General features: G+C 42.3%; 1 protein-coding gene and 1 non-coding gene across 2 annotated transcripts; both read right to left on the bottom strand.

Moving 5' to 3' along the window:
* Positions 1–84,769: 84,769 nt before the first annotated feature.
* Positions 84,770–131,019, bottom strand: LONRF1 (LON peptidase N-terminal domain and ring finger 1). The gene is made up of 12 exons (XM_019953308.2): positions 130,190–131,019; positions 106,394–106,512; positions 105,021–105,143; positions 101,915–102,064; positions 101,138–101,378; positions 100,941–101,037; positions 99,012–99,126; positions 95,906–96,027; positions 93,257–93,415; positions 92,981–93,143; positions 88,595–88,747; positions 84,770–86,222 (listed from the first exon to the last, which is right to left on the bottom strand). The coding sequence occupies exons 1-12, from the start codon at positions 130,908–130,910 to the stop codon at positions 86,064–86,066; spliced, it is 2,322 nt and encodes a 773-aa protein (XP_019808867.2). The 5' UTR covers positions 130,911–131,019; the 3' UTR covers positions 84,770–86,063.
* On the bottom strand, positions 124,584–124,655 carry TRNAC-ACA (transfer RNA cysteine (anticodon ACA)). Its single transcript has one exon. It is a non-coding gene; the product is annotated as a tRNA-Cys (tRNA).
* Positions 131,020–144,179: the final 13,160 nt, after the last annotated feature.

Here is a 144,179-nt window from a genome sequence, read left to right as displayed (position 1 = left end):
CCCTCACCCCTTCGACCCAGCAGTGCGCAAAACCTGACCACCAAGTGCTGACTGCCAGGGAGTAGGAATAGCTGGAAACACTCCCTTTATGTGCACTTTGGAGAAGAGTCTGTTTTGATCTTCTGTTCGTTTTTGATTGGCTTGTTTCTTCTTTTTTTTTTAATATATATTGAGCCTGTAAAACTTGTTTTTATATTTTGGAGATTAATTCCTCATCAGTGGCTTTGTTTAAAAATATTTTTTCCCAATCTGTGGGTTGACTTTTCATTGTGTTATGGTTTTCTTTGTTGTGCAAAAGCTTTTATGTTTAGCTCTCATTTATTTTGTCTTTATTTTCATTAGTCTAGCAAGAGAATTCAAAAAGATATTGCTGTGATTTATGTCAAAGGGTGTTCTGCTTATGTTTTCCTATGAAAGTTTTATAGTATCTGGTCTTATATTTAATTCTTTAGTCCATTTTGAGTTTATTTTTATGTATAGCATTAGAGAGGTTTCTTTTTTTATTTTTTTTTGGTAAGGTTTTTATTTTATATTAGAACATAGCCAATTAACAGTGTTGTGATCGTTTCAGGTGTGGTGTAGAGGGACTCAGGCATACATATACATGTATCCATTCTCCCCCAAAGCCCCTCCCATCCAGGCTGCCACATAACATTGAGCAGAGTTCCCTGTGCTATACAGTAGGTCCTTGTTGGTTATCCATTTTAAATATAGCAGTGTCTACATGCTGATCTCAAACGCCCTAACTGTTCCTTTCCCCCTTCACCCTATAACCATAAACTGTTTTTTTCCTAAGTCTGTGATTTTGTTTTTGTTTTGGAAATAGGTTCATTTGTATCATTTCTTTTTAGACTCTGTATATAAGGGATGTCATACAATATTGCTCTTTATCTGTCTTCACTCAGATAACAATTTCTAGGTCCATTCCTGTTGCTGGCTGTAAGGGGCATTATTTCATTCTGTTTAATGGCTGAGTGATGTTCTGTTGTGTACATGTACAACGTTTTCTGTATTCATTCCTCTGTTGATGGACATTTATGTTGCTTCCATGTCTTGGCTATTGTAAATAGTGCTATGATGAACACTGGGGTGCATGTATCCTTTTGGACTATGTTTTTCTCTGGATATACCCCAGGAGTGGGATCGCAGGGTCATATGGTAGCTCTATTTGTAGTTTTTTAAGGAACCTCCTTACTGTTCTTCATAGTAGCTGTACCAATTTACATTCCTACTGAGAGTGAAGGAGTGTTCCCTGTTCTCCACATCCTCTCCAGCATTTATTGTTTGTGGATATTTTGCTGATGGCAATTTTGACTGGTGTGAGGTGATATCTCATTGTAGTTTTGCTTTGCATTTCTCTAATAATTCTTGATGTTGAACATCTTTTCATGTGCCTCTTGGCCATCTGTATGTCTTCTTTGGAGAAATGTCTATTTAGGTCTTTTGCTCATTTTTTGATGGGATAGTTTGTTTTTGATGGTATTAAGCCTCATGAGCTGTTTATTTTGAAAGTTAATCCCTGTCCATTGCTTCATTTGTAAATATTTTCTCCCATTCTTTGGTTTGTCTTTTTCATTTTATTTATGGTTTCCTTTGCTGTGCAAAAACTTTTAATTAGGTCCCATTTGTTTATTTTTGTCTATTTTTATTACTGTAGGGGATAAATCCAAAAAGATCTTCCTGTGATTTAAGTCAGAAAGTGTTCTGCCTACATTTCCCTCCAAGGGTTATAGTATCGGGCCTTTCATTTAGGTCTTTAACCCATTTTGAGTTTATTTTTGTGTAGAATGTTAGAGAATTTTCTAACTTCATTCTTTTACACGTAGCTGTTCAGAGTTTCCAGCATCATTTATTGAAGAGACTGTCTTTTTTTTTTTTTCCATTGTCTGTTCTTGGCTCCTTTGTCCTAGGTTAATTGACCGTGGTTGTGGGGTTTATTCGGCTTCCCAGGTAGGTGGCTCAGTGGTAAATATTCCGCCTGCCAATGCAGGAAACACGAGTTCGATCCCTGGGTCAGGAAGATCTCCTGGAGAAGGAAATGGCAACCCGCTCCAGTATTCTTGCCTGGGAAATTCCATGGACAGAGGAGCCTGGTGGGCTACCATCCATAGAGTCACGAAGAGTCAGACATGACTTGGCAACATGTATGCGTGTGGGGTTTATGTCTAGGTTTTGTATCCTATTCCATTGATCTGTACTTCTGTTTTTGTGCCAGTTTTTGTTGTTCATTGTTGTTGTTCAATCACTCAGTCATGTTCAACTCTGTGACCCCATGGACTGCAGCACGCTAGGCTTTCCTGTCCTTCACTATCTCCCAGAATTTGCTCAAACTCATGTCCATTGAGTTGGTGATGCCATCCAACCATTTCATCTTCTGTCGTCCCCTTCTCTTCCTGCCCTCCATCTTTCCCAGCATCAGGATCTTTTTCAATGAGTCAGCTCTTCGCATCAGGTAGCCAAAGTATTGGAGTTTCAGCTTCAATATCAGTTCTTCCGATGAATATTCAGGGTTGATTTCCTTTATGATTGACTGGTTTGATCTCCTTGCTGTCCAAAGGACTCTCAAGAGTCTTGTCCAGCACCACAGTTCAAAAGCATCAATTTTTCAGCACTCAGCCTTCTTTATGGTCCATCTCGCACATCCATATTTGACTACTGGAAAAACCACAGCTTTGACTAATCGAACCTTTGTTGGTAAAGTGATGTTTCTCCTTTTTTAATATGCTGTCTAGATATGTCACAGCTTTTCTTGTAAGGAGCAAGCATCTTCATTTTATGGGTACAGTCACCATCTTCAGTGATTTTGGAGCCCAAGAAAAGAAAGTCTGTCACTGTTTTTTTTCTCCATCTATTTGCCATGAAGTGATGGGACTGGATCTCATGATCTTAGTTTTCTGAATGTTGAGTTTTAAGCCAACTTTTTCACTCTTCTCTTTCACTTTCATTAAGAGGTTTTTTAGTTCCTCTTCACTTTCTGCCATTGAAGTGGTATCATCTACATATCTGAGGTTATTGATATTTCTCCCGGCAATCTTGATTCCAGCTTATGATTCATCCAGCTTGGCCTTTTGCATGATGTACTCTGCATAGAAGTTAAATAAGCAAGGTAATAATATACAGCCTTGACATACTCCTTTCCTAATTGTGAACCAGTCTGTTGTTCCATGTCTGGTCCTAACTGTTGTTTCTTGACCTGCATACAGGTTTCTCAGGAGACAGGTAAGGAGGTCTGATATTCCCATCTCTATAAGAATTTTCCACAGTTTGTTGTGATCCACACAGTTAAAGGCTTTAGCATAGTCAATAAAGCAGAAGTAGATGCTTTTCTGGAATTCCCTCGCTTTTTCTATGATCCAGTAGATGTTGGCAATTTGATCTCTGTTTCCTCTGCCCTTTCTAAATCCAGCCTACTGTACATCTGGAAGTTCTTGATCCATGTACTGTTGAAGCTTAGCTTGAAGGATTTTGAGCAATACTTTGCTGGCATGTGAAATGAGTACAATTGTGCCATAGTTTGAACCTTCTTTGGCATTGCCTTTCTTTGGGATTGAAATGAAAAACTGATCTTTTCCAGTCCCATGGCCACTGCTGAGTTTTCCAAATTTCCTGCATATTGAGTGCAGTACTTTAACAGTATCATCTTTTAGGATTTGAAATAGCTCAGCTGGAATTCCATCACCTCCACTAACTTTATTCATAGTAATGCTTCCTAAGGCCCACTTAACTTCACACTCCAGGATATCTGGCTCCAGGTACTATACTATTTTGATTACTGTAGCTTTGTTAGTATAGTCTGAAATAGGAAGTATGCTTCCTCCAGCTCCATGTTTCTTTGGATTGCTTTGGCTATTCAGGGTCTTCTGTATCTCCATACAAATTTAAAGATTTTTCTTTTGGTTCTGTGAAAAATGCCATTGTTAATTTGATAGGGATTGCACTGAATTTATAGATTGCCTTGGGTAGTATAGACATCTTGACAATATTGATTCTTATAATCCAAGAACATGGTGTATCTTTCCATCTGTTTGTTTTCTGAGTACTGGTCTTTTGCCTCCTTAAGTAGGTTTACTCATAAGTATTTTATTCTTTTTGATGTGATGGTCAGTAGGATTGTTTTCTTAATTGCTCTTTCTGATCTTTAATTGTTAATGTATAGGATTGCAAGAGATTTGTGTATTAATTTTGTATCCTGCAGCTTAACTGAATTCATTGAGCTCTAGTTTTCTGGTAGCATCTTTAAGATGTTCTATGTGTAATATCATGTGATCTGCAAACAGTGAGTTTTACTTCTTTTCCTACTCAGATTGCTTTTATTTCTATTTTCTTGTCTGATTGACTAGGACTTAGTCCTAGTGGCTAGGACTTCCAAAACTGTGTTGAACAAAAGTGGCGATGATCTCAGGTGGTTTTGACCTGCAGTGGCTTCAAGCCGGATCTCAGTTCCCCAACCAGAGATTGAAGCCAGGCCAGGGAAATGAGAGTACCAAATCCTTGCCACTAGATCAGGAGGGCCAAAGGCTAGTTACAAGTCTCTGAGAAATCTCCTTTGGAGAAAGGAATTTTGACAAAGAGACTGAGGTAGTGAAGCAAAGTGTTTGTTAAGAGGGAAAAAGAGTATGTGTAGATGGGCATATATAGGCAGGCTCAGAAAAGGGGTTATGCCCTCAGCGTAGTTGACATCACTTATACGGGGCAGTTCTTTGGCCAATCATCTCGCTTGCCTGGCTCTGAGTCCATATTTGGTCTACTTCAGGGTCTCCTTATACATACACATCTTTTAGCCAAGATGGATTCCATTGCAAGGGTTTCTGGGAAGAACATATTATGATCTGGTGCTCCCTGTGTTCTTTGATCTCTGAGAAGTCTTTTTGCACAGAAGTCTTTGTGTAGTTTGGGAGGTCTCTTTGACCTCAAGAATGAGAAATATGTGGTCTCTTTATCTTCTCTCCAAGCAGGACTCAGTCCTCCTTGCTCCTTCCATTATCTTTATCCTGGAGTATCTGTTCACGGGGGACAGACTTCAGCTGCTCAGCCTGGGGCCCATCTATTTCCTGTCTCAAATCCCTGTTGAGCAATGTGGACGTCAAGAAATCTTTATTGGGATGATGAAGGGCAAAAGTCTGTCTTCTGTAGCTTCTTTAGGTTAGCATGGAGCTTGCAGACTCTACCTATTTGGAGCCATGGAACTCTTACCCTATCTTGTTGAGGGGCCCCAGGGTGACTTCTGCTGTTATTCCAGAGTCTGTTTCAAGGAGTGGCTGGAATCCCTGCTGCACCATTATCCTGTTGTGCCCTAAAGGAAACAAACTAAATAAGTAGATTAGAGGAACATGAGCTAAAGACTAGTAAAAGACTATTATAATCAGAGACTCAAGCAGGGGTAAGAATCTGGTATACATGGTCAGCATATTTTTGTTAATTTCAGGATTAAAATTTAGCATATTTCTCTATTTCTTGGGCTTCGCTGGTGGCTCAGTCAGTAAAGAATCTGCCTGCAATGTGGGAGACCTGGGTTCGATCCTTGGGTTGGGAAGATCCCCTGGAGGAGGACGTGGCAACCTACTCCAGTATTCTTGCCTGGAGAATCCCCATGGAGAGAGGAGCCTGGTGGGCTGTAGTCCATTGGGTGGCAAAGATTTGGACATGACTGAGGGTTAAAATTTAGCATATTTCTTTATTTATAAAATGGAGGGTCCTAAACCTGTTGGTCTCAGGCCTCCTTCTTGAGCATAAAGGTCTTAGTTATAGATTTACAACAGTATGGAAGACAACAAAGAACTAGGTGAAATATAGCATAAATCAAGATGATTGAAAAGATAAGAGGGTTATGGGAAAATGGAAACCTTTTCTCTTGGATCAAGAGAACAAACTAGAGAACCAGTTTTCAGTTTCCCTGCCCATATTGAATAACAAGGATTGATGGTTAATTGTCTGCTGGAGAAGGTGATTTGTTGTTGAATATTTTCAGTGTTGCTTTCTACATGGGGAGAGGTGTTAACGTAGGTGCAACAAGAACTATTGGCAACTGCACAAATTCCTCCTTGTTCTGCCAGTAGATAATCCAGGGCCAGTCGGTTCTCAAGTACCACCTTGGCCAGGGAATCTAGAGACTTCTGTAAGTTAGGAAGGGATTTAGCAATCTCACTGGCTATGGTGAGTGTGCAAGGCAAGTTTCAAAAGACACATTGGTGGGCAGCTACTCTTCATCATGGTAACAATGCATACTCAAAGAAACAGGCATCTCCATCTGGGATATTTCTAGGTAAGTCTCAAGTCAATCCAGTGAACAGTTTTAATGAACAGGCTCAGTGCTTGGATTCATTTCAGGAGTGGATTGAGAAAGGTGAAATCAAAGTTCCCAGCATACACTGTGTGTATGGAATGATTGCATAGGCAGTTAGTATCCCAGAGTTGTTTATCTACCTGTCATATCCTTGTCAGCACAATGGACTAATTGGCCTAAGGTTTTAAAGCTTAGCCATCCAATCCTGTCATTATGGAAATATTTTTCAACCATACACCCAGTGCATTCCATCCATGTCTGTTCTGTCCATTTCTCCTTCAGTATGAATCCTTCTTCCATTGGGTAGTGGGTTAGGGTTTGAGCAAAAATGGGCAACTGGACCTCTGGCTTGAGTGGAGGGCATCATAAAATGCTGGGATGTCTTAATACCAGTTTTTCACTGCCTGCCCCCAACCCAGTTTTGACTTCAATAGTCTCCTGCTGTTGCTAAGGAGAAGTAGGCAAGAGACAAGAGTATTTTTTTGTGGAAAAATGAACAGTTTGACTCTGTACATCCCAGAACTGAATCTTGGGTCTTTGTTTTCTTGGTTTTTTTTTTTTTTTTTTTTTTCAGGCAATGCTTTATGGGGTCCCTGCTGCAGCATGGGGTAGTGAGAACAAGTAATTGGTTCCCCTGCTTGCTTGCTTCCTGAGGTGGGAGTAACCTTGTTCCTTATAGGGGGTGGAGGTAGACATGTGCCCAGGGCTGGATCCGGAGGGGTGTCTTAGGTGGTTTGCCCATCCCTGTGGTGGTGCTGCATGCAGGGGGAATGCACAGTACCCTGCTTTTGCTCCCAACACCCAGTTTTTGCTTCTGGCTCTTCAGAAGTGGGTTTCCCTTGTGGCTCAGCTGGTAAAGAATCCACTTGCAATGCAGGAGACCTGGGTTTGATCCCTGGGTTGGGAAGATCCTCTGGAGAAGGGAAAGGCTCCCCACTCCAGTATTCTGGCTGGGAGAATTCCATGGACTACAGCCCATGGGGTTGCAAAGAGTCAGACACAACTGAGCGACTTGCACTTTCACTTCAGAAGTAGCAGTTGGGCTCTTCTGGTCTTTTTGTAACTTTTGTCCAGAATTTGCCCCAACCGTACATACACGTGATTATTTTTAGTCCCATCCAGATTCTTTGTATTTTGTTGCTTGAGGACAGGAGAGGTATGTCCAGGTACAAGCATTGCAGCACTGCAGGGAAGGGTCCCAGGTCTCAGCTTGTCTCATTCCTCCCTGAGAGACTTTACACCCTTCTTCTTCTTTTTTTTTTTTTTTTTTTAAACATTTATTTATTTGGCTGCACTAGGCCTTATTGATAGTTGTAGAACACAGGATTTTCATTGTGGCATATGGGATCTAGTTCCCTGACTAGGGATTGAACTTGGGCCCCGTGCATTGGGAGCGTGGGGTCTTAGCCATTGGACCACCAGGGAAGTCCCTATTTCCTTATTCTTAAGGGTTAACGGTCCAAAGGTCTCTTCTTCTGAAACTTCTTCCTGCTGGACAGGGGCTGAAGACCCTAGCCTATCCTCAAGGTGTAGAAGTTAAGTCCCTCGCTGACTGTCCCAAGGACCTGTAGGGACCTGGGCCGGTCTCCTCTGGGGTGGGCTGAATTCCTTGAGCCATCATGAACCTTACTTCAAACTAGTGGAGCCTGGAAGACGCAAACTTAACCGGAATGTTAAACAAACCAGGGCCAAAAGGAACAACAACAGGAAGCCATGAAAAGGCCTAAAAAGGGAAGGAACCAGGTTAACTCTGGGGGGTGAGGTGGGAGGGAGGCTTCCTTACCTGTAGACCAGACAGGGGAGGCGATGTCTTGGCTATAAGAAGGCATTCTGCTTGTGTGTCTATTTTTGTTAATCTCAGGATTAAAGTTTAACATGTTTCTCTGTTTTTTGAATAGAAGATCTGGATCTGTTGATTCCCAGGTCTCTTTCTTGGACCAAAAATTCTGGGTCAGAGATTTACAATAATAGGGAAGACAACAGAGTACAAGATGAAATACAGCATAAATTAGTATCATTGAGAAAAATTGAGGGTTATGAGAAAATAGAAACCTCCTGCCAGAGAGGTTTGTATACCTTGTGGGATCCAAGAGAATCAACTAGAGAACCAGTTTTTAATTTCCCCGCCTGTACTGTATAGTAAGGATAGGTGGTTAACTGCTGAAGTCAAGTGACTTGAATTTTCTTAGTGTTGGTTTCTACCTGGGCATCACGGCTGTTTTTTTTTTTTTTTTTTTGCCTCTCCATCTGCCCTGTTGTTCCCTGGGGTAATTTGAGAATTTTCCTTTTGGTGCCCGCAGCAGTGAATGACTGCTACTGGCTTTGGTTTTTGAGCCACTTCTATGAGGTGTAATATCTCAGCCCCATATTTTATAGGAGAACTTTTTTTATTTAAAAAAATTTATTTTATTTTTTTTGGCGGTGCTGGGTCTTTGTTGCTGCCTGCAGGCTTTCTCTAGTTATAGCAAGTGCGGGCTGCTCTCTAGTTGCAGTGCTCCAGCTTCTTATCGTGGTGGCTTCTCTCGTTACAGAGCACGGGCTCTAGAGCACAGACTCAGTAGTTGTGGCCAGGGCATGTGGGATCTTCTCGGAGCAGGGATCAAACCCGTGTGCCCTGCATTGCAAGCAGATTCTCATCCACTGGACCACCAGGCAAGTCCTTTTTCTTTCCAGATACCTGAGTAGGCATGTAAAGCAAGAAAGGCATATTTTGAGTCTATATGTGTATATATAACTTCTCCTTCCTCAAGTTCAGTTCAGTCACTCAGTCGTGTCCGACTCTTCGCAACCCCGTGGGCTACAGCATGCCAGGCTTCCCTGCCCATCACCAACTCCCAGAGCTTGCTCAAATTCATGTCCATCGAGTCAGTGATGCCATCCCCTAAAGTTGGGGCTCCATTTCTTTTAGCTCAGTCATCTGGGTTGCAAAGGTTTTGCTTCTGTGATACTATGAGGGCTCATAGTAGTATCCATATGCCCTCCTGATTCCATCTTTAAAAACTACTGCCATCAGTAAGCCATTCTTCCTCAGGGTTTTCTATGGCCTGGTCTGTTGGATCAGGCCTATAGGTATAAACTTGGTCAGTGGTTTCAAGGCAGGAACGGGTTTGTTCTGAAATTTCAGGAGCATTGGTGTAGCCAGGTTGAGGGTGTTGAGGTTACCTCTGGGGAGATGGAGCAAAGCCTGGTACGTAGTAAGGTGGCCTCCAGTTAGCCAGAGTGGCCTTTAATCCCCAGAATCCCTTGTACTTGATGAGGGGTCTGGACATCCAGTGGCTGTCCAAAACTTAGCTCGTTAGCTTCTTCTGCTAAGGAAGCAGTGGCAGCTGCCATCCAGAAACAGCCAGAAGCACATCAGGCCTGGAAATCTAGTTATCTGGAAAAATAGCTAGTAAGCTGAGGAACTTCTCCTAGCTTTTGAATAGGAGCCCTGACAGCTGTCTCCTGTTTCTCAGTTACGTACAAGGTAAATTTTTTTTTATTTCAATTGGGGACACCCAGAGTAGGAACTGGTGAGAGACTGGTGGATATTATTAAAAGCCTTTTCTTGTTCTGCAGTACAACGTACTGGTTCTGGGCCTTTGGTGGCTTCAGATAGAAGCTTAAACATTAGTCTGAATCCTGGAATCCAAATTCTGCAAAATCCTGTCATGCCTAAGAAAATACAAAGGTTTTTTTTTTTTTTTCGGTGAACAAGGCCTGCACTTTATTTTCCAAAGTAGTTTTTATACCTTAAGTTGTGCATAGAGGATAATGGGTGAAGGGGTAGAGTCATGCAGCAAGCCAGGCTTTCTTCCTGCAAACTTATCATATGCAAAAGCTTAGGTGATTTGCATCATCTTCTGGCCCGGAGGCCTGTTAACATTTTTTTTTTTTTTTTTTAAACTTTACATAATTGTATTAGTTTTGCCAAATATCAAAATGAATCCACCACAGGTATACATGTGTTCCCCATCCTGAACCCTCCTCCCTCCTCCCTCCCCATACCATCCCTCTGGGTCGTCCCAGTGCACTAGCCCCAAGCATCCAGTATCGTGTATCGAACCTGGACTGGCAACTCGTTTCTTACATGATATTTTACATGTTTCAATGTCATTCTCCCAAATCTTCCCACCCTCTCCCTCTCCCACAGAGTCCATTAGACTGTTCTATACATCAGTGTCTCTTTTGCTGTCTCATACACTGGGTTATTGTTACCATCTTTCTAAATTCCATATATATGCGTTAGTATACTGTATTTATGTTTTTCCTTCTGGCTTACTTCACTCTGTATAATAGGCTCCAGTTTCATCCACCTCATTAGAACTGATTCAAATGTATTCTTTTTAATGGCTGAGTAATACTCCATTGTGTATATGTACCACTGCTTTCTTATCCATTCATCTGCTGATGGACATCTAGGTTGCTTCCATGTCCTGGCTATTATAAACAGTGCTGCGATGAACATTGGGGTACACGTGTCTCTTTCCCTTCTGGTTTCCTCAGTGTGTATGCCCAGCAGTGGGATTGCTGGATCATAAGGCAGTTCTATTTCCAGTTTTTTAAGGAATCTCCACACTGTTCTCCATAGTGGCCGTACTAGTTTGCATTCCCACCAACAGTGTAAGAGGGTTCCCTTTTCTCCACACCCTCTCCAGCATTTATTATTTGTAGACTTTTGGATTGCAGCCATTCTGACTGGTGTGAAATGGTACCTCATAGTGGTTTTGATTTGCATTTCTCTGATAATGAGTGATGTTGAGCATCTTTTCATGTGTTTGTTAGCCATCTGTATGTCTTCTTTGGAGAAATGTCTATTTAGTTCTTTGGCCCATTTTTTGATTGGGTCGTTTATTTTTCTGGAGTTGAGCTGGAGGAGTTGCTTGTATATTTTTGAGATTAGTTGTTTGTCAGTTGCTTCATTTGCTATTATTTTCTCCCATTCTGAAGGCTGTCTTTTCACCTTGCTAATAGTTTCCTTTGATGTGCAGAAGCTTTTAAGGTTAATTAGGTCCCATTTGTTTATTTTTGATTTTATTTCCAATATTCTGGGAGGTGGATCATAGAGGATCCTGCTGTGATATATGTCAGAGAGTGTTTTGCCTATGTTCTCCTCTAGGAGTTTTATAGTTTCTGGTCTTACGTTTAGATCTTTAATCCATTTTGAGTTTATTTTTGTGTATGGTGTTAGAAAGTGGTCTAGTTTCATTCTTTTACAAGTGATTGACCAGATTTCCCAGCACCACTTGTTAAAGAGATTGTCTTTAATCCATTGTATATTCTTGCCTCCTTTGTCAAAGATAAGGTGTCCATATGTGCATGGATTTATCTCTGGGCTTTCTATTTTATTCCATTGATCTATATTTCTGTCTTTGTGCCAGTACCATACTGTCTTGATAACTGTGGCTTTGTAGTAGAGCCTGAAGTCAGGTAGGTTGATTCCTCCAGTTCCATTCTTCTTTCTCAAGATCGCTTTGGCTATTCTAGGTTTTTTGTATTTCCATACAAATTGTGAAATTATTTGTTCTAGCTCTGTGAAGAATACTGTTGGTAGCTTGATAGGGATTGCGTTGAATCTATAAATTGCTTTGGGTAGTATACTCATTTTCACTATATTGATTCTTCCAATCCATGAACATGGTATATTTCTCCATCTATTAGTGTCCTCTTTGATTTCTTTCACCAGTGTTTTATAGTTTTCTATATATAGGTCTTTAGTTTCTTTAGGTAGATATATTCCTAAGTATTTTATTCTTTCCGTTGCAATGGTGAATGGAATTGTTTCCTTAATTTCTCTTTCTGTTTTCTCATTATTGGTGTATAGGAATGCAAGGGATTTCTGTGTGTTGATTTTATATCCTGCAACTTTACTATAGTCATTGATTATTTCTAGTAATTTTCTGGTGGAATCTTTAGGGTTTTCTATGTAGAGGATCATGTCATCTGCAAATAGTGAGAGTTTTACTTCTTCTTTTCCAATTTGGATTCCTTTTATTTCTTTTTCTGCTCTGATTGCTGTGGCCAAAACTTCCAAAACTATGTTGAATAGTAATGGTGAAAGTGGGCACCCTTGTCTTGTTCCTGACTTTAGAGGAAATGCTTTCAATTTTTCACCATTGAGGATAATGTTTGCTGTGGGTTTGTGATATATAGCTTTTATTATGTTGAGGTATGTTCCTTCTATTCCTGCTTTCTGGAGAGTTTTTATCATAAATGGATGTTGAATTTTGTCAAAGGCTTTCTCTGCATCTATTGAGATAATCATATGGTTTTTATTTTTCAATTTGTTAATGTGGTGTATTACATTGATTGATTTGCAGATATTGAAGAATCCTTGCATCCCTGGGATAAAGCCCACTTGATCATGGTGTATGATCTTTTTAATGTGTTGTTGGATTCTGATTGCTAGAATTTTGTTAAGGATTTTTTCATCTATGTTCATCAGTGATATTGGCCTGTAGTTTTCTTTTTTTGTGGGATCTTTGTCAGGTTTTGGTATTAGGGTGATGGTGGCCTCATAGAATGAGTTTGGAAGTTTGCCTTCCTCTGCAATTTTTTGGAAGAGTTTGAGCAGGATAGGTGTCAGCTCTTCTCTAAATTTTTGGTAGAATTCAGCTGTGAAGCCGTCTAGACCGGGGCTTTTGTTTGCTGGAAGATTTTTGATTACAGTTTCAATTTCCGTGCTTGTGATGGGTCTGTTAAGATTTTCTATTTCTTCCTGGTCGAGTTTTGGAAAGTTGTACTTTTCTAAGAATTTGTCCATTTCTTCCACGTTGTCCATTTTATTGGCATATATTGTTGATAGTAGTCTCTTATGATCCTTTGTATTTCTGTGTTGTCTGTTGTGATCTCTCCATTTTCGTTTCTAATTTTGTTGATTTGATTTTTCTCCCTTTGTTTCTTGATGAGTCTGGCTAATGGTTTGTCAATTTTATTTATCCTTTCAAAGAACCAGCTTTTGGTTTTGTTGATTTTTGCTATGGTCTCTTTTGTTTCTTTTGCATTTATTTCTGCTCTAATTTTTAAGATTTCTTTCCTTCTACTAACCCTGGGGTTCTTCATTTCTTCCTTTTCTAGTTGCTTTAGGTGTAGAGTTAGGTTATTTATTTGACTTTTTTCTTGTTTCTTGAGGTGTGCCTGTATTGCTATGAACTTTCCCCTTAGGACTGCTTTTACCGTGTCCCACAGGTTTTGGGTTGTTGTGTTTTCATTTTCATTTGTTTCTATGCAAATTTTGAATTCTTTTTTGATTTCTTCTGTGATTTGTTGGTTATTCAGCAGCGTGTTGTTCAGCCTCCATATGTTGGAGTTTTTAATAGTTTTTCTCCTGTAATTGAGATCTAATCTTACTGCATTGTGGTCAGAAAAAATGCTTGGAATGATTTCTATTTTTTTGAATTTACCAAGGCTAGCTTTATGGCCCAGGATGTGATCTATCCTGGAGAAGGTTCCATGTGCGCTTGAGAAAAAGGTGAAATTCATTGTTTTGGGATGAAATGTCCTATAAGATATCAATTAGGTCTAACTGATCTATTGTATCGTTTAAAGTTTGTGTTTCCTTGTTAATTTTCTGTTTAGTTGATCTATCCATAGGTGTAAGTGGGGTATTAAAGTCTTCCACTATTGTGTTATTGTTAATTTCTCCTTTCATACTTGTTAGCATTTGTCTTATGTACTGTGGTGCTCCCGTGTTGGGTGCATATATATTTATGATTGTTATATCTTCTTCTTGGATTGATCCTTTGATCATTATGTAGTGACCTTCTTTGTCTCTTTTCACAGCCTTTGTTTTAAAGTCTATTTTATCTGATATGAGTATTGCTACTCCTGCTTTCTTTTGGTTCCTATTTGCATGGAAAATCTTTTTCCAGCCCTTCACTTTCAGTCTGTATGTGTCCCCTGTTTTGAGGTGGGTCTCTTGTAGACAACATATGTAGGGGTCTTGTTTTTGTATCCATTCAGCCAGTCTTTGTCTTTTGGTTGGGGCATTCAACCCATTTACGTTTAAGGTAATTACTGATAAGTATGATCCCGTTGCCATTTACTTTATTGTTTTGGGTTCGAGTTTATACACTGTTTTTGTGTTTCCTGTCTAGAGAATATCCTTTAGAATTTGTTGGAGAGCTGGTTTGGTGGTGCAGAATTCTCTCAGCTTTTGCTTGTCTGAAAAGCTTTTGATTTTTCCTTCATACTTGAATGAGATCCTTGCTGGGTACAATAATCTGGGCTGTAGGTTATTTTCTTTCATCACTTTAAGTATGTCTTGCCATTCCCTCCTGGCTTGAAGAGTTTCTATTGAAAGATCAGCTGTTATCCTTATGGGAATTCCTTTGTGTGTTATTTGTTGTTTTTCCCTTGCTGCTTTTAATATTTGTTCTTTGTGTTTGATCTTTGTTAATTTGATTAATATGTGTCTTGGGGTGTTTCTCCTTGGGTTTATCCTGTTTGGGACTCTCTGGGTTTCTTGGACTTGGGTGATTATTTCCTTCCCCATTTTAGGGAAGTTTTCCACTATTATCTCCTCAAGTATTTTCTCATGGTCTTTCTTTTTGTCTTCTTCTTCTGGAACCCCTATGATTCGAATGTTGTAGCGTTTAATATTGTCCTGGAGGTCTCTGAGATTGTCCTCATTTAATTCGTTTTTCTTTTATCCTCTCTGATTCATTTATTTCTACCATTCTATCTTCTAATTCACTAATCCTATCTTCTGCCTCTGTTATTCTACTATTTGTTGCCTCCAGAGTGTTTTTAATTTCATTTATTGCATTATTCATTATATATTGACTCTTTTTTATTTCTTCTAGGTCCTTGTTAAACCTTTCTTGCATCTTCTCAATCCTTGTCTCCAGGCTATTTATCTGTGATTCCATTTTAGTTTCAAGATTTTGGATCAATTTCACTATCATTATTCGGAATTCTTTATCAGGTAGATTCCCTATCTCTTCCTCTTTTGTTTGGTTTGGTGGGCATTTATCCTGTTCCTTTATCTGCTGAGTATTCCTCTGTCTCTTCATCTTGTTTAAATTGCTGAGTTTGGGGTGTCCTTTCTGTATTCTGGCAGTTTGTGGAGTTCTCTTTATTGTGGTGTTTCCTCGCTGTGTGTGGGTTTGTACAGGTGGCTTGTCAAGGTTTCCTGGTTAGGGAAGCTTGTGTCGGTGTTCTGGTGGGTGGAGCTGTATTTCTTCTCTCTCCTTTCGAAGAGTTGGGTTGCTTTTCTGGGTGCCTGATGTCCTCTGCCGGCATTCAGAAGTTGTTTTGTGGATTTTACTCGACGTTTAAATGCTCTTTTGATGAATTTGTGGGGGAGAAAGTGTTCTCCCCGTCCTACTCCTCCGCCATCTTGGCTCCTCCCCCCCCCTTTTTTTTTAATATCTCTGGGGTGCTTACACCTAATACAGCATGCTTTTTATTTAGAGATTACTATGTACTTTCAGGAATTATGTCTCAGATACTTACCTTGTTGCTCTGATATCTGTGCTTTGGAGATCATGTAACCCCAGGCCCCATGGAAATTAAAGACTTAAATGGTAGTTTTATCTGAGTCCCCCATGGTAGGGTGCATATTAATATGTCATCTACATATAGTAGAATAGCACCTTCTTTTAGGTGTATTTCTCTTAGTTCCTTTCCGAGGGCCTGGGTGACCAAATGTGGGCTATCCTGAAACCCCTGAGACAGCGCTGTCCAGGTATAGTATTACCTTTGGCCCAGTGGGGGCTAGCCCACTCAAAGAAGGGATGAACTGAGATGCAAAAGAAAGCATCCTTGAGGTCAAGCACAGTAAACCATTTGGCATCTCCCATCCAATATTATAAGGATTGGCCAAGAGGGGAACGTATAGAGACCACTGTGTCATTTATTGCTCTAAGGTCATGTACAATTCAGTATCCCCATTTGGCTTAGCAACTGGCAGAATAGTGGTATTACATGGAGACTGGCAGGGCATTAAGAGGCCATGTTTTAACCTGTTTTTGCTTCCAACTTTATGGGATACTGTCTCTTGTTAGGGTAAGTGACTTCTGGCTTACAGCTAATTTTTACATGTCGGGCGTTTATAGTCTTCCCAGGGGTTCCATTGTCCCAAACTTCAGGTTTGCTGTGTGAAGAATATGGCTAGGAAAGGGCCCTTGGTCTTGCAGCTGATTTGTCTTAGAGTCAACAAAAGGCACAGCTCAGGGTGTCCAAACTTTAATATGGCCCCACGGAGACCAGACGGTCTCTCCCCAGTGGTTGAGTGCGACCCTCAGACACGATAAAAGGCATGTAAGGTCAAACACTGTTCAGATTGGCAAGTGAGAGGCCCAGTGAAGAAACCAATTGAGGCTTTCTGTTGACACCAGTCCCAGTACAGCTTTTGCAGGAAAGAGGCCCAGTGTGAGAGATCGGACAGATTGTCCCCTTTATCAATTTGAAAATTGATATTCTTACCTGCCATGTCAAAGACCACTTGGGCTCTTTGGTGGAGTTAGATATCTCATGCAGGGAGCCTCCAGAATCTCTGGGCCACCTCAGTTGTCCAGCATGGCCACCTTGGGAGCAGGAACCCACCTGTCTTCAGGACTGGGGGCAATCCCATCTCCAATGACCTGTTCGTTTGCAGGCTAGGCATGGATGTGAGGGTTCTCTTTCACACTTTTGGGCTGGTTGACTTATATTTGAAGCATTCCCCCTTGCTGGTTTTACCTCCAGGTGATGGTTAAGCTTCCTTGGCCCACTTGGGTTGTCCTGAGGTTGCAAGGCATTGCGGACAGCTGTGGTCATAGCTTGAGCCCTGGCCTGCCTGTTTTCATGTCAGGATCTCTGTTCCTCCTCAGCTTGATCTTGATTATTAAATACCCCAAAGGCCACCTCTAGGAGTTGGGACATCAGGGTTTGTGGGCCTAATTGTAACTTTTGGAGTTTCTGATTCATATTGGGGGCAGACTGGCTGATAACATGTTGTCACAACAGAGATTGACACTCTGGAGTGGAGGGTTCAACGTTAGTAAATTTTCTACAAGCCTCCACAAGATGTCCCTAAAAGAGGGCTGGGTTTTCATTTTCTTCTTGGGTCACTCTGTTAACCTTTTCATAGTTAACTGGCTTTTTGTTAGATTTTCTTATCCGTTCTAATAACAAAGTGGATCACGTGTTGCATGGTTTCTGATCCCTCTCAGGAATGATAATACCAACAGGGCTCCTGACTTGGAGTTGCATCTTCACTCATAACAAAATATTCAGTTTGGTCAAGCTGGTCACTGTTCCCCTGGGCTTCTGCCAAAATTCTCTGTTTTGTTCTCAGGGCCAGAGCAAGTATTATAGATAGGACAGTTTGAACATCCTTCCAAGTTAAATCCAAGGCCAGAGTTAGGGCCTGAAAATCTGCAGCAAACTTACCAATGTCTTTGATAAACCGGCCCAGTCTTTGTTTGCACTGGGCTAACTCAGTTAAAGAGAAGGGCACGTGTACTGTGACTGTCCTGTCACTGTCCTGTCACCACTTCCCTTTGAGGGCATATTTTCTCTGATCCTGAGTGATAGGATGTTTGACTACCAGTTACCCTGGGGCTCTCATCTCTCTCCTGGGATGACGAAGGGAATATGGGACATAGGGAGGTGAGTTTGGGATTGGTCAGAGGGAACTAGGAAACTTGGTGGCTCTGGAGAAGCAGGGAGACTTGCTTTCACCCTGAAAATTGGGGAAAGTTAAAAAGGGGATCATCTAAAATGTTGGGAGTGCTTTTCCCAGGCTTTTGATTACAGGAGCCCAGTAGAGCAGGGTTTGGGTAAAGAACCATGAAGGCTTGAACATTCCCATCTTACAACAGTGAAGTTCCAGTTGCAAGATGGTTTTGCAATTTAGAGACTCATTTTCAGGCCATTTTTCTCTATCCTCCCAACTTATATAAAAGCCAAGTAGTGTTACAGTAGAATTTGTTTTTCCTGTTGAGCTCGTCTCTTTTTTAAATATCCAGATTCTAAGGATACATTCCAGAGGTGTTTCTTCTGCTTAGAAGAGGATCCTCCTATATTGAGTAACCTGTAACCAGGAGCACTCCTAGAAATGAAGTCCGGCATCCCAGGAGACATTCACTGAGGACTTTTTACGGAAGGGAGTCAGAATGTGCTCTGAATTCTCTTCTTACCTAATGGAATTTTGAGGGTTCTCTACTCTCCCATAGATTCCTAACCTGATATCTCCGGTCAACCCAGTCCCTTGCATGGAGGGTACCAAGTAGGGGACGTTTGAACCAGTGCCAGTGTGTTGCCAGGACTCTCCTTGAGGGGGATCTGTTGTCAATAAATCTCATGTCCTATAACCGTTTTCCCTGTGTTGGGGTGTATTCCTCGAGATTGAGTACATATAAAGCGTAGAATGTGGACTGCTTGGAAGTGGCCAGTCCCGTAGGTAACTGTGCAGGGACTGCCCAGTGAAGGAGTGAAGGGAGTCCTAGAGTGTAAAAAGATCAACTAGAGGAAGTGGAGTTGGGCTCCGTGGAAAATGCCACAGAGGTCAGAAAATGAGGATCTGGGGATGTGAGTTTTCCCACAGGGGGTTTTTTGGGTGTTGAGGAAGGTGAGAGACTAGACAGCAGAAGAACCCCAAACCCCTTCGCCTATCTCTTGGGCTATGAGAAAATTAGAGCCTGGTGATTCTGTATGACACAGGCACAGCAAGTTTGGACAATGTTTCCCATGGAATTCAATACACCAAGTGAACCCAATTAGTTCAGAATCTTTTGGGGATGCTCCAGTGACCATTTGAAGCACCCCAAAATTAGCTGGCGGTCAAAAGAACTTTATATTTGGGAAGTCTGGCAAAAACCTCAAGAAGTTTTAAAATACCCATTCTGATAGAATAATAGGTCCCCGTGAAATAATTATTCCTTCAGCTAAAGTGAAAAATAAATTTCCAAAGTAAACACAGACATTTAAAAGTACGGGAACTCACACAATCTGATATCAAAAGGAGTATTCCAGGAAAGCATTGTTCTCTTAGGAGAGAGAGAAACCAAATCCAGTCGTGCATCAGCCTACTCTTGATAAAATCCATTTATCTAATTCAATCCAACCTTAGAAAATCCTGACCACCTATAAAATTCTTTTCTGGATGTCCCTCCTCTGCGAACCTCATGCAGCTTTCTATAGCCATACGCTGTGCCTTATTCTTTCCATTAAGAAATAACCAGCAAATTACTCTCTTTCCTTTTAACAAGATACATTCCCATTTCTCACATATTCTTTTCTAAAAACACACATCCTGCTTTTCTTAAGCAACCATGAACTGTCTTCTCTATTCATGTTCTATAGGTTGGGAGCATGGCACCAAATATCTTGAGTTTCTTTCTTCACAAGAAGACAAAATAGGTAAACTTAGATCTGTTCAACAGTTAGTGGTACCAATATTTTGTCTTATTTGAAATGGCCTGGGTATTCAGTGATTTCCTATCATTAAACTTAATTTAGTTTCCATTTACCAAAATCATAGAGAGTGTTTTAGATGAACTTTTCCAAAACATAGTTATTGCCATAGAATTTACCAAGAAGTTCTAAGCTCTTAACATTTTCTTAAAGACTGAATTATATCAGCTTATTTTTCCTGTTCACAAATTTTATAACAAACAATATGTGCTTACTGACTTTCAGTAACCATAGATAGGATTAAAGTGTTATACTTAATGTTGATCACTCTAAAAACAGGTCTGTATTAATTAAACCTGGAAGCTTAAGCTAACTCTAATATCAGACATTACTTAAATACTGAACATTGCCCAAGTCACATGGAAAAGGTATTTTGGAGAGCCTCCTTTATATTTCCGAGAATGTATATAAGTGCTCAGTTTCCTTTAAGCCAGTTAAATAGAGCTCTTTTACAGGTTAATTTTTACCAAAAGACCAAACCAGAGATCTCATAGTTTTCATCTTGAATATAAAATGGCCCTTCTCCCCCTTCAGTCTGGGGGAAGACAGAGAGTCAGGCAGGTCCTGAGAGCCCGGGCAGAATAGTCACAGTGCAGAGGAGAAATGTATACCTTCGTCAGGACTGTTAGTTAAACTGCAAAAGCAGAGGAGGGAGAATGGCAAGCTCTTGTCTTTACTTGTTCCCTAAAATCCCACCAAGTAACCCAAGGCTGGAGTATCGGGCGATGTGGGCTGCTCTCTCTTTCAAGAAGTAGGTGCGCCACCAGGCCCATGGAGTTGGCAGAGACTTGCATGAGCAGTTGGACAGGCAAAGCTACGTAAAGGAAGGATACCAGTGACACAAACTTAGACCCGAAGAAGTTTTCAGAATGAATGGTACTGCAGTGCAGGTATAAGGATCGGGGGAGAGGTAAAGGGAGGAGAGATGGAAAAGACTGAAAAAGAAAGAGGCAGCAGGGAAACAGAGTTGAGAATACCGGTACCAAAGGACTTCCAGCCACTACATGATACGAGGTTTGAACATCAATCACTCTTATACCTCTCTGGTCAAGGAGAGCCTGCTGGACCAAGGTCAGTGCGAGGTGAGGCGAGCCTCTCCCGCCTCTGTCTGTCACCCATCAAGGGCAACAGAGAGCAGAGAGCCAGCCAGAGAGCAGGTCCCTCAAGGTGAGAGGGATGATGCTGTACCTGCCTGGGTCCACTGTCTTGGAAAGAGAAGACAGAAGAGAAGAGCGATTTCAGGAGAGGGAAGTGCACAAGTGGGAGGGGTGGGCATTGTGTGAATGAGAGTCCTGAGGCTGCCAAGGACCCGAAAGGCAGATTTAGAAAATGTGGTGACACTGAATCCAGAGATTGGGGGCCACTTGTCACCCACAGTGAAGCTGTGATCGGTGGTCTCGGAGAGTTCCAGATCCTCTCCCAAGAAGAGGACAAGTGCCCACATTGGGCGCCATAAATCTGATTCTGACCAGGGTTCTTGGCCTTCCTTGATCAGTTAAAATTGACTAGAGGCTAGACAGGAAATTCAGGCAAGGCCTTATTGGGACCCTGCTGCAGCAGAAAGGGAGCAAAACCCTGGCTGGCTGGCTCCAGCTTTCAGTCTTTGGAACTCCATGTTTCCTAGGAACTTGGTTAAAACTCTTTACTAGGTGGACAGTGGGGTTGCTGTCATCAATGATGGGCTCATCTCTGGGTAAGCACATCCAGCATTCTGTCAACTGAGGGAAGGAAGCAAGAGTTTGAGCAATGGGAACCAGGGAGTTTTCTGTCCATTCTGGGGCAAGGGATGAAGTATAAAAAAGTTAAAGTAATGAATACCCTCGTAGTTGCACCAATCAGAGCTCCAATCATGAATGATGACTAGGAAGCAGGAACATTAAAACAAGTGTTGTAGTGAGTTCACATCATAAGTGTGGGGTCCTGAGGCTTCTGGTGAGTCACATTAAGCTACCCCTCCTGGGCAGAGGAGTTCTGTCTGGGGTTTAGGTACAGGGCTATAGAAACACTCGTAATAAACTTCAAAAGCAGAAGTGAGAGCATGGAGGACAATAATTATCTAAGTCTACCAGAACCAGTTGTTTTGTAAGTGGACTGGAGTACAGGAAGACAGGAAGATAGTGCCTATGGGTACTTAGCCTTGGGTCTAATAAGTCTCTTTGTCCTTTCTTTTTTTAAAAAAATAATTATTTAACTTGCATATTTGGCCGCATAGGGGCTTTGTTGTAGCACGTGGTATCTTCCTTCTGTCATGTGGAATCTTTCATTGCAGCTCATGGGCTCTTGAGTTTTAGCTACTCCGCTGCATGTGGGATCTTAGTTCCCCACGCAGGGATTGAATGTGTGTCCACAGCCTTGCAAGGCAAATTCTTAACCACTGAACCACCAGGGAAGTCCCTTTTTATCCTTCCTGAACAAGAGCTTCAGGTCTTGGAGAGCCTCACTCATTCACTTGATTTTTCAGGCTGTCCAGGGTCCTCTGTGTTCTGTGGAGTCTTGGGAGAAGGGAGAGTCATGTCCCAACTCTTTGTGACCCCATGGACTGCAGCAAGCCAGGCTTCCCTGTCTCTCACTATCTCTCGGAATTTGCCCAAGTTCATGTCCATTGAATTGGTGAGGCCATCCAACCATCTCATCCTCTGTTGCCCTCTTCTCCTGCCTTCGATCTTTCCCAGCATCAGGGTCTTTTCTAGTAAGTTGGCTCTTCGCATCAGGTGGCCAAAGTATTGGAGCTTCAGCATCAGTCCTTCCAATGAATATTCAGGACTGATTTCCTTTAAGACTGACTAGTTTTGATCTCCTTGCTGTCCAAAGGACTCTCAAGAGTCTTCTCCAGCACTACAGTTCAAAAGCATCAATTTTTCCGTGCTGAGCTTTCTTTATTGTCCAACTCTCACATCCATACGTGACTACTGGAAAAACCATAGCTTTGACTAGACGGACCTTTGCTGGCAAAGTCATGTCTCTGCTTTTTAATATACTATATAGGTTGGTCATAACTTTCCTTCCAAGGAGCAAGTGTCTTTCAATTTCATGGCTGCAGTCACCATCTGCAGTGATTTTGGAGCCCCCCAAAATAAAGTCTCTCACTGTTTCCATTGTTTCCCCCTCTAATTGTCATGAAGTGACGGGACTAGATGCCATGATCTTTATTTTTTGAATGCTGAATTTTAAGCCAGCGTTTTCACTCTCCTCTTTCACCCTCATCAAGAGGCTCTTTAGTTCTTCTTAGCTTTCTGCCATTAGGGTGATGTCATCTGCATATTTGAGGTTATTGATGTTTCTCCGAGCAATCTTGATTTCTAGCTTATTCTTCATCCAGCTCAGCATTTCACATGTTGTACTCTTCATATAAGTTAAATAAGCAGGGTGACAGTATACAGCCTTGATGTACTCCTTTCCCAATTTTGAACCAGTTTGTTGTTCCATGTCCAGTTCTATCTATTGCTTCTTGACCCGCACAAAGTTTTCTCAGGAGATAGGTAAGGTGGTCTGGTATTCTCATCCCTTTAAGAATTTTCTATAGTTTGTTGTGATCCACACAGTCGAAGGCTATAGTCAGTGAAGCAGAAGTAGATGTTTTTCTGGAATTCTCTTGCTTTTTCTATGATCCACAGATATTGGCTATTTGATCTCTGGCTCCTCTGTCTTTTCTGAATCTACTTATACATCTGGAAGTTCTCTGTTCACATACTGTTGAAGCCTAGCTTGAAGGATTTTGAGCATTACTTTACTATCATATGAAATGAGTGCAGTTTTGTGGCAGTTTGAATATTGTTTGGTATTTCCCTTCTTTGGCCTCAGATCATGAGCTCCTTATTGCAAAATTCAGACTTGAAGAAAGTAGGGGAAACCACTGTGCTGTTCAGTTCAGTTCAGTCACTCAGTCGTGTCCGACTCTTTGTGACCCCATGAACTGCAGCACGCCAGGCCTCCCTGTTCACCACCAACTCCCGGAGTCTACCCAAACTCATGTCCATTGAGTTGGTGATGCCATCCAACCATCTCATCCTCTGTAGTCCACTTCTCCTCTTGTCTTCAGTCTTTCCCAACATCAGGGTCTTTTCAAATGAGTCAGCTCTTCGTATCAGGTGGCCAAAAGATTGGAGTCTCAGCTTCAACATCAGTCCTTCCAATGAACACCCAGGACTCATCTCCTTTGGGATGGACTGGTTGGATCTCATTGCAGTCCAAGGGACTCGCAAGAGTCTTGTCCAACACCACAGTTCAAAAGCATCAATTCTTCGGCGCTCAGCTTTCTTCACAGTCCAACTCTCACATCCATACATGACTACTGGAAAAACCATAGCCTTGACTAGACGGACCTTTGTTGACAAAGTAATGTCTCTGCTTTTTAATATGCTGTCTAGGTTGGTCATAACTTTCCTTCCAAGGAGTAAGTGGCTTTTAATTTCATGGCTGCAGTCACCATCTGCAGTGATTTTGGAGCCCCAAAAAATAAAGTCTGGCACTGTTTCCAGATCTACTTGCCATCAAGTGATGGGACCAGATGGCATGATCTTAGTTTTCTGAATGTTGAGCTTCAAGCTAACTTTTTCACTCTCCTCTTTCACTTTCATCAAGAGGCTTTTTAGTTCCCCTTCACTTTCTGCCATAAGGGTGGTGTCATCTGCATATCTGAGGTTATTGATATTTCTCCCGGCAATCTTGGTTCCCTCTTGTGCTTCATCCACCCCAGCGTTTCTCATGATGTACTCTGCGTATAAGTTAAATAAGCAGGGTGACAATATACAGCCTTGACGTACTCCTTTTCCTATTTGGAACCAGTCTGTTGTTCCATGTCCAGTTCTAACTGTTGCTTCCTGACCTGTATACAGGTTTCTCAAGAGGCAGGTCAGGTGGTCTGGTATGCCCATCTCTTTCAGAATTTTCCATAGTTTATTGTGACCCACACAGTCAAAGGCTTTGGCATAGTTCAGGGATGACCTAAATCAAATCCCTTATGATTATACAGTGCGAGTGACGAATAGATTCAAGACATTAGACCTAATAGACACAGAGCCTGAAGAACTATGGACAGAAGTTCGTAACATTGTATAAGAGGTAGTGACCAAAACCATCCCTACAAAAAAGAAATGCAACAAGGCAAAATGGTTGTCTGAGGAGGCCTTACAAATAGGTGAGAAAAAAAAGAGAAATGAAAGGCAAATGAGAAAGGGGAGGAAATTGAGAAAGGGGAAGATATATCCATCTGAATGCAGAGTTCCACAGAATAGCAAGGAGAGATAAGAAAGCCTTCCTAAGAGTGACAATACAAAGAAATAGAGGAAGACATTAGAATGGGAAAGACTAGAGATCTCTTCAAGAAAATTGGAGCTACCAAGGGAACATTTCATACAAAGATGGGCACAATAAAGGACAGAAATGGTACGGAGGTAACAGAAGCAGAAAGTATTAGAAAGAGGTGGAAAGAATACACAGAAGAATTATACAGAAAGGGTCTTAATGACTTGGAAACCATGATGGTGTGATCACTCACCTAGAGCCAGACATCCTGGAGTGTAAAGTCAAGTAGGCCTTAGGAAGCATCACTACAAACAAAGCTAGTGGAGGTGATAGAATTCAGCTGAGCTGTTTGAGATTCTAAAAGATGATGCTGTTAAAGTGTTGCAGTCAATATGCTAGCTGCTGCTGCTGCCAAGTCACTTCAGTCGTGTCCGACTCTGTGCGACCCCATAGACGGCCTCCTACCAGGCTCCTCTGTCCCTGGGATTCTCCAGGCAAGAATACTGGAGTGGGTTGCCATTTCCTCCTCCAATGCATGAAAGTGAAAAGTGAAAGTGAAGTCGCTCAGTCGTGTCCGACTCTTAGTGACCTCATGGACTGCAGCCTACCAGGCTCCGCTGTCCATGGGATTTTCCAGGCGAGAGTACTGGAGTGGGGTGCCAGCAAATTTGGAAAACTCAGCATTGACCACAGGACTCAAAAAGGTCAGTTTTCATTCCTGTCCCAAAGAAGGGCAATGCCAAAGAATGTTCAAACTACCGCACAACTGCACTCATCTGTACCCTTAGTTCCCCCTTGGTCTCATGCCCAGGTCTCTTTGGAAGTTGAGTATCAGAGTATATTGGTAGAAGGGGCAAGGGTTGGGGTCAGTGCCCTTTCTGTTATGGGCACCAGGGCTGCTGTCTTTGCTTCCCCGTGTGTCCAGTTGCTTCCTGGGGTAATCTGAGAACTGCCCTTTTGATGCCTGTGACAGTGAACAACTGCTGTGTATTTTGGTTTTGAGCTGCTGCTATGAAATCTAAAACCTCAGCCTCATACCTTATATAAGAATTTCTTGTACTTCAAAGTTCTCTTTTTTCCTAATAGCTCCACTAGCATGTGCAGCAAGGAAGGCATAATTTGAGTCTGTATATATATTTATAATTTATCCTTCCTCTAGGGTTAAGGCTCAGGTTAGAGCTATCAGTTCAACCTTCTGGACTGAAGTGTTGGGAGGGAAAGGTTTTGCTGCTTTGACACTATGTGGACTCACAATAAAATCCCCTGCCCTCCTGACTTCATGCTTCATAAAGCTACTGCTGTCAGTAAACCATTCATCCTCTGGGTTTTCTGTGGCTTGAACTGTTAGATTAGACCTACAGGCACTGGGCTGGTCAAGGGTTCTGAGGCAGGAATGTATTAGTTTGGAGCTCTCTTCAGGCATAAGCGTAGCTGGGTTGAGGATGCAGCAGGTTTTGTGGGTGAGCTCTCAGGAGTCAAGGAGCACGGCCTGGTATTAGTAAGGCACCTTCAGTTAGCCAGTGGTGGCCTTTAATTCCCAGAATCCCTTATACTTAATGAAAGGTCTAGACATCCAGTGGCTGTCCAAAGGATGCTAGTTTCTTCCTGTAGTGAAGCAGTGGCAGCTACTGCCAGGAGGCAGCCAGGCCAACCTTGGGTCATGAAATCCAGTTGTTTGGAAAAATACCTGATAGACTGAGAAACTTGCCCATATATGAGAACACCCCAGAGCTGTGCCTTGCTTTTCAGCCACGTACAGGATGAATGGCGTTTTCAGGTTGGGATGACTGAGAGCAGGGGTTCTGGTGAGGGCCTGGTTGATACCATTAAAAGCCTTTTCTTGTTCTCCATTCTAAATGGTTCTGTGTCTGAGCATTCATATAGAGGTTTAGCCATTAGCCCCAATCTTGGAATCCAGATTCTATGAAATCCTGCCATGACCAGAGAGGTAAAGAGATGTTTCTTTGTCTTTGTTTTTGTTTAGTCGCTCAGCTGTGTCTGACTCTTCTGCGACCCCATGGACTGTAGCCCACCAGGCTCCTCTGTCTATGGGATATCCCAGGCAAGAATACTGGAGTGGGTTGCCATTTCCTTCTCCGAGGGATCTTCCTGACCCGGGGATTGAACCTGTGTCTCCTGCATCGCAGGTAGATCTTTGTAGTGCTTATGCCTAAATATAGCTTGTTTTCTGTATGGAGAAAACTCTCTATTTTGGGGGTTTGTGGTAAATCCCAGATAATTAACTCATCGATTTGAGATTTGTTGTGCCTTTGAAAGGCTCCGTAGCCCCAAGGAGATTAAGGACTTAATGGTGTTTTGATCCGAGACCTCCATGGTGAGGTACATACTAATATATCATGTACATACCTGTTGAATAGCCTGTTCTTTTAGGTGTATCTTCCACAGTTATTGTCTAGGGCCTGAGAACAAGTGTGGGCTGACCAGAAAACCCTGACACTATAGTGTCCAGGTGTATTGTTGCATTTGGCTTGAGTGGTGGTTAGTCCATTTAAAGGCAAACAAATACTGTGAGGAGTGATATGTTGTTTAGTGGCAAAGTCGTGTCTAACTCTTGACAGCCTACAGACTGCAGCCCATCGGGCTCCTCTCTGTTCATAGGATTTCCCAGGCACGAACACTAGAGTGGGTTGCCATTTTCTTCTCCAGGGGATTTTCCCGAGCCAGGAATCAAACTCACAGCTCCTGCATTGGCAGGCAGACTCTTTGCCACTGAACCACCAGGGAAGCTGAGTGGTGGTTAGTCAGCTTAAAGGCAAACGAATATTGTTAGGAAGGATATACTGGGATGCAAAAGAAGGGATCCTTATAGCTGAGCATGGTAAAGCATTTAGCATCCTCAGGGATTTGGGCTGATACCTTATAAAGATTGACCACAAGGGGGTGAATAGGCACCACGGCATCATTTCCTGCTCTAAGGTTTTGTATCACTTGAAATTCCCCAGTAGACTTCATAATTGGAAAATAGGAGTGTTGCTTGGAAACTGGCAGGGCAACAAGAGGCCATGATTTAAGAACTTATCTTTGAGGGCTTTTAACCCCTTCTTTGCTTCAGATTTTGTGGGGTATTGTCTCTTGTTAGGGTAAGTGGCTTCTGGCCTAAGCCTAATTCTTACAGGTTGGGCACTGATGGCCCTCCTGGGTTCTCCTTGTTCCCAAAATGCAGGTTCACTCCCTGTAGAATATGGCTGGGAGTAGGACCTTGCTCTCTGGCTGGCTCATGTAGGTCAGAGTCAGTATATGGGGCTGCTCCAGCTGTCCTAATTGTTTAATGGTTCCAAGGTCCCTTCCCAGTAGTGGGGTAGGACACTCAGGGACAACCAGGAAGACACGTGAGATCAAACACTGTTCAGGTTGTCAAGGGAGAGGACAGTGAAGTAACAGGTGGGAGATTTTCCATCGACACAGTCACTGTGCAACTTTTGGAAGAAAGAGGCCCAGTGTGAGCAGAGTAAGTGACCCCCATATCCATTAAAAAGTCGATCTTACCTGCCATGTCAGGGACCACCCAGAGCTCCTCGATGGAGATAGACCTCTCAGAAAGAGACCCCAGAATCCCCGCATCAGTTTAGCTTGAGCCCTGGCCTGTCTTTTCTCTTGTTGGGCTCTCTCTTCCTCTTCCTCTTGATCTCAATTATTTTCTACCCCAAAGGCCACCTCTAGGAGTTGGGTCACCAACTGTACCTTTTGTAGTTTCTGCCTAATATCAGGGGCAGACTGACTGATCAAATATTGTCACAGCAGGGATTTGCCCTCCAGATTGGAGGGTCCCATGTTAGTAAATTTCCCCAAAGACTCCACAAGTAGTCCCTTAAAGAGGACTGGGTTTTCTTTTTCTTCTTGGCACACTCCTTTAACCCTTGCATAGTTAACTGGCATTTTGATAGATTTTCTCATCCCTTGTAATACATAGTGGGTCATGTGTTTCATGGCTTCTATTCTCTTCTAGAATTTAGAATTCCAGTGGGGCTCCTGACTTAGAACTGGGACTCAACGCATAACAAAATGTTCCGGTCAGTCCCTGGCGAGCTGGTCACTGTTCCCCTGGGCTGCCGCCCAAATTCTCTGTTTTTCCTCAGGGCCAGAGGAAGTATTATAGATAGAACTATTTGGACATCTTTCCAAGGTAAATCAAAGGCCAGAGTTAAAGCCAAAAACCCTGCAATAACGTTAATAGTGTCTTCAGAAAATTGGCCCAGTCTCTGTCTGCCTTGGGCTAAATCAGTTAAAGAAAACAGCACATGTACTCTGACTGTCTCTTCACTGATTTTCTGAGAGAGGGCATTCTCTGATCCTGGGTGATAGACGGTTCCACTGTGGGTTACCCCTGGGGGCACCAGTCTTTCTCATGGGGTGATGAAGGGTATATGGGACATAAGGAGGTGAAGCTGGGATTGGTCAGAGGGATCTTGGATGTTCAGTGGCTCTGAGGAAGCAGGGGAGACTGGGTTTCACCCTTGAAAATTGGGGAAGGTTAAAAGGGGCTCACCTAAAATGTCGGGAGTGCTTTCTGAGTCCCCAGGCTTTTGATTACAGGAGCAGATAGATAAAGCAGCGTGTTGATAAAGAAAGAACCATGAAGACTGCAACTTAGGGAACCTCAGTCTATTTTCCCATCTTGTGACAGTAAAGATCCAGTTGCAAGATGGTATTGTAATTTAGATACCCATATTCAGGTCATTTTTCTCCATCCCCCTAACTTACATAAAGGCAAGGCTGTGTTACAGTACAGGTTAAGTTTTTGTCTTTTCAATCCTCTAGGTTTTTAAAATTTACAATTTGGGATGTTCTTGGTGGCTCAGATAGTAAAGAATCCACCTGCAATGCAGGAGACCTGGATTCTATAACTGGGTCAGGAAGACCCATGTAGAAGGGAATAGCTACTTACTTCGGTATGCTTGCCTGGAAAATTTCATGAACAGAGGAGATTGTGGGGCTACAGTCCTTGGGGTGACAAAAAGTCAGACACGACTGAGCCTCTAACACTACAATACTACTAAGGATACATTCCAGAGGTGTTTCTTATGACTTAGAAGAAGATCCTCTGATGTTGAGTAAACTTCAGCCAAGAGCTGTCCTAGAAATGAAGTCCAGAGTCCTGGAGACATTTACACGGAGGTTTTTATCAGAGGGAGGTGCAATGTCTTCTTAATTCCCTTCTCATCTAAGAGGATTTTGAGCATCCTCTACTCTCCCATGGCTTCCTAACCAGACGTCTCTGGTCCACCCAGTCCCTCTCATGAGGGATCCCCAATAGGGGACATTTTAACCAGTGCCACTGTTTGCCAGGACTGTCCTTGAGGGGGATCTGTTGTCTATTAAGCTCATCTCCTATAACCGTTTCCCTGTGTTGGGGTGTATTCTGTTATATTGAGCATCTATAAAACCTAGGATGTGGCCTGCTTGGAAGTGGGCAGCCCAGTAGGTAGTTGTAACTGTAGGGACTGCCAGGTGGAGGAGTGAAGGATATCCTAGAGGTGCAGAAAGGAACTCTTGGGGGAATTGAAGGGCTTCTCTGGTGGGAAATTGAAGTTGGGTGCAGTGGAAAATGCCATGAGGGTCAGAAAATGAGGGCCTAGAGGTGGGAGTATTCTCATGGGATTATTTTGGACATAACATAAGGTGAGACGAGACATTAGAAGAACCCAGACCCTTTCCCCTATCTCTTGGGAAGCTGTAATAAAATCAGGGAGAGCCTGATGATTCTATCTGATACAGGCAACAGCAAGTTTGGACAATGTTTCCCATGTAATTTAACATAACAAATGAACTCAGTCTAGGATCTTTCTTTAGGGTTCTACAGGGGCTCTTTGAAGTACCCCAAAGAGGCCTAAGGTTAGAAGAAGTTTGGCTAGAATTTGATATTTGGGGAGGCTCTCAAAAATCGCAAAAAAATTTTTTTAGCAACTTTACTTTTGGCTGTGCTGGATCTTTGTTGGTGTGTGGGCTTTCTCTACTTGTGGTGAGCAGTGGCTACTCTGCAGTTTTGGTGCAAAGGCTTCTCGTTGTGGTGGCTTCTCTTCTGCAGGCCTAGGCTCTTGGGAGTGTGGGCTCAGTAGTTTGGACTCCCAGGCTCGAGGGCACTGGCTCAATAGTTGGCACAGGGGCTTAGTTGCTCCATGGCAGGTGGGATCCCCCCAGAACAGAGATCAAACCAGTGCCCCCTGCACTGCAGGCAGATTCTTTACCACTGACCCACCAGGGAAGCCCCTCAAAATGTTTTAAAACACCCAGTCAGATAGAATCATAGGGTAAAACAATTACTCGTTGAGCTAAGATGAAAAAAATTTTCAAAAGTAAATACAGATCACTTAAGGGCATAGGAACTCATATGATCAGATATCAAAAGGCGTATTCTAGGAAAACTTTGTTCCCTTGTGGGAGAGAAACCAAATCCAGTCTTGTATCAACCTTCTCTTAATAAAATGTGTTTATCACATACGAAATTCTTTCCGCAGTGTTCCTCTTTCACAAACCTGCTACTTTTTGTAGCCATAGTTTGCCTCTAGTCTTTCCCCATTCACAAAGTCAATTCCAGGACAAAATCACCCTTTTCCCTTTCAACAAAATACATTTCCATTCCTCATACCTTCTTTTCTGGAAACACACATCCCACTTTCCTTAAGCCACCATGAACTGTCTTCTACATTAGCATTTCATAGATTGGTAAAGAACATCTCAAAGTGGCACAAAACATCTATAGTTTTCCTCTTACAAGAAAACAAAAGTAGGTAAATTTGGACCTGTTTAGCTATTAGTATTCCCAATATTTTGCTTTATTTGAAATGGCCTGGATGTTCAATGAATTTGTATCATTTAGCTTAATTTAGTTTAAATTTACCAAAATTTGAGAGTGTTTTATTTTTTTTAATATAAATTTATTTATTTTAATTGGAGGCTAATTACTTTACAATATTGTAGTGGTTTTGCCATACATTGACATGAATCCACCATGGGTATACATGTGTTCCCCATCCTGAACCCCCTCCCCACCTCCCTCACCATCCCATCCCTCTGGGTCATCCCAGTGCACCAGTCCCGAGCACCCTGTATCATGCATCAAACCTGGAGTGGTGATTCATTTGATATGATACATATGATAATATACATGTTTCAATGCCATTCTCCCAAATCATCCCACCCTCACCCTCCCCCACAGAGTCCAAAAGACTGTTCTACACATCTGTGTCTCTCTTGCTGTGACAGAGTGTTTCAGACAATTATTGCCATGCTGCTGCTTCTAAGTCACTTCAGTCATGTGCAACTCTTTGTGACCCTATGGACTATAGCCCACCAAGCTCCTCTGTCCATGGGATTCTCCAGGCAAGAATACTAGAGTGGGTTGCCATGCCCTCTTCCAGGGGATCTTACCAACCCATGGATCGAACCCGGGTCTCCTGCATTGCAGGCAGATTCCTTACCACTGAGCCACCAGGAAACCCCAATTATTGCTATAGAGTTTAGTAAAATGTTCTTATCCCAGTTATATATAGTTAAAAAGTTAATCATATGAGCTTATTTTTCCTGTTGATAAATTTCATAACAGAAACAATATGCACTTACTGTCACTAACCCTAGGTAAAATAAAAGTATAATGCTTAAAGTTGATCACTCTAAAGTTAGATGTGTATTAATTAAACCCACAAGCTTAAGCTAGCACTAATACCAGATATTGATTAAATATTGAATATTTCCCAGGTCACGTGAACCCAAAATGTATCCTGGTGAGCCTCTTTTATATTTTTGAGAATGTATACAAGTGCTCATTTTCCTTTAAACCAATTAAATACAGCTCATTTAGAAGTTGATTTTTGTATAAACATAGTTTTCCTCAAATTTAAAATGGCTCTTTTTTCCCACCTTAGTCTGGGGAACTACAGATGAATCAAGAGAGCCCAGGCAGAATAGTTACACAGGAAAAGCAGAGGAGGGAAATATGCAAGACCCTTATTATCTTTTTGTTCTCTAAAATCCCACCAAGTAACTTAAGGCTGGTTGTTGTTGTTTAGTCGCTAAATCATGTCAGACTTTTTGCAACCCCATGGACTGTAGCACGCCAGGCTTCCCTGTCCATCACCAACTCCCAGAGCCTACTCAAACTCATATCCATTGAGTTGGTGATGCCATCCAGCCATCTCATCCTCTGTCGTTCCCTTCTCCTCCTGCCTTCAATCTTTTCCAGCATCAGGGTCTTTTCCAATGAGTTGGCTCTTCCAATCAGGTGGCCAAAGTATTGGAGCTTCCGCATCACCCCTTCCAATGAATATTCAGGGCTGATTTCCTTTAGGATTGACTGGTTTGATCTCCTTGTAAACATAGGAGTGATTTCTATTAGAAGTACTTTAGCCGCTTTAGCTTCCTTCTCTGTCCTAGTGGAGAGGCCTCTACTCATCCAGCGAAAGTATCTGTAAAGACTAGTAAGTATTGAAGCCCTGGAAAGAGGGTATGTAAGCGAAATCTATTTGCTAGTCCTCTCCTGGCTAAGTCCCCTGTTGCTTACTGGGCTCACAGGGTGGGGAGGCTTGATGTTGTCTCCTGGATTGTGGATGGTGCAGAGCTTGCAGGCTCAGTAACACTTCTGGTTGTATCTGGGATCCCTTTCTCTGTTAAAAAAAAAAAAATCAGAAAACAATTGTAGACATTGCATCTGTCCCCAGATGGAGAGAATCATGTAGCACTTTCATAATATTCCATTGGGAGAAAAAGGTATGAGTAATTTCTGATCGATGCATTACCAGCCATCTGTCTCCTTAGTTTCCCCTTGGTCCTGTGCACAGGTCTCTTTGGAAGTTGAGTGTCTGGGTATAAGGTTAGAAGGGGTAAGAGATGGGATCAATGCCAGTTCTGTTATGGTCATCAAGGCTGTATAGCTGCATGGGCATGTAACATTAAGGAAGACATACTTTGAGTCTGGGTATATATTTATAATTTTTCCTTCCTCTAGGGTTAAGGACCAGGGTAGAGCTCAGTTCATCCTAGGCTGAAATGTAGGGCGGGAAAGATTTTGCTGCTTTGACGCTATGAATGCTCACGATAGCATCCCCTGCCCTCCCGACTCTGTCCTTCATAAAGCTACTGCTGTCAGTAAACCACTCACCACTCCTCCTCAGTGTTTTCTGTTACTTGATCTGTTAGATGAGACCTACAGGCATACACCTGGTCAAGGGATCTGAGGCAGGAATGTTGGCTCTGGGCTCTGGTCAGGCATAAGTGTAGCTGGGATGAGGGTGTGGCAGGCTTGGAGGATAAGCTCTCAGGAATTGAGGAGTAAAGCCTGGTTCTTAGGACCACAGGCTTCAGTCAGCGCAAGGTTCAGTTCAGTTCAGTCGCTCAGTTGTGTCCAACTCTTTGCGACCCCATGGACTGCAGCACGCCAGGCCTCCCTGTCCATCACCAGCTCCCGGAGTTCACCCAAACTCATGTGCATTGAGTCGGTGATGCCATCCGACCATCTCATCCTCTGTCGTCCCCTTCTCCTCTCACCTTCAATCTTTCCCAGCATCAGGGTCTTTTCAAATGAGTCAGCTCTTTGCATCAGGTGGCCACAGTATTGGAGTTTCAGCTTCAACATCAGTCCTTCCAATGAACATTCAGGACTGAATTCCTTTAGGATGGACTGGTTGGATCTCCTTGCAGTCCAAGGTCTCTCAAGAGTCTTGTCCAGCACCACAGTTCAAAAGCATCAATTCTTTGGTGCTCAGCTTTCTTTAGTCCAACTCTCATATCCATACATAACTACTGGAAAATCCATAGCCTCAACTAGACGGACCTTGACTAGCCCATGGTGGCCTCCTTCAATCCCCAGAATCCCTGTACTTGATGAGGGGTCTGGACATCAGCGGCTGTTCAAAGGTAAGCTTGTTAGCTTCTTCTCCTAAGGAAGCAGTAGCAGCTACTTCCTGGAGGCAGCCAGGCCAACGTCAGGCCTGGGAATCTAGTTGTTTGGAAAAACAGCTAATAGGCTGAGGAACTTCTTCTAGCTTTTGAATAGGAACCCTGAGAGCTATCTCCTATTTTTCAGTTACGTAGAAGGTAATTTTTTTTTTTAATTGGGGTCACCCAGAGTAGGAACTCTGGAGAGGGCTTGGTGGATATTATTAAAAGTCTTTTCTTATTCTCCAATCCAAAGTACTGGTTTTGTACCTGGGCTTTTGGTGGCTTCAGATAGAGGCTTAAACATTAGTCAGAACCCTGGAATCCAAATTCTGCAAAATCCTCTCATGCCTAAGAATACAAAGGTTTTTTTTTTTTTTTTTTTGTCTTTGAGGTGCTTTAACTTAATATAGCATGTTTTTTATTTAGCGATTAACGTATACTCTCAGGAATTATGTCTCAGATATTGACCCTGTTTCTCTGATACCTGTGCTGTTTTCTGGGAGATCATATAACCCTGGGCCCCACCGAAATTAAGGACTTAAATGGTGTTTTGATCTGAGACCTCAATTGTAGTGAAGTGAAGTCGCTCAGTCATGTCCAACTCTTTGAGACTCCGTGGACTCTTTGCCTCCTACTAGGCTCCTCCGTCCATGGGATTCTCCAAGCAAGAATACTGGAGTGGGTTGCCATTTCCTTCTCCAGGGGATCTTCCCGACCCAGGGATCGAACCCAAGTCTCCCACATTATAGGCAGATGCTTTAACCTCTGAGCCACCAGGGAAGCCCTCTCCATTGTAGAGTACATACTAATATGTCCTCTCCATACTGTAGAATAGTGCCTTCTTTTATATGTATTTCTCTTAGTTCCTTTCCTTGCGCCTGGGTGAACAAGTGTGGGCTGTCCTGAAATCCCTGAGGCAGTTCTGTCCAGGTGTATTATTGCATTTGGCTCAAGTGGGGCTTAGTCCATTCAAAAGCAAACAGATACTGAGATAGAAAAGAAGGCACCCTTGAGGTCGAACACAGTAAACCATTTAGCATCTCCCATCGAGTATTACAAGAATTGGCCACAAAGGGGAATGCATAGAGACCACAGCATTATTGACTGCTCTAAGGACATGTACAATCCCCATTTGGCTCAGCAAGTGGCGGAATAGCGGTATTCCAGGAGACTGACAGGGCACTAAGAGGCCACGTTTTAAGAATTTATGTATGAGGGGTTGCAAACCTGTTTTTGCTTCCAACTTTATGGGGTACTGTCTCTTGTTAGGGTAAGTGACTTCTGGCTTAAGGCTAATTTTTACATGTTAGGCATTTATAGTCTTCCCAGGGGTTCCATTGTCCCAAACTGCAGGGTTTATTGCATGGAGATTATGGCTGGGAACAGGCCCTTGGTCTTCCAGCTGATTTGTCTTAGAGTCAAAAAAAAAAAAAAAAAAAAAGGGTTACCCGGGACCTCCTAACTGTAATATGGCCCTGGGGGAGCCCAGGAGGTCTCTACCCAGTGGTGGGTGACAGCTAGGGACAATAAAAGCCACATAAGCTGAAACACTGTCAGATTGGCAAGTGAGAAGCCCAGTGAAGAAACCGATGTGAGGCTTTCTGTCGACACCAGTCACAGTACAGGTTTTGCAGGAAACAGGCCCAGTGTGAGAGATCGGGACAGATTTAGTGGCCCCTTTATCAATTAAAAAAATGATTTTCTTACCTGTCACATCAAGGACCACACAGGCTCTTTGATGGAGTTAGACACTTCATGAGAGGGAGCTGTCAGAATCCCTGGGTCACCTTAGTCATCCAGCATGGCCATCTTGGGAGCAGTTCTTCTCCTTTAGAACTGGGGACAGTCCCGCCACCAGTGACCTGTTTGTTTGCAGACTGGGCATGGACACGCGTGTTCTTTGTGACACTTTTGGGCTCTGTGGCTGATTGATTTACACTTGAAGCATTCCCCCTTGCTGGTTTTACCTCTAGGCATGTGGTTAAACTTTTTGGCCTCCTTAGGTTGTCCTGAGGTTGCAAGGCATAGCTGATGGCTATGCCCATCAGTTTAGCTTGAGCCCTGGCCTGCCTGTTCTCAGGTTCTCTCTTCCTCCTCAACTTGAGCTCAAACATTAAATACCCCAAAGGCCACCTCTAAGAGTTGGATCACTGGGGTTTGTGGGCCTGATTGTAACTTTTGGAGTTTCCAACTCATATCAGGGGCAAACTGGCTGATCAAATGTTGGCACAGCAGGGACTGACCCTTGAGAGTGGAGGGTTCAGTGTTAGTAAATTTTCTATAAGCGTCCACAAGATGTTCCTGAAAGAAGGCTGTGTTTTCTTTTTCTTCTTGAGTCACTCCTTTAACCCTTTCATAGTTAATTGGCTTTTTGATAGATCTTCTCATACCTCCTAATACACAGTGGGTCACGTGTTTCATGGCTTCTGTACCCTTTCGGATTTGTAATACCAACGGGGCTCCTGACTTGGAACTGCGTCTCCACCCATAAACAGAATGTTCAGGTTGGTCAAGCTGGTCACTGTTCCTCTGGGCTACTGCCCAAATGCTCTGCTTTTCCTCAGGGCCAGAGCAAGCATTATAAATAGGACTATTTGGACATCCTTCCAAGCTAAATCAAAGGCCAGAGTTAGGGCCTGGAACCCAGAAAGAAACTTACTAGTGCCTTCAATAAACTGTCCCAGTCTCTTTTTGCACTGGGCAGTTAAAGAGAAGGGTGCGTGTACTCTGTGTCTTCTCCATTTGCCACTTCCCTAAAAGAGGGCATATTTCTTTGATCCTGGGTGCTAGGAAGTTCCACTCTGAGTTACACTGGGGGCACTAGTCTCCATTCAGGGGTGATAAAGGGTGTATGGGACATAGGGAGGTGAGTTTAGGATTGGTCAGAGTCATCTGGGAAATTCGGCTTTGGGGAAGCAGGGGAGAGCTTAGTTTCACCCATGAAAATTGGGGAAGTTAAAAGGAGATCATCTAAAATGTTAGGAATACTTTCTGATTCCTGAGGCTTTTGATTGCAGGAGCCGGGTAGAGCAGGGTTTTGGTAAAGAACATTGAAGGCTTGAACATTCCAATCTTGCAACAGTAAAGATCCAATTGCAAGATGGTATTGTATTTAGAGACTCATTTTCAGGCCATTTTTCTCCATCCCCGTAACTTATATAAAGGCCAGGTAGTGTTACAGTAGAATTTGTGTTTCACTGTTCACCTTATCTGTTTGTAAAACATTCAGTCTTTAAGGATACATTCCAGGGGTGTTTATTCTGGCTTAAAGGAGGATCCTCCCATGCTGAGTAACCTGCAACCAATACCGCTCCTAGAAATGAAGCCCAGCATCCCGGGAGACATTCACTGAGGACTTTTACAGAAGGGGGTCAGAATGTGCTCTGAATTCTCTTCTTCCCTAATGGAATTTTGAGGGTTCTCTACTCTCCCATAGATTCCTAACTAGATGTCTCTGCTCAACCCAGTCCCTTGCATGGCGGGTCCCCAGGCGGGGACATTTGAACCAGCGCCAGTGTATTGTTGGGACTTGCCTTGAGGGGAATCTATTGTCTGTGAGGCAAATGTCTATACCACTTTCCCCTATGTTGGGCTATATTCCTTGAGATTGAACATCTATAAAGCCTAGAATGTGGACTTGGAAGTGGCTAGCCCAGTAGGCAGTCACGTGTATGAGCTGCCGAGGCCTGGAGTGAAGGCGGTCCTAGAGGTGCCAGAAGGTACTCCTAGAGGAATTGGAGTTGGGCTCAGTGACAACGCAATGGGGGTCAGAAGATGAAGGCCTGGAGGTGGGAGTATTCCCATGGGATTTTTTTGGACCTAGAGTGAGGTGAGAGACTAGACAGCAAAAGAACCCAAAACCCTTTCCCCTGTTTGGCAGGTATGATTGAATTGGAGAGGGCCTGATGATTCTGTCTGACACAGGCAACAGCCAGTGTCTCCCACATAATTTAACATACCAAATGATCCCGATTAGTTTAGGATCTCTTTGGGGGATGCTCTAGGGACCCTTTGAATCACCCCCAAATTAGCTAGAGGTCAAAAGAACTCTAGTTAAAATTTGATATTGGGAAGTCTGTCAAAAATCTCAAAAAGTTTTAAAATACCCAGTCTGATAGAATAATGGGTCCCTGTGAAAACAATTATTCCTTGAGCTAAGGCGAAAAATAAATTTCAAAAGTAAACACAGACACTTATAGGTAGGCACTGGAACTCACAATGTGATAGCAAAGGAGTATTCCAGGAAAACTTTGTTCTCTTAGGAGAGAGAGAAACCAAACCCAGTCAGCCTACTGGACTGCATCAGCCTACTCTTGAGAAAATCCATTTACCTAATTCAGCTCAATCCAACCTTAGAAAATCCTGACCACCAACAAAATTCTTTTCTCAATGTTCCTCTTCTGTGAACCTCCTACAGCTTTCTATAGCCATACTTTGTCTCTTATTCTTTGCACTAGGAAGTAACCAGCAAGTCACTCTTTTTCCTTTCAACAAAATGTATTTCCATTCCTCACATCTTCTTTTCTGAAAACACACATCCTTCTTTTCTTAAGCAGCCACGAACTGTCTTCTGCATTAGCATTTTATAGATTGGGAAAGCGCATCTCAGGGTGGCACCAAACATTGTAGTTTCTCTCTCGCAAGAAGACAAAATAGGTAAAACTTGACCTGCTCAGCAATTAATATTCCCAATATTTTATCTTATTTGAAATGGCTTGGATATTCAACTATTTCCTATCATTTAACCTCATTTAGTTTCAACTTACTTTCATTGGAGAGAGTATTTTAGGTGGATGTTTCCAAAACATAATTATTGCTATAGAGTTTATCAAAAAGTTCTTATCACAGTTACATTTACTTAAAAATTTAATCATGTCAGCTGACTTTCCCTGTTAGCAAATTTCATGACATAAACGATATACTCTTTCTGACTTTCAATAACACTAGGCACAATGAAAGTATAATACTTAATGTTGATCACTCTAAAAACAGGCCTGTATTAATCCTTGAAATTTAAGCTAACTTTAATATCAGGTTATTTAAATATTTAGCGTTTCCCAAACCTCATGAACTTGAAATGTATTCTGGTGAACCTCCTGTATATTTCTGAGAATGCATATAAGTACTGTTTCCTTTCAGTCAGTTAAATAGAGCTCGTTTACAAGTTAATTTTTTACCTAAAGACAGAGCCAGAGATCTCATGGTTTTCCTCTTGAATATAGAATGGCCCTTCCCCCTCTTCAGTCTGGGGGATGACAGATGGTCCTGAGAGCCCGGGCAGAAGAGTCGCAGTACAGAGAGATGCAGACCCTCGATCAGGTCTGTTCGTTAAACTGCAAGGGCAGAGGAGGGAGAAGGCAAGCTCCTGTCTTTGCTTTGTGTTCTCTAAAATCCCACCAGGTAACCCAAGGCTGGAGTATCAGGCAGGTGGGCGGCTGTGTATTTCAAGGTGTAAGTGCACCACCAGGCCCACAGTGTTGGCAGAGACTTGGAGGAGCAGTTGGACAGAGATACGTAAAAGAAGGATCCCAATGACAAAACTTAGACACACAAAAGAAGTTTTCAGAATGAATGGTACTGGAGTGCAGGTGTAAGGATCGGGGAAGAGGTAAAGGGAGGAGAGACGGAAAAGGCTGAAAAAGAAAGAGGCAGCAGGGAAACAGAGTTGAGAATACTGGGACCAAAGGACTTCCAGCCTCTACGTGATACGAGGTTTGAACGTCAGTCACTCTTACAAATGTGTCATCAAGGAGAGCCCACCGGACCAAGGTCTGTCTACACAGAGTGAGGTGAGCCTCTCCCACCTCTGTCTGTCACCCTTCAAGGGGAACCTTTGCCATCCAGAGGGAGCAGGTCTCAGATGGTGACAGGAGTAATGCTGTAGCTGCCTGGCGTCCACTCTCTTGGTAAGAGGGGACAGAGAGGAGAAGTAGAGCGATTTCAGGAGAGGGAGGAGGACAAGGGGAGGAGAAGGGATCCTGAATGAGGGTTCTGATGCCCCCAGGGATCTAAAAGGCCAACTTAGGAAACGCAGTGATGCTGAAACAAGACGTTCAAGTGGTCACCTGTCACCCACAGGGAAACTGTGGTCAGTGGTCTCAGAGATGCCTGGATCCTGTCCCCATAACGGGACAAGTGCCCAACATTAGGTACCATAAATCTGATGCCTACCAGTGTTTTTGATCTTCCCTAATCAGAAATCAGTCCTGAATATTCACTGGAAGGACTGATGCTGAAGCTGAAGCTCCAATACTTTGGCCACCTGATGCAAAGAACTGACTCATTGGACGAGACCCTGATGCTGGGAAAGATTGAAGGCAGGAGGAAAAGGGGATGACAGAGGATGAGATGGTTGGATGGCATCACTGACTCAATGGACATGAGTCTGAGTAAACTGGGAGTTGGTGATGGACAGGGAAGCCTGACGTGCTGCCATCCATGGGGTCACAAACAGTAGGACATGACTGAGCAACTGAACTGAACCAGAGCCTGTCAGTTATCTTGCAAGTAGACTGGAGTGGTGGAAGGAAGAAAAGAAAGTTAATGGCTTTGGGTACTTAGGCTTGGGTAAGTCTCTTTGTTCTTCCTTTTTAAAATCTATTTATTTATTTAAATTGTATATTTGGCTGTATCAGGTCTCTGTTGTGGCATGTGGCATCTTCATTGCGTCATTCAGGATCTTTCAGACACAGCCCATGTTTCTCCAGTCTCGGCACATGGGCTTAGTTGTTCTGCGGCATGTGGGATCTTAGTTCCCCAACCAGTGATTGAACGTGCATCCCCTGCATTGCAAGGCGGATTCTTAACCTCTGCACCACCAGGGAAGTCCCTGTTTATCCTTCCTGAATAAGAGCTTTAGGTCTTGGAGAGGCTCACTCATCCACCTAGATTTTTCAGGCTGTTCAGGGTCCTCTGTGTCCTGTGGAGTCTTGGGGAAAGGGCGGTGGGGGTGGGATTCACAGGAAGGGTTGGAATGTGGGTCTTTTGATTCCTATAACATATTAGTAGATGCGGGTGTCAACTAAAAAATATAGTCACAACGTGAAAGTAGAGAGTTATTTTTTTTTTGGTGGGAATGTTTAGGACTCCAAGCCCAGGAGATTGCATCTCAGTAGCTCTGAGAAAACTGCTCCAAGGAGGCAGGAGGGGGAAGTCAGGCTATATACAAGTGTGCAACTAAGGGAGCAGGGAGTCTGAACATCAAAGATCAGGTATCAAATTAAGGAATTTAGCCTTCTATACATGGGAAGATGCATGCTTCTGGGCTCACTGAATTCATTCCTTTCATATGCACCTCAGCTATCTGGGGCCAATCCTGTTCCCCGTTCACCTTAAGGAGTGGCAGATGGCTGCTTTTCGCGTTCCCCCAGCTCCTCAGCAATCAGCACAGGGGGTGGCAGCATCCACTGGATCGCAGTTTTGGGAGCCATCATTCACATTTGGAGGCCAAAAATTGCTGATTGCCATGACAATTCTTGTTTATTGATATGGCAGGAGATATTTTCATTTCACAGTTCCTCTCCATGGTCATAAATCTGACTATATTTGGGAGACATTTCATGACCTTTTTTTTTTTTTTTTTTTTTCGTCCCCTGGTATCGGGAGGCTCATCTAAGATCAGGCGAAGGTCCTCGTTGATATGTCACTCCAGGTGTTAATTTCTGGATGATGCACATTGATAAGTAATAAAAGATGTTCTGGATCCTCTATCTTCTAACTTAATAGGGTCCAGGAGGTATTTCCCTTATTGCCTCCTCCCATACCTAGAATCACATTATAACAATTATTCTATGTCATAAATGTGATCTATTTCTTCAAGATGTTTAGCCATCATTAATTTGGCCAGAGGCCTGGTTATACATAATACAAAAGACAACAATCTTAAAAGATTACAAGTAATACAGCTAATAAGGTGATTAAAGTTACAAGCAGGGATTTAAGCCATGGGCTTTCAGAACCAAACCATCTTCCTAAAACATCACCCATTAGAGGATTATCTGGTATGGAAGCACAACATTCAGTTTGAATTATAGCACAGGTGCTCCCTTGAGATGCTGTAAGGACATTAAGGGCCATATGATTGTGTAAGACAGCGTTTCTCCTTATAGAGACCTCAGAATTTAGTAGACTAATAGCCTGGTTGCTATCATTTAATGCCTTTTGAGTGAATGTTGTTAAGGCTTCAATGTGAGAAATAACATTTTCCAATCCTACTGAAGGTGTAAAATGGCTGCTATGTGATCATACCAGTGAAACACTGATCTCTTGGGTCATGGGACTCCTATTAATGGTAAATTTGCAGGAGTCACGTTTAAATTTATACATAAGTGGTCTCGAGCCCCAGGGAATCCTAAAGTACATCTTTCTGGCTAATCTGGTGGAAGCCAGGGTCATAGACTGGATCCACAAAGCCATTGATTCCAGTTAGGTACTGCTGCTGCTGCTGGTAAGTTGCTTCAGTCGTGTCCGACTCTGTGCGACCCCATAGACGGCAGCCCACCAGGCTTCCCTGTCCCTGGGATTCTCCAGGCAAGAACACTGGAGTGGCTTGCCATTTCCTTCTCCAATGTGTGAAAGTGAAAAGCGAAAGGGAAGTCGCTCAGTCGTGTCCGACTCCTAGCGACCCCATGGACTGCAGCCCACCAGGCTCTTCCATCCATGGGATTTTCCAGGCAAGAGTACTGGAGTGGCTTGCCATTTTGGACATCTAATCCAATCTGTCCCATATCAATCACTATCTTTAAAGAGAAATGGTACTTTGGCAGTTTTCATAAGACACTCAGCCTAATTTTCTAGTGTTATTTGGTTAATTATCTTTGGTATGATTGAATTGTTTCCAGCACAGGGAGCCTTTAGGCTTAGATGACCATAGCCTGGTGTTGGCCAGATAAATCCATCCCTTAAGTGAGCAAGTGTCTCTCCTAGTAGTCTAGAGTTTACTTTTTTTTTTCTTGACTAGAATTGCTTGTTGCTGTTACTGAGCTTGAGTAACCTTAGGGGAAAATTCATATTTATGGCCAGAATTAGTATGTTTGATTGGTCAAGTGAGTGGGTCCCATCTACTGATATTAGTAGTAGCCCAGACAGAACTATAATTCCTTTCTTCTAAAATAAACTAAGAGCCATCCAGTCAGAGCCTTGGAGGGGAGAAACCCATCAAGGTAAACCAGAAGTACTGGATGCAGGTAATTGACCACAAACCCAATAATTTTATTTCTAAAACTCGCATAAGATCATGCCCATGATAGACAAAACATTTGATTCATATGTAAGAGTCCAAGAAACTAAGAAGAAAATTTATGGACAATCATACAAGTGAGGTCCAGCATGTTGTGTTAGCTGTCTACTTGTAGTATCATCTTCTTCTTATCCTGGCCATGGTGTTTCCTTATTATTAGAGCATTGTTTTAAGGTGACTTTGAGGTCAGCAATTCTCTCTATAGACCAGTCTGGTACAGGAGCCCTTTTTAGGTGGGAAATGTGAATTCAAGGGTCAATTACCTTCAGTTTTGCTGTGCATGAGCTAGTCAAAAGAACCTAATAAGGGTCCTTCAATTTAGGTTGAAGGGAGTCCTTTAAGTGATCTCTTTTCCAATAAACATAGTCTCCTGGTTGTAAGTTATGGGACATCTGATCTTCATTTGAGGATCAGTTCAGTTCAGTTGCTCAGTCATGTCCAACTCTTTGTGACCCCATGAATTGCAGCACGCCAGGCCTCCCTGTCCATCACCAACTCCCAGAGTTCACTCAAACTCACGTCCATCGATTGGTGATGCCATCCGACCATCTCATCCTCTGTCGTCCCCTTCTCCTCCTGCCCACAATCCCTCCCAGCATCAGAGGCTTTTCAGGTGCGTCAACTCTTCACGTCAGGTGGCCAAAGTACTGGAGTTTCAGCTTTAGCATCAGTCCTTCCAGTGAACACTCAGGACTGATCTCCTTTAGGATGGACTGGTTGGACCTCCTTGCAGTCCAAGGGACTCTCAAGAGTCTTCTCCAACACCACAGTTCAAAAGCATCAATTCTTTGGCAGTCAGCTTTCTTCACAGTCCAACTCTCACATCCATACATGACCACTGGAAAAACCATAGCCTTGACTAGATGGACCTTTGTTGGAAGAGTAATGTCTCTGCTTTTGAATATGCTATCTAGGTTGGTCATAACTTTTCTTCCAAGGAGTAAGCGTCTTTTAATTTCATGGCTGCAATCACCATCTGCAGTGATTTTGGAGCCCCCCAAAATAAAGTCTGACACTGTTTCCACTGTTTCCCCATCTATTTCCCATGAAGTGATGGGACCAGATGCCATGATCTTCGTTTTCTGAATGTTGAGCTTTAAGCCAACTTTTTCACTCTCCTCTTTCATTTTCATCAAGAGGCTTTTTAGTTCCTCTTCACTTGCTGCCATAAGGGTGGTGTCATCTGCATATCTGAGGTTATTGATATTTCTCCCGGCAATCTTGATTCCAGCTTGTGCTTCTTCCAGCCCAGCGTTTCTCACAATGTACTCTGCATAGAAGTTAAATAAGCAGGGTGACAATATACAGCCTTGATGTACTCCTTTCCCTATTTGGAACCAGTCTGTTGTTCCATGTCCAACTGTTGCTTCCTGACTTGTGTATAGGTTTCTCAAGAGGATAGATTACTGCAGTAAGGTTTAGAAACAAGTTTAGAATGACTTGCCAATAAGTTGATTAAACCCTTGCAATAATATATCTCCCTTAAGTAATGTCGGATCATATAGTCCTTCATCCAATCTCATTGGTCTCCCTGTAATAATCACAAAGGGAGATATATGATGTTTGCCAAAGGAGTGGATATGAGGTTGTAGAGAACCAATGGAAGGGCCTGAGGCAAAGGTAAGGAATAAGAAAGTCATAATTTTAGCCAACTGAGTTTTAATTGTTCCATTTGTCCTGTTCACTAACCTAGAAGACCCGGGCTGATAGACACAATGGAAATGTTGCATAATCGGCCAAAGTTTACAAATTTCCGTAACAGCGTGTCCAGAAAAATGGGTCCCTCTGTCGCTATGTAGTTCAGAGGAGATTCCCCAGATGGGAATCCCTCTAAAAGCAGCTTCCCTACTGATGGTGCTGTGGCCCTTCTGCATGGTTAAAGATTTAAGTACAATGCACTTAGGAAACTTGGATATTTTTGCGATGTATAACATCTTAGTATAATCACTAGAATTATGACTGATAATATTATATCAGGACATGTCAGATGTTAAGGATTCCATATATATTTTGGAATATCTGTATTAATGATATTTATTTATATATTACAACCTAAAGTTTGTTTTCAATCACTTGATAATGTTTTTAAATTAAAAATACCAAATAAACTTAGCTTAACGTTCATCTCTGAGGTTCCTCAGAGATGTTTCTTTGAAGCATCCATCCCAGAGTCAGCTGGAGGCTAAAAAGTGTAGTTAGATTTTGATATTTGGGAAGTTTGTCAGAAATAGCAAAAAGATTTTAAAACACAGAATCATAGGTCCCTGAAACAATATCTATTCATTTAACCAAGATCACAAAGAAAATAAATGTAGATCATTTAAAGGCACAGAAACGCACACAAACTTTTATTGAAATTGACACTTAAAACAGACAGAAATAAAGTTTCCAGTCTTGTATTAGCTTAGTTAACTTCAATTTAAATTTAGTTAATCCTGACTATCTATAAAACTTTTCCCACAGAGTGCCTCTTTATAATCTCTCATCACTTTTTGTATCCAGCCTGTTTTTCACTTTTCATCCAAATAAAATCAACCAGCTCATTTTTTTTTTTTTACTAAAATTTAATTTCTCATATCTTCTTTACTAAAAACATGCATTTTATTTCCTACTGAATTTGAAAAGTTACTGTATTATTTCTAATAGCTTTAATTACATGTTTAAATTAGAATGCTCAACTTTTAAAACTTCAATTTTAGTAAAACTGAGAAATAGGCAACTATGTACTGTCTTTACATTAGCATTTTACAAATTGGTGAACTTAAACATCAGTGATAATTTTTAAAAACATTTGTTTTCTTGTAGAGAACAGCTTAAATGATACCAAACATTTTCATTGGTATTTTCAAATACTTTTTTTTTAAGTAATTGAAGTCTTAATATCTTTAAAATAAATAAATTTTCATCACTTATCTTCAGTTGGCACAGCTTTAGAATCTTAAGTTGCCAAACATCTGGAAAGATATTAATTAGACATTTCTAAAATATGCTTTGAAGTTTTATTCCAAAGTTTTTATCTTATTTATGTTTATCTTGAAGTTTCATCGTGTTCAGTTATTTTATTGAAAGAGATTAGTAAGGTCTTATTTATTAAACCTAAGTACAGTAATGTATTATACTTAATTTTGATGACTCTTAATTGACCTCTATATTAATTTAGATCTACAAGCTTTAACCATTACTATCATGTATCAACTTAATATTGAATATTTCCCAGTTCAATGAACCTGAAAGTCATCTGGCCAGTTTTTTTTTTTTTAAATAAGCTCTTTTTATTAAAATTAGATAGAGCTCTTTATAAATTCAACTTTAATAATATCTTTTTGAAGTAGAGATATCTCATATGTATAATGTGCACACAGACATAACAAACTAGACATCTCATGGCTTTACTTTTAGATATGAACAAAGTGTTCAGTTCAGTTCAGTCACTCACTCATGTCTGACTCTTTGCGACCCCTGGGACTGCAGCACACCAGGCCTCCCTGTCCATCACCAACTCCCGGAGTTTACCCAAACTCATGTCCATTGAGTCAGTGATGCCATCTAACCATCTCTTACTCTGTCGTCCCCTTCTCCTCCTGCCCTCAATCTTTCCCAGCATCAGGGTCTTTTCAAATGAGTCAGCTCTTCGCATCAGGTGGCCAAAGTATTGGAGTTTCAGCTTCAACATCAGTCCTTCCAATGAACACCCAGGACTGATCTCCTTTAGGATGGACTGGTTGGAACTCCTTGTAGTCCAAAGGACTCTCAAGAGTCTTCTCCAACACCACAGTTCAAAAGCATCAATTCTTTGGCACTCAGCTTGCTTTATAGTCCAACTCTCACATCCATACGTGACCACTGGAAAAACCATAGCCTTGACTAGATGGACCTTTTTTGACAAAGTAATGTCTCTGCTTTTTAATATGCTGTCTAGGTTGGTCATAACTTTCTTTTCAAGGAGTATGCATCTTTTAATTTCATGGCTGCAATCACCATCTGCAGTGATTTTGGAGCCCCCCAAAATAAAGTCAGCCACTGTTTCCCCATCTATTTCCCATGAAGTGATGGGACCGGATGCCATGGTCTTAGTTTTCTGAATGTTGAGCTTTAAGCCAACTCTTTCACTCTCCTCTTTCACTTTCATCAAGAGGCTCTTTAGTTGTTCTTCACTTTCTGCCATAAGGGTGGTGTCATCTGCATATCTGAGGTTATTGATATTTCTCCCAACAATCTTTTTTTTTTGATTCCAGCTTGTGCTTCATCCAGCCCAGTGTTTGTCATGATGTACTCTGCATAGAAGTTAAATAAGCAGGGTGACAATATACAGCCTTGACGTACTCCTTTTCCTATTTGGAACCAGTCTGTTGTTCCATGTCCAGTTCTAACTGTTGCTTCCTGACCTGCATACAGGTTTCTCAAGAGGCAGGTCAGGTGGTCTGGTATTCCCATCTCTTTCAGAATTTTCCACAGTTTATTGTGATCCACACAGTCAAAGGCTTTGGCATAGTCAAGAAAGCAGAAATAGATGTTTTTCTGGAACTCTCTTGCTTTTTTGATGATCCAGCAGATGTTGGCAATTTGATCTTGCCCTTTCTAAAACCAGCATGAACACCTGGAAGCTCACGGTTCACATATTGCTGAAGCCTGGCTTGGAGAATTTTGAGCATTACTTTATTAGCATGTAAGATGAGTGCAATTGTGCAGTAGTTTGAACATTCTTTGGCATTGCCTTTCTTTGGAATTGGAACAAAGTATTACAATATTGATGTAATTTTACTAGTTAACATTTAGAATACCTTAAGGTTGCTTGCTCAGATGATTAAGGTTTAGTATTAGTAAGCTTTGGCTGAGGGAACATTCTTAACAGTTTAGATTTAAAACTGCCTCTTTTGCCCCTTGGTTTGCAGGTCTGGCCTGCTTATTTGGGCCTAGTATAGGTCCTTGAGGCTTCTATTCATATTCTGGCATAGACATTTGTGAGACAAAGACAGTTGTTTAGTTGCTGAAATCAATGGCAAGATTTTTATCAAACTGAAATGTAATTTACCAAGTTCAATGTTTTATAACTTTCAGTTCTGTTCAGTTCAGTTGCTCAGTCATAACCAACTTTTTGCAACCCCATGGACTGCAGCACACCAGACTTCCCTGTCCATCACCAATACCCGGGGCTTGTTCAAACTCATGTCCATCAAGATGGTGACGCCATCCAACCATCTCATCCTCTGTCATCCCTTTCTCCTCCTGCCTTCTATCTTTCTCAGCATCAGGGTCTTTTCACATGAGTTCTTTGCATCAGGTAGCCAAAGTATTGCAGCTTCAGCTTCAGCATCAATCCTTCCAATGAATATTCAGGACTGATTTCCTTTAGGATGGACTGTTTGGATCTCCTTGCTGTCCAAGGGACTCTCAAGAGTCTTCTCTAACACCACAGTTCGGAAGAATCAATTCTTCAGTGCCCAGCTTTCTTTATAGTCCAACTCGCACATCCATACATCACTACTGGAAAAACTATAGCTTTGACTAGTGGACCTTGGTCGGCAAAGTGATGTCTCTGCTTTTTAATATGCTGTCTAGGTTGGTCATCACTTTTCTTCCAAGGAGCAAGTGTCTTTTAATTTCATGCCTGTGGTCACCATCTGCAGTGATTTTAGATCCCAAGAAAATAGTCTGTCATGGTTTCTGTTGTTTCCCCATTTATTTCCCATGAAATGATGGGATTGGATGCCATGATCTTTATTTTTGAATGTTGAGTTTTAAGCCAGCTTTTTCACTCTCCTCTTTCACTTTCAAGAGGCTCTTTAGTTCTTTTTCACTTTCTGCCATAAGAGTGGTGTCATCTGCATATCTGAGGTTATTGATATTTCTCCCAGCAATCTTGATTCCAGCTTGTGCTTCATCCAGCCCAGCATTTCTCATGATGTACTCTGCATAGAAGTTAAATAAGCAGAGTGACAATATACAGCCTTGACGTACTCCTTTCTCAATTTGGAACCAGTCTGTTGTTCATGTCTGGTTCTAACTGTTGCTTCTTGACCTGCATACAGATTTCTCATTGTTATTTCCTTAGTGGCAGGTAAGGTGGTCTGGTATTCCCATCTCTTTAAAAATTTTCCACAGTTTGTCATGATCCACACAGTCAAAGGCTTTGGCATAGTCAACAAAGCAGAAATAGATGTTCTTCTGGAACTCTCTTGGTTTTTCTGTAATCTAAAGGATGTTGGCAGTTTGATCTCTGGTTCCTCTGCCTTTTCTAAATCCAGCCTGAACATCTGAAAGTTCTTGGTTCATGTACTATTGAAGCCTAGCTTGGAGAATTTTGAGCATTACTTTGCTAGCATGTGAGATGAGTGCAATTGTGTGGTAGCTTGTAACTTTAGAGTTTTAATTTATCATGTCTTCAAAGGTTTGTATAAAGCACTTAGCAAAGATTTTTCTGAGTTTATAAATTAAAGCAAAGTCACTTTAAAAAAATTAACCCTTGAATGTTAGTCCCCAGTTTACTTATTTCGTATGACTGAGGTAACTATTGGTTTCCTTAGTACATTTAGTTCTTATTTCCTTAGTGGCAATCTATACGCCTTGCTTGAAAGTGAAAGTCGCTCAGTCGTGTCCGACTCTTTGCAACCCTATGGACTATAGAGTCCATGAAATTCTCCAGGCCAGAATACTGGAGTGGGTAGCCTTTTTCTCCTCCAGGGAATCTTCCCAACCCAGAGATCGAACCCAGTTCTCCTGCATTGTAGGTGGGTTCTTTACCAGCTGAGCCACAAGGGAAACCCAAGAATACTGGAGTGGGTAGCCTATCCCTTCTCCAGCAGATCTTGGAATTGAACCAGGGTCTCCTGCATTGCAGGTGGGTTCTTTACCAATTGAGCTATCAGGGAAGCCCATATGCCTCATTTATCCCACAGTATAATTAAATAAGAGCTGTTAACACATTATATTGGAGAAGGCAGTGGCAACCCACTCCAGTACTCTTGCCTGGAAAATCCCATGGATGGAGAAGCCTGGTGGGCTGCAGTCCATGGGGTCGCTAAGAGTCGGACACGACTGAGCAAGTTCACTTTCACTTTTCACTTTCATGCATTGGAGAAGGAAATGGCAACCCACTCCAGTACTCTTGCCTGGAGAGTCCCAGGGATGGGGGAGCCTGGTGGGCTGCCATCTCTGGGGTCGCACAGAGCTGGACACGACTGAAGCGACTTAGCAGCAGCACCTTATATAAAGACCATTTATATATGCCAGTTTATATTGTTGTTGTTCAGTCACTCAGTCACATCCAACTCTTTGCAACACCATGGACTGCAGCACACCAGTCTTTCCTGTCCTTCACCAAGGGACTTGCAAGAGTTGTCTCCAGCACCACAGTTTGAAAGCATCAATTCTTTGGCACTCAACCTTCTTTATGGTCCGACTCTCACATCCATACATGACTACTAGAAAAACCATAGCTGACTAGATGGACCTTTGTTGGCAAAGTAATGTCTCTGCTATTTAATATGCTGTCTAGGTTTGCCCATCTTTCTCCTTAGTTGCTCCTTGGTCTCGCACACAGGTCTTTTCAGAGGCTGAGTATCTGAGTATAATGGTAGAAGGGGCAATGGATGGGATCAGTATCATTCCTATTATGGCATCAAGGCTGCTTTCTTTGCTTCCCAGTCTGCCCTGGGGGTTCCGTGGATAATTTGAGAAATTCCCTTTTGGTGCCTGTTTTGGTGTTTGAGCTGCTTCTGTGAAATGTAGAATCTCAGCCTCATATTTTATAGAAGAATTTCTTGCTCTTAAAAGTTCTCTTTTTCCCCTGATAGCTGTGTGGGCATGTAAAACAAGGACGGCATATTTTGAGTCTGTGTCTCCTTCCTCTAGGGTTAAGGCTCAGGGTAGAGCTATCAGGGCGTCCTTCTGGCCTGAAGTGTTGGGCAGGAAGGGTTTTGTGTCTCTGACACTAGGAGTGTTCACTGTGGCATCCCCTGCCCTCCTGACTGTGTCCTTCATGAAGCTACTGCCATCAGTAATGATTCTTCCCCAGAATTTTCTATTTCCTCAGTTAGATTAGACCTACTGGCATTAAACCTGGTCAGGGGATGTGAGGCAAGAATGTGTCAGCTCTGGGCTCTCGCCAGGCATAAGCGTAGCCTGGATGAGGATGTGGTTAAGTTTTGTGGGTTAGCTCTCGGGAGACAAGGAGCATGGCGTGTTATTAGTAAGGCAGCCTTCAGTTAGCCAATAGAGGCCTTTAATCTCTGGAATCCCTTGCCCTTGATAAGGTGTATAGACTTCCTGTGGGTGTCTAAAAGTAAGCTTGTGAGTTTCTTTTACTAATAAAGCAGTAGTAGCTACTGCCCAGAGGTAGCCAGGCCAATCTTGGGCCATGAAATGTAGTTTTTGGAAAAATACCTAATAAGCTGAGGAACTTGCCCAGTTTCTGTATGAGAACCCCAGAGCTGTGCCTTACTTTTCAGCCATATACAAGATGAAGGGCCTTTTCTGGCTGGGGTGACCTACAGCAGGGGCTTTGGTGAGGGCCTGCTTGATATCATTAAGAGCCTTTTCCTGTTCCCCTCATTCTAAAGTAATAATTTTGAACCTGAGCCTTAGTGACTTCATGTAGAGGCTTAGCCATTAGCCCGAATTTTGGAATCCAAATTCTGCAAAATCCTACCATGCACATAAAGGTACAGAGATGTTTCTTTGTCTTCGGAGTTGTTGTTACTGAGTCTCTAAGCTGTGTCCAACTCTGTTCATGGGATTTTCCAGGCAAGAATACTGGAGTGGGTTGCCATTTCCTTCTCCAGGGGATCTTCCCAAACCAGGGATTGAACCTGTGTCTCCTGTGTTGCAGGCAGATCTTTGGAGCACTTAGGCCTGAATATAGCTTGTTTTCTATATGGAGGTAACTGTCTGTTTCTGAGGTTGGTCGTATAGTCCAGATATTTACCTCATTGCTTTGACATTTGTTGTGCCTTTGAGAGGCTCTGTAGTGCCCCCAAAATTAAGGACTTAAGTGGTCTTTTCATCTGAGCCCTCCATGGTGAAGTACATATTAATATATCATGCACATACCGTAGAATAGCCTGTTCTTTGAGGTGTATCTCACAGAATTGTTTTCCTAGGCCCTGGGGGATCAAGTGTGGACTTGCCTGAAACTCCTCAAGGCCATACTGTCCAGGTGTATTTTTACCTTTGGCCTAAGCAATGGTTAGTCCACTCTAAGGCAAACATAAGGAGGGATAGACTGGATGAGGTTGAGCACAGTAAAGCCTAGGCATCCTCAGGGATTCGAGGTGATATTTCATAAGGATTGGCCACAAGGGGGTGAATAAGGACCACAGCATCATTTCCTGCTCTAAGTTTTTCTACCGCTCGATGTTCCCCGGGAGACTTAACGATGGGAAAAATAGTAATATTGCATGGAGACTGTCAAGGCCCCAAGAGGCCATGAGTAAAGAATTTATTTATGAGGGGTTGTAAACCAATTTAATGGGATTATTGTCTCTTGTTAGGCTTAGGCCAGAAGCCACTTACCCTCATTCTTACAGGCTGGGCACTGATGGCCCTCCTGGGTTCTCCTTGTTCCCAAAATGCAGGTTCACTCCCTGTAGAATATGGCTGGGAATAGGACCTTGCTCTTCTGGTTGGTCTCGTGTAGTCAGAGTCAGTACATGGGGCTGGTCCAGCTGTCCTAATTGTTTAATGGTCCCAAGGAGCCCAGGAGGCCCCTCCTCAGTAGTGGGTTAGGACACTGAGGGACAACCAAAGATACGTGAGATCAAATCTGTTCAGGTTGTCAAGGGAGAGGCCAGCGAAGTAACGGGTGGGAGGCTCTCCATTGACACCAGTCCCTGTGCAGCTTCTGAGGAAAGGGGCCCACTGTGAGAGATCAGGACAGAGTAAGTGGCTCCCATATCCATTAAAAAACCGATCTTCCTACCTGCCACATTAGGGACCACCCAGAGCTCCTTGATAGAAATAGACATCTCAGAGGGAGCCCCCAGAATCCCCCCATGAGTGTAGCTTGATCCCTGGCCTGTCTTTTCTCACTTTGGGCTCTCTCTTCCTCTTCAGCCCTATCTCAATTATTGAAAATGCTAAAGGCCACCTCTAGGAGTTGGGTCACTGGGGTTTGTGACCTAATTTTAACTTCTATAGTTTCTACCTAATACCAGGGGCAGATTGACCACATGTTGTGCCACCACGGGTTGACCCTCAGGAGGGTAGGGGTCAATGTTAGTAAATTTTCCACAAGCCGTTCCTGAAAGAGAGCTTTGTTTTCTTTTTCTTATTCCACCTCTTTGGGACCCCATGGACTGCAGCATGCTAGGCCCCCCTGTCTTTCACTATCTCCTGGAGTTTGTTCAAACTCATTTTCATTGAGTCAGTTATGCCACCCAACCATTTCATCCTTTGTATGCCCTTCTCCTCCTGTCCTCAATCTTTCCCAGCATCAGGGTCTTTTCCAATGAGTCAGCTCTTTGCATCAGGTGGCCAAAGTATTGGAACTTCAGCTTCAGCATCACTCCTTCCAGTGAATATTCAAGGTTCATTTTTTTTATGATTGACTGGTTTGATATTCTTGCTGTCCAAGGGGTTCTCAAGAGTCTTCTCCAACACCACAGTTCCAAAGCATCAATTTTTCAGCATTCAGCTTTCTTTATGACCCAGCTTTCACATCTGCGCATGAGTACTGGAAAAACCATAGCTTTGACTATACAGACCTTTGTCGGCAAAGTGATGTCTATGCTTTTGGATATGCTGCTTAGGTTTGTCATAGCTTTCCTTCTAAGCAAGTGTCTTTTTATTTCATGACTGCAGTCACTGTCCACAGTGATTTTGGAACCCAAGAAAATAAAATCTTCCACTGTTTCCATTGTTTCCTCATCTATTTGCCATTAAGAGATGGGATCAGATGCCATGATCTTAGTTTCTTGAATGTTGAGTTTTAAGGCAGCTCTTTCATTTTGTTCTTCACCTACATCAGTTCAGTTCAGTTGCTCAGTCATGTCTGACTCTTTGGAACCCCATGAACCGCAGCATGCCAGGCCTCCCTGTCCATCACCAACTGCCGGAGTCTACCCAAACCCATGTTCATTGAGTCGGTGATGCCATCCAAACATCTAATCCTCTGTTGTCCCCTTCTCCTCCTGCCCTCAATCTTTCCCAGCATCAGGGTCTTTTCAAATGAGTCAGCTCTTCACATCAGCTAGCCAAAGTATTGCAGCTTTAGCTTCAACATCAGTCCTTCCAATGAACACTCAGGACTTATCTCCTTTGGGATGGACTGGTTGGATCTCCTTGCAGTCCAAGGGACTCTCAAGAGTCTTCTCCAACACCACAGTTCAAAAGCATCAATTCTTCGGTGCTCAGCTTTATTCACAGTCCAACTGTCACATCCATACATGACTACTGGAAAAGCCATAGCCTTGACTAGACAGACCTTTGTGGACAAAGCGATGTCTCTGCTTTTTAATATGTGGTCATAACTTTCCTTCCAAGGAGTAAGCGTCTTTTAATTTCATGGCTGCAATCACCATCTGCAGTGATTTTGAAGCCCCCCAAAATAAAGTTAACCACTGTTTCCACTATTTCCCCATCTATTTGCCATGAAGTGATGGGATCAGATGCCAAGATCTTAGTTTTCTGAATGTTGAGCTTTAAGCCAACTTTTTCACTCTCCTCTTTCACCTTCATCAAGGAGCTCTTTATTTTCTCTTCGCTTTCTGTCATTAGGATGGTGTCATCTGCATATCTCAAGTTATTGATATTTTTCCTGGCAATCTTGATTCCAACTTGTGATTCATCCAGCCTGGCATTGCCCATCATGTACTCTGCATACAGGGGCTTCTCTCGTGGGCTAGTAGTGAAGAACCCACCTGCCATTGCAGGAGAGGTAAGAGACACGAGTTCCATCCCTGCATCGGGAAGATCCCCTGGAGAAGAGCATGGCAACCCACTCCAGTATACTTGCCTGGAGAATCCTTTGGACAGTGGGGCCTGGCAGGTTACCTTCCATAGGGTCACACAGAATCAGACATGACTGAAACAACTTAGCACACAGACACTCTGCATATGAGGTAAATGAGCAGAGTGACAATATACAGCCTTGACATACCCCCTTCCATCTTTGAATCAGTCTGTGGTTCCATGTCAGGTTCTAGCTGTTGCTTCTTGACCTGCATACAAGCTTCATGGGAGGCAGGTCTGGTATTCCCATCTCTTGAAGTGTTTTCCACAGTTTGTTGTGATCCACACATTCAAAGGCTTTAGCATAGTCAATGAAGCAGAAGTAGATGTTTTTCTGGAATTCTCTTGCATTTTCTATGATCCAGATGATGATGCCAACTGATCTGTGGTTCCTCTGCCTTTTCTAAATGCAGCTGGTACATCTAGAAGTTCTCAGTTCACAAACTGTTGGAACCTGACTTGAAGGATTTTGAGCATCCCCTTGCTAGCATGTGAGATGAGCGCAGTTGTGTGGTGGTTTTCTACTTAGGTTATGCCTCTGACCCTTTCGTATTAATTGGCTTTTTGATAGGGCTTTTCATCGCTTGTAATAACACAGTGGATCACATGTTTCATCACTTCTGTTCCCTCCTGGAAATTATAATTCCAGTGTGGCTCCTGACTTGAGACTACGTCTCCCCCATAAGAAAATGTTCAGGTTGGTCCCTGGCAAGCTGGTCACTATTCCCCTGGGCTACTGCCCAAATTCTGTTTTTCTTCAAGGCCAAAGAAAGTACTATAGATGGGACTATTTGGACATTCTTCTAAGTTAAATCAAAGACCACAGTTAGGGCCTGAAACCCTGCAGCAAACTTACTAGTGTTTTCAGTAGAAGTCTCTGTTTGCATTGGGCTAAATCAGTTAAAGAGAAGAGAACATGTACTCTGACATTTCACCATTTGCTACTTCCCTTCAAGAACATATTTTCTCTGATCCTGGGTGATAGGAAGTTCCACTATGAGTTACTCCAGGGGCACGAGTCTCCATTCAGGTGTGATGAAGGTATATGGGACATAGGGAGGTGAGTTTTGAACTGGTCAGAGGGATCTGGGAAACTCTAGCACTGGAGAAGCAGTGGAGAGTTGGTTTCACCCCTGAAACTGGGGAAAGTTATGAGAGAGTCATTTAAAATGTTGAGAGTGCTTTCTGATTCGCCAAGCTTTTGCTTACAGGAGCTGGGTAGGACTTGGTTTTAGTACAGAACCATGAAGGCTTGAACAAATACATTTTGGGACAGTTAAAGATCCAGTTGCAAGATGGTATTGTAATTTAGAGACCCATATTCAGGCCATTTTTCTCCATCCCCCTAACTTACATAAAGGCAAGGCAGTGTTACAGTACAATTTGAGTTTTTCTTTTTCACTTTTTCTATTTTTTGTAATTCACAATTTGGGATCTTCCAGATGTTAAAGAATCTTTCTGCAATGCAGGATACCTGGTTCTGTCTCTAGGTCAGGAAGATCCCCTGGAGAAGGGAATGGCAACCCACTCCAGTATGCTTGCCTGGAGAATCCCATGGGCAGAGGAGCCTGGTGGTCTATAGTCTGAGTGAAGTTGCTCAGTCATGTATGACTCTTTGCTATCCCATGAACTGTAGCCTACCAGGCTCCTCCGTCCATGGAATTTTCCAGGCAAGCGCACTGGAGTGAGTTGCCATTTCCTTCTCCAGGGGATCTTCCCAACCCAGGGATCGAATCCAGGTCTCCCACACCGCAGGCAGATGCTTTACTGTCTGAGCCACCAGAAGAGCCTATAGGTCTATAGTCTATGGGATCACAAAGAATCAGATATGACTGAGCAACTAACACTACTGCTACTAAGGATACAGCCCCGAGGTGTTTCTTCTGGCTTAGAGGAAGATCCTCCCATGTTGAGTAACCTGCAACCGAGAGCGCTCCCAGAAATGAAGTCCAGAGTCCTGGAGACATTTACTGGGAGGTTCTTGTCAGAGGGGTTTGGAATGTCCTCTGAATTCTCTCCTCATCTGATAGAATTTTGAGGGTCCTCTACTCTCCCATCAGTTCCTAACCAGATGTCTCTTGTCCACCCAGTCTCTTGCATGAGGGGTACCCAATAAGGGACGTTTGAAGCAGCGCCAGTGTCATCAGGACTGTCCTGGAGGGGGATCTGTTGTCTATAAAGTTCCTGTCCTATAACAGTTCTCCCTGTGTTGGGCTGTATTCCTCGATATTGAGCATCTGGTAAACCTAGGATGTGGCCTCCTTGGAAGTGGCCAGCCCAGTAGGTAGGTGTAACAGTGTATGAGCTGCCAAAGCCTGGAGTAAAGGGGGTCCCAGAGGTGCAGAAAGGAACCTCCTAGAGGAACTGGAGTTGGGCTCAGTGGACAACGCCATGGGGGTCAGAAAATGAGGGCCTGGAGGTGGGAGTATTCTCATGGGATTTTTTGGACACAGAGTAGGGTGAGAGACTGGACAGCAGAAGAACCCAAAAGTTTTTCCTCTGTCTTTTTGGCGGGTATGATAAAATTGGAGAGGGCCTGATGATTCTATCTGACGCAGGCAACAGTGAGTTTGGACAGTGTTTCCTGTGTAATTTAATATATCAAATGAAGCCAGTTTAGGATATATTTTTGGGGTGCTCCAGGGGCCCTTTAGGGTGCTCCAGCACCCTAAAGTAGGTTGAGGTCAAAAGAACTTGAGTTAGAATTTGATACTTGGGGAATGTGTCGGAAATCTCAAGTTTTTTTTTTTTATAACTATTCATTTATTTTTATTTTTGGGTGTGCTGGGCCTTTGCTGCTGGGCAGGCTTTCTCCACTTGCAATGAGCAGGGGCTACGCTCTAATTGTGGTGTGTGGGCTTCTCACTTTGGTGGCTTTTCTTGTTGCAGAGCCCTTGGGAGCGTGGGCTCAGGAGTCATGGCTCCCAGTCTCTAGAGCACAGGCTCAGTAGTTGTGACACTGGGGTTTAGTTGCTCCATGGCACGTGGGATCCTTCCAGACCAGGCATCGAACCAGAGTCCCCTGCATTTCAGGTGGATTCTTTACCACTGAGCCACCAGAGAAGCCTGTCAAAAAGTTTTAAAACACCCAGATAGAATCACAGAGTGAAACTAAACTATTACTCATTGAGCTAAGGGGAAAAATTTTTTTTTCAAAAGTAAATACAGATTACTTAAGGGCACAGAAACCCATATGATCTGATACCAAAAGGCGTATTCCAGGAAAACTGTTCCCTTGTGAGAGAGGGAACCAAATCCAGTCTTGCATCAGTCAACCTATTCTTAATAAAATGTGTCTACCTAATTAAGTTTAATCCAACTTTATAGAACCCTGACCACATAACAAACTTCCTTTCTCAATGTTCCTCTTTCACAAACCTTCTGCTAATTTCTGTAGCCATACTTTGTCCCTGGTTTTTTCCCCATTCAGAAATAGCCAGTTCCAGGACAAGATCACCCTCTTCCCTTTCAACAAAGTACATTTCCTTTCCTCATACCTTCCCGGAAAACACACACCCTACTTTCCTTAAACAACCGTGAACTGTCTTCTACATTAGCATTGTATAGATTGGTAAAAACAACTCAAGGGGACACAAATCATTTTTAGTTTTTCTCTCATAGGAAACAAAAGTAGGCAAATTTGGACCTGTTTAGCAATTAATATTCCCAATATTTCATCTTATTTGAAATGGCCTGGATGCTCAATGAATTCCTATCATTTAACTTAATGTAGTTTCAGTTTAACAACATTTGGAAAGAATATTTTAGATAATTATTGCTACAAAGTTTGCCAAAAAGTTCTTATCCCAGTTACATTTACTCAAAAATTTAATCATATCAGCTTATTTTCCCTGTTGACAAATTTCACAACAGACACAATATGCACTTATTACACTCAGTAACCCTATGTATGATAAAATAATTGTATGTAATGTTGATCACTCTAAAGTCAGGTCTCCATTAATTACATGCACAGTTTAAGCTAACTCTAATACTAGATATTAATTAAATGTTGACTATTTCCCAGATCACATGAACCTGAAATGTATCCTGGAAGCCTCTTTTATATTTCTGAGAATGTATATAAACTCTCCTTTTCCTTTAAGCCAATTGAATACAGCTCCTTTAGAAGTTAATTTTTACATAAAGACAAAACCAGGGATCTCATGGTTTTCCTCCTCCATTTTATATAAATGGCTCTTTTTTTCCATCTCAGTCTGGGGAACTACAGATGAATCAAGTAGTTCCTGAGAGCCCAGGCAGATAGTTACACAGGAAAAGCAGAGGAGGGAAATATGCAAGAACCTTACTATCTTTTTGTTCTCTAAAATACAACCAAGTAACTCAAGGCTGTTTTGTTCAGTCACTAAGTCAAGTCTGACCCTTCGAGTTCCCATGTGCTGTGGCTAGCCAGGCTTCCCTGTCATTCACTATTTCCTGGAGTTTGCTCAGACTCATGTCCTTTGAGTCGGTGATGCTATCTAACCATCTCATCCTCTGCTGCCCCCTTCTCCTCCTGATCTCAGTCTTTCCCAGCATCAGGGTCTTTTCCAGTGAGTCAGCTCTTCCAATCAGATGGCCAAAGTATTGGAGCCTCAGCTTCAGCATCAATCCTTCCAAAGAATGTTCAGGGTTGATTTCCTTTAGGATTGACTGGTTTGATCTCCTTGAAGTCCAAGGGACTCTCAAGATTCTTCTCCAACACCACAGTTCAAAAGCATCAATTCTTCTGTGCTCAGCTTTCTTCATGGTCCAACACTCACATCCATACATGACTACTGGAAAAACCATAGCTTTGACTACATGGTCCTTTGTTGGCAAAGTAATGTCTCTGTTCACGGGCTATTGAGTTGTGGCATGTGGTCTTGGTTGCTCTGCAGCATGTGTGATCTTAGTTCCCCAAGCAGGGATTGAACTTGCATCCCCTGCATTGCAAGATGAATTCTTAACCACTGGACCACCAGGGAAGTCCCTATTTATCCTTCCTGAACAAGAGCTTTAAGTCTTGGAGAGGCTCACTCAAAAAATCCACCTGGAGTTTTCAGGTTGTCCAGGGTCCTCCATGTCCCGTGGGGTCTCAGGGGAAGGAGGGGATTCACAGAAGAGTTTAAAGTGAGTCTTTGGATTCCTGTAACATATCAGTGGAGGCAGGTTTAATCCTGGACAGGTGAACCCAGCTAGTGGCTCCCTGCAGTGTCGCTGCTGTCCAGGGCCCTGCAGGACTTGGTCAGGTCCCTTTCATTTGGAAGTGGATGGTGGTCAGGGGAGTCATCTTTCCAGGTCTAATAGAGCACCCATTTCCCAGGGTTTACAAGTCTAAGCAAGGAAATTATATACTTCTTTAATTAGTTATTACAATTAATCAAAAGAATGCCTCAAGGTTGTAAAAATTTTACCAGACCCACTCCCACAATTTACGTTTTAAGATAACAGGATTAGTCAGAAGGTTTTCAGGAAGGAGAAACTGTCCTCAAGCACGATACATTGTTGTTATATAATCCTTAGTACAGAGTTTAAACTGAGCTGTTTGTTGTTTGGTCATCAGTTCCTGGCTTAAAGAAAAAAAAGTTTTATGTGACTAAGAAATGTAGAGAAAAAAAGATGTTTGTCCTTTCCTCCTCCTCGAGAATTCCAGACCTCTATCTCTTCCTCGAGAGCCCTGGACCCCTTTTTCCTCCTCAGGGACCCTGGACTTCTTATCAACCTGCCTAGGGATTGACTGTCTCAGAATGGCCTTCCATAGGTTGTTTCAAAGAGGCTTAACTTAATGGTTGTTTTAGGGGCTGCTCTGACCCTTACCGGAGAAGGCACTGTCACCCCATTCCAGTACTCTTGTCTGGAAAATCCATGGATGGAGGAGCCTGGTAGGCTGCAGTCCATGGGTCGCAAAGAGTCGGACATGACTGAGCGACTTCACTTTCACTTTTCACTTTCATGCATTGGAGAAGGAAAAGGCAACCCACTGCAGTGTTCTTGCCTGGAGAATCCCAGGGACGGGGAAGCCTGGTGGGCTGCCATCTATGGGGTCGCACAGAGCTGGACATGACTGAAGCGACTTAGCAGCAGCAGCAGCAGCAGCAGCAGCTGACCCTTACAAGAGCTATTGACAGCAGGCTTTACCACAATTCTGATGTTTCCTGACAGAGTTTGCCCAGGGCTTTCTTTAGAGTATGATTAGCCTGTTTTATTTTTCCTGAGGACTGAGGTCTCCAGGATGAATGAAGGTGGTATCTGTAAAAGCTGGTGGGGAACTTCTGCTGCAAATGAGGGTCCACTGTTGCTCTGAAGGTGGTGGGGCAAACCGAACCTGGGAATGGTTTCTACTAGAAGTGCGTTAGCCACTTCCGCTGCCTCTGTCCTAGTGGGGAGGCCCTCTACCCATCCAGTGAAAATGTCTGTAGAGACTAACAAGTATTGAAGCCCTGGGGCTTGTGAGGGAGATCTATTTGCCAGTCCTCTCCTGGAGAAGTCTCTTATCCCTGGACTGAGCTAACAGGATGGGGAGGCTTGAGGTTGCCTCTTGGATTGTGAGTGGAGCAGAATCTGCAGGCTTGAGTAGTCATTTTGGTTATATCTGGGAGCCCTTCCCCTGTAAAAGGACAGAAAACAATTGTAGACATTGCATTTCTCCCCGGATGGAATCATGTGACCCTTTAATAATTTTGCACTGGGAGAAAGAAGTATGAGTGATTTCTGATGAACATCTTACTCCTTAGTTCTTCATCTCACGAGCAGGTCTCTTTGGAAGGTGAGTATCAGAGAAAAGGTTAGAAGGAGCAAGGGGTGGGGTCAGTGCCATTTCTGTTATGGGCATCAGGGCTGTCTTTGCTTCTCAATCTGCCCTGCAGTTTCCTTGGATCATTTGAGAAGTTCCCTTTCGGTACCTGTGGCAGTGAATGAATGTTACCTGTTTTGGTTTTTGAGCTGCTTTTATGAAATGTAAAAATCTCAGCCTCGTATTTTATAGAGGAATTTCTTATTCTTAAAAGTTACATTTTTTCCTGACAGCTGCATGGGCATGAGAAGGAAGGAAGGCAAAATTTGAGTCTGTGTATGTATTTATAATTTTTCCTTCGTCTAGGGTTCAGGCTTAGGTGAGAACTATCAAGTCATCCTTCTGGGCTGAAGTGTTGGGTGTTAAAGATTTTGCTTTTCTGATACTACGAGCACTCACAGTAGCATTCCCTGCCCTCCTGACTCTGTCCTTCAAAAAGCTACTAGCATCAGTAAGTCCTTCATCTTCAGGGTTTTCTATGGCCTAATCTGTTAGATTAGATTTATAGACTAATCTAACAGAACAGGTTCAAGGGTTCTGAGACAGGAGTGTGTCTGCTCTGGGCTCTCATTAGGCATAAGCGTAGCCAGGACGAGGTTGTGGTAAGTTTTGTGGGTTAGCTCTCGGGAGTGAAGGGGCACAGTGTGGTGTTAGTAAGATGGCCTTCAGTTAGCCAGTTGTGGTGTTTAATCTTGGAATCCCTTGTACTTGATGAGGGGTCTGGACTTCCTGCGGCTGTCCAAAAGTAAGCTTGTGAGCTGCTTCCACTAATTAAGTGGAGGCAGCTCCCGCCCGGAAGCCCCCAGGCCAACCTTAGGCCATGAAATCTAGTTTTTGGAAAAATATCCAACAGGCTGAGGAACTTATCCAGTTTCTGCATGAGAACCCCAGAGCTGTGCCTTGCTTTTCAGCTGCTTACAAGATGAATGGCTTTTTCAGATTGGGGTGACCATGAGCAGGGGCTCTGGTGAGGGCCTGGTTGATATCATTAAAAGGCTTTTCTGGTTCTTGATTCTAATTAATGATTCCTTATCTGAGCCTTAGTGATTTCATATAGAGGCTTAGCCATTAGCCCAAATTTTGGAATCCAAATTCTACAAACTCCTACCATGTGCAAAACAGTACAGACATGTTTCTTTGTCTTTGTTTCGTCACTAAGTCATGTCCGACTCTTTGAGACCCTGTGGAGCCCAACAGGCTCCTATGTCCGTGGAATTTCCTAGGCAAGGATACTGGAGAGGTTTGTCACATCCCTCTCCAGAGGATTTCCTAACTCAGGAATTGAACCCGCGTCTCCTGTATTGCAGGCCGATCTTTGCAGTGCTTTAGCCTAAATATAGTTTGTTTTCTATATGGACATAACTGTCTATTTCTGTTTGTAATATATCCCAGATATTTAACTCACTGCACTGAGATTTGGTGTGCCTTTGAGAGGCTCTGTAGCCCGCCCCCCCAAATTAAGGACTTAAGTGGTATTTTGATCTGAGGTGATCTGAGGTGAGGTACATATTATATCATGTACATACAGCAGAATCGCCCATTCTTATAGTTGTATCTCCCATAGCTGTTTTTCTGGGGCCTGGGGGAACAAGTGTGTGCTATCCTGAAAGCCCTGAGGCCATACTGTCCAGGGGTGGTGGTGCATTTGGCCTGAGTGGTGGTTAGTCCACTCGAAGGCAAACAAATATTTTGAGAGAGATGGACTAGGATCCAAAAGAAGGGCTCCTTGAGTTCGAGTACAGTAGAGCATTTAGCATCCTCGGGGATCTGAGGTGATTTTTATAAGGATTGTGCACAAAGCTGTGTAGGGACCACAGCATCATTTACTGCTCTAAGTTCTTGTACCACTCAATATTCCCAGTAGACATAACAACCGGAAAAACAGGAGTATTGCATGGAGACTGGCAGGGCGCCAAGAGGCCATGTGTTAAGAATTTATCGACAAGGGCTTCTAACCCTTTCTTTGTTTCCAACTTTATTGGCTATTGTCTCTTACAAGGGCAAGTGGCTTCTGGCCTAAGACTAATTCTTTCAGGTTGGGTATTTAAGGCCCTCCTGGGTACTCCTTGGTCCCAAAATGCAGGTTCACTCCTTGTAGAATATGTCTGGGAGTAGGACCTTGCTCTCCTGGTTGGTCTGATGTAGCCAGAGTCAAAATGTGGGGCTGCCATACGTCCTACTTGTTTAATGGTCCCAAGGGAGTCCAGAAGGTCCCTCCCCAGCAGTGGATTAGGACACTGAGGGACAACCAAAAGGCGGGATTGAAACACTGATCAGGTTGTCAAGGGAGAGGACAGTGAAATAGCAGGTGGGAGGCTTTCCATCAACACCAGTCCCTGTGCAGCTTTTGGAGGAAAGAGGCCCAGTGTGAGAGATCAGGACAGAGTAAGTGGCTCCCTCAATTAAAAAAATCAGTCTTCTTACCTCCATGTCAGGGACCACCGGGGGCTACTTGATGGAGACAGACATCTCCCGGCTGCCTTAATTGTGCAGCATCTTGCGAGAGGGAGCCCCCCGCCCCTTCCCCTTCCAGACCAAGGGCAGTCCCTCTTCCAAAGACCTGTTTGTTTGCAGGCTGGGCATGGTTCAGGGGGCTCTTGCTGGCTTTCTCAGTTGTGTCAGCAGGAACTGTCTCTCAGGAGTGGAAGGGTCAGTATTATTGGTGTCAGTATATTTTCTAAAAGCCTCCACAAGCCATCCCTGAAAGAGGGCTGGGTTTTCTTTTTCTTCTTGCGTCACTCCTTCAACGCTTGTATAGTTAACGGGCTTTCTTATACCCTTTCTCATCCCTTCTAATACACAGTGGATCTTGTGCTTCCTGACTCTGTTTCCTCCCAGGAATGATAATTCTAACAGGGCTCCTGACTTGGGTCAGCATCTCCATTCATAACAGAATGTTTGGGAGGGCCCCTGCCAAGCTGGTTATCATGTCCCTGGGCTACTGCCCATATTCTCCGCTTTTCCTCAGGAGTACAACATTTAGATAGGACTGCTTGGACATCCTTCCAAGTTAAATAAAAGGCCAGAGTTAGGACCTGAAACCCTTCAGTCAACTAACTAGCATCTTCCCAAAAGCAACCCAGTCTCTATTTTTGGAGGAGCGGGATGCATTTGAATGTCAAAATGGAATAACTATGCCAGAACTAGGGCTTCTCCAGTGGATCAGCAGTAAAGAACCTGCTTGCCAATGCAGAAGCCACAGGAGACCCGGGTTTGATCCCTGGGTTGGGAAGATCCCCTGGGGGAGAGCATGGCAACCCACTCCAGTATTCTTGCCTGGAAAATCCCATGGACAGAGGAGCCTGGAGGGCTGCAGACCATGGGGTCGCTCTTTGTGGACACAACTAGAGATTGAGCACGCAAATCAGTTAAAGAATAGGGCACACGTACTTTGTCCCTGTGCCATTTGCCACTTCCCTAAGAGGTCATATTTCCCCTGATCCTAGATGATAAGAAGTTCCATTGCGAGTTACCCCAGAGGGACCCGTCTCCTCTTCTTGGCGTAACAGCCAGTCTGCCCAATACTGGGCGGAAGCCCCCAGACTTATAGTTTGGTCCACAAGCCCCCATGCCCACACTCCTAGAGGTGGCCTTTGGGGTATTTAATAATCAAGACCATGCTGAGGAGGAAGAGAGAATCAGGGAGAGACATAGGGACGTGGAGTTGTGGATGGGTCAGAGGGATCCAGGGAGGTGGGTGAGCCCAGAGAGTGAGTGCTCTGAAGAAGTAGGGGTGCTGTCAGGAGTACGGGGAGCTCAGTTCCCCCCTCAGGAGTTGGGGGAATTAGAAAGGGATCATGTCAAGAGAGTTTTCTGGTCCCCTGGGCTTTTGATTACAAGAGTCGGGGCAGAATCTTGGCAAAGGGCCATGAGGGCTTCAACATAGGGAATCTCAGTCCACTATCCTATCTTTGGGCAATAAAGACCCAATTGCAGATTGGTGCTGTAATTTAGAGAGCTATTCTCCTGTCATTTTTCTTCATTCTTGAACATAGACCCAAGCAGTGTTGCAGTAGAATTTGTTTTCCCTCCTTTGTTTTTGTCCAGTTGCTCAGTGGTGTCCAGCTCTTTGTGACCCCATGGACTGCAGCACCCCAGGTTTTCCTGTCCTTCACTATGTCCCAGAGCTTGCTCAAACTCATGTTCACTGAGTCAATGATACCCTCCAACCATCTCAGCCTCTGTCACCCCCTTCTCTTCCTGCCTTCAGTCTTTCCCAGCATCAGGGTCTTTTCCAATGAGTCAGTTCTTCACATCAGGGGGCCAAAGTATTGGCGTTTCAGCTTCAGCATCAGTCTTCCCAATGAATATTCAGGCTTGATTTCCTTTAGGATGGACTGATTTAATCTCATTGCTCTCCAGGAGACTCTCAAGAGTCTTCTCCAACACCACAGTTTGAAAGTGTTTCTATTTTAAAAAGTTCCCAGTTCTTATGCATACATCCAGAGGTGTTTCTTCCCGCTTGGATGGGCTTCCTCCCATGCTGGGTAACCTGCAACTGAGAACAAAGGAGCTCTCCTAGGCATGGAATCCATGCCCTGGGAATGTTACAAGGAGGCACCTGAAGGAGACTCAGAGTATCCTCTACATTTCCTTTGATCTTATTGCAGATGGGGTTTGGAGTGTCAATCCACTGATTCCTACCTAGACATCTCTGGTCATCCTTGGTACTTTGGGCAGGGTGACCCCTCATGTGGCCAAGAGAGGACATTTGAATCAGTGTCAATCCGTTGCCAGGATTCCACTGAGGATAGATCTGTTGTCTATAGAGTTTATGTCCTATGACAAGTTTTCCTACACTGGGGTGTATTCTTTATGATTGTATTCTTATGATTGTATGTATGTATGTATGATGTATGATGTATTATATATTCTTTATATATTCTTTATGATGTAATCTTTATGATTTATGTATTCTTTATGATGATCTACGAAGTTTATAATGAGGGCTTCTGGGCAGTGGCCAGCCCGATAGGCTGTGCATGGCAGTGTGCAGGCTGCCAAGGCCTGGAGTAAAAGGAGTCTAATAGATGCCGAGAAGAACCCTTGGAGAAACTGGAGTTGGGTGTTATAGATGATGACACAGGGTTCAAGACCCAGGAGCTGGGATGTAGAGAAATTCTCATGGTGTGTATTTGGACACTGAGTGAGCTGAAAGACCAGATGGCAGAAGAACCCAGAATCCATGACCCTACTATCTGGTGGCTAAAATAAAATCATCAGGCGCTTCCTAATTTCATCTGACACAGTGAGTCTGGCAGCAGCGGGGATGCAGCTTAGGAATAAGGTCCAGAAAATCCTTCCCTTAAAGCGCTGCTGCTGCTGCTAAGTTGCTTCAGTTGTGTCCAACTCTGTGCGACCTCATAGATGGCAGCCCACCAGGCTCCCCCGTCCCTGGGATTCTCCAGGCAAGAACAGTGGAGTGGGTTGCCATTTCCTTCTCCAGTGCATGAAAGTGAAAAGCGAAAGTGAAGTCGCTCAGTTGTGTCGGACTCTAGCAACCCCATGGACTGCAGCCTACCAGGCTCCTCCGTCCATGGGATTTTCTAGGCAAAAGTACTGGAGTGGGGTGCCATTGCCTTCTCTGGATCCCTTAAAGCACATGGGGATATAAAGTGAGAAAGAGACTTGCTGTGCAAATACAGTGGGACAGAAAACCACAGACAGGGTGCCATATGGGCCAGAGACATGGAGAGAATTATACACACAGAGAGACCCCTTGGGCTCCTTCATGATCAGAAATCACATTTCTGTCAGCTCCCAAAGGACAGCGTCAGCAGTCACCCAAGTGTTGTTCGGATCCACATGGCCTGGGGGACATCCCTGGCCACCCTCATTTGACAGGAGTCATAACACAGGGAGTGGACTGAGATCATGCCCCGCGGGTCATGAAAATAAAGCGAAGCAGCGAGTGAAAGATGGCAAGAGCGAAAAAGTCAGGGGCCTTGAGCTGCCACCGGCGAAGCCCATGGTTTACCTTGGATTCTCAGCTTTTGGTACCAAAAATGATCTTGGGTGGCTTCCACCTGCCACAGCCTGAAGTGGGATCTCAGTTCCCCAACCAGGGACTGAAGCCAGGCTGCGGTAGTGAGAGCACCGAATCCTCGCCACTAGACCAGGAGGGCCGGTGGCCAAGTTTCAAGACCCTAGATCATCTGCTTTGAGGAAAGAAATTTCAACAGAGAGATGGAAGGTAGTGAGACAAGTAAATCGTTTATTGGGCGGGGGGTGGGGTTGGGGGGTCAGGAAACGTACATGTGGAGACACGCGGGCAGACTCAGAGAAGAAGTTGCAGTCTTAGAGTAGTTCAGATCACTTACGTGGGTCGGTTCTGGGTTCCCTCTGGCCAGTCATCTTGCCTTGTCTAGCCCTGAGTCCATGTCTGATCCACCTCAGGGTCCTCTCCTCCTGCTTGCACACCTTTTAGCCAAGATGGATTCCAGTGCAAGGGTTTCTGGGAAAAAGAACATATTATGGTCTGGTGCTCCCTGCTTTCCTTGACCTCTGAGGAACCTTTCTGTGTATGTGTAGTTTGGGAGGTCTCCTTGACCTCAAGACTGAGAAATGTGTGGTCCCTTTTTCTTCTCTCCAGAAAGGACTCAGCTCCTCCTTGCTGCTGCCATTATCTTTATCCCGGAGTATCTGTTCACAGAGGACAGATTCCAGCTGCTCAGCCTGGGGCTCATTATAACTTCTGCCTCAGTGAGAGTGGACATCCTTGTCTTGTTCGTGATCTTAGAGGGAAATGATCTCAGCTTTCCACCATTGAGAATGATGTTAGCTGTGGGTTTGTCATGAAAGTGAAGTGAAGTTGCTCAGTCGTGTCTGATTCTTTGCGACCCCATGGACTGTAGCCCGCCAGGTTCTTCCATCGAGGGGATTCTCAGGCGAGAATACTGGAGTGGGTTGCCATTTCCTTCTCCAGGGGATTGAACCCGGGTCTCCAGCACTGCAGGTAGACTCTACCGTCTGAGCCACCAGGGAAGTTGGTCATATATGCTCTCTATTACGTGGAGGCAGGTTCCCCCTATGCCCACTTTCTGGAGATTTTTTTTTTCCCCATCATAAGTGGGTTTTGAGGGCCCTGGGACTTACTTCCCTGGTGGTCCAGTGGTTAAGAATCCACCTGCCCATGCAGATGACACAAGTTCGACGCCTGGCTCAGAAAGATTCCACGTGCCGTGGAGCAACTCAACGCATGTGCCGCAACTACAAAAGCCTGAGCTGCTAGAGCCCATGCTCTGCATGGAGCCACCACAGCGAGAAGCCCGCACACTGCAGCTAGAGAGCTGTTCGCCACAACTAGAGAAAGCCCTCCTGCAGCAACGAAGACCCGCAGCTGAAAATAAATGAAAATAAATGGGTGTCGAATTGTGACAAAGGCTTTTTTGGCATCTGTTGAGACAGTCATATGGTTTTTATTCTTCCATTTGTTAATGTGGTGTATCATACCGATTGATTTGCTTATACTGAAGAATCCTTGCATCAAGTGGGATAAATCCCACTTGATCATGTGTATGTTCCTTTTAATGTACTGTTGGATTCGGTTTGCTAGTATTTTGTTGAGGAGTTCTGTGTCTATGTTCATCAGTGATATTGGCCTGTAATTTGTGTGTGTGTGTGTGTGTGATCTTTGGCTTGGCATCAGGGTGATGGTGGCCTTATAGAATGAGTTCAGGAGTGTTCCTCTCTCTGTAGTTTTTTTGGAAGAGTTTCAGAAGGATGGATGTTAACTCTTCCCAAATGTTTGTTACAAAATTACAGTTTTAGTTTCATTACTTGTGATTGGTCTGTTCATGTCTTCTATTTCTTCCTGGTTCATAAAATTGACTTTCGAAGTGATCATTTTTAAAGTCAAGTATTTATTCTAATAGTGTTGCCATGCTTAGCATATTTTTTCTGCACCCACCCTCTACCCCTCTGAGATATGTAATGAATATTTACCTGCTAGACAATATGTAGTTATTATTTTCATAATTTTATAGATTAGAGAAGTGAGGCTTGGAAAAGGTAAGTAACTGATCAAAGATTTCACATTTGGCAAATATTAGTAAAAATACTCATGTATCATTCAGGCTTTAAAGGCCATGGGAAATAAGCGTTCCCCTTCTAATATGGATGATATTTTTCTGGCATAGAAAAAAACACTTAAAAAACACTATGGCCTTATGTAAGAGCATAGGTTTTGTCCAAATGAGAAATCCTTAAGAACGGCGATCCAACTCCTACTGAAGCAGAGGTGACCGGCCTCATTTTATCTTCAGATGCGGCAGCACCATCTAGTGGCGAAGAAAGACATAGCCCCCGTGAGTGGTTTTCCTTTTTTTTTTTTTTAATGTCTCTGCTTTTTATTATTTTTTTAATTTTATTTTTAAACTTTACATAATTGTATTAGTTTTGCAAAATATCAAAATGAATCCGCCACAGGTATACATGTGTTCCCCATCCTGAACCCTCCTCCCTCCTCCCTCCCCATACCATCCCTCTGGGTCGTCCCAGTGCACTAGCCCCAAGCATCCTCATTGGACAAAGTTAAAAAAGATAAGTCGCTTAGTTGTGTCTGACTCCGTGTGACCCCATGGACTGTGGCTCACCAGTATCCTCTGTCCAAGGAATTCTCCAGGCAAGAACACTAGATTGGGTTGCCATTCCCTTCTCCAGGGGATCTTCCCGACCCAGGGATCGAACCTGTGTCTCCTTCATTGCAGGCAGATTCTTTACCATCTGAGCCACCAGGGAAGCCCCATTCTTTATTCTTCATTGGACAACTAACCCCATTTTTAAGGGTTACAGAGATTTATTTCAGACTTCCAATTCAAAGTAAAATGACCAAATATGTTAATCATTTTTACGTGGAAAAGTTTTGCAACACATACTAAGAGGTGATGACTGAACAGAAGTTCAGGCCAAAGGCTTGCATGATGGGAGAACTGATAACTGAAGATGGCCCCAGGGGCCCAGAGCTGAGGCGGAGGCGGTCTGGTCTGTGAAGAGAGGCATGAGGCTGGGGGCTGGAGATGGGGGCATGGGGGAATTAATACCTGTGGGAGTCAGAAGAGTTACACTCAGGATTTGATCCCAAGGTGCCATGGACGTCAGACCCTATGTTGAGCAGAAGATAAATAGGGGGAAAGTGAAGAATAATCCAGACCCTGAACAATGAGTCCTCAATGTCATTCCCACACTTGGCACCTGCCTTCCGCTCTGGAGACAGGAAGGACCTTGGAGAAAAATGCAGCCCCACAAGTCCCTCAGGGGGAAGGCGGTTTGTCTGGTGTCTTCTGTGAAGGCAGTGTGGACCTGAGACAAATACATGGCTATTTCTCCAAAGATAGGTTTATTCAGGATCAGCAGGAAATTGCACCTCAGGGGCTGCAACCATGGCAAACAGCATGTGAGTCTGCCACATGGCAAGGGCAGAAGAGCACTTTTACAGCGGGGAGAACGCTGGGAGGGCGCCAGTAAACAGAGTCCACGGCTTTTCCTTTGTTGTCGTCCAGTCACTAAGTTGTGTCCGACTCCTTGCTACCCCATGGACTCCAGCATGCCGGGCTTCACTGTCCTTCACTGTCTCCCGGAGTTTGCTCAGGTTCATGTCAGTGATGCCATCCAAGTGTCTCATCCTCTGTTATCCCCTTCTCCTCCTGCCTTCAATCTTTCCCAGCATCAGGGTCTTTTCTGGTGAGTTGACTCTTCGCATCAGGTGGCCAAAGTATTGAAGCTTCAGCTTCAGGATCAGTCCTTCCAGTGAATATTCAGGTTGAGTCCTTACCAGGAAAGAAGAGAGATTTCTTTTTCCTGTCAGAGTCTGCTCTTGTCATAGGACCTGAGAGCTCCCCTTTTTGGTCTCCATACTCTATTTAATAGAAGGTTCTGTTTATTTTTTATACCAGCCTTTAACAAGCCCAGGACATGGGGTCTCAGAGAGTCAGACATGACTAAGCGATGTCACTTTAACTTTTCACTTAACAAACCCAGCCCTACTTGTTTGAGTCTCTCTAAAATATGAATGGATGGCCAAAAGTCATCACATATTCACAGAAAAGCACTGGCATGAAAAATGAAGACCAAAACCAACAAATGGGGAAAAGAAGCTGAGTGGAAACAGGAGATGCAGGAAGGGAACAAAAGCTATAGTTAATAGTATCAGAAGAGAACGTTGCGGGGAAGGGGAAGGGGGAGAAGAAGAGGAAGGGGAAGAAAACAGAAAAAAGACTTTGAAATTTATAAAAATGGTAAGTGAAATAATTTGTGATTAAGTTTTGAAGGCTAATGTGGAAATTCCAGGTATGTTGAACATTAAGGGAAAAAAGGAGATAGAAAATAGACAAAAGAAAACTACAAGTTGAGAACAAATCTAAGGAGAGAAATCCATCTAAAGGAATTTTCAGAGACAGAAGAGAGCGAAGAGAGGTGACTTGTGGTCCTCCCACGGTATCTGGGCAGGGCCTTTCCTATTTCTTATGATGGGTACTTAGTAGGTCTCTCAATAAAGCCATGGGTTATCCCATTCTGGGAAATGTTCTGGGGGGGCTCTCCATGTCCACAGAAACAGAGCTTATTCTTTTCAAATGCTTCGTAACATTCTGTTGTCTAGAACTAACAATAGTATGTTTAACTACCTGTTCTTCCATTGGTGAGCATTTAGGTGTTTCTGTGTCTTGGCATTACAAACAGATTACTCTGTAAGCTCTCTCCTTGCAGATGCTTGGCTATTTCTCTTAGAAATATACCTCAAGACAAGATTTCTAGATCACAGAATATGAGTATATTTTTAAGTCAAAATTCAAAGGTTGCCCCATATGGCACACCAATTTATGCTGTCACCAGTTGAGCTTGGGGGTGCCACCTCCCCACACCTAATAATGGATGCTAATGATTTATTGTTTTCTAACCTAATAGGCTTAAGATGACATCTCTTTATTATCTTTTTTAAAAACTTATTTTTGGCTCTGTTGGGTCTTCATTACGCACGGGCTTTCTCTAGTCACAGTGAGTGGGGGCTGCTCTCTGGCTGCAGCGCACCGGCTTCTCATTGTGGTGGCTTCTCGTCGTGGAGCACACTCTGGTGCAAGGGCTCAGAATTCGTGGCACACAGGTTTAGCTGACCTGTGCCATGTGGGATCTTCCTGGACCAGAGGAAGACAAACCCATGTCCCCTGCATTGGCAGGCAGATTCTTAACCACTGGACCACAGGGAAGTCCTCTTTATTATCTTAATTTGCATTTTCCTGACTACTATTGAGGTTCCACAGTTTTATGTACTAATGATTTGTATTTCTTCTTCCCTGAACTGGCCATTCATACCCTTCGAATATTTATATTGGATTATTTGCTTTTTCTTACTGATTTATAGGAGCTATTTATATATTCTGGACAGAAGTTTCTATCTCAGAAGGTGTCAGTATTTTATTCTAATCAGTTTTGTCTTTGAACTTTGTTAAACATCCGAATTATAAGGAGAACTTCCTGAAGGCAGGGACTCTGTGTTACTCATTTTTGTTGCCAAGCATCTGGCCGGACTCATTAGATGTTCATTGTGTGAATAAAAACGGAAGTGACTGTGGCTTCACAGCAGCCCTAAAGGGATGTTGACAGGTGGCTCTGCAGCCAAAGCTCTCCTGGGTCTCAGTGACTTCTCACATTGGGGGAGGGGGGGCAAAGACCGGCTTGAATTTAAGCTGTAAGTGGATCACAGGAATGCCAGTGACATACACGCCCAATCGTTAAGAGCCACAAAGAACCGTGATAGGTATGGATCGCTGAGAAAGCATTCTCTGGTTATCTTCCTCAGCCTAAAACCAGGATCTAGTCAATAGTCTAACACAGTACCAGAGGGTATCTGTGTGGTTTGACTAGCTTACAGAGATGCATATATCTTTAGGACCAGAGTCCTTATGGCTCAGACAGTAAAGAATCTGTCTGCCATGCACGAGACCTGGGTTTGATCCCTGTGTCAGGAAGGTCCCCTGGAGAAGGGATTGGCAACCCACAGCCTGGAGAATTCCATGGACAGAGGAGCCTGGTGGGCTACAGTCCATGGGGTCACAAAGAGTTGGACACGACTGAGTGACTTACTGTTAAAAAGTTTGGTTTGACAGTGGACTCCTTGTCCCTTTTCATATTTCAACACCAACAGGAAGAAAAGTCAACCAAAGGGGAGATAAACTAATAAAAGATTGTGGTAAGAGTGAAAATTCACTACAGATAGTCTTTATGTGGTATCATTTTAATAGCATGAAGTTTGAGATTTGGCATTTATTCATACGTTAGTGTCAATTGTTACAAATTTTGAATCTTTGAAAGCTCATGGGTGGAATTTTTAGATTTCTTAATTGAGACTTATTTCTACAACTGAGGAAATGTGACAGATGGAGCTTCCTGCTACATTGTTGTTGTTTTTTTCCAATTTTCTTCTAATTTAGCTTGAAAAAACCTCCAGCAAGCCTCTCCTATCTAAAAACATGTCCAAACAGTGAAACAGAGCCCTTACGGAGCTGGAAAATTCAAATGCAAGGAAGAAATGATGAGGAAAATTTGCTTGTTGCTTATTATATGTATTACTTAATTGTCATATAAAAATGTGCTATATATTTGTAATTACATTAAAACCAAGCCACCAAAAACAATTATCTAAGTCTGTGTGGTAAGCAGTCAGCCTAACCCTTGCTTTTAAGGTTTGGGCAGTACTCTTTGCTGAATTTGCAAGTCTTTCTGGTAATAAGTGTGAGGTAGGAAAGGAGGTGTGAGCTTTGATATTTACAAGCAAGTCCCCCTATTTCCTCCATTTCCCCCCACAGAACTGTGCAGGGAAATGGTCTAGAATGAGACTTTCCTAAAAGCATGACATCTCTGATTGCAGTTATTTTCCTGGCCACCAGGGGACGCTTATGTGCCTCTACAGGGAAAAAGATTTGAGTTAACAATCTAGACAGAAATTTTTAGAAATTCAGGATATTTAACAAATCACAGGATTATCCCATGCAGAAGCGGAGTATAGGTGTTTCTTGACACATCTTCATGAATAGATCAGAAAATTTTACCTCGCTAAGTAATTGTTTTCTTCTTCATTAAGAAAAGCTGGCATTGCGTTTCAATCTGAAGATACCTGTATCTAAATTCTAAACTCATAGTTAAGATTGTAGGCATTAGATTAACAATCAAAACATGCAGAGTTTACACATATTCACCTCACTCCAAATCGTAGGTTGACCCCATGTTGGTAAAAAGTCAGACATCTCTCAGACTTGCCCGTGTCTACAGGATAACTGAAAAACATTTGCTTCCTTCCTAATCCTGGGTTACATTGCAAAGCAATATTCCATTAATTTAATACAACAAAATGGCACAAACCCCAAAGCCAACCAATCCTTGGGTTTTCCTAGTAGTCGAGAGTGATTCCAGCACGCCTAGCCTCACAGCCTTTTTTAACTTCCCCAGTGTATTTGTCTTCATTAAGATACATACACAAATGCATGACTCATAATAGCAAAAAAAAAAAAAAAAAACACCTGAAAATAAACCATGTCTATCAATAGTAGAAAAATTTAAAAATTGTGGTAAGCTCATAAAATAGTATGACAAGGAAAATGAACAAGCTATAATAATCATCTTGATTGAAATAAGGCAAGCACAAAGAATATGTATCATGTGACTCCATTTATATAAATTCACAAACAGAATTGATCAATGGTTTTAGAAATCAAGGTAGTTTCATTTGGGGAGGAGGTGAGGTAGTAATAATTTGGAAGGAGAGCAAGAGGCATTTCTTGGTACTAGCTTTATTCTATTGCTTAAATCAGATATCTTCACTGTGTGATAGTTCATTAAAGCTTTACATTTTTGCTGTGTACACTTTTTAATTTTTATTTTATCCTGGAGTATGGTTAAATGTTGTGTTAGTTTCAGGTGTATAGCAAAGTGACTCAGTTACACACATACTTATCACCACTCTTTTTTTAGATTCTTTTCCCACGTAGGCCATTATAGAGTACTGAGTAGAGGTCTCTGTGCTATACACTGGCTTCTTATTAGTTATCTGTTTTATATATAGTAGTGTGTATATGTTAATTCCAAGCTTCTAATTTATCCTCCCCTCTCCCCTTGGGTAACCATAAATTTGTCTTCTACACCTGTCACTCTATTTCTGTTTTGTAAAGAAGCTCATTGGTACCATTTTTCCTAAGATTTCACGTATACGTGATAGCACATCTGTCTTCCTCTGACTTCACTCCAGATGCCGATCTCTGGATCCATCTGTGTTGTTGCAAATGACATAATTCTGTTCTTTTTTATGACTGAGTAGTATTCCACTTACACACACACCACATCTTCTTTATCCATTTCTCTGCGGATGGACTTTTTAGGTGGCTTCCATGTCTTGGCTATTGTAGATAGTGCTGCAGTGAACACTGGGGTGCCTGTATCTTTCCAAATTATGATTTTCTCCAGATATATGCACAGGCATGGGATTACTGGATCATATGGTGGCTCTATTTTTAGTTTTTTGAGGAACCTTCATACTGTTCTCTATTGTGTATGGTGTTGGGGAATGTTCTAATTTCATTCTTTTACATGTAGCTGTCCAGTTTTCCCAGCACCGCTTACTGAAGAGACCGTCTTTTCTCCACTGTGTAGTCTTGCCTCCTTTATCATAGATTAGGTGACTACAGGTGTCTGGGTTTACCTCTGGACTTTCTGTCCTGTTCTGTTGATCTATATTTCTGTTTGTGTGCCAGAACCCTACTGTTTTGATTACTGTGGCTTTGCCTGTATCTTTTTGAATTACGATTTTCTATGGATATATGCACAGGAATAGGATATCTGGATCATGTGACAGTTCTTAGTTTTTTTTTAAGGAACTTCCATATTGTTCTTTTAAAATTATTATTGCTTTTAATTGGAGTATAATTGCTTTGCAGTGTTGTACTAGGTTCTGCTGTATGACACAGTGGATCAGTTGTATGTATACACATCTCCTCCAAGCTCATCACAGAGCACCGGGCTGAGCTCCCTGTGCCATACAGCAGCTTCCCTCCAGCTGTTTTACACCTTAGTGTATGTCAATCCTGATCTCCCAATGACTCACCCTCCCCTTCCCCCAGTGGCCACATGTCTGTTCTCTGCACCTGTATATGTCTCTCTTCCTGTCCTGGAAAAAGGTTCGTCTGTATCATTTTTGTAGATTCCCCATATATGCATTAATATATAATATTTATGTTTCTGACTATTTCACCCTGTATGACAGACTCTAGGTCCATCCACATCTCTACAAATGACCCAATTTCATTCCTTTTTTATTAAGGAAAAAAATTTAAATTTATACTGGAGTATAGCCAATTATCAATGTTGCGATAGTTTCAGGTGGACAGCAAAGGGACTCAGCCACACATAGACATGTATCCATTCTTGCCCAACTCCCCCTCTGATCCAGGCTGCCATGTAACATTGAGTTCCCTGTGCTATACAGTTAGGACCTTGCTGGTTATCCATGTTAAATATAGCAGTGTTTACGTGTTTATCCCAAACTCTGTAACTATCCTTTCCCCCCGGCAATGTTCGTTCTCCAAGTCCATGAGTCTCTCTTCTGTTTTTCAGAAATCACTTTTTAGATTCTGCAGTTAAGGGATGTTGTATGACATTTCTCTTCGTCTGACTGACTTCACTCAGTAAGACAGTCTCTCGATCCATCCATGTTGCTGCAAATGCAATTATTCCATTCTTTTTAATGGCCAAGTAATATTCCATGTGTATAGGTATCACGTCTTCTTTATCCATTCCTCTGTTGATGGACATTCAGGTCGCTTCTCTGTCGGGGCTACTGTAAACAGTGCCGCAGTGAACACTGGGGTACGTGTGTCATTTTGAACTAATGGTTTTCTCAGTATCTGCCCAGGAGTGGGATTACTGGCTCATATGGTAATTCTACTTTTAAGTTTATTTTAAGGACCCTCCCAACTGTTGTCCACAGTGGCTGTGTCAGTTTACACTCCCGCCAGCACTGTAAGAGGGTTCCCTTTTCTCCACAGTGGGAGGAGGATTTTCTTGTCCGTGTGTCTCGTGTTCACTGGCTCTTCTGAACGGATCTTCCATTAGATGCTTCTGGAGTCTTCAAGGCAGAATTATTTTGAGTCTCATCTGTTGATTCATCTTTAAGTCCCTTCCTTTCTTCGTTTCTGGCAATTTTACCTACAAATTTCCCAATTCTAGTTACTAGAATCAACTATGTCTAAAACAGGAAGTTTTCAGCCAGTTTCAGACCCACTTCCACAAGGCTTTTGCATCAGAATTCTTGTTGTCAGTCTGAAATGAATGCTGTATTAATGTCCTGAGATTGTGGTACAAAGCATCACGAACTGAGTGGCTTTAAACAACAGAAATCTATCGTCTACATACTAAACCAACAGAGCCATCTTCAGAGTTCATGATGGAGTGGGGCATCTCCACCAAGGGGGACCAGGATAAGAGAGAAACCCCCTTATTCACCCGGCAGGTAAGCACTGAAAACTCATCCACTGCTATGAACCCAGGCAGCTGGGAAAGCATAGAACACCAACATGAACAAAAAGCCTCCAGCAAACTGTTGAGATTTTTGTTAAATTAACAATTGTTAAGTAGAGCCTCGGGTACTGAGTTGAAGGATGAGCCATAATTTGATAGAAACGGAAAGGCAAAGTGAACCAGAGAAGGTTATTACTCACAGGTCCTGGCGGAGGTCCACGGCAGCCTCCGGGGGCCACTCAGAGAGGCTGAGGCTGGAGCAGGCAGACTGCCAACAGCAGAGGACCGGGGGCACGTGCCATTATTAGGGTCCACAGGCGCAGTGCTTTGCAAGCCCTGGGCTAAGGCTAGATCAATTCATTCAAACCATAAACAGCAAGGTTTAAGTAAGCTCCAGGGGCTCTTGGGCACAAGTGGAGAAAGCTAGCAGGCAGGAGAGAATGTTTATCAGCAGTCACGTCAGGAACTTGTGACTCCAAACTGCTGTGCAGAGCATACACTCATGGGAGGGCTAGCATCTGTTCAAGGCCCCTGCTAGCCGCTTAGCCACACACAGGGATGCCAATACTCCAAGTATTACGGAGTAGCTTAGTGAACCCCTCAACACAAAGCAATGCTCAAACTTTAAGACAGGTCAAAGCAAATGATCTCAACTGAAACACCAAGAGGAAAGAAAGGGAAAGTACAACAGAGCATCAAAGATCTATGAAAGAATATCAATGGGCTAACACGCAAGTAATTAAAAAAAAAAAGGGAAAAGAAAAATGTACATATGGAAAGATGCATGTGTGCGTAAATATATGTGCATTGATGGCACAGTTTGATAACTTTACAGTTTAATACTAATTCTGAAACTCTGAATAGAATTCACTACGGAGAGAACAGGGAAGTTATTAAAAAATTGGAGTGCCCAGGTAAGAATTTAGCTCACTTAACAAAAGAACAGAAATTGGATTTGCATTAGGCTTTCAGCAGCAACATACATGCCTGTGCCTAGAACAGGCTCTGGTATTTCAGAGGAACCCAATTGAAGGCTGCACACTGAGAGACCTGGTTGTCGCCATGTCTATTTTCACTTGCCACTTAACCACCCTGTCTTGGGCTTGAACATTTGAATACAAGAGGTAATTCCCGAGTCTCTTCTAACTCCACTGATGTGGAAACATTCCCGGAACTAGCAGTATGTTTTTCTTTCACTCACTGGCTTGCACAAGGAGTTATTAACACCTTCTACCTTGTCATTTTGCTTTTCTTTGTTGTCCTTGCTTAGATGTTTTCTAGCATGTTAGGCTGTTCAGCGATTTGTTTCTGTAGGTTGCCACACTGTTACTTCTCTGTCTTCATATTCAGTTTGTTAGTGATGAGAAAATTGAATTCAGGAATCTCACATGCACACTCCTTCCTTCCTCCTTTCCTTCACTCTTTGGAAGGGTCCATAGACTTATCTTGGCTAATTTCAGTGACTCTGGCTTACAGTTAAATCAGATGGATTAAGATTTGGGAATCATTGAATGTATGTGTGTTAGTTGCTTAGTCGTGTCTGACTCTTTGCAACCCCACAGACCGTAGCCCACCAGGCCCCTCCGTCCATGGGATTCTCCAGGCAAGAACACTGGAATGGGTTGCCATTTCCTTCTCCAAAAGGAACTACAGAAAGAAAGAAAGTGAAGTCACTCACTCGTGTCTGACTCTTTACGACCCCATGACTATAGCCTAGCAGCTCCTCCATCCATGGAATCATTGAATACTTAGCAACAAAGGCATTTCAAAGAATAGAGATGATAAGCATGGGGTACATAAGTATATGAGATTTTCCCATTGTTCTGAGTTTTTAATTCGGGTCTCTGCTACTTGGAACAAGGTGGGATAAGAAGACCCCACAGTCTGACATTGGGTTGAAGATTGTTTTTCTGTAGCTAAGTTGTGTCTGACTCTTTGAGACCCCATGGACTGCAATATGCCAGGATTCCTTCACTGTCTCCCGGAATTTGCTCAAACACATGTCCATTGAGTTGGTGATGCTATTTCAACCATCTCATCATCTGTCACCCCTTTATCCTCCTGTCCTCCATCTTTCCCAGCATCAGGGTCTTTCCCAATGAGTTGGCTCTTCATATCAGGTGGCCAAAGTATTGGAGCTTCAGCATCAGTCCTTCCAATGCATACTCAGGGTTAATTTCCTTTAGGATTGAAGATTAAGAGCATTTTAAAGATCCTTGATATACATACCCTGCAATACTACTTTCTAAAAAGGTTGTTAGCAATTTACACTGTTCCCCTAAATGTAGGGCTGAGCCTGATCTGGCTGTCTCACTATCTTGGTGAGGTGCTTAGACGCAAGTTCTAATGCCATTTCTGTAAAACGCACCCCTCCCCCGAGTGGAAAGCTTGTAAGTCAGAGTCATGTCAGTCACTTTCCGACCTTGTTTGCTATCTCAGAACCTGATGTGGGGTTAAGGTCGAGCCAGACTGCCTGGGTTCAGTCAGTTCTACCATATATTAGCTGTGTGATCCTTTGGCAAGTTACTTAGCTACTTAGTGTTTCTGTTTCTTCATCCTTATAAGGACACTACTTCACAGGACTTTTCTGAGGATTAAATGTTGAGTGTCTACCACATTTTGAAATGAAGCCTATATGCTTTTCAATATCCTACTGTGACAAAAAAAATTTCCTCAAGGATACATTTAAATTTTGGTGAACAGCCAAGAAGTATTTGGAGTCAGGTCTCTAAGAGAACTCATTTATTAAGCTGGTCATAAATGTCTTTTTTTTTTTTAATGTTGGCATTTACATGTTGGCTTAGGAAGAAAATTCATCTTATTGAGCCCGTCATCTCCCTGTGGATCGATGAGCCAATTTGAGTTATTGCTATTTTGTCTGTTCTTAGTCACCTAAGTTTGCCTTATTGTCCTATTTAAATGAATGACCTCCATTCCCCAAGAAAGCCCATAGGTTATTTTATTACCCTTGAGTCAATTACTTGTCTTGTTTCTTCTCTGCTGGTCTTAAAGTTGTACAGATGGACATGAAAACTTAGAATCTCTCTGCCACATCTTGATCTCTCCCTCCTACCTTGCTCTACTGACCTCTGCACTGTGTTCTGGAAAGGACCCCAACCCACCTTCTGCCTCATTCCTTCATCCTGTGTCTGAATTCATTCTTCTGTTTAACTCACCTGCTTAGTGTATTTTTATGATTCATTCACTCGTTCAAAAAACTAGGCTCCCAGGTGATGCCAGTGGTAAAGAATCCACCTGCCATTGCAGAAGACACAAAAGACACAGGTCCCATCCCTGGGTCAGGAAGATCCCCTGTAGGAGGAAATAGCACCTCTCTGGAGTATTCTCGCCTGGAGAATCCCATGGAGAGGGGAGCCTGGCAGGCTACAGCCCATGGGGTCACGAAGAGTTGAACACAGCTGAGCACTTTCACTGCCTCTGCCCACCTCTGCCCTGTGTCCTAGAAAGGACCCCGACCCACCCTCTGCCTCATCCCTTCATCCTGTCTGAATTCATTCTGCTTAACTCATCTGCTTATTTTTATGACACTCACTGGTTGCCAAGGACTGTCTGAGGAACATATTTTAGATCCCCAGGTAGTTTTTGGAATTGCATGTCCTCCAATCAAAGGGCACTGGATTTGTCGTTTTGTAGAGTGTCTTTCCACAAATTCGTAGGAATTGACTGTCTACTCGCCTTTGTTCCTTCCTGTGCCTTTGCTGGTTCAGTCCAGGCAGCCTGCTTCTGCTGACCGTGAAGAAGGCTGGGACACAGCCTACATGAGGGAGGTTGGTGGCTTGCTGTCTGTGCCTGAGGGCTCGCCACCCCATTGGGGATCTGTGGCTATTTATGGTTTTGTGGTCTTCTCTGGCCCAACGCCCACATTCAGTGCTTTGGCCCAAGAACAGCTGCTGTTGCTGCCTGCTGCCTAGGCCAAGTGGGGACAGGCCAGACTATCCAGCCACCTCCCCAAGGAATCTGCCCGAGATTCTCTACCAGTCTGGGGCTCCCCTGTAGTTCTTCATTTCTATAAAGCTATGTTCTCCTCTGGTCTTCTATATCAGATCCTGTTTCCAAATCTCAGAAATTCCCCCAGAAAACACTGACTTTGGTTTTGCATCACCATTAGATTTCATTTTCTTTACTGTCACTGTTTTGAACTTGGGGAGGAAAACAAGACAAAGGTATTTTCTCAATCTAAATATCTTTATCCAACTTCCCTTTTTAATTGGCATGTATTTCAACTCTGTTCAGTGGTCAACCTATGTCTTGGAGATTACGTCTGTCTAAACTGCTAGACATTAGTCTCAGTACTCGAGAGGCTTTATGTATTTAATTCAGGTATCCCCCCTAAACGCTATAAGTAAAGTGTAAGGAAAGTGCTATGGATTCAGGGTTCTAGCTGAGTGAAGGTATTCAAGTTGACCTTGAGGAATAGGAAGAACTGCACATGTAGAGACAGGTGTTTAAGAAGGGAAGAGCAACAACCAGCTACCTTGGCTTGAAATATGGAATTCCTGACAGAACTTAGTTACTTAAAGTGACAAGAGAAAATGTGTCCGATTCTTCTTTTTTTTTTTTTTCTTTCTGATAAACTGAATGGGAATTATAGGAGGAAAAAGATTTCCAAAGATTTTCTATAGACATAGTAATTATCAGAGATCATGTACCACAAAACCAGGGTCGAATGATAAATAAAACCCATGAATTCCCATTAGAAAGCAGGTGTATATAGACAGAGACCATTTACTGCTGTGTGTGTGTAGACACACTGCAGAAATGTATCACAGATGTGGATCTAACACCAGGTAACGCCTACTGCCATGTGATACATAATTTGAGAACTATACAGGTAAACTCTTCATTGACACCACCCAGACACTACTTAACAGACATTAGATAGTTTATTACAAGAAAGTGCAATCTAATACTTCAGAAAACTATTCATATGGTACTTTTGGGAAACTGCTCATTCTTTGAACATTTTCTGTTCAACTATTCAAGATTCTTGAGTAGCATAATTGTGGGGACAAAGGGTGGCCCTCTATCTAGGCAGTCATTTCTGCCTTTTTGAAGAATAAAAACATTTGATATTAAGATGACTTATTTATATTTGAAAAATTCTAGCTGAGAAACTGGGGACCTAAGTAGTTAAAACTGTTTAGTCAAGAGGAATCAGTAAGAGTCTTATCTTTATGCTTAAGGGACATAGATATTTTTGAAAATTATTATTTTTAATTGAAGGATAATCACTTTACAATGTGTTCATTTCTGCCATACATCCATATGAATCAACCAAAGGTATACAATATGTCCCATCCCTCTTGAACCTCCCTCCCACCCCGACCCACCCCTCTAGATTGTCACACAGCACCAGGTTGAGCTCCCTGCATCATATAGCAACTAGGGACAAATCTTTTAAGAGGTTGCAAAATGTGTTTTAGAGGATGGGCATAGAGCTTCCTTAAGACACTTCACTGTTTGGTCAAAAGAAGACCAAAAAAACATATTTCAAAAATATTTTGAAAGCTGTATTATTTACATCTCATAACACAAAACAGTACAGAAAACTCATGTTCTTTTTTTGACACTGACCTAATAATTAAGAAAAAAGTATTATGAATTTAGCTTTTATTCAAAATTAAATAAGCAAAAGCAAAATTTTTAAGAAACTTTTTACAAATTACTTACATAAAAGAAAGTTAAGAGGGACAGTCACAAGTCTGCAACAAATAATTACAAAAGTATCTAGGGCAGCATGAATACAGACCATGTCACAGCATAGTGACCTAACTGTGATATGAATAAGGCATAACTAACATTTGCACCAAGACCAGGATTAAAAAAAACAAGACATACTTTAAAAGCTTAGTTCTACATTAAGCTTCTTTTCCCTCAGATCCTTAATGGGTTTATACTATGTAATTTTTTTAAACAAACACATCATGTCAAACTATAAATTACACAGATGGGCAGTTAATGTGAAAAGCCCCCCCAAAATGTACAAATGAACTGGTACTGAACTGAGTTCTCCATTTACCTTTATGTACAGTTAAGTGTAAACCATATTTTCACAGTTTTAAGTGTTTTATGAATAGATGCACAGTACCAAGTCAGGTTTGCAGTTGTTCCTGAAAACTGGCTCTAGGTTCTGCATCCGACGCCCGTCGGCTATTGGGATGCAAGTATTTACATAAATAAGAAACCGTGTCATAGTCAATGGTCAAGACGGTTCAGCAAGAGCGGTATTTCCGACAAAGAGGGATACTCAATACCATAGCTTAAATACTTGTGCAAAGTAAGCATTAGGACAGAGAAATCTGAGGCAAATTCAATTTGCAAAAACTTGTATCGCTACTGTTGTAAACTTGGGCAATAAATGACCCTCGGCAAGTACTGCTCTCTATGGCTTTTTTTTTTTCTTTTAAAATTTTAAAGCCAGAGAAAATGCACTCATACTACCCACACGTGCAGAGACACACACACGCACGCACCCACCCCACATACACACACAGTTCTCATTTCATTTAGAGTATGGTACATAGTGCAACTTCATCACAATGTAGAGGTTTAACACACATTCAGTGTGTGTTTTTCTGTGCAAGTTCTTAGTGGTCTAAATCCTAGTTGAAGGTATTCGTTTGCAGAACCACATGACTCAGGAGGTTGAAGAAAAAGAAAAAAGAAAACGAACAGTTTCCTTACGTTTCTCAAACCAGCACTGGATGTGCAAAGGCAGCGGACAACCTGGCCGTCACCCCAGCCAGATTAGGGTAATTTCAGAGGAGGATCCAAGCAGTTGGTTACTTAGATTGGTCTCTGGAAAAATAAGTCAGTATATGCTGTATCTTTGTCAACCGTTCTTTCAATGACTTCATTGACAAAACCGACAGCTGATAGCGGGGGTCAACAGGAAGGACAGCAAGAAGCCACCAACACCAGGCCGGTCCATTAGGGATTGCCTAAAAAGAACCCACATCTTATAATGTTAACAAAACAAGTAGTTATGTAGGCCCAGCAGCAACATACCACCACCAAGCTAATCTGGATTGAGCAGTTCACAGCGTTAGATTCTCTTTCTAAATAAAATCTCCCTACCGTTTTCCATCGTGGCTGTAGCAACTTATATTCCCACCAACATTCCCTTTTCTCCACTCTCTCTCCAACATTTGTTATTTGTGGCCTTTTTAAATGATGGCTATTCTGACCTGAGTGAGGTAGTAGTCTTGATTTCTTCATTGACCGATTGGTTTTTTAGTAGCATACTGTTCAGTCTCTATTTAATCATTCTCACTTCTTTTCCTGCAGTTGATTTCTGATTTCTATACTCTTATTTGTTGAATGAGGTTAGTTCTGTGTCCTAATATGTGCACTTGAAGAGAATGAACTTTTTTGGATGTCTATTTAGAAAAGACTTTTCATTATTTTTTTTGGATAGGTTTAGGAATTGCTGTATTCTTTTACTTTTTGCTTTTCTAAGAAATTGTCTTTCCTTCTATTCTAAATGATAATCTTGCTGGGTTGAGTATCCTGGGTTGCAGGTTCTTCCTTTCAGGGCTTCGAATACATCTTGCCACTCCTTTCTGGCCTGCAGTGTTTCTGTAGGGAAATCAGTTGACAGCCAAATGGGGCGGGGTCCCTTGTAATTAACTCTGGTTTTCTCTTGTTACCTTTAGAATCCTTACACTTTCGCCATTTTAATAGTAACATGTCTTGGTGTAGGTTTGGGATCCTCTGTGCTTCCTGTACCTGGAGATGTGTTTCCTTCTTTAGATTTGGAAAGTTTTCAGTCATAACTTCTTCAAATACATTTTTGATCCCCTTTTCTCTTTCATTCCCGTCTGAAATCCCCATTATGCATAGACTGGCCCACTTTATTTTATCCCATAGGGATCTTATATTGCTTTTTTTTTTTTCATTTGGCTTCCTGTCTGCTGTTTTGATTGGGTAGTTTCCATTGTTCTGTCTTCCAGAACACTTATTCTTTTCTTATTCTCTCATGATTCATTCTGCTATTCATTGCCTTCAGCTTAGCTTTCATCTCAGCAAATGAGTTTTCTAATTTTTCTCAGCTCCTCTTTATAGTTTCTAGTTCCTTTCTAGAACAATCTGCATTTATGTTGATAGCCCTTTTTAATTCCTTCAATTATTTTCACTGCCTCCTTTTTGAACCTGCTGTCTACTAGACTGAAGAGGCCTATATTTCATTGTTCTCTTAGGGAATTCTCTTGGGTCTGTTTACTGGGAGTGCCTCCTCTGCGTCTTCATTTTACTTACATTTCTCTTACTCTGGGTTTAGGAGAAACAAGTAGGCACTGTAGTCTCAGACGGCTATTTACAAGTGGGAGCACCCCTGCACAGCTTGTGTGGGTTTAATAGATTTTGGCCAGAGTGCTGTTTGGTTTGGACACCCGCTGCCTCTTTCCTCAGGCTGCCTGGTCATTGCCCCTCACTGGGGGCGTGCAGGCACACGGCTCGTGGATGCTTCTGGAAGGGCGGGGGTTGGCGCCCACTCAGGGAACCCTCGGCAGCGGCAGCGAGTGAGGCCACCTCCGGAGTCCGGGACGGCGGTCATGGCTAACACCCCCGGAGCTCATGTAGTCAGCCCCCTGCTGCCTGAGAGAAGCTCCTATGGTGGTCCTGCGCCCCCAACAACGGCGTCCTGCCTCTCTGGCGGCCCAGGCTTCTTTCCGTGCTCCCCCAGCAGGGAGCGCCACACCCCAGCCCCTTCAGGCTCTCCCCCGGCAGCCAACCCCCCTCCTCCCAGCAAGGTCTGACCTCGGAAGCACCCCCTCTTCCCCGCTGGCCTCCCTGCCAGTGAGGGACCTCCCAGGAACCGTTTCTCCGTCATGGCTCCCTCCCAGGGGCGCAGGTCCCATCCCAATTCCCTTCTCTCTTTTTTTCTTTCCTGCCCGGTTATATGGAGATTTTCTTGCTTCTTGCAAGTCTGAGATCTTTACATCAGCGTTCAGTAGGTGTTCTGTGAGAATCGTTCCGTAGGTACATATAAGTTTGATGTGTCTGTGCGATCTTGATCCGACCTCCTATGTCCCACATTTAACTCCTTATCCCTCCTTCTGAAAAATCCTCACTAGAAGGGCTTTCTCCTTCTCTGGCACTAACTTCTAACGGACAGCTCAGCTCACACCTGTTTCCTTTCTCTTCCTATATAAGATGCAGTGGGTACCACTGTGCTAGAAATATATGGTCATGAGTCTAAGGACCAGACAAAGGAAATGTTGAATGAAACTCTAAAGATGAAGAAACTTAAAAATCTAACAATTTGGGTTTACACACAGAGTGAAACTTGGAAACAGTATCAAAGCCATCGTACCTGCAGGTTTTCCTCCCGCCCAGGCATTGATCCAAAGTGCTGAAGAATCTGGCTTCGAAATCTGTCTCTTAAATTCTGAAACCAGCTGCAGGCTTGAGAGTAGACCAAATCATGAAGTTGCCGGAGGTTCTCTATTTCATCTTCATTCTCAACCTAGAAATACAACAGTAAGATGTCTGTGTTTAGTCTTCCCATCCACACTACCAACGTTATAGAAGTGGAGGAAAAAATATTTAAAAAGGAATACCTGTCCCAGTGCTGGATTAGAGTGTTTGTGTGACTGACTTCACTCAGCAAGAAAATCTCTAGGTCCATCCATGTTGCTGCAAATGGCATTATTTCCTACTTGTTAATGGCTATGTAATATTCCCTTGCAGATATGTACCACTCCTCTGTTGATGGGCATTTAAGTTGCTTCCATGTCTTGGCTATTGTAAACAGTGATGCAGTGAACACTGGGGTGTATGTATCCTTTCAGACCATGTTTTTCTCTGGGCATATGCTCAGGAGTAGTATTCTTATGAACACAGTAAACCCCATACATTTCTGCCTCACATAGTACCAATAGGCCAGACTCAGACAGCAAGGCCTGACCTCCCAGCACAGCTAACCTGGCCTTGCTGAGTTAGCAGTCCAGCTGGGAGGGGCAAGATGGAGAGTGAGTTCTCAGATAAAGGTCTACAGGGACTGGGAATTCATCTCTATGGATCAAGGGCCTTTGAAAGCAGTGGAACAAAAAAGCAGAAGAATACAGTTGCTACAATGAAAGGTAAGATTGGGGGAGGTCTCAGGTGCAGATCTGCTGTGGCAAAAGTAGGAGGAGCACAGAGGAAAAGCGTAATTAAAACTTTTACCAGGGAGTTGGGTCAAAAAACCAAAACACGCAATAACTTAGCATAATAAAGCCAGAATATCAAAAGATAGAGAATACATTATGCAGTGATGAAATTCTGCTGTAAAGTCCTACCTCAATCCCCTCTGTACGCTCTTTGGACTACTGGTTCATCAAACTGCAAATACAAAATTAAATGCTTCAGCCTAAGATCCAAAAGACTAGGCACATAAAACACAGGTGGGAAGATTGAGCATTAACTCATCCATCTGATATTGATTTCTTTAACACACACTCATATCCCACTCGCTCTGTGCCAGAGAGGGCTATATTTCACATACATTAATGCATCTGAACAAATACTGCCTTAGTCAGCCTTTCATATGTCAAGAATGACTCAGTATAAAGACAATGAGACTCTAAAAAACATCCTGATATATAAAAGGTAAGACTATAGTACACAAGAGACAAAAGAACGTAACTTTTTCATTTAATGACTTGAAAAATAAAACTGAAGATGAAAAAGCATCTGCTTTTTCACAACAATGTGGATGTGCTTAATGCCACTGAGAGGGTATTGGTACAAAAGCAGACATATGGATCAATGGAATAGAAATGGAGAGCCCAGAAATAAACCCAGAAACCTACAATCAATTTTTGATAAAGGAGCCAAGGGGTATTGGAAAAGCTGGACAGCCACATACAGAAAAATAAACTCAAAATGCCTTAAAGATTTAAACCTAAGACATGACACCATAAAATTTCCTAGAGGAGGTCACAGGCAAAACATTCCCCTAGGTTTTCTTAAGTCAGTCTCCCAAGGCAACAGAAATAAAAACAAAAAGACGCTCATCACTGCTAATTATTAGAGAAATGCAGATCAAAACTACAATGAGGTACCACCTCACACTGGCCAGAATCGCCATCATTAAAAGTCTACAAAGAACAAATGCCAGAGAGGGTGCAGAGAAAAGGGAACCTAAGTTGGAACAGCTACTATGGCAAACTGTACTAAAAATAGAATTACCGTATGATCCAGCAATCCTACTTCTGAGCATACATCCTGATAAAACTGTAATTCAAAAAGATACACACACCCCTATGTTCACAGCAGCACTGTTCACAGTAGCCAAGACACGGAAACAATGAATGGATAAAGATGTGGTACACACTGATAATGTGTAACCAACAAGGTCTTACTGTGTATAGCACAGGGAAATCTACTCAATATTATGTGGCAGCCTGAATGGGAAGGGAGTTTGAGGGGAAATGGGTATATATAGCTAGGGCTGATTCCCATTGCTGTCCACTTGAAACTATCACAATATTGTTAATTGGCTATACTCCAATATAAAATGAAAAGTTAAAAAAAAAGATGTGATACATACACTACTACTTAAAATGCCATTTGTAGCAACATGGCTGCAACTACAATGAAGTGAAGTAAGGCAGAAAGAGCAAGACAAACACCCTATGATATCACCTACATGTGGAATTCAAAATACGACACAAGTGAACCTATGGAACGGAACCCCAGATACAGAGAATACACGGGTCGTCGCCAAGGGAGAGGGGACTGGTGGAGGGATGAAGGGAGAGGCTAGCAGGGGTCAGCAGATGTAAGCTTTTTATATATATAGAATGGATAAACAAGGTCCTACTATATAGCACAGAGCACTATGCTCAGTATTCTGTAATAAATGAAAATGGAAATATTTACATTTTTTTAATATTTTATGTATAAATGAATCACTTCACTGTTCAGCAGAAATTAACGCAACACTGTAAATCAACTATACTTCAATTTTAAAAATCTTGATTAAAAAAATAAACATGATACTTGTTAAAACTATTACAAAAGAAAAAAGTATCTAGTTTCCAGCCTTTTACAATTCAAGGGACCAAACCATGAACTTTCGTAAACAAGGAATGATAAAAATCATGAGTCTTGGTTAGAAAAAGGAGCTAAAAAGCTGGCAGAAGTTTTAAAGTTATGGAATTTCCTTGCAATAACAGAATCTAAAATGTTATTGAAAGACAGAAAACAGAATTACAACACCAAGGGAAAAAAATAACCTTGATATAAAAAACAAATTTGAGAAGCTTTCCCAGAATGAACAAGAAATCATTACACAAATGAGGCGCTAAGATGAAGAAAAATTTAGACATTCCTAAAACTACAACATAGAGAATTCAGTTCTAAACATCAAATCCCTAATACTTTCAATATTCTATCATACTGTCGTATTTATATGTCATATATAGTCAAGGAATTTTGTCAGCAAATCCAATATATGGAGATGTAAATTTACACAAAACTAAAGTTTATTAGTTTTACAAAGAATATCACCTTTAGGAAATAAGTCTATTAATCAAATATGCTAAGGCACAGACTATGTCAATCAACTCAAAATTCCAACTCAATACTTCTAGCTCACTGCACAAAGTTTTCCATAGCATCTTTATAATAAAATAGGATAGGCAGTGGCAGATTTAATGAAGTTCATCAGCAGAGAAGCTTGTCAAGAGTGCAAGATAAAACATAGCACTCGAAGCCAGAGAGCTGGCTTTAAATTATCATCTTGGCAAATTATTACTAATTAAAACTCCTGAATCCTACTTTCCTTACCTGCTATCTGACTTTTGAAAATTCAGTGAGCTACTGTTTGTAAAAATGCCCAATGCTAACACTCAGTAAATGCTGCTTGGGATGATCAAGCAGATCAATGAACAAGTGATAATACAAGATTTTCTTATTTTTCTAATTTTCTAATGCCCTTCCAAAGAAAATTGCCTTTCATTTGATATTTATAGTATCTCAAATCATTTTTCTGGTAGCTAAACTAACTGCAGATGCTAAAGCAGGTACTAGAAATATCAAAATGGTAGCATTAACCCTATTCAAGAAAATTATCACACTAACCCTCCCCAGGTAAGATACCACCTATAATTATACTGACAGTGCTGTATCTGTGATGCTCTAGAGTTTGTGTGTATGTTATCACTGAGGTTATCTTAGGCATATATATAGACCCATTCAAGGATTTCACGTTTACTTTTATACCAAAGTTCAATCTACTGCTGACTGTATCAGCTTTGACTACTAATTAATTTAAAAGGGAAGGAATTAGCAGGTTTCATAACTTAGGTTGGAAGTTCAACACCTGCTTTTGTTAAATAACTACCATGCAGCTACACATGACTAGATTCTAGGCACGGTGGTGGTTGTCAAGGCAGTAGAAATGAACAAAGTCTGGGTTGTGGCCTCCCAAGTTCTCTTGGAACTCAATAATTAAGAGCAAGATGATATAAAGGTCCACCTGAAACTGTCACAACATTGTTCATCAGCTATTCTCCATTATAAAATAAAAATTTCAAAAAAAAAAAAAAAAAAAAATGAGAAGCAGGTCATTAATGGAGCTAATTTGCCTAAGTATTGATGAGGGTCTCTGACAGGAAGAACTGGTTAATGTGCCTAGAAAACTGTAGCCTTCACGCCTATACAATGCCTAGGACAGAGTACACCAATGCTGAAAAAGGGTAGGTTTTAATACCTTAATATCTTCCAGGTATTCAATGTCTGCGGTGCAATATCCATCTTTCATTCCTCTTTTTAAAACCCTAAACCGCTTTCCTCCAACGGTATCAACCACAGACCTTCCATCAGGCAAGAAATGTACATTTCTAATTTGTAACATACAACCATAGTCTGCAAAACTAGAAGAAAAACTCTAGTTAGTACCAAAAGTTCAAGCCACAGGCATGCACGTTCTCAGCAATATTCACAGAAAACTCAAGAATCAATAAAAACATTTAGACAAAAAGCATACCTATTCTGTGTATCACTGACGCACATCCCAAACTGTTTAGTTCCAGTCTGTATACTTCTTCGAATCATCAATCTGTATCTTGGCTCAAATACATGAAGAGGGCAAGGCACAGTGGGATAGGCCATAGTGCAAACAAATATTGGAACATTCTTGGTCAAGCTGAAGAAGAAAAAAACTGCATTAGTATACATCAGAAGATACAACAAAAATGAGTAAAACTTTCAATAAGTAATAGAAAACAAAAATTTACTCTAAAATCAGGTAATTTTCATTCTTGGCAGGAATAAGAATCAGCATCCCCTTCATTTAAGCTTATGTTGATACAATATTAATCCTAAAACTGTCTGTAAATTCAAATTTACTTGTAAGAGGATTGCAAAGTTGTCATATAGAGCTATGCACTTTTATGAATGAAATAGAGCTATGCACTTTTATGAATGAAAAAGCAATTGATTGTAATTATTTTATATTAAAATGTTTAAAATATTTGTAACATGACAGAGTTATTATCTTCTATCCATAAAACACTCTTACTCTTAGACAATAATAAGTGAGTTCCTGCAAAGGACAAAAAACACCTTTAAAAAAATTTTAGTCACTAAAATATTTCCTAACAAAAGCAGGTAATTCAATGGCATACAATTTTTTCCAGATAATTAAAATATTTTAATTCCCAGATTGGCAGGAAATACGAAGGATAAAGGCAGCACTCAGTTTCTCATTAATCTAAAGAAACCCTTTGGCAAGGGTATGGGGAAAAACTGGCAGTTGATGGGGGCAGTTTGAAATAGTACAACCATACCGAAGAAGAATTTGGCTATATACATCAAAAATTTTTTTAAATATTCATATCCTTTGAACCAACAGGTGTACTTTTTTCTGCAAGTATTGTAAAAATGTTCAAGTGTACAGTTGCCAAAACTTAGAAGCAAAAAGAGACAACCAGTAAAATAAATTATGATGTAATCATAAAATGAGATACTATATTTAGACTTTAGATTAATGAGAAAGGAAAGTATTGAATAATGGGAGTAAAATAATCCCATCTTTGTTTATAATGTATTTATATATATTAAAATCAGGAAGGATATACATATTAAAATCAGGAAGGATATATGCCAAAATGCTAGTGGTGATTACCTTTGAGTTACAGATTCTGGCTCTCCCTGCCCACCCCCAACTAATATTTTCTACTCTTTCTTCAAAAAGACCACAATGTGAAGTCTATATGTAATACATGTTTAACATACAAGTCCTAATTCCTCTACTTTTAAAACTGTGTCTTTTACCATCACTAAGCACTCTTATGAACATAAAAACAAGGGGGGGGTGCACAACCCAGTATATCTTTTAATTAGCAAAACTTGTAAGTACCAGAGAATGAGCTACCCTTAAGAAAATAGCCCAGTTAGTACATAGCAAGATTCCCGAGGCTTCTCTGCATCACACGCAGCTTCCCTTGCATCACTACTCCTGTCATTCATGAATTCCAGTCTGTGTGTGTGTTGGGGGCGGGGGGGAGGTCTGGTCCTGTCATTGTGTTGAAGTATTTCAAAAATAAATCTGAAGCTTTCTTGTATCCAGCTTTTTGCAGCGTTGGTCCAAAAGGTTTCTAATCCACACATTAGAATATTTTCTATCACAAAGTCACAATAAAATATCAGTGCCATCAGAAGACAAACCACTATCAACTTCTATAAAGAAAAGATAGAAACCTTTCTTCTATTGAAGGCCACTGACCCGATGACAACATTTGGTGGACACATACTAAAAACAAAAAGTCTGTAAAGCAGTTATTTTTCTCTTAGAAAATGTTTTAATTTATATTAAAAAAAAAAACAAACAAACAAAAAACAGCATGTAAAAATTACAATTTTGGTCTTCAGTGTCCAGTTAAAGTGGGAACAGGAAAGAGTTAAGAAATTAGAAACCCAGTAAAGAAACTTGGAGACTGAAGAAAATGGTGAAAGAGGTCAAGTCATGGAGGGAAGAGAAAAGAAGAAAAGTGTGAGAAAGCAACACACAGAGCAACAAAATTACCCAGCCCTGATGAGCTTTTTATGTGCTCTCAGTAGTACCCTGTACCACTGAATCCCAAAGTTACCACCAGGTTTTTCACCTTCCTGATACTAAGTCAATTATGCGAACAGTCAGTATCTTCATTGAGATTTTAGCCCCTAAAGTCACCCCTTCCAATTTGTCTCAGGTCTCAAGGTCCCACCCCCTTGCAAACCTCTGATTGGCTACTCCCCCTGCCAATCCAGGCCACTTACCCTCTACTTTCTCCTATGGGCGGGGGCTGATAGTTGAGGGCGGCAGTTCCCAGCAACCACCTCCATCAGCCTGATGTCCCTGGAGGAACACCCGGCCCTCGGCCGCCCCCCCACCCCCAGCTAAAAGACTGGTTCAGTGTGGAGAGCTGTCAGGACGTCACTCCCAACAGAACATCTGGAAGTTACCAAATAAACCTGAAAACCTCTGAGTGTTGAAGGCAGGGGAAATTAACCAATATTTGTTTACGATATGCCTTTGACTAGACTGGGTTGAACTACAGACAGAACCCAGCTGGCTGTGAGGAGGCTTCTCCTCATTATTTCAAAGGGTAGTAGTTTGATTTGATTATGTTAATTTGTATGAGAAGAAACTTACTGTGAGAGTTCAGCAGTTTCTTCATCATATATTTTTTTTCTCTCAGACAGCTCATCAGGCAGATACTTCACTATTAAATCTTCCAACAGCTGTGTGACACAGTACCTCCTATCTGCTAGATACTGAAAGACAATATTATTTTACATTCCAGCACTTTTCCCCCCTACAGTACAAAACAGGTAAAACAGTTTAACTCATATAGTAAAGCCTTTATTACATATTTACACAGTCGGTTCTGAATTCATTAGTGAGGGGGAACAATACAACAGATGACGCTAAACTGGAAAACCTGCCTGAAGCTTAGCTCAAGAGCATTCAAGGTAAGTCTGCAACCCGAAACAAGTTCTGTATATAAGACGACCCTTGCCTTGCTATGATCACACATCATTAACAGCAGTCAGCCCTGCTCCTGCCGTCTCCCACACCAAAGGTAAGTTCCTTCTGACAGTGCATGTGTATCTGAAACTAGCATTTCAATCGAGAAACAAAAATAAGGAATAAAGAAAATAATGCATTTGCCTTAAGAAAAGCAAAGTTGCTCCCTTTTTTTGTTCCAGATAACTTTTCTTTCAGATTTTTCTTCTGCTGTCATCCCACTATGACTACTGATGCCCATATCTTATCAAGAGGCTGCTTTTCCTATGTGAGTCACCCTCTGGGTAAGGTGGTACGTTTGTGCCACTCCATAATACTCTGAACGCTGCCACCCTGATACATTTTTGTGTTACTTTCTCTTCCAACTGCCAAAAGCCATCTGACTATCCTTCAAGGTCTGGCTGCAATTTTACCTTTTGTATAAAGTGTTCCTTATTTTTCTGTCTCCTAGGAATAACCTTTAATATATAGAAGGCAGCTACCATACCCTGCACTATATTAGCTGGACAGGGATATATTATATCTCTGTAACTAAACTAAGAACTGCATAGGGCCAAGGACCAGTTCAGAGTGTGTACACAGAATTCTGAACAAAACATGTGTGTGTGTGTGTGTGTATATACGTCCAATACCAATTTGCTTAATGAGGAAATGAGTAATGAGGAAACTCTTGTGAGACAACCACAAGACAAAGAGAAACCAGCTTTCCCCTAGATCCAGCAAAAATAAGGGCTTTGTCAGTATCTAATGAAGTACAGAGTAGAAAATATGAATGGTGGGCAAATGGCTTATACTTGTGGTTTTTCAACTTCGGCAAGAACTGTGGCTTGTTAAAAGTGCAGACTGCTGAGCCCTCACCAGGTTCTGATTTAGTGGCTCTGGGGAAGGGTCTGCGAATTCATATTTCTAACAAGTTCCCAGGGGATATAGATGCTGCTGGTTGGGGGAACATACCTTGAGAACAACTGGGCTATTGACTGGAGAGATGTACTCTTGAGCAGATAATATATACATATATATAGGTAACTTAAGAGTTTATTATAAAATTAATCAAATTAGAGATATAAAAGCAATTTCAAAGTAATAAAGACATTTTAAAACTTAAGACTCATGTATTAAATTTGGGAAATATGGCCTCTCTTCCATTACTGGTAAGAATCTAAATTTGTACATTACTTGAGACCTAGGCAATCTGGCAATTGGTTTTAAGAGTCTTAAAATATATGGCCTTTGATCCAGTAATTCTCCCAGGAATTTATCCTAAGGAAAGAGTCAAAGACACTGACCATAGTATACTTAAAAAAAAAAAAAAAGAACTGAAATGCTCCAAAACAGAAAAATGTTGTATCATTGGACTACTATGCTGCTATGAAAATCACATCTTTGAGATGCATTCAGATGAAAAAATGAGCAAAGTAAGTAGGAAGAGCAGAAAAGTAGAGCATATCCATTTTATCCGTGTAAAGGTATATTTAGACTTTACCAATTATACATGGTGTCAAGTCAGAACAAAGGATAAAGTTATTTTTAAACAGTATGTTAGTTAAGTTTTTAAATAACATCCTTACTTTGTTTTCCTTAGAACTTCAGACATTTAAGGTGCGATAACTCTAAATTTAAAGCATAGTAAATATATAAGCATATCGAAAAACTTTGTAAAACCAGGAAAGATAGCATGTTTCAGAGTATTTTATCTGAAAACAGAGTCTAAAAGTTGAAAATGTAAAAAACTCTTTAAAGATTTATTTTAGGTTTCCTGACTTTGTAAACATTCTATGTTTTGTGTTCCACTACATGTAGGGTTGCTATGTTGTATGAAATGTAACAATACATATATGCTATATGACATCTGTACAGAGCTATGCTTTCTACATAGGAAATAACTTTTTAATAGCAAAATGGTTTTCATCAAATTTTTACATTGTATTTTCAAGACACTTTTTTTCTTAAAATCTAGAGACAGAATCACTCTCCTGGATCAATGCTACCACTGCAACAAGAATTCTAAGGCTCTGGCCTCACCTTGGAGGACATCAAGCAGGACTGAAGAGGGTGCTGCCCTCCCACTGGTTACAGAAGAGACCCACCTGAGATCCAGCTGTTTTCCTAATGCAGGGTGATCTGTGCAGACCACCTGCCAGACAAGGAGGGGTGTGGGAAGCCTCCCTCTCCTTGCCAGGCTACCACTTTCTAGAACTGTGCTGTCCAATGTGGGAGCCACTACTACTCACACGTGCCTACTTAAATGTAAATTAATTAAAAGTACAGTCCCTCCCACACATGTGGCCAATAGCTACCATGTTGGACAGCATAGATACAGGGCATTTCCATCAATGTAGCAAGTGCTACTGGATGTTGGTCCAGACGTTAAGGGGATTGACTGAGGCCTGAAATCCAACCTAAAAATGGGGGTGGGTGGCAGGGCAGTTGAGATTCCCCAATACTGTCATTAAAGTCAACATATTCCTGACCAGATACTTGATCACACCTCATGTGTTTAAAAATTAAGTATAGGGATTCGGTCTTCAGACTCTGCTTTCTCCCACCCTCTCCAAACTCACTTTCCTCCAATACTAGCAGATGGGTAATGAGACATGCATGATCCCTTTTGGTCAATCAGTATGTATAATGTAATTTATTCTGAACCTAATAATCATTATTTCTATGGCTAAATAGAAGTCAAACCATGTTGCTACACGTAAGAGCAATAAACAAATACACAAATGCTTACCTCTTTTAAGCTTTCTTTGCAAAGAGGACAATATGGTGTGTGATCTAAACAACGCTCAAGACAGTTCTTACAGAATGAATGTCCACAAGGGGTTGTCACTGGCTCAAAAAACAACCTGAAATCAACCAGAATACATGTTAGTTTTCACCATAAGCTGTGCACTGGAAAAACTGAACCAATAGTGTAACCGTAACACCAGCTTCTGTTTAGAAGAGGAAGGAGAGTTTGACAGGCACGAGAGGAGGGAAGGACCAGTGGTAAACGCCAGGTACAGCCTCCTGAACTGTTTAAAGTTCACCATCATCGGGGGTACCCTGCTTGGAGCTGTACGGACTGATATCACCACCATTCACAGGGGCTACTGCAGCCTCGAAACGGGGCTGGTCCAAACTGAGATGGGCAGTACTTCTAAAATACTTGCACCAGACTAGTGCAAGATTAACAATGTAAACTGTATTATTACTTCTTCATTTGTTTTTGTACACTCATCACTTTAAAACTGGTTTGCTTATAAAGCGCCTTACTATATGAAATTCATTCAAAATAATCCAATGAATATTACCATTGAATCCCAAAGAAAACTGATGCTCAAAACCAGATGTGATACTCAAACAATATGGAAAAACTAATTTTCCTTACATTCTAGTTATTTCCTGAAACACAATACTTTGGGAGTTCCCAGAAGTACTGTTAGATGTATAAGTACTTCAGAAATCGTCGGGGTCTGATCCCCTCACCTCAAGATGAAGCAGCCAAGGGTCAGAATCAAGGGACGTGGTTCAGAAATACCTGGTGTGGCCAGTTCCAGGTGCTTGACACACTGTTCCCTTGCCTCCACCACGATTTATATAAATGGAAAATGTTCTTTTCAAATTATCATATCAGTCTTAGAATTACAAGCATTCATATAATGGAAATCCTTATCCAGTGTTACTTAAAAAGGATTTTGGAGTTAAGATACATAAACAAGATAGAATCACATACACACAATACATCATTGTATTCTTACCCAAATCTAAAACCATGGAGTCTCAGTAATAACATGTATAGCTTTTATAGTACAATTCCTCAGATACTTTCTATATTTTAGTCATTTGATTGTTGTAAGACTTAAATATAGCATGGTGGTAAAGAATCTGCCAGCCAGTGCAGGAGATATAAGAGATGCAGGAAGATGCCCTGTAGAAGGAAATGGAAACCCACTGCAGTATTCTCACCTGGAGAATTCCATGGCCAGAGGAACCTGGTGGGCTACAGTCCACAGGGTTGCAGAGAGTCAGACACGACTGAAAGACTGAGCACTTGAGCACGTGCACATACACACAAATCCTGACACCACTTTCTAAGTGAAAAGTCAAAGTTAGTTCCTCAGTCATGGTAAAGAAAGGGAATGGGCCCACCAGGGAAGCCCCTTCTAAGTAAGGAAAAGCTAAATAAGGTTCAGAGATTATATTATTTGCCCAAGATGTGAAAGGAAAACCGAGGACTAAAATTCTTATCTTTTGATTTTTAATTCACTACTCTGTTACTTCACACTGCTTATGCTTAGAGTTCAGTTCAGTCGCGTCCAACTCTTTGCAACCCCATGGACTGCAGCACACCAGGCTTCCCTGTCCATCACCAACTCCCAGAGTTTACTCAAACTCATGTCCATCGAGTTGGTGATGCCATCCAAGCATCTCATCCTCTGTCGTCCCCTTCTCCTCCTGCCTTCAGTCTTTCCCAGCATCAGGGTCTTTTCCAAGGAGTCAGTTCTTCGCGGCAGGTGGCCAAAGTATTGGAGTTTGGGCTTCAGCATCAGTCCTTCCAAGGAATATTCAGGACTGATTTCCTTTAGGTTAGACTAGTTTGATCTCCTTGCAGTCCAAGGAAGTCCAGTTCTTACAGAGTAGATTACCTTTATCTACTCATAAAATTTGACATACTTACCTCATGCAGAGAGAACACTCAAAATCTGAGACATCTATTAATTCTTCTGGGACATCACCGTAAGTTAATGAAAACGTACAGACTTCAGTGGGAATTTCTATTAAAACAAAGAGATGGGGTTATCTTTTTTAGGAAAAAATTTGGAAGCCATTCTGAAAAAATCAATGTGTTTTCTGTGAGTGTAGTGAAATTTTTACCTCCCTGTCTTTTCAGCTTATTTCTTCCATCTTCATTTACAATCACATCCTGGTCTAAAAGAGACAACTTTCTTTTCAGCAGAACACCTTTGCCTTGAATGCAGAGTGAGGGTTCCGAGGACACTCTTTTTAAACAGTCCTCTCTGGCAGGCATGTCTGTGGAATTGATAGCCTGTGCTGACCGAGCACGGTTTAGGCTTCCTTTGACAGGCTCTGAGGTGACCTCTGCTATTTCTTCATTCTACAAAAAAAATGCAACAAATAAGGGTAACTGACTGTATGTTTTTACTGTCCTTATTGCTCTCGCCAAGAACTAAACTGAAGTGAAACTGTGATGTCTTGAAAGCTTTATTTTATTGTTCATTTAAAACAAAACCAACTTTTAATTCTAAAACCCTGGCAAGAAAAGGATTTTTGCCAGTACCTAAGAGAGCCCTAGACATCAAGCTGACTTCTGTCATGATGAGGTTTAAGTAGTTATGCTAATATAGTTGTTTCTACTACAAGGAAAGTAAGATAAATACAATGTTCTGGTTTTTTCCAAGAGACAAACATTTCTGACATTCAGGTGATGTAACGTGATTAATGAGCAGATATTTCACATAAAAGTTTTTAGTGTAAAATAAAAGGTCACAAATGGAATCCTATTAAGGCAAGCCTTACTAAGTTGAAAGTACCTACATAGATTTTAGTATTAATATTTGAAACTAGGAAAGTGAAGATCTTGTGAAGAAAATGGAAACACTAAGCCTATGACCGTCTTCTCTCACCCCTTACCTGCTCTGGGCTCAGCTCACTGGCAGAGTGAGACTCTTCCATCACTGAAGGAAAACTGAAAGGTTTGTTTTTAATACATGGTAATGAACTCCAGGAAGAGTCCTTCAGGCCTTCTTTTAAGTTTTCAGGTGATAATAAATCACATAAAATCTGTAAGGAAGGTATCATAAAGAATAATGAAAAATATAAAATAGTTTATTAAGGATAATTTAGTTACTTAATATTTAAGAGGGCTTTCCTTGTGGCTCAGCTGGTAAAGAATCTGCCTGCAATGTGGGAATCCCTGGGTTGGGAAGATCCCCTGGAGAAGGGAAAGGCTACCCACTCCAATATTCTGGCCTAGAGAATTCCATGGACTGTATAGTCCATGGGGTCACAAGAAGTCAGACACGACTGAGTGACTTTCACTCACCTCACTCACTCAATATTTAAGAATTTCTGGAAAATTTCATATGGAGTATAAACTATAAAAATATCCAATCACTTTGTTGTACACTTGAAACTAATAATATTGTAAGTCAGCTATACATCAACTTAAAAAAAAGAAAACTTAGAGCTAATATTATTTTTAACGGGCAGGGAAGGAACAGGTTAAGTAAAAAAAAACAAGGACTTCCACGTTGATTTTAAAAGTCCTGCCAAAACCAAGGTGTGCCTCCAAGGGGGTCAAACCGCATCAAAGGAATGGTTCAAAAGGAGGGCTCAGGGGTGATTAGACTGGTGGCCTGAGAAGGTGCCCAAGGTAAAGGTTTACATGTATATATAAGGTTTGTAGAAAGACGAGATCTTAAGAGAAGTGGAAGATATTTACCTCTGACCATCAGCAAGTCCCATCAGTCAATATAGTTAATGGTTCATCCCGATGTATATTCTAAGGCTGAACTTAGACTGTTTGTGTGAACTTGGACCTTTAACCACAGAACTAAAATTCCATGTGTTTACAGTGAATTTAGCTTCTCCCTGAACCAGTGACCTGTACGGTCAGTCACCACCCCTGGAGTTAACGGGGGCACCCCATGGCAGCCGGCCCAAACGGAGGCAGCTGCAGTATCTAAACTCTGGGTGCTTCTCTCAGAAACACCAAGGGGATTACGACAGAGGAACAGACTGGCTACAAGGAAATGAGAGGGATTCAAATTTGTTTGCTTGTCAAATAAGCTGTGTGTATATGTACAGCATATACACATTTCTTAAAGTCCCAATTTGGAAGTTTGGTTTTTCAGCTGTTCTATCTCTCAAGGCACAAAAATCAGAATTTTCCATAAATCTTTACAATGTAAATAAAAAGGAAATACACATGGTATTAATGAAAGTGTGTGCATCTGTAGGTGCTCAAGCAATAAACCGTTTAATGAACAATCACTAAAGAATTTGGGTATGTTTTTACATTTCCCCTGATTAAAAAAAAAAAAGTATTAAACATACCCCCACCCTAGAAGACTGTTACTTGACTCCTAGGTATTTACTGAAGAGAGATAAAAACATATGTTCACAAAATGACATGTAAAAGAATGTTTGTGGCATCAATTAGAAACAATCCAAATGAAAATCACCGCTAACTGTGAATATCACAAACTGTGACATGTTCATACCACAGGATACTTGGTGAAAAAAGAAAAAATGACTGGATGTGTCTCAAAAACATGTTGAGTGAAAAAAAGTGTATGTAAAGGTTCAGAACAGGCAGAACTAGTCTGTGGCACTAGAGGTCTGAGCAGTAGCTCCCTCTGGAAGCACAGAGAGAGGGCATCTGCTGCAGAGGAGATGAGGGAGCTTTCCAGGGTGATCTGCAATAGTCTGTATCTTGACTGGGGTGTTGTTACATGAATGTATAATTTCTCAAAACTCACTGAACTATAAAATGCCTTTTATTACATGTAAATTATACCACAATTTACTCCAAAAAAAAGAAAAAATATTTCAAGGCAGTAGGTATTTTGCATTCACCTGACCTTATTAACCAACAAATAATTACAGAAAAGTAAGGATACCCAGCAGCACGGAAAATGCAAAATTATAAGCCCTTATAAAGTCTGCAGTCTCACCAGGGAGATCACTCTAGCAAAGAGAACACAGCAAGAAAACACACAACAGTAAGCCGTGTTTTGTTAAATCAGTGGGCTGGAACATGCATGCAAACAAGCCTTATGGAGGATGTTGGCTTATTCATAAAGTATTTGGAATGCAAGAAAAATTCCAAAGTTCTCTTACTTTAAGGGACATAAGAATCTCCTGAAGTGCTTGTTAAATTATACTCTAATTCCAGAGATTCTAATTCCAAAGGTCTGTGGTGGGACCCAGGAAATCTTTGTGTTTACCATGCACTCAAGATGACTAACAAAAAGCCATGTTCTGAGAAACACTACAAACGCAATAAACGATGTGGCCTCTTTGGGGGACACTGAAGGGAACAACATGACTGGGCACTGAAATTGTATTAGGATAGATTTTCCTAAAACATTTTTCAGAGACTCTAGTCTTCCCAGATGTTCTGTGAGTAAATCTGGCAAAAGCTGAACGCTGTTGTCATGCTAGCAAAGCAAAAACTCTCGAGAAGGGCTGAAGAAATCTGTTTGACTGGTTTAACCCAGTGTTTCCCAGAGTCATTTGATCAGAGAACCCCTTTTCCTTTTAATTAACATCTACCACTGAACAAACTCTGCAAAGTGATGTATGGAGTACTGAGAAAACTAAGGCGAAATAAACTGAGTGGGCAGTACTACTGGCAACCACGGAAAGCAAGCAAAGTTGAGACCTGAAATGAAAGGCAAAGGAAGCCAATAAAAATTCCTGAGCAGGAACATCATGACAACAGTATTTAATTAAGAATGACTGGTCTGGCTCCCATGGAACAGACTATTAGAGAACATCTAAATTTAACTAGGCAAAAGTAATCCATTTAACTCTCTCTGAAATGTTCTGATTTTGGTAAGAACTCAATATGCTAATAAGTATATTGAACCTGAAAACCCCTTGTCAAACTGCTACTAAATCTGACTTATGGACACCCCTTATGTTCTTACCCCAAGAGTCTAACTGGCATTTGTAAAAAGACCTGTGTTGTCGGGAAACTGGCTGGAAGTGTTACAGTTGGTAAACGGATTACCTTTTCTACTTCTAGCTTTGCAGGTGCGAAATCTTCATCAAGCGCTAAGCACTGAAGAAACAGTTGTAAGGCATCACCTAAAAAACCAGCATCGTGGAGGACTTTTCCTTTCCTGAAGTAGACCTTTAATAAAAGCACACATACCCAACTTTTATGGTTGGAATTGTTTTTTGAAACATCAATATCACATAAGGTTTAAAAAAAAGTTCTGCTTGGAAATGTTCATTTTGAAACTCTGAATGGCTCTCAGGAGCCCAAAGCATTTTAAAGGCACATTTACACCCTACTAGGGAGAGGCACCTATGATTATGAGGTCCAGAAAATGACTCCAAAGCCACATTTCTAATTATATCCTGTCAATGATAAGTCCAGAGGGTTCTTTCCTGTTTAATGGTTTTAAGAGCTTCCCTGGTGGCTCAGTTGGCAAAAGAGTTCTCCTGCAATGCAGGAGACCTGGGTTCGATCCTCGGGTTGGGAAGATCCCCTGGAGGAGGGCATGGCAACCCACTCCAGTATTCTTGCCTGGAGAATCCCACGGACAGAGGAGCCTGGTGGGCTACAGCCCATGGGGTCTCGCAAGAGTCAGACATGACTTAGCGACTAAACCACCGCTGCCACCAAAGCTGTCTGTACAAATCATTTTCCCTCGTATTCTTAACACTGATTTGACTTGTACCAACTGGTCATGTCATCATGAGATTCTGAATCATTTTATTAATTTATAAATTTTACAGCATCCTTACTATATAGTCCTCAAAGGCATAGCTTTGAATGCAGAAAAAAAAGTCACATTAAAAGATGACTTTTAACTTAAATAACATATATGGGAGATGGACTGATTTGCCTTGACAGTATTGGTAAAAAGGAGAATTTGTAAACCGATTATATAATATATACATGCTGCAGATCTTTTTTCAAAAGAGCATGGGCAAGGCCCCCATCTACCATATTAAACGACTGCCTCATCACCCAGTTCCCATCACAATGCCTCAGTCAACTGTTCAGCCACAGAACCTTTTCTCTCTCCATTAATAAACCTCCTCTACTGACAACCTATTTGGGTCCATCTCCACAATAGGGCCAGATGTATGTCTTTGAGGAAATGCTGTATATTAGAGTTTGTTTGTTTGTTTTTTCCTGTGTGTCGAATTCAAGTTGTTCTCTAGTTAGGAAACAAACATTTCTTATAGTTTAAAAAACTGTCAGATGATATTCATCCACTCAAAATATTGACCTTAGACTTCTAGAACTATTCTATATATTTAAAAGAAATCGCCCAATCCATTTCGTTGTAACTTACAATCATAATTGAAATGCATATTCCCTACAGTTGAAATTCTTAAATGTATGCAAATGTAAAACAGTAATTTTACCTCAGGCCAATTTGGCAGTTGAAAGAGAACTGCATTTAAATCTTCTATAGCTGCTTTAAACTCTTGGAGACCAGCATACGATTCAGCTCTGTAGATTTTCAGAGTCAAGTCGCTGGGCTCTGAAATCAATGTTATGAAGGTTTGATTATTTTTAAAAGATTACTGTATAATCCACGGAAACATCATACTAGGGTAAGAACTGACTCCGCGATTCTAGTCAGTAACCACTGACGCAAAGGCAGTGAGCCAAGCACAGTACAGGTGCAACCCACTGGCATACTGACATTTCCCTAAGTTAGAGCAAATCCTCGGAGAAGGCAGTGGCACCCCACTCCAGTACCCTTGCCTGGAAAATCCCATGGGCGGAGCAGCCTGGTAGGCTGCAGTCCATGGGGTCGCAAGGAGTCAGACACGACTAAGCGACTTCACTTTCACTTTCATGCATTGGAGAAGGAAATGGCAACCCACTCCAGTGTTCTTGCCTGGAGAATCCCAGGGATGGCGGGGCCTGGTGGGCTGCCGTCTATGGGGTCGCACAGAGTCAGACACGACTGAAGCGACTTAGCAGCAGTAGCAGCAGCATAGCAAATCCTTATGGTTAGATTATTTTAGTGGAGGAAACTGATTTTTTTTAAAAACTGAAAAATTTTTGATAATATGATCACCCCTAAGAAACTGAATGTTCTCCTAACATAGGTAAAGATTTAGAAGATGTATCTTAGATGTTCAGAAGATTTGTCTTTTTGTGGTAAATCTTTTTTCATACCTGATTTTGAAATCTTTATAAATGACTACATGTGTAACTACTGCACATGGAATTCCCACAGTTACAAAGACTGACCGAGGCACGATCTTAGGAGAGGACACGGTGGCCCTGTTTCTGGAGGAAATGGGTTGACAAGAGTCAGGTTTCTTAAGAGGGAAAATTTTTTAAATTCCTTCCATTAATAAGAATAGGATTGGATGGCCCCAGAATGATTTAATTTCAAATATTTGAGGGTAAAAAGCTTTAAGTGATAATTTCACTATGCTGTCTCTACTTGAGAAACCAAACTAGTATCCAAAGGCACTAAAAATTTGAGACACTTAGTTGGTTCATTTATGATACTATAATCAATTACTACAGGTCATGTGGAATCTAGGAAAACGGTGCAGATGATCCTATTTTCGTACAGACTCGGACGCAGAGAATGGACATATGGACACCAGAGGGTAGAAAGGGAGGGTGGGACAGATTGAGAGGTCAGGATGGACATATATATATACTGCCATGCGTGACACTGCTCGTGGGAACCTGCCGAGCAGCACAGGAACTCAGCTCGGTGCTCTGTAATGACCTGAGGGCTGGAGGCAGGCCCAAGAAGGAAAGGATTTTGTATACTTATAGCTGCTTCACTTCAGTGTACAGAAGAAACACACACTGTAGAACAATTATATTCCAATAAAAAAAGGTTAAAAAAAAATTACTACAGGTACATAGATTCTGAAACTGAAGTCTAAGCCAGAAATCAATTTTCAGTATCTACAGATGACATTAACTTCACTCTTCTTTTTAAAGCTATTATTCATCTTTAAAGGCTTCCAAAATGTATGCTTATAAAATAAAGTATTTGTTGTGAGAAGGGCATAAAGACCTTACCACCCACCGTCCTGGGCAAACAAAATAAAAACTATAATAAAACTCCTTAATAGCTTCCTTTACTCTAGTTTTTAAATGATTGCTTGCTTCTTTACAGATAACTCTCGATTTAGCAATTAGGCCTTTTCCAGTTGCTGGTACTTGAGCACTCAAACTGTTACCTCAAATTTATACCAATGAAAAAATTTTAAGAATAAAATTAGTATTTCATGAAAATATTTCTTACTTCCTAAGCAGAAAAAGACATGTCTGGAACATTTCATCTTTTGTTTCTTAAAGCAATATAATTGTAAATCATTATCCAAACAAAAACTCATAGAAACTGAAAGCTCCATGTGATTAATCAATCAAGAATGAGGAGTCTGAGCACCAAGCTAGATAGATGCTAGAGGGGTTTCAAAGATGTTACCTTCTCCTTGTCTCTGAGGAGCTTACAGTCACATTAGGAAATCCTATTTTCTTGTGAAATGGCATCATGTGGTCCTGACTGGACAAGCACAACCGGATTCCGGGAAACAGGGAGCAGCGGGTGCCCAGCCGGTCCAAGGAGTGGTCACCACAGCAGCATCCAGCTCCCTGAACTGGAGAGGATGGGGACCATGTCGGGCACAGCTGGGGTCCTGCAAACAGCACCCCTGGGACCCCCCTGTGCTCCGGCACCTCCAGAGAGAGGGGCTTCAGTCACAACAAGCAGCCCCCTCCACACTGGGATCCCTTACTGGACTGTTTTTCTTCTCACGTGTTTCCTTTTACAGCAGGTCCCCCCACACAACCCTGGAGGCAGTGCCCACGGGGACCTCATGAGTACCGTACCCTCTGATCAAGGTCCTTACCGCTTGGCGCTGCCCTTTACGCAGCTTCCCCAAGGCAGCGCTGCGGGAAGGGGCTGGGGAGACCTCTGTCTTTACAGCGCCGGGTCAGTCCACCACGCTTCTCCCCTCCGAGGGATGCAAACAAGGAGCTCAAGCTACCCAGGCTCCCTGGAAAGCTGTGTCTACTGGGATGAGAAGTGTGGTGGACCCGTGAAGGAGAGGACAGGAGGGTCAGATCTTAAAACTCTTGTTTCCCGAATCCTTGCAGGTTTTGTTCTTACTGAGCATTTCACATGCCAATGGAATGGTGATTCTGACTGACTGTTGGGGAGCGGGGAGCCTCATCAGTTGCGTTCAAACTCCCACAAGAGTATTAAAGAGATTAGGGCCACTCCACTTGTTTCCTTCAAGTCCTTCCTAATTCAAAAAAAAAAACCAACCAACCAATGCATGACTGAGGGTCTCTGAATAGTATGAGGATACAGAACATCTGCCCTCTGTGTCCGCTTGTGGGAAAGGCAACTGCGAAAAAAATGCCATCAGCCAGCCTGTGTCATTACAGGCGACATATATTCATGATCTGCTCCGTTCCGGGCCCCAGGACCCTGGGATGAACTGACCACCTCACTGCACGAGCCACCAGGGAGGGCCCGCCCCTCAGGCCACGGCTGCAGGCATGCAGTGCCTGGTGCACCACAGACTCGGTGTGTTGAAAAAGTGCAGAAATATAAAGATGTGTCAGGGCCGAGTGTACTGGGCAGTATTTAATTCCTACCTCTTTTTTTCACCCTACCTCCAGCTGCATCAGATTTCCAACAGCCAGCTGTGCTTTTCCTCAGGCTCAGTCACTTTCCACACCTCCAGCACCCCCAAAAGGATATGTGTGCTGTATTCTGTTAGTAACACTGTCCAAATCAAACCTTTACCACAGTCAGCTTTACCTCCTCTAGTATTTCCCTAATCCATCCCTGGTCTTTTCCAATCCAATTGCTAATAACAACATTTTGAAAGCCAAAATTAAGCTAAGACTACTGTAACAGCCTGCTAACTGCACACCGTGCCTCCAGTTTTACCTATACCCTCACCACCCACAGATGTCGTTATTTAGCACAACATCCACGTTCCTGCGTGCCTGGGTCCTACCCATCTCTCCAGCCTTATTTCCCATCAATATGAAATGTCCCAGTGAGTCCCAACAGGACCTAGCTACTCAGTCAGCCCCATGCACGCCTTTTCCTACTTCATGCCTCCTTCCTTTTCACAAAGCTTCCTCCTTGTGAGACCATCCCTACGCAACTCCCCTCTGTCTGGACAACTTTTTCTGATCCAGTAAGACTCAGCTCACCAAGCTCTTCTCCAAGGTGCTTTCCTTTGCATCTACTGCCACGTGGCATTCCAGAAGGATTCAGAGCCTGGAAGCCAGACAGCTTGGCTTCAACTTCTGCTCCTCTACTCACTCACTGTGAATTGGGGCAAATTACCTCTGTACCTCAGTTTCCTCAGCTATAAAATCTGAGTTTTTTTCCACCTATGGTCAATTAATCTACAACAAAGGAGGCAAGACTATACAGTGGAGAAAAGAGTGTCTCTTTAATAAACACTGCTGGGAAAACTGGACAGCTACATGTTAAAAATGAAACCAGAACACCACACATAAAAATAAGCTCAGAATGGATTAAAGGCCTGAATGTAAAGCTTCATAGACAAGCAAAAGCTAAGAGAATTCAGCACCACCAAACCAGCTGTACAACAAATGTTAAAGGAACTTCTGTAGATGGGAAACACAAGAGAAGGAAAAAACCCACAAACATACATATTGATAATTACCTTGAATGTAAATGGATTAAATGCTCCAACCAAAAGACAAGGGCTAGCTGAACAGATACAAACACAAGACCCATATATATGTTGTATACAAGAGATCCATGTTAGACCTAGGGACACATACAGACTGAAAGTGCGGGTATGGAAAAAGATATTCCATGCAAATGGGAATTAAAAGCAACACTCATATCAAACAGACTTTAAAATAAAGACTGTTACAAGAGATAAGAAAGGACACTACAGAATGATCAAGGGATCAATTCAAGAAGAAGATACAACAATTATAAATATTTATGCATCCAACATAGGAGCACCTCAATACATAAGGTAAGTGCTAACAGCCATAAAAGGGGTAGTCGACAGTAGCACAATAATGTGGGACTTTAACACCCCACTTACACCAATGGACAGATCATCCAGACAGAAAATAAATACAAAAACACAAACTTTAAATGACACAACAGACCAGATAGACTTAATTGCTATTTATAGGACATTCTGGGGCTTCCCTGGTGGCTCAGACAGTAAAGAATCTGCCTGCAATGTGGGAGATCTGGGTTCGACCCTGGGTTGGAAAGATGCCCTGGAGGAGGGCATGGCAACCCACCCCAGTATTCTTGCCTGGAGAATCCACATGGACAGAGAAGCCTGGCGGGCTAAAGTCCATGGGATCGCAAAGAGTCAGACACGACTGAGCGACTAAGCACAGCACAGGACATTCTACCCGAAAGCAGTAGAATATACATTCTTCTCAAGTGCACCCAGAACACTCCAGGATAGATCACATCTTGGGTCACAAATCAGGACAAAGAAAATTTAAGAAAACTGAAATAGTATCAAGCATCTTTTCCAACCACAAAGTTATGAGATTAGAAATCAATTACAGGGAAAAAAATGAGAAATTACATCTGACACTGCAGAAGAACTGTAAAAAAAAACCCACAAATACAGAGGCTAAATAGCGTGCTGCCAATAACTGAGAGATCACTAAAGAAATCAAAGAAAAAAAAATACACAGAAACAAATGACAAAGAAAACACAAGGGGGTTTTTCTGGTGGCTCAGTGGTAAAGAATGCACCTGCCAATACAGGAGACATGAGTCTGATCCCTGGTCTGGGATCCCACATGCCCTGCAGCAACTAAGCCAGTGCACCACAACTACTCAGCCTGTGCTCTTGAGCCCGGTAGCCACAACTACTGAAGCCTGTGCGTCTAGAGCCTGTGCTCCATAACCAGAGAAGTAATCACAGTTAGAAGCCTGTGCCCTGCAACTAAAGAGCAGGCCCCACTCCCTGCAACTAGAGAAAAAGCCTGCGCAGCAATGAAGTCCCAGCACAACCAAAAAAAAAAAAAAAACCCACGATGATCCACAACTTATGGGACTCAGCAAAAACAGTTCAAACACTTCTAACAATCTCACCTTAAGAAACAAGAAAAATCTCAGATAGTCTAAACTTACATCTAATGCAACCAGAGAAGGAAGGACAAAGAAAACCCCAAGTCAGCAGGAAAGAAATCATAAAGATCAGAGCAGAAACAGAAAAGAGGAAAATAATAGCAATCGATAAAACTAAATGTTGGTTATTTGAGAAGATAAAATTGATAAACCTTTAGCTTTAGCCAGATTCAAAGAAAAAAAGGGAGAGTACTCAAATAATAAAATTAAATGAAAAATGAGAAATAATACCTGACACTACAGAAATACAATGATCATAACAGACAACTACTACAAGCATCTATATGCCAATAAAATGGGACAACCTGGGAGAAATGGACAAATTCTTAAAAAGATACAACTTTCCAAAACTGAATGAGGAAGAATTTGAAACTATAAACAGAATAATCACAGGTAACGAAATTGAAACTGTAATTAAAAATCTTCCAACAAACAAAGTCCAGGACCAGACAGTTTCACAGACCAATTCTATCATTTATTTAGGGAAATAACACCCATCCTGCTCAAACTCGTCCAAAAAACTGCAGAGGGAATTTGTTCCATGAGGCCACAATCACCCTGATAACAAAACCAGACAAAGATATCACAAAAAAGAAAATTACAGACCAGTATCACTGATGAACATAAATGCAAAAATCCTCAACAAAACACTAGCAAACAGAATCCACCAATACATTAATCAAACACCAAGATCAAGTGGGATTTATCCCATGAATGCAAAGATTCTTCAAAATATACACATCAATATGATACTCCGTATTAACAAATTAAAGAATAAAAAAAAATATGATCATCTCAATAGACGCAGGAAAAACTTCTGACAAAATTCAACATCCATTTATGATAAAAACTTTCCAGAAAGTGGGCACAGAGGCAACAGACATCAACATGATGAAGGCCACGTACGACAAACCACAGCAAACATCATTCTCAATGGTGAAAACTAAAAGCATTTCCTCTATGATCAGGAACGAGACAAGAATGTCCGCTTTCACCATTTTTATTCAGCATAGTTTTAGAAGTCCTAGCCGTGGCAATCAGAGAAAAAGCAAGAAAGGGAGTACAAACTGGAAAAGAAGAAGTAAAACTGTCACTGTCCGCAAATCCCACCATACTATACATAGAAAACCCTAAAGATGCCACTAAAGAAATACTAGAGCTAATCAATGAATTGGGTAAAGCTGCAGGATACAACATTAATGCACAGAAATCTCCTGCATTCCTATACACTAATAACAAAAGATCTGAAAGAGAAATTAAACAATCACACTTACCATCAAAACAAAAAGAATAAAATACCCAGGAATAAACCTACCTAGAGAGACAAAAGGCCTGTACTCAGAAAACTATAAAACACTGATGACAAAAGATGACACGAACAGATGGAGAAATATGCCATGTTCCTGGACTAGAAGAATCAATATTGTGAAAATGATTATACAAAGCAATCTATAGATTCAATGCAATCCATCCCCAAAGCAATCTACAGATTCAATGCAATCCCTATCAAATTCCCAATGGAATTCTTTACAGATTTAGAACAAAAAAATTTACGATTTGTATGAAAATATGAAAGACCTCAAATAGCCAAAGCAATCCTGAGAAAGGAAAATGGAGAGACATCAAAAGCAGAGACGTCATTTTGCTGCAGAGTCAAAGCTATGGTTTTTCCAGTAGTTGTGTACCAATACAAGAGCTGGACCATAAAAAAGTCTGAGTGCCAAAGAACTGATGCTTTCAAACTGCAGTGTTGGAGAAGACTCTTGAGAGTCCCTTGGACTGTAAGATCAAACCAGTCAATCCTAAAGGAAATCAACTCTCAATATTCATTGGAAGGACTGATGCTGAAGCTCCAATCCTTTGGCCACCTGATGCAAAGAGCCAACTCACTGGAAAAGACCCTAATGCTGGGAAAGATTGAGGGCAGGAGGAGAAGGGGGTGACAGAGGATGAGATGGTTGGATGGCCTCACTGACCCAATGTACATGAGTTTGAGCAAACACTGGGAGGTAGTGAAGGACAGGGAAGCCAGGGTGTGCTACAGTCCATGGAGTCACAAAAAGTTGACTGAGTGACTGAAAAACAAGAACAACAACATGCAGCTCAATATCAAAACCTCAGCCCAATCAAAAATGGCTGGAAGACTTAAACAGACATCTTTCCAAAAAGACATACAGATGGGCAAAAGGCACATGAAAAGACACTCAACATCACCAAATATTAGATAAATGCAAATCAAAACTACAATAAAGTATCAGTTCATACCAGTGAGAATGGCCATCATCAAAAAACCTACAAACACTGATTAGCTCTAGTAATTCCATTCACCATTAAAAAGAAAAAGTAAAATATTTAGGAATATATCTACCTAAAGAAACAAAAGACCTATATATAGAAAACCATAAAACACTGGTGAAAGAAATCAAAGAGGACACAAATAGATGGAGAAATATACCATGTTCATGGATCGGAAAAATCAATATAGTGAAAATGAGTATACTACCCAAAGCAATCTATAGATTCAATGCAATCCCTATCAAGCTACCAATGGTATTTTTCACAGAGCTAGAACAAATAATTTCACAATTTGTATGGAAATACAAAAAACCTCAAATAGCCAAAGCAATCTTGAGAAAGAAGAATGAAACTGCCTGACTTCAGTCTCTACTACAAAGCCACAGTCATCAAGACAGTATGGTACTGGCACAAAGACAGAAATGTAGATCAATGGAACAAAGTAGAAAGCCCAGAGATAAATCCACGCACCTATGGACACCTTATCTTTGACAAAGGAGGCAAGAATATACAATGGAGAAAAGACAATCTCTTTAACAAGTGGTGCTGGGAAAACTGGTCAACTACTTGTAAAAGAATGAACTAGAACACTTTCTAACACCATACACAAAAATAAACTCAAAATGGATTAAAGATCTCAACGTAAGACCAGAAACTATAAAACTCCTAGAAGAAAACACAGGCAAAACATTCTCCAACATAAACCACAGCAGGATCCTCTATGACCCACCTCCCAGAATACTGGAAATAAAAGCAAAAATAAATAAATGGGACCTAATTAAAAGCTTCTGCACAACAAAGGAAACTATAAGCAAGGTGAAAAGACAGCCTTCAGAATGAGGGAAAATAACAGCAAACAAAGCAACGGACAAAGAATTAATCTCAAAAATATACAAGCAACTTCTGCAGCTCAATTCCAGGAAAATAAACGACCCAATCAAAAAGTGGGCCAAAGAACTAAACAGACATTTCTCCAAAGAAGACATACAGATGGCTAACAAACACATGAAAAGTTGCTCAACATCACTCATTATCAGAGAAATGCAAATCAAAACTACAATGAGGTACCATCTCACGCCAGTCAGAATGGCTGCTATCCAAAAGTCTACAAGCAATAAATGCTGGAGAGGGTGTGGAGAAAAGGGAACCCTCTTACACTGTTGGTGGGAATGCAAACTAGTACAGCCACTATGGAGAACAGTGCAGAGATTCGTTAAAAAACTGGAAATAGAACTGCCATACGACCCAGCAATCCCACTGCTGGGCATACACACCGAGGAAACCAGAATCGAAAGAGACATGTGTACCCCAGTGTTCAACACAGCACTGTTTATAATAGCCAGGACATGGAAGCATCCTAGATGTCCATCAGCAGATGAATGGATAAGAAAGCTCTGGTACATATACACAATGGAGTATTACTCAGACATTAAAAAAAATACATTTGAATCAGTTCTAATAAGGTGGATGAAACTGAAGCCTATTATACAGAGTGAAGTAAGCCATAAAGAAAAACACCAATACAGTATACTAACGCATATATATGGAATTTAGAAGACGGTAACGATAACCCTGTATGCGAGACAGCAAAAGAAACACAGATGTATAGAACAGTCTTTTGGACTCTGTGGGAGAGGGTGAGGGTGGGATGATTTGGCAGAATAGTGTTGAAACATGTAAATTATCATATGTGAAACGAATCGCCAGTCCAGGTTCGATGCATGATACAGGGTGCTTGGGGCTGGTGCACTGGGATGACCCAGAGGGATGGGATGGGGAGGAAGGCGGGAGGGGGGTTCAGGATGGGGAACACGTGTACACCCGTGGTGTACATCATGTCAATGTATGGCAAAACCAATACAATATTGTAAAGTAAAAAAAAAAAAAAATAAAAAATCTACAAACAATAAATGTTAGAGAGGGTGTGGAGAATAAGGAACCTTCTTGCTCTGCTGGTGCGAGTGTAAACTGATATAGCCACGGTAGAGAATTAATTGTATGGAGGTTCTTTAAAAAACTAAAACTAGAATTACCATATGACCCAGCAATCCCATTTCTGGGCATATACCCTGGGAAAACTGTAAGTCAAAACGACACATGTACCCCAACATTCAGTGCAACAGTATTTACCATAGCCAGGACATGGAAGCAAAGCAAATGCCCAAGACAGATGACCCAACGTTCAGTGCAACAGTACTTACAATAGCCAAGACATGGAAGCAAAGCAAATGCTCAAGACAGATGAATGGATAAAGAAGATATGGTACATATATACAACAGAATATTACTCAGCCATGAAAAGGAATGGAACTGGGTCACTGGTAGAGGTGTTGATGGACGTAGAGTCTGTCATACAGAGTGAAGTCAGAAAAAGAAAAACAAGTATCATGTATTAACGCATACATGTGGAATCTAGAAAAATGGTACAGATGAACCTATATCCAGGGCAGGAATAGAGATGGAGTCATAGATCATGGACACATGGACATAGAGGAGAAAGGAGAGAGAGAGATGAGTTGGGAGATTCATTTTATTGTACAGCAGAAACTAATCTAACACTGTAAAGGAATTATACTCCAATTTTAAAAGAAAAGACTTAAATGTAAGACCTGGTATTAGAAAATTCTCTCAAGAAAACATGGGGAGAAAATACTCTGACATAAATCTGAGCAATACCTTTGTAGATCCGCCTCCCAGAGTAATGGAAATAAAACGAAAAATAAATGAGACCTAGTCAAACTCAAAAACTTTTGCACAGTAAAGGAAACCATAAAACAAAAAGACAACCCACCGAATGGGGCTTCCCCGGTGGTTCAGTGCTTAAGAATCCACCTGCCAATGCAGAAGACTCAGGTTCAATCTCTGGGTCGGGAAGATCCCCTGGACAGAGGAGCCTGGTGGGCTACAGTCCATAGGGTTGCATACAGCTGGACACGACTGAGAACCAAATCACCACCACCACCACGTTTGAAACAGATAACCAATAAGGACCTACTGTATAGCACAGAGAACTCTGCTCAATATTCTGTAATAAGCTAAATGGAAAAGAATTTAAGAATAATACATGTATATATATAATTGAATCACTTTGCTATATACCTGAAACTAACACACTGTTAACCTAACTCCAATAATATTCAGAGGATAATTGCTTTAGAATGTTGTGTTGGTTTCTGCTGTACAATGAAGTAAATCAGCTAAAGGTATGCGTATACTCCCTCCCTCTTGGACCTCCCTCCTCCCACCATCCCACCCCTCTGCTGCTGCTGCTAAGTCACTTCAGTCGTGTCCGACTCTGTGTGACCCCAGAGACCGCAGCCCACCAGGCTCCGCCGTCCCTGGGATTCTCCAGGCAAGAACACTGGAGTGGGTTGCCATTTCCTTCTCCACCCACCCCTCTAGGTCATCACAAAGCACATGAATTGAATTTCCTGGCTATACAGCTGCTTCCTGCTAGTTCTCTCTTTTACATACGGTAGTATGCATTTGTCAATGCTACTCTCTCAATTCGTCCCACCCTCTCCTTCCCCCACCCCAGTGTCCACAGGTCCGTTCTCGATGCCTGTGTCTCTATTTCTGCCCCGTAAACAGGTTCATCGGTACTATTTTTTCTAGATTCCATGTATATGTGTTAATATACAGTATTTGTTTTTCTGACTTACTTCACTCTGTATAACAGGCTCTAGGTTCATCCACCTCACTACAACTGACTCAAATTCGTTCCTTTTTATGGCTGATAAAATAAAAATTAAAAAAAACAAAAACAAAAAAACCTACCCCCAAGGGAAGAACTGAACTAATTTTAAATAGACTTTTTAAATGCAAAAATATATACAAAGGAGCAAAGGGTAAGAATTTTAAATATGTGAGATGATAATTTTTTTCAGTTAATACAGTTATTTGGTAACAATAAAAACTATAAACTGTTCTAAATGATCTACAGCCTTCAGAACAATCCTATATGGGTCTAACATTGTTTGCATTTTTATAAAGAAACTGAGTACAGAGAGTTTAAGTATCTTGCCCAAGACCAAACAGCTCCTAAGTGAAGGATTCTAGATGCTCCCTCCAGCCACCTGGATCCAGAGTTCCTGCTGTTCACCTCTACTAATAGCAGGGCTCACAGGGCTACTCAAGACAGAAGTAACATGTGCACAGTACTTACAACAGCGCTTGGTAAATTATAAGCTCTATTTAAGTGTTTGCTATTATGATTGCGTTCCATCACTGTATGTGCGTAGCATATATTTAATTATTAAAAAAAAAAAACCTGTTTTTGAGCTACCTCCATTATTTACTGTCTCTGTATCCTCTATTCTGGCTTTGATAAATGGCTGCTGAAGCAAGGGAAATTCATTAAAATCTGTCCCCTTGGGCTCGTCAATCCTTGCCCTCATTCCCTCTTCTCTTCAACATGGTGGTATCGTGAGTACTTAGGTCAATAAAACAACTGAAATAAAATTCTGTTACACATCTGATGAAACTAGCTTTAAGTGGTCCAAGGTACCTCACGGGCTGTGGGAAGAGAGTTCTCCAAAGTGGAGACTTCTCAAAGAAATCGGTTTTCCAGGAGGTGATGGGTAGTAAGAGGTGTGTATACATCATTTATCTTCAAGAAACTTGTTTTGAATAACAAGTGCTATAAAATATTTACCTATAAACTTTGAAAAATACAGAAAACTAAGAACCAAGATCCTTTTCCTACCACAAAGCAATTCATTAAAATCTGTTGTCTTAAGCTCCTCAATTCATGCTCTCATGAACTAAGAAATAACCAGTGTTGGCATATAACCTGTACTTTTTTATCTGTGTGGGTAGATTACATTTTTAATGTATAGTTTTATAAAATGTACCATATATACTGTGTATAATCTGCTCTTTTTATCAATGTGATTATATCCACAAGATACTTAATGGTTGCAAAGTATTCCATTATATATACCATCTATGTAAAATTCCCTATTACTTCTAATTTTTGCTACTATAAAAAGTACTGCAATGAACACTTACCTATAAGCTTTTACATATCAGTTTATTTCCTCATTTTCTAGAAAGTTGAGTGTGTAGAAAGCTATGTAGATATATTATACAAAGTCTTCAATATATTCTGCTCACCCTCCTTTTATAAAAATGTTACAGTCCCAGAAGCTGTGTATTTTTGTTTTCTAGGAAAACAGGAATGAAGAAGGATGTGCGCTCATCTCCTCCTGTGAGAACACCAAAATCACAACTAGCTGTTGAACAACCATCGACAGGAGGACGCTGGAACCTACCAAAAAAGACACCCCACATTCAAAGACAAAGAAGCAGCCACAGCAAGACAGTGGGAGGGGCACAATCACGATAAAATCACATCCCATACCCGCCGGGTGAGTGGCCCACAGACTGGAGAACCGTAAGAACTGTAATGCCAAAGAAGTGCTCCTGCTGCTGTGAAGGTTCGGAACCCCACGTCAGGCTTCCCAGCCTGGGGACCAAAGGGACTGGGAATCCCCAGGGAATCTGACCTTGAAGGCCAGCAGGATTTGATTACAAGACTTCCACAGGACTGGGGGAAACAGAGACTCCAGTCTTGGAGGGCACAACAAAACCACGTGCACACCAAGACCCAGAGGAAAAGAGTAGTAACTCCACGGGAGACTGAACCAAAACCACCTGCTGGTGTGAGGGTCTCCTGTGGAGGTGTGGGTCGGCAGGGACCAAGCACAGGGACGGGACACTGGGAGCAGCAGGCTGGGAAGGTCCCCCTTGGTGTAAACCCTCTTGAAAGTGGCCAGCAACCCTACCATAGAGCTGAGGGCTGGGTCGCCTCAGGCCAAACAACTACCAGGGAGGGAGCGGAAAACCCACTCATCAGCAGACAATTGAATTAAAGCTTCAATAAGCAAGGGCATCCCCACCAGAGCAAGACCCAGTTTTCCCCACCACCAGGAAGCTTACATAAGCCTCTTAGCCTCCTCCATCAGAGGGCAGGCAGAAGAAGCAAGTAGAATCACAATCCCACAGCGAGTAAAACAAACCGCATTTCAGAAAGTTAAGGACTTGCCTGGTGGCTCAGATGGTAAAGAATCTGCCTGCAATGCAGGGAGACCCGGGTTTGATCCCTGGGTCGGGAAGATCCCCTGGAGAAGGGAATGGTAACCACTCCAGTATTCTTGCCTGGTGAATTCCATGGAGAGAGGAGCCTGGGGCCTGGCAGGCTACTATCTATGGGATACAAAGAGTCGGACACGACTGAGAGACTAACACACAACCAGCATGAAAAAGCAGAAAGTTACATCCTAGATGAAGGGACAAGATAAAACCCCAGGAAAACAACTAAAACATAGTAGAGACAGGCAACCTTCCAGAAAAAGAATTCAGAATGACAGTGAAGATGATTCGGGATCTTGGAAAAAGAATGGCAACAAAGATTGAGAAGATGCAAAAAATGTGTACCAAAGACCTAGAAGAACTAAAGAACAAACAAACAGATGAGTAGTACACTAGAAGGAATTCATAGCAGAATAACTGAGGCAGAAGAACGGATAAATGAGCCGGAGGACAGAATGGTGGAAATCACTGCCACAGAACAGAAAAAAGAATGAAAAGAAATGAAGACAGACTAAGGGATCTCTGGGACAACATTAATCAGACCAACATTTGCATTCCAGGGGTCCCAAAAGGAGAAAAGAAAAGACCTGAGAAAATATTTTAAGAGATAATAGCTGAAAACTTTCCTAACATGGAAAAGCAAATAGTCAACCAAGTCCAGGAAGCACAGAGAGTCCCAGGAAGGATAAACCCAAGGAGGAACACACCAAGACATACAGCAAATCAAACTGACAAAAATTAAAGACAAAGATAAAACACTGAAAGCGACAAGGGAAAAACGACAAATAACATACAAGGGAAAAACGACAAACAACATACAAGGGAACGCCCATCAGGCTATGAGCTGATTTCTCAACAGAAACTCTATAATCCAGAAGGGAATGGCATGATATACTTAGAGTGAAATATAAGAACCAACAACCAAGAATACTCTACCCAGTAAGACTCTCCTTCAGATCTGATGGAGAAATGAAAAGCTTTCCAGATAAGCAAAAGAGAATTTAGCACCACCAAACCAGCTTCACAACAAATGCTACAGGAACTTCTCTAGGCAGGAAACAAGAGAAGGAAAAGACCTACCTACAGAAAATAACACCCCACCCCAAAGTAAGAAAACAGTAATAGGATCATACATATTGATAATCACCATAAATGTAAATGAATTAAAAGGACCAACCAAAAGAGACAGACTGGATGAGCAGATGAAAACACATGGAAAACATGTGCACTTCCACTTAGCACATCACTCTGCTTGACCCCCCCCCCAAAATTGTATGTATTTATTTCATAGTTAGGTTAATCATGTTTCCATTATGGATTGCAATTGTAATTATCTTTTATTTTTTGTCTGGCTATTGATTGTGAGAACTGATAAACATCTTTTACTACTGTGATTATGTAACTATTACCCACTTAATACCACCGTATCATGATTGGTCACCAGAAAAATAGAATTCTGTATCACCAAAACTACCACTTAATAGGACAACCTGTAATCACTTTTTAAAATCCAGATGCATATCATAATTATCATGGGATTTTTGGGGGGGAAAAATGCCCAGATATTGCTTTTTCTTTTTTGCCAGAGCTCCAGATATGTTTCTAACGAGCTGCTGCTGCTGCTGCTAAGTTGCTTCAGTTGTGTCCGACTCTGTGCGACTCTAGAGAGGGCAGCCCACCAGGCTCCCCCGTCCCTGGGATTCTCCAGGCAAGAACACTGGAGTGGGCTGCCATTTCCTTCTCTAATGCATGAAAGTGAAAAGTGAAAGGGAAGTCGCTTAGTTGTGTCTGACTCTTAGCAACCCCATGGACTGCAGCCTACCAGGCTCCTCTGTCCATGGGATTTTCCAGGCAAGAGTACTGGAGTTGGGTGCCTTCTCCTTCTAACGAGCAGCCATGTTTAAAAACAACTGGACTACATGAGGAGCTTTTACTTTTATTTAGTTTGTTTCACTTTTTCTATTTCATATTCAGTGTCCCATTTCATTTACTTTATAATTTCCAATTTCTCCATCTCTCTTTTTTTGATGTTCTTTCTCAAGCACGGTAGAAAAGCTTTACTATACATATATATAAATAATATGTATAACATATTTTAGAAAATGAATTTTTGCCTAATTAAAAATTTTTGACATTTTGATTCCATTTGTTCAACTTATTATGAATAGAATGCTAGATTTCTAATTTTAAAAAATATATATGCAACAAGCAACAAAGGTTTACTGCATAGCACAGGGAACTACAGTCAGTATCTTGTAATGGAAAATTAAAAAATAATATGGGTATATGTATAACTGAATCACACACCAAGAATTCTACTTTTTGAAATTTAGTAATGTTTATCTTTTTGTCAGTTTTTCTAAATCTCCTATGGACATCTAATAACAACATATGAGACATAAAATGTTAAATATATCTGTGTAGGATATAAGATTATATACATTAATTAAACATAAATCTATTACAGTCAAGTTATTAACGATATCATTCAAGATGCTCTGATTCTTATTTTTTCTGCACTTCATAAAATATTCTTAGAGAAAAGTTAGTATGTCTCATTATGATTATATATTTTTTCTTTTCCCTTATATTTCTTCTGATGTATTTGTTTCTTTGTGTCTAATGGTTTACAATGTCTATCTTCTTTGTGAACTTTTTATCATTAAAAAATATTCATCTTTGTTTCATTTAAAATAAATTAATTTAAAAATACAAATGAAAAACAGCATCATTATTTTAGTGTGCCTTTTCTGAGTTTGACCTTAAAACTATTTATTGGCTATTTGAATTACTTACGTGTAAGTATAAAAATTCCCTGTTCATTTCCTTTTTATCATTCCTCTTGAGTGTCTTTTCTTTTTATATTTATATGTTCAGCTAGTTTAAGAATTCCAATGGTTAACTGAAATACCAAATTTTTTCCATACAACTTGGTTATCACAGTTAAACTAAGAGCTGCTGACAAGTTATTAGCGATTAATAAAGTCCAGGAATAGTAGTTTGGCATACTAATTAAGATCATAATCACTGGGTTCTGATTCACTTTTGACCATTTATTTAACTCTTTGAACCTCTGTCTCCTCACCTATAAAATGCTCGAGGTACCTACATCTTAAGACTGTTGAGGGGACGTCCCTGGTAGTTCAGAGGCTAAGACTCTGCTCTCCCCATGAAGGAGGCACGGGTTTGATTCCTGGTCAGGGAACTAGATCCAGTCTGCCACAACTAAAGATCAAAGATCCTATGTGTGGCCACTAAGACCCAGCACAGACAAATAAATATTTTTTTTTTTAAAGGGATGAATGTTAACAGTTAACACAAGGCCTGGCACATAAGCGCTCAATAAATAACAATTACTGTTAAAATACAAAATATTTCAAAACAAGTTGATAAATAAATGAAATCAGTTCTTAATACAAGGTATTAGAAGAGTATTTTCTACATCTTTTACTCAAATAATCCTTAGCCAAGTAAGAAATATCTTTGGGCTTCCCTGATGGCTCAGAGGATAAAGAATCGGCACACAATGCCTGAGACCTGGGTTTGATACCTGTGTCAGGGACATCCCCTGAAGAAGGAAATGGCTACCCACTCCAGTATTCTTACTTGGAGAATTCCATGGACAGAGGAAATATCTTTAGGGTTTAGTAATGCAGGTTGGACAAAAGGAGGGGAAGAAAAACGAATGATCCTATTCTATTAATACTACAAGGGAAAAAAAAAAAAACCTGAACAGAAACTTCTGCTTAGCATTTTAGAGTTCTCTTAAATCATTCACCTTCTATAGTAAAATATAATAACAATTTCAAAAAATATCTTTATAATGCAAGAGGCAGTAGTTAAAGTCGCTCAGTAGTGTCTGAATTTTTGTGACCCCATGGACTATACCGTCCATGAAATTCTCTAGGCCAGAATACTGGAATGGGTAGCCTTTCCCTTTTCCAGGGGATCTTCCCAACCCAGGGATCGAACCCAGGTCTCCCACATTGCGGGCCGATTCTTTACCAGCTGGACCACAAGGGAAGCCCAAGAATATTGGAGTAGGTAGCTTATTCCTTCTCCAACAGATCTTCCCAACCCAGGAATCGAACCTGGGTCTCCTGCATTGTAGGCAGATTCTTTACCAACTGAGCTATCAGGGAAGCCATTAGAGGCAGAATACTATACAAATACATTTAACATTATAATTAAGTACATCTACGCCTCCAGAAATATTTCACTAAATATAAAAACAATTCTGAGTAAACCAAAGTTTAATATACAAATGAGACATCTATGATAACTGAGCTTCGGTAAATCTTTCATCATGTGCTTGATGAATAAAAGGTAAAAACATAGAAATTATTTTAAACAGATCACTTAAGAGTTATTTATATAACCCCCTTTTTCATTTTCTATAACAATGAGAAAATGCTGTTATAATAGTGACCGTGAGGCACTGCAAAAATCCTAAAAGGGAACTTCTAAATTAAAGGAAAGATGAATCAGAGATATATACAGGATACACATTCAGTCTGTTAGAAATCAGTTAAGCAATTAGCCCCTTTTCTGACTATTTTCAATAAATACTAATTTGCTGCAACTTTAAGAGAAACAAAAAAATACAAACTCTCTTCAGGACAGGCACTTGATTTTATTTACCTCTATATTTCCAACACCTAATACAAAGCCTAGTATAGAGCAAGCACTCAATAAACACTTGTTAATAAAAAGAACACTTAAGATTTATGTTTTATATGCTCATTTTAAAATCAGTCTTAGAAGCAATATCCACATGCCCAGTTTCTGCTTTCAGTTGTAACTTGGTTATTTGCTTGCCTTTAAAAAGTCACTTTCTTGGAGCTCTTTTTCTACACTCTATGAATTCGGGGTACTAATACATGTTCTCCTATCTCGCGTAATCTTTGGTTAAGACTCAGTTAACGGAAGTGAAAATGTGTTGCAAAGTATAAACCACCATATAAATGTCAATGTTTGCTGTTTCAAGCATTTGGCAGAGTACGTTAGGGCATACATAATTTTGCACGGTAAGTCACTTCAGTTGTGTACAACTCTTTGCGACCCTATGGAATGCAGTCTGCTAGGCTTCTCTGTCCATGGGATTCTCCAGGCAAGAATACTGGAGTGGGTTGCCCTGCCCCACTCCAAGGGATACATAAGATTGAAGTGAAGCTTAAGTGTCGCACGGTCTTGTCCGACTCTTTGAGGTGATAAATTAAATTCAAATCTCTTCATGTTAACCTCACTAATAAAATGTTAAAAATACCTTTTACATTTTCTTTAAATGTATTCAGTATTTACCTATAATTTGACTAATCTTTTTTCCCTGGTGGCTCAGATGGTAAAGAATCTGCCTGCAATGCAGGAGACGGGAGTTCGATCCCTAGGTCAGAAAAATCCCCTGGAGAAGAAAATGGCAACCCACTTCAGTATTCTTGACTGGAAAATCCCACGGACAGAGGAGCCTGCTGGGCTACAGTCGATGGGGTCTCAAAGAGTTGGACATGACTTAGCGTCTAACATACACATAATTGGACTAATCTTTTTATTAGAAAAGCCTTGCAGCATCTATATTTTATTGATGTATGCTAAAATGTTACTACATTGATGTAGGCTAAAATGTTACTACTAATTAACATATGTAGGCCAGAATCAGGATTTAACCCTCACTCTGTTAATATACCCTGGTGGCTCAGATGGTAAAGAATCCGCCTGCAAAACAGGAGATCCAAGTTGGATCTAAGAGTTGGGAAGATCCCCTGGAGATGGGAACGGCAACCCACTCCAGTATTCTTGCCTGGAGAATTCCATGACAGAGGAACTTGGCAGGTTACCCGCCATGGGGTCATAAAGAGTTGGACACGATTGAAGCAACTTAGCCTGCACACATGCACTGGTAATATTAACGTGGTAGAGAGAAAAGAACAGGACTTGATATTGTAAGATTTAGATTTCAATTTTGGCTAAATCATCTTCTAGCTGGGGCACAAATTTTACATTTTAAGAATATTTTAATTAATATTTGCTGGGTATTTATCTGCCAGGCACCATTCACAGCACTTCACATGATTTGACTCTCTTAATTCTCACAACAGCCCTAGGCTGTTGTTATGATTGTTATCTATCTATGAGGTAGACACTCTGCTCACTTTTCAGATAAGGAAAGCAAAACAGGGAGGTAAGACACAGGCCCAAGGCCCGAGAGCAGGTGGAGACTGCACTGGGATTCAAACCCAGGCGTTAGACACCAATATGCACAGCTCTAACTACTGGGCTGTACTAGGCACCCCAGGTGCCTCAACTGCCCTCTGAGGATAATAGTACTCCATAGGATTCTTTGTGACAATGAAATGATATAAAACATTTTGAAATACCTGACAAGGAATACATAATTAATCATCAAAACAGAGACTTCCTGGTGGTCTAATGGCTAAGACTCTGCACTCCCAATGCAGGGGGCCCAGGTTCGATCCCATGTCAGGGAACTAGATCCCTACATGCTGCATCTACAGATTCCAAATGCCACAACTAAAAACAAAACAAAACAAAAATGAACCCACATGCCTCAACAAACACAGAAGATTCTGAACGCTGCAAATAAGATCTAGCATAGCCAAACATTTTTTAATATTAAAAATAAAACTTTTTTTCTCCAAGTATTTTAAATAAAATGTTCTCTTCCCTGTGACTTTTATTTACTTTCTAACCATTTCAAATTAAAAATTATACTGTTCTGTTGGTCTTTTTTGTGGGGAGAGTGGCAAGTCAGTGTAAAAATTCATTAAAAATAAAACAAAGAGCATAGCTGAGTGGGATCATTTTAAGTATAAAGAACCAAAGCAGAAAAGATCTTTACATAATATTCTTGAATACTAAAAAGACAAAGTTATGAAACATGTGAAAGGTAATACCAAAAGATCAATGGATTAAATGTTATCTAAATATACTTCAATTCAACAGAAACTTATGTAATCTCAATGGGAACGTTCTGATTTTGGCAAAGGTTTTCTAGCTTTCCTTTCTTGTTGAAAGGGCTTAAATTTGGATGTGTGTGGGCTAACTGTAGACTGATTATTTTTTCTAGTTAATAGTATTTACTTGTTTCATTGTAAGAATTATACGAAGAAATTATAGTCTTTTTCCACTGTTAGCAATAATGAAGGTATCTGGGGTACAGCTGTCCGATTATACAAACACATTTCAAATGCCTTTCTAGCTAACTAGCTTCCAAAAAGTTAAACCTTAACTGCACAAGTAGATTTATAACTCTACTAAACCTTTTTATTTACTCTCATAAACTGTTAAACACATAATATCTGCACTCCATCAACTATAATTTGTTAGCTCTAAGATTTTTTTCTTCCTACTTTGTACTAAAGATTCAAAAGATGAAAAAAGTTATCCTCATTAGTACCAATCAGACACATTTTGGAGTATGGAATTAAAGATTTTTCAAAGACCTAAAAATGAGGAGAAAATGGACAAAGTCAAAGGAGTCTTGGGTTCTAGTCCTGCAAAAGTAGAATGAAGCAGCTGAATGGACAAAATTCCCACATGTAGTCTACGTAAATTGAAAAAAAAAAAAAAAAAAGGAGAAAGAGTAGGTATTTCAGTCTTTGCCTGTTAAAAATATCCTCAATCCCAGGCCCAAAATCTTCTTTAATTAAAAAGATTATTGGTCATAGAACGCTAAGCTAGATCTTAATTAGTAAATACTCCCTGTTCTTCTGTGGATTAGGACCTGAATTTTTTCAAAATGCCTAATTTAAGAGGTCAAACCATTTAAATCAGTGGGAGTTAATAATGAATAGGGCTGTCAGTAAGTTTCTCCTTTATTTCACACTAGTGGCAAAAAACTTCCTTGGGAATTGATGCTACACATTTTCATTGGATGAGCCATAACGGTAGGATGAACCCTGATCCAACATTTAGGAGAACTGCAGGACACAGTGCTGCCTCCACACATCAGCTGGCTGTGTGACTGTGGACCAGTCATGTCACTGCCCCCGCTTCTGCTACCTCATTTTCAGGAACGTATCCTAGATGGTCTGTCCTTCGTTGACCATCCAAACTCGATTCATCCAGAGAGACTGAGCTGTTGAGGAATTTTGTATTCCAAATAGTTCTGTTTTGTTCTGGGTCTATCATGCTACTTCTATAACTGTTACTCCCCATATAAAGATACTCAAAGCATATGAAAGCATGCCAAGTTTGTGGTTTGAATTCTAAAGGTATTAAATGACTTAACATAGTGACTACTTCAAAATGACTGAGCGCTTAGGGTTAAAAAAAAAAAAAAAAAAGCCTCCAAGAAGATGCTTTCAGTTACAGTTTATAAATGCACCTCAAACCTCACATCAGTTTATCTTCTGGATACCTACTTTACTGGTGATTAATTCTCCAAGTATTATTCCATTCCATCTCGAAATATGCTTATTTCACACAAGGGTTAACAGGGACAAAACTGACACTTCGGGCCTTGATCACTGTGTGGGAAACTGTCCCGCGCATCACTGGATACTGAAGAGCCTCCGTGGCCTCTGCCCACTATTTGTACCAGCACCACTCCACTAGCACAAGGGGTGGCCACCAAAAATGTCTCTAGACATTGCCTCTGATAACGTCCCAAGGGTGGGGGTGGAGGGAATACCCATGGTAGAAAACCACCGATTTAAAGAACAACGCTTCATTTTACACAGCTAACTAACTCCGCCAAGGTCTCTTTCCACAGCCCCAAACCACCTTTAAGGAAAGTGGCTAGCCTAGGTTAGCAGGCTGAAACTGCTTCTTGGCGGCGAAAGAACAGACCAAAGATCTTCAGAGGCCCTTCGCCGCCACAGCTTGATCAAGAGTGTGGAAAGGCAAACACAAGCGTGCCCACGAACTCCACCAGAGACTACCTCTATTATCTTCACCGTGAGCTACGTGCATTCGAAAGGAAGCACACGCGTTTCTGAAATAGGCACGCTTTGAAACAGACAGGTGGGAACCATCAAGAGGCAGTAAGTCTCCGGGTGTTCTCATTTAAGACTGGGACAACCCTGGGCAGCTCCGACCGGGCCTCCGGGTGCGGGGTGCGGGCGCCCAGCTCCCGCCACGCCCACCCGACGTCACCCGTTACACAACGCCCTCCACCACCCCCACCCACCCCGGCTTATGCAATTCTGCCTCCCGCGGCTTCCAATTGCCCCGGTGACTTTTGCGGGAGACCAAGGTATATACGTTGCACGCCCAGCCTCGGCTGGGGATCCTCTTCCCCGCCCCGGCAAGGAGTCTCCCCGCGGCGGACCCGGCCCGGGCGGCCAATTACCGGAAAGAGCGCGGCAGGAAGCGAGCCGACGCTCAGGCTCGCCCAACTCCCTCCCCATCCCGCGCTCGCGCGGCCTCGCCCGGCCACCCGCTCCGCGCCGCTCCACTCGGGGCGCGCCCGCCACAGCGCCAGGCCGAGGCGGAGGAAACCCCGCGCCGCGTCACAGTCGGCTCCAGGGCGATCCCCATTGTGACCGAAGCACCTCGGGGCGCCGCCCCTTCCCACACACACACCCCCCAAAACACACACATCCCGGGACCCCAAGACACAAGCCCTGGGCGGCAGCCGGCCTGGGGCGCAGACGAGCTTGGGGCCGCCCCGCGCTTCGGGGAAGGAAGGGTGCGGTCGCGGGGCCCGCGCGCTCACCTGCTCGCAGCTCCTCGCAGGCGGCGGCCAGGGCCTCCCGGTAGCGCCCCTGGTGCAGCAGCTCCCCGAGCCGGCCGGCCGCCCGGGCTCGCTCCCGCTGGCCCGGGAACCACTTTTCGGCCAGGTGGTTGAGAACGACGCTGGTCCTGAAGCCGGAGGCGGCGATGGCGGTGGCCGGGGGCGGCCGCGGGGAGGTCCCCGGGGCATCGGGGGCCGCGGCGGGCGGCAGCCGGTCCCGGCAGAGGCGGCAGCGCGCGCGGAGCTCTCTCCGCAGGCAGCGGCGGCAGTAGCTGTGGCCACAGGGCACTGTCACCGGCTCGCTGAGGAAGCCCCGGCAGCCCAGGCAGCTAAGCAGCCCGCCGGCGCTAACGCCGCGGTGGGCGCCCCCCGCCGGGCTCGCGCTCCAGCCCAAGCCGTGGCGGAGCCGGTAGTTGAACACCAGGCAGTCCACCAGGGTGCCGAGGCACTCGGGCCTGACCGGGGCCCCGCGGCGCAGCGCCGCCGCGTACGCCTCCAGCGCGCCCTTCAGGTGGCCGCCCAGCGCCAGCAGCTCGCCCCGGCGGAGCAGCAGCTCCCAGCGCTCCGACTCCGCGGCCGCGCGCTCCAGCCGGTCGCCGCCGCCGCCGCCGCCCACTTCCCAGAACCGGCCCTGCCTCTGCGGCCGCGAGTCCACCTCCTGGCTCCCTCCCGGGGAGCTCCTCGCTACGGCCGGGGAAGACATGGCCCGCGGACGGCTGCTCTGCCGCCGCCCGCCGCCACGGTCCCGGAGCCTCCGGGGCGCGCGGCTCCGCACGCGGCCCGCGAGCAGGGGGGCGTGGCGCGCGGACACGGCGGGGCGGCGCGCGCCCGGGAAGCCCCGGGGGCGGGGCGCGGCGGGCGCGGGGCGGGGCCGGGCTGCGCGGCGGCGCCCGGGACTCCCCCGCACGGCCCGCGGCCGGGTCCTGGAGGAGGCGACCGCCGGCCCCGCCCCTGCCGAAGCCCCTCCTGGCGGGAGACGCGAGGTCAGATGATCCCCCGGCGGGGATCTAATTGGCTTCTCCAGAAAGAAGGGCCTGGCTTGTAACCGAACAAAGCACGGAGGGGCCCGAAGCTCCATCCCCCACCTGATTGCTCCGCCGGAGCCCTCACCCCCACCCCCCAGTCATAGATTCTCCCCTAACCCCTGCTTCGTTGGCACTTCTCCGCCGGGCAGCTGGTCTCGCTGGACTGAGGTCCAAATCACCATCCCTCTCCTGACATAAACGCCCACCTAAGTTGGGACCCGCCCCCACCCCGTTCCGGTCCCCTGGGATCTTCCCAGTGTAGTTTACCACAGGTCCGGTGCTCATCTGCATTTTTACTCGTTTATGCCCAACTTACAGATGGACACGTAGAGGCCGAGGTCTCAGGGACGCGCACAGTCAGTGGGACGACTCTGTGACTCCCTAAGTCTAGAGTAGGTCAACTTTAGGAACGAAATGTGGCTCAGATGGTAAAGAAATCTGCCTGCAATGCGGGAGACCTGGGTTGCCATGCCCTTCTCCAGGGGAGCTCTGGAGAATTCCATGGACAGAGGAGCCTGATCGGCTATAGCCCATGGGGTCGCAAAGAGTCAGACACTGAGCAACTAACACTCTACACACACACTACCTACCTGACACGACTCCCTGAAGAGTGTAAGACAATTTTGCTTGGTGCCAAATTCTGCTTTTCTAGTTTAAAACTCAGTCCCCCATATCGAGGGAGGAAGCCCACATGTTCCTCTCCACATTTCATTTACTACCGCACAACTGGCTAAGGCCTACATTTGGCATTTTTTAAAGAGAAAACGCCAGGATGAATGTTTTTCACGGGGCAGTTACCATATCACCGCAACCCAAGCAAGGTCTGCAGTTTTGCCCACAGGAGAAGGAAAATGATCTGGTTTTTGTATAATGGGTTATATTTCCTTGAAACTTGGTGGCAACCAGTTTAAAGCTCTCTGTTGAAAGTATTTATAGATTTGATTGTAGGGTACTAAATTGTTAGGGGCTTCCCCGGTGGCCCAGGCAGTAAAGAATCCACTTACAATGTGGGAGACCTAGGTTGGATCCCTGGGTGGGCAAGATCCCCTGTAGGAGGGTATGGCAACCCACTCCAGTATTCTTGCCTGGAGAATCCCCATGGACGGAGGAGCCTGGCGGGCTACAGTTCATTGGGTCAAAAAGAGTCAGACTACACACAGCACACGGCATAGATTGTTAAAGCTGTCCTGTTTTCAAAGGTTATAAACAATAGCCCAGAGAGGGAAAGCTATTTGCCCAAAATCACACAGCTAAAAATATACAAAGGTTTAAAATCACTTTACTCTTTCTGCTATTATTAGATCTTAAATAAAAATATTTCACATGAGATTTTCAAAACAGCTGAAGAGAACATTAACCTGAGCATGCTATGTCTGAACCTGGCTAACGTTCCATCAGCATCCCTCTTTATACAGAACAGGCAGTTAGGCTCAAAACTGCTTTGAGTTACACGTGTTTCTACTACACAACTAGCAAATCTCCCTGCCCACAAGGGAACAAGGAAAAAGCCGATGCGCCTGTTCCTATAGGGTGCAGAGTTCACTCATCATCCACACTGAACCTAAGCAAATTGGAGCTGAAACCCTAGGAGCAACTTCCAATCAATTGAGGTGGGGCTTATTACTATTGATTTACAAGCACAACCCTGAATCTGATTCCAAGCCCCTGAGTTACTGCCATCCTTCAATACACTGAAGAATGACATTAGTCAGATACCCACAAACTCATCTGAAACTTGAAACTGTAAGTAATAAAACAAATATCCATATGCCCATGGGCATTTACTTTTGTGATGTATTCCTATCCTTAACAGCCACAGCCACATGCAGAATATACAATAGTAACTACTTAACACATGGTGTTCATGATTACACAAAAAAGTGTAAGTTGATAAATATGCTTATATTTCTTATCAAATATAATTCAGGTTTAACTAGGGGATTTCCCCCCAAAGTAAAATATAATATTCAGAAAATAGTATGAAACATCATTTGTCCTTTGAAATTTCTTTCCCCAATAAATGTGACAAATAGCCACATCTGATTCTGGTGTGAAATAAAATAGTACAATTTTGATAATATGGGGGCGGGGGATGGGACTGTAGGAGGAGTCTTGCTGTGTTCTCCTTGGCATTTGTGAATGGTTATAATTCGTGTTTGCTGGTTTATACATTTACATAACTGGTTCTCATTTATGTAACTTATTTATGTAAGAGGTTGTACTGCCTCTGCGGCCTTTGTGTGCTGCACAATTTCCCTCTGAGTCAGGAAGTCTGGGGCAAAACTATCACCAGCTCTAAGACAGGTTACTTGTCTATCATTCTGTGCCACCATGAGAGGGTATGTACTTTGATGTGGGTGCGTTTTCAATTCAAAGGAGAGAAAAATTAGTATCTTTCTTCATTCATTAAAAAAAAAAATTTGGACTTTGGTCTCTGACTCACCCAGCAGCCTGCCACAGAAGAGAGGGAATCCTGTGTGTGTGTGTGTGTGTGTGTGTGTGTGTGTGTGTGTGGTGGGTGGAGGGGGCGGTAACCTCCAGACCAAGAGGAATAGGATGGGGTAAAACTCTCCTTTCTTTCCCTTCCAGCGTTACTTGCTTGTGCCTTAGCTAACAAAGTAGTAAAATGATGAGATTTGTATTTCATTTCAGTTTTTTGTGTTGTCTTCTAAAATAGATCAGTTATGTAAGAGTACGAAGAAAAGCATATCTGTTTCCTAATTTGGAAAATGCTTATCACCATCATTCCCTGCGTATCCCAGCCCTCCCCCGCCCCCACTGTGCCAGAAGGAGCCTTTTCCTGATATAGTTAGGTAAACTATTTAAGCATCACGTAACACAGTGCTTTTCCTGTGCACGAGTCAGCTGAAGATGTGTATCTGAACCTCCTTCTTTCTTTTTTTTTAACTGTGGGTGAATTTACCATTTGTTTCTTCACATTCTTACCATTAAAAAAGAAGACAGACAGAATTTAAGCTTTAAAGAGCCAAGCAAAATTATGTCCTCTTCCTGATTCATTTCAGTTAGTAACATTCTGGTCAATGCACTGAGAACAGTCAATTCTAAAATGAAATATAGTCAGTGTGTAGCCAATAGCATATTGATACGTAAGGGCCAGATGGAAGGAAGTTTAGAGCCCACCTGGCACGCCCCTCATTTTACAGCCATGAGGACACTGAGTCCCGAGGAGCTGCTCGCTTATGAAAGTCACATTAGAGACTCCACAGACGTGGACTGCGCCTGTGCCTCTGTGCCAGGCAGGAAGGCCCCTGGCTTTGCTGAGCCTCGTCTGCCACCTGTGAAATGCCAGAACTGGAACTCTCTTTCAGGTGCCTCCTGCCTCTGGAGCAGAGTCCTGGGGGTTGGTCTGAACACAGTGAGAGGAGGCAGATGGTCTCCCAGGCACAGGAGTGCAGCAACGTGGCACCTGATGAAAATGTAACAGCAGAAGGTGAAGGCTGAAAAGTGAAAAGGAGGGATGAGAAACACACTTGATGGGTGCACACCCAGCCGTGTCCTGAGGAGGGAGAACCAGCCCTGGGACGTGAGCGTTTTCGGCCGGACAGAGATCCCCCACCACACACACCTCCTCGCCCCTTCTAACAGTCTCTGAGAGGCTGAAGGAAAGCCTGGGGGAGGGGAGCTGGTTACATAACTTGGGCATTTGTGGGGAAGTTTATATAAGATGCTAAAAATACAGTATATGATTGCAGTAATGGTGTTCTAAGTGAAGAGCCCTAATGAACACAAACTGAGTAGGTTAAATAGAGGTGATGGTAAGTAGATGTCTAAACCCAGTGGCCTGCAGTGACTACTGTCTCACCAAGTATTGCCCAGTATTAAAATAATGTTATCCTTGGGAGCTCAGTATGTAAAGAATCTGCCTGCAGTACAGGAGACCCGGCTTCGATCGCTGGGTCAGGAAGATCCCCTGAGAGGGAAATGGCAACCCACTCCAGTATTCTTGCCTAGGAAATCCCATGGACAGAAGGGCCTGGTGGGCTACAGTCTGTGGTCGCAGAGTCAGACATGACTCAGTGACTAAACCACCATCCCCATGGGGAACACCATCAAAGGGCTCAAGAGCATCATCCTTAATTCTTTTCTAATACGCTGAAGAACATAGAAATGCTAAGGACATAACCCATATTCTATTTTACTGGTAGTCAAATTGATAAAAGGAATGCAGTTCCCAGTATCAAGCTGTTAAATAGAAACAGACATAGGAATAAATCCCACACATTATTTAACAAGTTCTGAGAATTAACCACACACAAATCCCCTGGTATTGTCTATGCTCCTTCCTTCTCCTCTCACCCCTCACCTTAGCACTTACTGTCACCTGAAATTATATATATACACACACACACACACACAAACATAGAGAGAGAGAGAGTGTGTGTATGTCTGTCCTCCAAAATTGTAAGCTCCTTGAAAACTGGGATTTCTGCCTGTCTTGTTCACTGATGTGTCTCAAGCACTCAGGGCATTAGACAATAACTGCTGAATGAGTCACACACAAATTAATGCTATCACCTAATACTCTTCACCCTAATCAGAGATAAGAAGACATTACCATTAACACACTAGGACAATTTATATTCTTCATTTCTCGGCTGTCATACATCCAATCAGGCCTGCCAGAAAATCCTTCTAGTTCTGCTTTCAGAATATATTCAGACTCTGACTCCTTCTCTCTGCTCCCTCTGCTTCCCAACTCCCTGCCACCCCCACCATCACCCTGGGTCAAGCCATCAGCATCTCAACTAAAATAACATCATGGGTTTTGGTACTCTTTAGGTAAGAAAAAATTTCGCAGGTGAGAACAGATAAAAAGAAAATTATAACCAACAAAACATATGTATACATAAATCAAGAAAACAAATACCTAACAATCTAATATAGCAAATAAAGCTTTAATAACTTGAAAACTATAAAGCACTACTCATTTGGATAGAATCTAGCATTATTACTACTACTGTTATTTGGAAATGCTTCTTAAACTCCTGGGTGTATCAGAAAATCTTTGAAAATTTGAGAAGATCTGCTGGGATGCGTATATGGGTCCAAAAATTCTTGGGAGTCATCCTCAACTCCTCTCTTTCACTCATACTTCATGAATGGTGGGCCAGAAAATCCTCTGGGTTCTACTTTCAGAATATATCCAGACTCTGACCCCATCTCGCTCCTCCCCTGACACCGCCCTGGTGCCAGCCACCAGCAGCATCTCGCACCTAGTTTCCTGCCGCTGGCCTCTGCTGTTGTCATGACACCCTTTCATTGTTATCAGCACCTTATAACACGAACCGTGTGCTCCTCGAAACACAGCAGTTATTTCTCGTTTTAACTCAGAAGAAAATCCAAAGGCCCACCCATGACCCGGAACTTGGTCTGTCCCAGCCTCCAGCAAACCTTTAGACTTTGGATGAAATGGCACCTGTGATGTCTTGCCTAGTCTCCCTATCTCTTTTGCCAGTTTTTTATCTTTAGCTTTTATCACTAATATAACCGTTATGTTTTCTTTCTCTTATTTATTGTCTGTCTCCCCCAAGAGTATGAGTTCTATAAGGGAAACTTTATGTAATAAACTTGCTTTATTCTCCATTGGATTTTCAATGTCTAGAACACATAAATAGATCCTCAATTAAAAAAAACTGTTGTATGAAAGGATAAGGAAGGGGCTCTAGTGCTCCACACAGAGGGTGCACAGAGTGAACATACATGTGTGCTCTGGGGCTCAGCTTCTGCTTGTGATGGCTTTGGCTGTTTGTGCCACAGCTGGAAGTCTATGGATTTAAGGATACACAATGCAGAGTACGAGCCACTATACGAACACGGCTGGATTTAACGATACAGAATGGAACCTCTAACATGGTTTCTTATGACAGGATCTGACAAAATAATATTTGAGCTAGAGAAGTAGAAGTAGAATTGTAGCATCAGCAATACTTAAAAAAAAAATACCCAGTGAATTTACTCCTTGAAAGTTCATGAGTGGACCTTCAATCTGGTAAAGTCCCCAGGCCCATCAAATGCAGAGGAGCCTCTGCTCCCATCTCTTTCCCATGTGGTTTTGCTTCCTTTGTACATTTCTGAGGTTATACAGCGTGACTGGGCTGTCACCTGGTTTAGAGGATAAAGCCGTGCGGTGCACTTTTGCTTGACTCATTTTCAGCTTGTATGTGACTTTTTAAGAATCTGCGTTATTAGATAAATCATAAGGATTTGAGGTTGTAATTCATAAAATAATGAGTGGCTTGGATAAGGTGAATATTTGCAGAATTTCATCTGAAAGACTGGAGTATGTTAGCTATATGGGGAGGGCATTGGAGCTGGTGAAGGAGATGGAAGCATGTGAGGTAGTAGGAAGACATCTGTGACTGGGTTAGGGCAGTGATCTGTGTCCCAAGCGGTCCACAAGGTCAGTGTCACGAAAGGAGAGATGATGCCCTCAGATGATGGAAGAGTTCCTAGCCAGGAGGTGAACACATACAGATCAGAGAGTCAAGATGAGGACACAATGGTAGAATGAGCAACCAGGTTAGTTGTTAAGAAAGTTAAGAGAAAAAAGAGGAGAAGGAAGGCATGCAACACAGGTTAATATGCATTATAGGTGATCTTTATTCAATGTCTAGCACATGCTGCAGGTCAGGTTAGTTTAGGTAAATGCAATACAGAGAAGAATCTCTTTTTTATTTCTTTACCATTGTAACATATCTAGATGAGGAAACAGTCTTTAAAAACTTAAATGAGAATGGATGCTCTTTCAAACTTAAGTGAAATAAACAAGATAAAGAACTCTTTCAACTAGCATGAAACACTAGTTATCACAAAAATTAACAAAATATATTAAAAGGTTGTAAACAAGCTAAAGAATGGGTACATTAAAATACTACTAAATGAGGTCAGACTCTTGCTCTTTAGTTCCTAATTCATGTCTGACTCTTTTGCAACACCACCAACTGTAGCCCGCCAGGTTCCTCTGTCCATGGAATTCCCAGAGAAAGAATACTGAAGTAGGTTGCCATTTCCTCTGCCAGGGGATCTTCCCACCTCAGAGATCGAACCTGAGACTCCTGCATTGGCAAGCAGGAGTTGTCAATGGTTCTTTACATTGGGCCACCAGGGAAGCCCAAGTGAGACTCTACAGAAATTTAATTTAGTAAAAAAAAAAAAAAGAAAAGAAAAAAAATGCTTTCCCAAGATCCAGCCTTTGAGTTTTCTGTTAGTAACAGGATCCTGGGCTGAATGGTCCAGGAATCTCACCCAGTAGGATAGCTCCCATATTCTTATGTCTCTCCTTAATTAATCCCATTGACTCCATTACGAAACCTAATCAAAAACACATGATAACTCTGAATAAAATGCCTTGTAATCAGAAATGTCTTGATCATAGCTCTAAGCAAAACATGAAACAGAGTATGTTTCGGTATACAGTGTCAGTGTGATGATCCTTCCCACTGCTAGCCAACTAGCTCCTAGGAACTCCCAGGATTCTGGCCACTGATTTAACCTGTCTGCCTTCTGATGCCCTCTCTCAGTGCCTACCATCTTACTTGGGTTTCTCTTATCCTGGATGTGGGGTATCTTTTCACGGCTGCTCCAGCAAAGTGCAGCTGCTGCTCCTCACCTTGGCTGTGGGGCAGCTCCTCTCGGCCACCGCCCCTGACCTCAGACGTGGGGTAGCTCCTCTAGGCCATGTTCGTGCATTGTCGCAGCTGCCATCAGAAGGCAGACAGACTGAAACCACAATCACAGACAGTGAGCCAATCTGATCACATGGACCACAGCCTTGTCTAACTCAATGAAACTAAGCCATGCTGTGTGGGGCCACCCAAGATGGACAGGTCATGGTGGAGAGGTCTGACAGAATGTGGTCCACTGGAGAAGGGAATGGCAAACCACTTCAGTATTCTTCCCTTGAGAACCCCATGAACAGTATGAAAAGGCAAAAAGATAGGACACTGAAAGATGAACTCCCCAGGTCAGTAGGTGCCCAATATGCTACTGGAGATCAGTGGAGAAATAACTCCAGAAAGAATGAAGGGATGGAGCCAAAGCAAAAACAGTACCCAGTTGTGGATGCAACTAGTGATAGAAGCAAGGTTCGCTGCTGTAAAGAGCAATATTGCATAGGAACCTGGAATGTTAGGTCCATGAATCAAGGCAAATCGGCAGGAGATGGCAAGAGTGAACATCAACATTCTAGGAATCAGCAAACTAAAATGGACTGGAAAGGGTGAATTTAACTCAGATGACCATTATATCTACTACTGTGGGCAGGAATCCCTTAGAAGAAATGGGGTAGCCATCATAATCAACAAAAGAGTCCAAAATGCAGTACTTGGATGCAATCTCAAAAACGACAGAATAATCTGTTTGTTTCCAAGGCACACCATTCAATATCATGGTAATCCAAGTCTATTGCCCCGACCAGTAACACTGAAGAAGCTGAACGGTTCTATAAAGACCTACAAGACCTTCTAGAACTAATACCCAAAAAAGATGTCCTTTTCATTATAGGGGACTGGAATGCAAAAGAAGGAAGTCAAGAAACACCTGGAGTAACAGGCAAATTTGGCCTTGGAGTACAGAATGAAGCAGGGCAAATGCTAACAGAGTTCTGCCAAGAGAATGCGCTGGTCATAGCAAACACCCTCTTCCAACAACACAAGAGAAGGCTCTATACATGGACATCACCAGATGGTCAACACTGAAATCAGATTGATTATATCCTTTGCAGCCAAAGATGGAGAAGCTCTATACAGTCAGCAAAAATAAGACTGGGAGTGGACTGTGGCTCAGATCATGAGCTCCTTATTGCCAAATTCAGACTGAAATTGAAGAAAGTGAGGAAAACAACTAGACCATTCAGGTATGACCTAAATCAAATCCTTAATGACTATACAGTGGAAGTGAAAAATAGATTTAAGGAACTAGATATGATAGATAGAGTGCCTGATGAACTATGGATGGAGGTTCATGACATTGTACAGGAGACAGGAAGCAAGACCATCCCCAAGAAAAAGAAATGCAAAAAAGCAAAATGGTTGTCTGAGGAGGCCTTACAAATAGCTGTGAAAAGAAGAGAAGCAAAAAGCAAAGGAGAAAAGGAAAGATATACCCATTTGAATGCAGAGTTTCAAAGAATAGCAAGGAAAGATAAGAAAGCCTTCCTCAGGGATCAATGCAAAGAAATAGAGGAAAACAATAGAATGGGAAATACTAGAGATCTCTTCAAGAAAATTAGAGATACCAAGGAAACATTTCATGCAAAGATGGGCTCAATAAAGGATAGAAATGGTATGGACCTAACAGAAGCAGAAGATATTAAGAAGAGGTGGCAAGAATACACAGAAGAACTATACAAAAAAGATCTTCATGACCCAGATAATCATGAAGGTATGATCACTCACACTCACCTAGAGCCGGACATCCTGGAATGTGAAGTCAGGTGGGCCATAGGAAGCATCACTACAAACAAAGCTAGTGGAGGTTATGGAATTCCAGTTGAGCTATTTCAAATCCTAAAAGATGATGCTGTGAAAGTGCTGCACTCAGTATGTCAGCAAATTTGGAAAACTCAGCAGTGGCCACACGACTGAAAAAGGTCAGTTTTCATTCCAATCCCAAAGAAAGGTAATGCCAAAGAATGCTCAAACTACTGCACAATTGCACTCATCTCACACGCTAGCAAAGTAATGCTCAAAATTCTCCAAGCCTGGCTTCAGTAATAAGTGAACTGCGAACTTCCAGATGTTCAAGCTGGTTTTAGAAAAGGCAGAGGAACCAGAGATCAAATTGCCAACATCTGCTGGATCATGGAAAAAGCAAGAGAGTTCCAGAAAAACATCTATTTCTGCTTTCTTGACTATGCCAAAGCCTTTGACTGTGTGGATCACAATAAACTGTGGAAAATTCTGAAAGACATGGGAATACCAGACCACCTGACCTGCCTCTTGAGAAACCTATATGCAGGTCAGGAAGCAACAGTTAGAACTGGACATGGAACAACAGACTGGTTCCAAATAGGAAAAGGAGGACGTCAAGGCTGTATATTGTCACCCTGCTTATTTAACTTTTATGCAGAGTACATCATGAGAAATGCTGGACTGGAAGAAACATAAGCTGGAATCAAGATTGCCGGGAGAAATATCAATAGTTCTTCACTTTCTGCCATAAGGGTGGTAGGCAGAAAGTGAAGAAGAACTAAAGAGCCTCTTGATGAAGGTGAGAGAGGAGAGTGAAAAAAGTTGGCTTAAAGCTCAACATTCAGAAAACTAGGATCATGGCATCTGGTCCCATCACTTTATGAGAAATAGATGGGGAAACAGTGGCAAACTTTATTTTTGGGGGCTCCAAAATCACTGCAGATGGTAATTGCAGCCATGAAATTAAAAGACGCTTACTCCTTGGAAGGAAAGTTATGACCAACCTAGACAGCATATTAAAAAGCAGAGATGTCACTTTGCCAACAAAGGTCCATCTAATCAAGGCTATGGTTTTTCCAATAGTCATATATGAATGTGAGAGTTGGACTATAAAGAAAGCTGAGTGCCAAAGAACTGATGCTTTTGAACTGTGGTGTTGGAGAAGACTCTTGAGAGTCCCTTGGACTGTGAGGAGATCCAACCAGTTCATCCTAAAGGAGATCAGTCCTGGGTGTTCATTGGAAGGATTTATGTTGAAGCTGAAACTCCAATACTTCGGCCACCTGATGTGGAGAGCTGACTCATTTGAAAAGACCCTGATGCTGGGAAAAATTGAGGGCAGAAGGAGAAGGGGATGACAGAGGATGACATGGTTATATGGCATCACCGACACAATGGACATGGGTTTGGGGGGACTCCAGGAGTTGGTGATGGACAGGGAGGCCTGGCGTGCTGCAATTCATGGGGTTGCAAAGAGTCAGACACACTGAGCAACTGAACTGAACTGAACTGAACTGAATTTAACCTGATTCTGACTCTGGTTTCTGTCTGTGAAATCTCTGACTCACATCTCAGGTGACAATACTTCTGATCCAGTGTGAAGAGAACCAAAGATTCCCACAGGCACATTTATGACCAAGATAATGTTGATACAAGTGCCTTTGGCCTTAGAAGATTTATTAATCCAGATATTACTATACTGCATCAATGTCCCCTATTACATCAACAGAGGTCTAAAATAATTAAGGTCTGTCCCTTAGGCAGGCTTCTTTAGATTGAGATCAAATCTTTCTGACCAGAAGAGGTATTCTGAATAACTAAACAGCTCCATTTTTGTTTCTCTTAAATTTGATGTAGCCAAGTTATCTGGGCCCAAATATAACTAGATAACTCAAATGCAGTCAGCAAGAGCTGAATTTATGAAGCTTTTCATTTATATCTGTTTAGATAAGCAACTTGCTTTAACAATGTCTTGGAATTGTTTATATGACAAATCAAAGCTGCTTTGTGTTTCTCTGGGGGGAAAAACAGAGCCACTTAAACACGTAAGAGAAGTTTCCAACTGCCGAGACAGTGTGAGTTAAGACACTGCTGCAGGCAGTAATGCAAAAATCATTTTACCCAGAGGGTAAGCCACTCGAAGAGTAAGCTTACCTGGTGGCTCAGATGGTAAAGCGTCTGCCCGCAATGCGGGAGACCCGGGTTCGATCCTTGAGTTGGGAAGATCCTCTGGAGAAGGAAATGGCAACCCACTGCAGTAGTCTTGCCTGGAGAATTCCATGGACGGAGGAGCCTGGCGGGCTACAGTCCATGGGGTCGCAAAAGAGTCGGACACGACTGACTTCACAAGCCACTCGGACACTGCGCACCCATGCGCAAAAATTTCTCCAATTCCCAGTATGATGAGGGAGTTTGATATATAATTTCTAAGTTCCCTTCGAGCTCTGAGAGGCTGTAATTTCCACACAAATACACCCTTGCTTTTTTGATATTTTTCCAGTGGAAAACCAAGTCGTTTTGGTCCATGTGTGAAACCTTTTATAATTAAGGCCTCCACTGGGGCCCGCCCACAGAGGAGTGGGCCGTGCCCTATGGAGGCGGAGTCGATGCAGGCGCACCATGCTTCCTCCCAGGACGTCGGTGCCATCGCAGGGTTTGGGGTGGAGGGTGGGCAGTGGATAGTGTCCCTACCCCGAGGGCGAGGTGAGGGGTGGTTACAGGGGGGCGAGGACAAAAGGCGGTGTGACGGCGCTAGGTCACAATTGTCCAGAGGGTTAAAGGTGGCCCCCCGGGGTGTTTTAGGTGGGGGCTTGAGGAAGGCAAGCAATTGAGCATCTCGGCCCAGGTTCAGGAATGAGAGGGTGAAAGGGCCTCTCTATGAGGCCGGGGGCGGAGGGGGGGAGGCGGGGGGGTGGCGCGGGGAGGCCCTTCCTGAACGCGCCACCACGTCTCTCTCTGTGCCCTTGGATGCGCGTGGTTCGGATCCAGACCCCTGGCTCTTACCCAGCTGGCTGAAAGGGCCGAAGGGTGGATAATCAGCGCCCCCATCCCTTCCAAATTGCCCCTGCCAGGGTGCTCTGGAGCAAAAGGGAGGCCCTGCGCTCAGCCATCTGACCGCCAGGCCTGCCGAACACCCGGCAGCCTGTGATATGCGGAGCCATGCAGAGCTATATTGAAAACAGATGGCCATGAACTATGCATCCAGGTTACCGTATTACCCAGGGGAAAGCTGCATGCGGTAAGCATGATTACCACCTGCACAGAAAGCTACGCTGCACAAGGGAGGGTGTGCTAATTCAAGTATACACTGATCTTCAAGGGCAGCTCTAACCAGACCAGCAAGAGAAGTGATCAACAGACACACCATATGCAAATGCGGACTGGGAGCCTCCTATCCACCAGTGCCAGCCTTGCAAGACCTGGTGCTGTGCTGCTGGCCGGACCAGCTGTGAGGAGCATGCCAGGTGTGGTGAGACACCCAGGGAAGCGGCGGGGCCCTATAAAGACCTTGGAGCT

Source organism: Bos indicus, chromosome 27 (genome assembly GCF_029378745.1).
Source record: "Bos indicus isolate NIAB-ARS_2022 breed Sahiwal x Tharparkar chromosome 27, NIAB-ARS_B.indTharparkar_mat_pri_1.0, whole genome shotgun sequence".
Classification (NCBI taxonomy): domain Eukaryota; kingdom Metazoa; phylum Chordata; class Mammalia; order Artiodactyla; family Bovidae; genus Bos; species Bos indicus.
Note: the sequence above shows the minus strand (reverse complement) of the source record. Positions and strands in the feature narration are given on the sequence as shown.

Coding starts and splice junctions, on each gene's coding strand:
- LONRF1 (XM_019953308.2), bottom strand. CDS start 130,910: ATGTCTTCCCCGGCCGTAGCGAGGAGCTCCCCGGGAGGGAGCCAGGAG. Junction 105,144..106,393: donor AACTGCCAAATTGGCCTGAG/GTAAAATTACTG, acceptor CTTTTATTAAAG/GTCTACTTCAGGAAAGGAAA. Junction 101,379..101,914: donor GTGAGCTGAGCCCAGAGCAG/GTAAGGGGTGAG, acceptor TTTTTTTTGTAG/AATGAAGAAATAGCAGAGGT.